The 144,179-nt window shown below is 35.2% G+C and overlaps 7 protein-coding genes and 1 pseudogene across 7 annotated transcripts; 3 read left to right on the top strand and 5 right to left on the bottom strand.

Moving 5' to 3' along the window:
- Window positions 1-14,635: 14,635 nt before the first annotated feature.
- Window positions 14,636-14,987, bottom strand: LOC140871223 (auxin-induced protein 15A-like). Its single transcript, XM_073273633.1, has one exon. It carries the CDS (start codon window positions 14,920-14,922, stop codon window positions 14,641-14,643), a length of 282 nt encoding a protein of 93 aa, XP_073129734.1. The 5' UTR covers window positions 14,923-14,987; the 3' UTR covers window positions 14,636-14,640.
- Window positions 14,988-15,565: 578 nt separating this feature from the next.
- LOC140871222 (auxin-induced protein 15A-like) lies at window positions 15,566-15,850 on the top strand. Its single transcript, XM_073273632.1, has one exon. The coding sequence runs from the start codon at window positions 15,566-15,568 to the stop codon at window positions 15,848-15,850; it is 285 nt and encodes a 94-aa protein (XP_073129733.1).
- Window positions 15,851-20,431: 4,581 nt separating this feature from the next.
- On the bottom strand, window positions 20,432-21,892 carry LOC140871221 (auxin-induced protein 15A-like). The gene has a single exon (XM_073273631.1). The coding sequence runs from the start codon at window positions 21,881-21,883 to the stop codon at window positions 21,599-21,601; it is 285 nt and encodes a 94-aa protein (XP_073129732.1). The 5' UTR covers window positions 21,884-21,892; the 3' UTR covers window positions 20,432-21,598.
- A 1,154-nt stretch (window positions 21,893-23,046) lies between these two features.
- On the top strand, window positions 23,047-24,905 carry LOC140871220 (indole-3-acetic acid-induced protein ARG7-like; annotated as a pseudogene).
- Window positions 24,906-48,326: 23,421 nt separating this feature from the next.
- Window positions 48,327-48,611, bottom strand: LOC140871517 (auxin-induced protein 15A-like). The gene has a single exon (XM_073274052.1). It carries the CDS (start codon window positions 48,609-48,611, stop codon window positions 48,327-48,329), a length of 285 nt encoding a protein of 94 aa, XP_073130153.1.
- Window positions 48,612-67,077: 18,466 nt separating this feature from the next.
- On the bottom strand, window positions 67,078-67,452 carry LOC140871361 (auxin-induced protein 15A-like). Its single transcript, XM_073273836.1, has one exon. It carries the CDS (start codon window positions 67,360-67,362, stop codon window positions 67,078-67,080), a length of 285 nt encoding a protein of 94 aa, XP_073129937.1. The 5' UTR covers window positions 67,363-67,452.
- Window positions 67,453-111,292: 43,840 nt separating this feature from the next.
- Window positions 111,293-113,162, bottom strand: LOC140871396 (uncharacterized). The gene is made up of 6 exons (XM_073273896.1): window positions 112,876-113,162; window positions 112,472-112,829; window positions 112,220-112,337; window positions 112,113-112,174; window positions 111,878-112,027; window positions 111,293-111,574 (listed from the first exon to the last, which is right to left on the bottom strand). Exons 1-6 carry the CDS (start codon window positions 113,160-113,162, stop codon window positions 111,293-111,295), a joined length of 1,257 nt encoding a protein of 418 aa, XP_073129997.1.
- Window positions 113,163-132,823: 19,661 nt separating this feature from the next.
- LOC140871398 (uncharacterized) lies at window positions 132,824-133,516 on the top strand. The gene is made up of 2 exons (XM_073273898.1): window positions 132,824-133,396; window positions 133,496-133,516. The coding sequence occupies exons 1-2, from the start codon at window positions 132,824-132,826 to the stop codon at window positions 133,514-133,516; spliced, it is 594 nt and encodes a 197-aa protein (XP_073129999.1).
- The last annotated feature ends 10,663 nt before the right edge of the window (window positions 133,517-144,179 follow it).

The following is a 144,179-nucleotide window of genomic DNA, read 5'->3' on the forward strand; positions in this document are numbered from 1 at the left end:
GTGTTCATACTTTTGAACTCTTTTCCCAATGATATTATACACTGGTTTGAGCAGATACGAAGATTAGCTTCCCTCAAACTAGCTAGCAAATATACAAGCTTCTGCTCTAAAAGACTAAAACTTAATCGATAATAAATCAAGTTCTTCTCAAGCAAGAGGTGACATCAACAAACAAATCTTCACTGCAAGGAATGGTGATCAGTCCACCCATTGAATGGTAAAACCCGAATTGTTCTTCAGCTTGGAATAGGAAATCTTGAAACGAAGGATGGTTCAAATATGATACGAGAATGACGAATCGTTGCTTATATTCACTCTCCCCTACATGAACAGAACAATGTCCTTTCGGAACATCAGCTGATCCTGTCGAATTCAATCTTTTCTCACTTGATAAAAATCGTTTAAGCATTTCTCGAATGGCCATTTATTGTATTAAACTTTTGTTGGCTGAAGCACGAGCCGGAAATACAAGAAGATCATCTGAAAGTTTTTTGGGTAACTGGAATCAGAAGTGTTTGGTAAGTACTTAGTATTAGAAATGAGACTTGAACCTAACTCACCTCAAAAGCTAGCTCAAGCGGTGAGGATTGTCCTTGTCTATATTAAGGGTTCTCAGAATATTTACTCAACCGATGTGGGTCACAATTAATCACCAACACTTAGTTGTTGGTTTGACGCTTGGAAGTGAGCAATATATATAGATGAATTCATTGCCATTTATAATCTTGATAGTGGTCTAGAACCACAGGGAGGTGGAAATCAAAGCTAACAATTGCACATGAAGAATCACATGAATTTGTCTTCAAATCATCATAAATTATTATGAAGCATCTGTCATTTCAGAATAATATTTTTCTCCACCTCTTGAAGATTTCTTGGGATTCTTTGGATCAACATATTAGTTAAGTCACCCCAATGTTGTTGTCTGCTATTCAAAATCCTGTCAAGTGAAGTGTTGAGCAAAACAGTAACTTACTTCAAATTGTGAATCAGAATTCTGTGTTTGGTACAAATTCTGTAAATTGTGCTGTCGCACATAGACTTGAAAGGCCACTTATAAAATGTTAAATTACTCAGATAAAGCTCTAGAAACTCGACGCTGATCATGTGATCTTGTTCATGCCAAACAAAGATGAGATTATAGATATATAGTGATATGCGGCATTCTTTGCTGTGAAGAGGCAGCGGCCATATATATATATGATGGATGTCTCAATCAAAAATAATAAGCGAAAAAACAGAACCATTACAAATCTCAACTGGAATTTCTGCTGTTCATAGGACCTTTGATTTTTAATAATTGAGTCTGTATAATTACATACAGAAGCATATGAATGATACGTTCCGACGAATTTTTTTTTAAAAAAATTACTACGCAAGATAAGGCTTTTGAATTGAACAATGGCTAGATATAATCAAAAAATTGCTTCCATTTATAATTTCATGTGGTTGACCTTTGTCTTCTACCAGTAGCAAGAGAAAATATCCTAACTGGCTAACTAGAATACAAAATTTCTATTCTTCTAATAGATTTAAAACCATGCATGTATGATCATACTCTTCGCAAGCAAGAGATGAGATCCATAAATATATCTTCACTGCAGGGAATGGTGAGTCCACCCATTGGATGACTGAACCCAAATTCTTCTTCGGCTTGATTCAACAATTCTTGAAACGATGGGTCGTTCAAGTATGATATTTGGATTACAAATCGCTGCTTATATTCATTCTCTCCAACATAAACAGCCAAATGTCCCTTGGGAACATCAGTTGATCCAGTGGAGTTGGATCTTCTTTCAGCTGATAAGGAGCGTCTAAGGATTTTCCCAATTGCCATTGCTATGATAAAGCAAGTAGAGGCAAGTTTCTTGAAATGGAGAAATATTACTTTTTTTTGATGATATGTTAATGTGTTTGGATCTCTGAAATGTGTTTGTATATATAGGTGGAGTTCAATTTCAAGAAAGTAGTTCGAATCAAGTGGTGGAGAGCCGATTACATCAGTTGTGGCTAGAAAAATTTGAGAAACAAAAGCACATGAAAACTAACGTGATTTTGTCTTCCTCTAATCACCACAAGTCATGTTGGAATGGAGACAATGTTCCCTACCAATTTCAGCAACAAACACCATTAGGGTCCTCAAAGAAATCAGCTCATTTTTGTTTGGAATCCTTTACTGTGTCCAACTCCGGTCACCCACGGATCTTAGGTTTATACAAAAACTACATTAATTAACGACGATGTCGTGTGTCTGGTAATCCCTCGGGCAGGGTCATGTGAAAAGAGACCATGATTTAAAGCTGCTGAACAACCCCCATTATAAAGTCTTTAATTTTCTACCATACATTATTATGGATAATGTTTGATGAACTGTAAATTATATATTATTGTTTTGGACACATGAAATCTGAAACAAAATTAAATGTGGATAAAATTATTAATGCATCAGTATATGCAATAATAGAGAGACATATTCTAAGACACCCTTCATTAGATTAGCTCCTTTGTGCTATATACTTGGGCTTCCTATTCTTTTTCCCCCCGAAAAAAAAAAGTTAATTCAGCATCTCATTCTCATATTAATTATTACATAATAGATTTCATCTTACAAGACTCATAGTCGTTAAAAATGAATGCATTCCCAGCCGAATATTCAAGATTAGGGGTAATATATACCTTACCTATTCACTTGATTCTGTTCCTGAAATTAAACTTTAAACTTCAAGTCAAGATTTTGTGCGTAATACCTAGCAGTGTGCTGGAAAAAGAATTTACAGTAACTTCTGGAACAAAGATAATGCATTTGAATAAAAAAATTTACACGTCAATTGCCGAGATTTTCTTGTGTATTTATAATTTCGAATATTTTCCAGTAACATATACACCAATTTGAATGGATAAGAGGACCAAATCCCTAGCTCAAACTAGCTGAGTAATAAATAAATTTCTACTCTAATAAAAGACAAAAATCTAGTCAATAAAACATCATGTTATTCTCAAGCGAGAGGTGGCGTCAACAAACAAATCTTCATTCCAAGGAATGGTGAGGCCTCCCATTGGATGACAAAATCCATATTCTTCTTCAGCTTGGCATAGCAAATATTGAAAGGAAGGATGATTCAAATATGATACTGGAATGACAAATTTTTGCTTATATTCACTCTCCCCGACAAAAACAGGGCAATATCCTTTAGGAACATCATATGATCCAGTCAAATCCGATCTTTTCTCACTTGAGAATGTCTCTTCATAATCTATACCCTCCTTTTGGGTATATCCTTTCGCCACAAGTCGAGCTTTGTATTTATCAATTGATCCATCAGCTCTACGTTTGACCTTGAGAACCCACTTGTTTCCAATGGTCTTACGTCCTGGCGGTAGATCAACTAGCTCCCATACATGGTTCTTAGCCATTGAGCTAATTTCATCTTTCATAGCAGCCATCCACTCATTCGCATTTGGTGAAGTAACAGCCGCTTTGTAAGTGGCCGACTCATCATCATCTACAGAAGCACACATGAAAGATTCCCCTTCGATTTCAAATCGTCGACGGGGTATTGGTTCTCGTCTGCTTCGTCGAATTTGTAGATTCTGAGAGTCCCCTTCAGTTGGAATGCTCCCACTGAATTTAGGATCGCTTTCGCTTTCTCTGTCGACTACTGGGTGAAGGGGTAAATCTTCATCCTCGCCAGAGATCGGGACACCTACTTGGGGTTCCACTAACTCATATAGTTCAGTGTTCTCTTTTACTTCACTTATGGTGGGAAAATCCTCCTCAAGGAAATTCACATCTCGGGACTCAATTTCGGTCATTCCTCCATCAGGATGTTCACCATACATAACATAGCCCTTTGAGTGCTCGCTATATCTTATAAAGATATGTTTAACACCTCTAGGACCCAACTTCCCATACTTGTGAGAAGTGTTGTGAACAAAACCGGCTAACCCCCACGGGCGCAGGCCCTCTAAATTGGGCTTTCTGTCATGCCATAACTCGTAAGGTGTCGAAGAAACTGACTTTGAAGGCACACGATTTAAAACATAGGAAGCAGTCAAAATAAAATCTCCCCAAAAGGATATTGGAAGATTCGCATGCGCCATCATGGATCTAGACATTTCCAGAAGTGTTCGATTCCTTCGCTCTGCAGCTCCATTTTGTTGCGGTGTATATGGATTCGTTAATTGTCTTATTATTTCTCTTTCCTCACATAATTGTCTGAACTGGTCAGACAAATATTCTCGCCCTCTATCAGTACGTAAAATTTTGAGTTTTCTCTCCTTTTGGTTCTCAACCTCTGCCAAGAATCGCTTGAAATAGTCAAGCGCTTCCGACCGATGAGATAGGAGATATACTGATCCATAGCGTGAATAATCATCAATAAATGTGAGAAAGTAGAATGCACCATGTCGTGCCCTTACATTCATTGGTCCGCAGATGTCTGAGTGGACTAACTCTAAAGGGTGAGTAGCCCTCACAGCCTTTCCAAAAGGCTTTCTGCAGGCTTTGCCTGCCAGACACGATTCGCACACCGGAAGGTTGATTTTAGCGAGATTGCCTAAAAGGCCTTCTCTAGCTAATCTTGTCATCCTTGTTTGTGTTATGTGTCCTAGTCTAGCATGCCATTTAACAGATTCAGAAACTAAATCAACAGAAGAAGATATATAAGAAACGCAATCACTGGATAATTCTAAAATAAAAAATCCATTATTCAAAAAACCAATGCCATAAAGGTCTGAACCAAAAAAATTAGACAATCTAGTTTTCTCAAAAAGAAATGAAAAACCAAGCCCTAATAGTGCATTAACTGAAACTAGATTACAGTGCATATTGCACATCACTAAGGAGTAGCTCACGCCCGGTGCTAAGTTTGAGTTGATAAGTACCAACTCCAAGAACCTTCTCTCGTGCGCCATTTCCCATAGCAATGTAGTGGCTGCATGCTGGTACTCGATGATAATCTATAAACCCTTCTCTATCTCTTGTCACATGTTTTGTTGCTCCGGTATCTACAATCCATCCATGGAGAGAATTAGCAATCATAATATGCGAGCAAACAAATAAGTTGAGAGAGTTGGTTTGAAGATTTACCTTCTTCGGCTCAGTGCAGTCACGAGCGAAGTGGCCCAATCCTTTGCAGTTGTTGCATCTTGCTTTGCTTATGTCTTTCTTTCCTCCCCTTTTACCTCGGTGACGCTTTTTAGTATTATCACCTTTTGGGCCCAAGTTTTGGCCTTTGCCATGGTTTTGTCTAGCAATCTTCTGCTTGGCCCACTGTTTGCCTTTTTGGGGCTTATTTTGGCTAGCATGTGCGACAAGAGCTGTAGCATGAGCGCGTTCAGCTTCTCGACGGTCAGCCTCTAGCCTCAAGTGACTGGCGACACTATCAAAACTTTGAATTTGCTCATTGTGCGTAAGCACAAGTTTTACATGTCCCCAAGTCTGCTCAGGTAGCGACCTAAGGACGGCCAAAACTTGTTGTTCATCCGAGAGTACACATCCGGCATTCTGAAGTTCTCGAATCATATCCTTCATCGTATCAAGATGCTGGATCGTCGAGTGCTTCGGGTCAAGTACAAATTGATTAAACTTGAGAGTCAAAGCCCTCAATCTAGTAGCGGATGTCGTACCATACTTGACCTTCAATACCTCCCATAACTCCTTAGTCGTGGGATATTTCTCGAATTCTCTGATCAAGAAGGTGTCTTGCATGCAGCTTAACATCGTAAAGCGCGCACTAGTATCCCGATCCAGCCATTTCTCGTACTCTTTCACATCCTGAAGGTACTGGGTTGATGGTCCAGTTTTTGGTTCAACCGGTTTAGACATAGAGGCGGTGAGATGATCTAGGGTTTTTTCTTTGTGTAGTAAATACTGTATTTTTCTATGCCACATAGCATAATTTTGGCCATCTAGTTTGTCTTTAATATGAAAATCAACGAAAGATACTGGGGTATCCATTACTGCACAAAAACTTTACTAAGTACTTGTTCATATAAGATAAACTTTTATTTCAGATTCAAGTAAATTTATTATTTTCTTTAATTCATTAGGATCGAAAATTTCGCTTCAATTGATAGCTAGTAATCATCTGCCTCCGAATTAAAAATCCTAATAAAAAATTACTAATCTTGAAATAAAATAGGTCCATGATGCATAAGTGAGCGCATGATGATAATAATTTCACATATTGCATCAAATAAACATAGTGACACAAATGATTATTTTTTAAACATTGTTTCTCAAATAAATTTAATGAGGAATATAATTATATAATTGGAATAATTAATCGGATGCATGGAATAATTAATCAAATCTTAAGCCATAATAATTTTTCAAAAAAAAAAATATTGCAGGCTTTAGTAATTAAATATGCATTCATGTAATTATCACTTCCCGAATTAAAATTATTCTCAAGGTAACAGACCTACTGTTCTGACTTGGGCTAGGATATTGGCCCACTAATCACAACATGATCGGCAGCCTCTCCCCCAAAAAAAAAAGTTTTAGGGTCGTCGCCGCATCACCTTGATTCATGTCGCTGCATCGTTTCGGCCTCTAACCATTGCAGCAACCTCGACGAGGCCACAGCCCGTGGCTTGCGCTGTGGTTCGCGAAACGGTGATGGTGGCTGCGAATCGTCAGTCGCGCCACCTTCGCCTTTCTCTTTTTTTTTCGGCGAGTTTGCGGGTGGTTTGTTTCCCAGCGAGAGTTCGGCGACAATAATTTGCAGATCCATCGTGGGCAACCGACCTCTCGTCTTGTTGCCCACCTCTCTTCTTTTTCTTTTGTTTAATTGGTTAACAAATTCAAGTGAATTAAATAATCACAACATAATTACAATTCAATTACAAAATTACGAATTGCAATCGGCCAACAAACTAAGAAAAGATTTCTGCAAATTAATTTATTTTCGAGATCGAGCCTTTGCGGGCTCTGATACGACTGTTAGAATCTATTGTCCAAAACAATAAATTGTATGTACCTTTTCAGCGGAAAATAAGGCACACGATTGTTGGATCTCTGACTCGATCTACAAGCAAGTAACTCCACTTGATCTACAAGCAAGTTCCTCGAACAAATCCCACGAACAATAATTTATTCCTTTTGCGGTTGTCAAAATATTACTAGAATATTTCGATCACGTGCACACCTTAAACCCTTGGAAATTCTGGCGATGTTCCAAGAATGATCACAGAGAGAATATATGTTTATGTGTATTATTCAACGTGAATAATTCATGTATCTACCAACTAGGGACTACCTATATTTATAGGAGACCTAGTCTGGTATGATTAGAATTCTACTCCACCTCAAACTGTGGATGCACTTTGATATATCAAATATTCTATATCAAATAATATATTATGAGATAATATTATTGATATATCTAATCTTTTAATTATGGTATAATTAAAATACCAAACACGTTAAAAGATCACAATAATATCCAATAGATGACAAAATCCATATTCTTCTTCAGCTTGGCATAACAAATATTGAAAGGAATGATGATTCAAATATGATACTGGAATGACAAATCTTTGCTTATATTCACTCTTCCCGACAAAAACAGGGCAATATCCTTTAGGAACATCATATGATCCAATCAAATTCGATCTTTTCTCACTTGATAAAGATCGTTTAAGCATTTGTCGAATGGCCATTTCTGTATTACAATGTTATAGTAGCTGAAGCGAGTGTAGAACAACAACAATAACAACTTAAAAAGAAATTGTAGCAATTTTTCATTAGGAAATTCATGGATTTCTGCAGCTCATCACCTCAACTAAGACCAAGCATATGTTATAATTTTTATTCTATATAGGCTTGCATATTTAGATATCAATTATATTATATACTATCTAATTTAATTGGGCCAATAAGTGATTTATAAAGCTGACCCAATATTTATTTATACTAGGCATAGGCACGTGTGTTGCACGCGGCAAAGCAATGAAACCGATATTTCATATTAATAATTATATTATATGTTACAAGAAATAAATTGGTCAACTCTATTTTAAATTCATCCGAAAAAGACAAAATTTGAATTTAGGCAAAAAAGTTGAAAAGCACAAAATCGAAACGAGTTTTTATTAATAAACAAGACATGTGTTAATAAACGAGACATGTGTTAACGTTTCTACTGTGTGATCGTTCGAGCAGCACAAGTTTATGTTTATTGTCATATGATGCAGTCTTTCTTTTAATAATTCTTTTTGCCCATGACTTTGTGAGTTCGCTTAATTGAATTTATTGTTCTTCCTTTTGTCGGATTTGGCCGGAAAATCGCGACCTTTCGTGCCACGCGATTGGTTTTCGGTTATGTTTTGTTCAGATTTTGGGTCGATTTCGACCATATGGAAAACGGTTTTGAGGTTAATCCTCTCTTGGGATGAATTTCGGCCTGTTAGCGGTAGCGATCGGCGATGCACCACAGCCGTGAACAGATCCAATCGGAGACAGATCAGTGGGTGGTAAGGCCATGACAGTGGTCGGATGACCATGGGCACTGGTCGTCGGTCGTCGTTCGTCGGTTTGGCCGGCATGCGGCGGCAGTTACAGTGGGAGGAGAATAAGAGTATATATACTTATACATGTGTATATGTATTAATTAATTAATTAATTATATTTATTTAATTAATTAATGATTAACTCTACAGAATTTTAGTTAATTAATTAATTATTTTTACAAATTTAAGTTAATTATTTAAATTTACTCAGACATCTGTTGGAATACTTTTAATTTATCCATGTTCACTAAATTATGAATTAAGATAGAATTAGTGTCAATATTTATTTAATTCATATAAAATATCCGAACTTGGATTATTTTGTTATAATATTTCATTATGAATTAATTGACATTATATGTTGCCAAAGTGACCTCTATAATGTAGATTTATTTATTTTGAAATATGATAATGTATGTTTATTATTTATGTATAATAATTATCAACCCAAAGGAAGATAGTTATTTGACCAAATAATAGACATATTTCTCTTAAAAATATTAGTGCAGTAATTTTTTGATGTTTACATGCTGAATAATAAGTCGATCCAAAGAAAGGCTTATTTTTTGAGTAAATTAATTGCATAAGCACTTTGTTACCATATCAAGAGTATCATTTGCAATTGATATTTTGTCCAAAGATTAAAAATCAATGTTGTGTTAGGTATCTTGATTAGGGCCCACCATTATGTGAATTATTTGATCTATCATATGCATGCTTATTTATTTTATGAATATGATATGATTATTAAATGCGAGCATGATATATTATCTTGTTATTTGTTCAGTCAATACTTCTGCTTCTACTATATCTACTAGTATCAACTCTATTCCTGTGCTTAATGGCACAAACTTCAAGAACTGGAAAGAGAATATCATGATTGTTTTGGGTTGTATGGATTTGGACCTTGCGCTTTGGGAAGAACGACCTGTATCCCTTATTGAAGGAGATTCTGCCCCTGAAAAGGCGAACATAGAAAATGGGATCGTTTTAATCGCATGAGTCTTATGATCATGAAACGCTCTATTCCTGAAACCTTTAGGGGCTCTATGTTCGAAGAGAAGGTTGCTACTAAGTTCCTTGAGGAAATAGAACAACGTTTTGTGAAAAATGAAAAAGCTGAGACAAGTACTCTGTTGGCTAATCTTGTATCCATGAAATACAAAGGAAAAGGAAATATAAGAGAGTACATAATGGAGATGTCTCATATCGCTTCCAAACTAAAAGCACTAAAGTTACAGCTATCTGATGATTTGCTGGTGCATTTAGTTTTGATTTCTCTCCCTGTGCAATACATTCATTTTATGGTGAGTTACAATACTCAAAAGGATAAATGGACTCTTAACGAGCTCATATCTCACTGTATGCAAGAGGAGGAAAGGATAAAGCGAGAAAGAGTTGAAAGTGCGAACTTAGCAACTGCCTTTAAGGACAAGAAAAGAAAGACATGAAAAGAAATTGCAATTGGGACATCAAGCAACAAGAAAGAAAAGAAACAACATTCAGAAATTAGATGTTTATTTTGTCGTAAAAATGATCACATAAAGAAAGATTGTCCCAAGTACGCCAATTGGCGTGTCAAGAAAGGTTCGCTTCTCAATTTAGTTTGTTCTGAAGCTAATTTGAGTTCTGTACCTAAACACACTTTGTGGATAGATTCTGGTGCTACTACTCACATAAGTGTGTCTATGCAGGGTTGCCTGTAGAGCCAACGGCCAAATGATGCTGAAAGATTCATATATGCGGGCAATGGCGAAACAGTAGCAGTTGAGGCTATAGGGACTTTTAGGTTGTTATTAAAGACAAGTCATTATTTGAACTTGGAAGAGACTTATGTTGTACCGTCTTTCAGACGGAATTTAAATTCAATTTCTTTTTTGGACAAATTTGGTTATTCTTGTTCATTTGGAAATAATAAATTTAGTCTTTTTCAAGATTCAAATCTCATCGGTACTGGTTCTTTATCCTTAAATGACAACCTATATTTATTGGACATTATTACCTCATTTAATGAAACCTTGCACACAAGTTCACGTGGTACAAAACGAAAATTAAATGACAAAGATTCCGTCACCTTATGGCATAAGCGTTTAGGTCATATTTCTAAAGAAAGAATTCAGAGACTTGTGTCGGATAGGAATCCTTGATCCCCTTGATTTCACAAATTTTTAAACTTGTATTGAGTGTATAAAGGCGAAACAGACAAACACAAGAAAATTAGGTGCAAATAGATGCTTGGATGTCTTAGAACTAATTCATACTGATATTTGTGGACCATTCCCTACAGCTTCATGGAATGGCCAGCAGTATTTTATTACGTTCATAGACGATTATTCAAGATATGGCTACCTATATTTAATTCATGAGAAGTCTCAATCCTTGGACGTATTTAAGATATTTAAAGCTGAAGTTGAAAACCAACTAGGCAAGAAAATTAAAGCCATCAAATCTGACCGTGGTGGAGAATACTATGGTAGATATGATGGATCCGGTGAACAGTGTCGAGGACCTTTCGCAAAATACCTAGAGGAATGCGGCATCATCCCGCAATACACAATGTCGGGCAAACCCAGCATGAATGGTGTTGCTGAAAGACGAAATAGAACGCTTAAAGATATGGTAAGAAGTATGATTAGTCATTCTTCTTTACCAGATTCTCTCTGGGGAGAAGCCTTGAAAACTGCAGTTTATATCCTCAATCGGGTTCCTAGCAAAGCAGTAGCAAAAACCCCTTATGAACTATGGACAAGCAAAAAGCCAAGCATTAAGCATCTTCATATTTGGGGTTGTCCAGCGGAGGCAAGACCTTACAAGCCTCATGAAAAGAAATTGGACTCTCGAACCATAAGTTGCTACTTTGTTGGTTATTCTGAGCGCTCAAGGGGTTTCAAGTTTTATGTTCCTACAACTAAGAATTTTTTCGAGACGGGAAATGCAAGATTTCTTGAGGAAGTTGAGTTTGTGGAGGGAGATAAGGATAGAAATATTGTCTTTGAAGAGGAGTTTGTTGATTTTCCTCTTCTTGCAATTGATAACACTCAAGATGTCATTCAAAATAGTCAAGACATTATTGCAATTAATAATGGTCATGACACCATCATGAATGACCAAAACGTTATTCAAAATGCAAATTCGAATAATGAAGGCAATATAGAAGAACCACAAAATATAGAAACTATGCCTGTGGTGCAAACTCAACAATCTCAAGAAAATGTGTCATTACGAAGATCTACTAGAGAAAGGAGAAATGCAATTTCGGATGAATATTTTGTTTTCCTCCAAGAAAATGAAAATGATGTAGGCATGGTGAAAGATCCAGTAAACTTCCATCAAGCCAAACAAAGTCCTAATTCTCAAAAGTGGATTGATGCAATGAATGATGAGATGAAATCCATGATGAAAAATGACGTTTGGTATCTCGATGAATTGCCTGAAGGTGTTAAACCTATTGGTTGCAAATGGATATTTAAAACCAAAAGAAATTCAAAAGGCAATATCGAGAAATATAAAGCGCGTCTAGTTGCAAAAGGTTTCACTCAGAAAGAAGGCATTGATTACAAAGAAACTTTCTCTCCTGTTTCAACGAAAGATTCTTTCAGAATCATAATGGCACTTGTAGCTCACTTTGACTTAGAGTTACACCAGATGGATGTTAAGAATGCGTTTCTTAATGGTAACATTGATGAAACAATATATATGATGAAACCAGAAAACTTTGTATCTCGTGATCCAAAGAAAATGGTTTGCAAACTAAAGAAATCCATCTACGGTCTCAAACAGGCTTCTCGTCAATGGTATCACAAATTTAATCAAGTGATTATCTCGTTTGGTTTTGAGGTAAATAAAGTTGATGATTGTGTATATCATAAGTTCAGTGGGAGAAAATATATTTTTCAGGTATTATATGTCGATGATATCATACTTGCTAGTAGTGATATAGGCTTATTGCACGAAACCAAGAGATTTCTGACCAAGAATTTTGAGATGAAAGATCTTGGGGACGCCTCTTTTGTATTTGGCATACAAATACACCGAGATCTCCATCGAGGTGTTCTTGGGTTATCACAAAATAGCTATATCGAAAGAATTCTTGATAGATTCGGCATGAAAGGATGTTCTCCAGGAGACACCCCTGTTGCTTTGGGTGATAAATTCAGTTTGAGTCAGTGCCCCAAAAAATGAGTTGGAACAAAATGAAATGCAGAAAATTCCTTATGCATCAGCAGTAGGAAGTCTAATGTATGTCCAAGTATGTACGCATCCGGATATTGCGTTCATTGTGGGAATGCTAGGCAGATACTTATGTAATCCAGGGTTGGATCACTAGAAAGCAGCCAAACGAGTTATGCGTTATTTACAAAGAACAAAAGATCACATGCTCACTTATCGAAAATCAGAACATTTGGAGATCATTGGGTATTCTGATTCTGATTTTGCTGGATGCCAAGATAGTAAAAGATCCACATCAGACTATATTTACTTGTTAGCCGGAGGGGCTATTTCATGGAAGAGTGCTAAGCAGACACTAATAGTTTCATCCACTATGGCAGCATAATTTGTAGCTTGTTGCGAGGCATCTAATCATGGAATATGATTGCGAAATTTTGTCACTGGGCTGCGTATTGTGAAAAATATTGAAAGACCATTGAAGATATATTGTGACAATAATTCGGCTGTACTTTATTCCAATAACAACAAAAGCTCTTCGAAGTCGAAGCACATAGACATCAAGTTTCTTGTTGTCAAAGAAAGAGTTCAGAGTCGTCAAGTTGCTATAGAACATATTGAGACAAACTTTATGATTGCGGATCCACTTACTAAAGGATTACCACCTAAGGTCTTTCATGAGCATATTGCTCATATGGGTGTTGTACAATTTGATGATGTACATGTTTAGTGGGAGTTTGTATTTTGATGTTCTTGGTATACATATACATTTTTATGTTTGTATGTATTCTGCAGAATAAATTATATGGTTCAATTCTTAAACTCTGAATATTACGTATGATTTATTTGATCTCTTTAAAGAATAAAGTTGGACTAGTTGAAAATAGACATGTTGATCACATTGCATGTAGTTTTCATGCTACACATCCATTCATGATCTATGTCATTGAATATATTAGTAAGGTGACCATTGATGAATCTAATTACGAATAAATGTAACAAAGATCGCTTTGATTCCATACTGATATAAGAAATGGACCAGATTGTTGCTAAGGAAATTAGATAGTTATTTTTGCGCATTAAAGTCTGTATAATATAATTGGTCAAGAAACATATGAAGCCCAAGTGGGAGATTGTTAGAATTTTTATTCAATATAATGTTGGACTTGCATATTTAGATATCAATTATATTATATACTATCTAATTTAATTGGATCAATAAGTGATTTATAAAGCTGACCCAATATTTATTTATATGTATGGAATTTAATGTGTAGAAATCATATATTAGGATTGATGGGATTCTAATGAAAGGGTGTCATCAATGGACTCTTTTGAAAGGGTACATTGAAGGGACACGTTGAAAGGTTGTAGTCCCCAAACCAAATCTCTAAATACATTGATCGTTATTCTTTCTCCCCATTCAAGAGAGAGTTCAGAATATTCTATACTAGATTAACGTGCGATTGATCGTTAAAGAATTAAAGAAGATTTGGTTGTGGAAGGCTTCATCCAAACGAATTCGTCAATATGGATTCGGGTATGTTTTACAACAATTCTAATAATTTGATGTGAATGCTAAAGATCCTGCTATGAAATCTAAAGTCTAACAGCATATTCATAGACAATTAATTATAACTAAAATCGCCGACATAAATATAGATACTCGCATCTATATTTCATATTTTACAGAGTCTTGAGTATGGTTGATTTGGATCAATGAATTTAAATCGTTATTTGATTTGCTTAATAAATGTCCCGACAATTTTATGAACATATATCTGAAAAATTGGATCCATATATATAAGAAAAATGTTCTTATATTCATAGTTTAATTTCGTTTGCTTGCTCCCAACAACATTTACATGACTGTGAACGTATGAAAGAGAGGAGAACCACAAACTAGCTACGAGTATACAGATTTATCTACTCTAAATTGTAGTACTCCAAATATGATCATTATCTTCCCAAACGAGAGGTTAGCTCAATGAATAAATCTTCGGAGCAGGGGATGGTGATTCCACCCATTGGATGGCAGAACCCAAATTCTTCTTCAGCTTTACTTAACAAATCTTGAAATGATGGATCGTTCAAGTATGATATTGGAACAACAAATCGTTGTTTACTCTCGCTCTCCCCAATATAAACAGCGAAATATCCCTTCGGTACATCAGCAGATCCATTCGAGTTTGATCTTCCTTCACTTGACAAGGAACGTCTAAGGATTTGTCGAATGGCCATTGTCGCTGTATAGAACTATGAAAGTAAGTCTAGCTAAAGCAAGAGGTGAAAAGAAAATGAGTGGATTTTTAAGTGAAGCTGAAAAGATTAAGTTTGCTGACGGTTTTGAGCTTAGAAATGTGTTGTATATATAGATAGATGAATGAGTAATTGTCGTATAATTCAAGAAAGTAGGTTGAATTGAGTGATCATGAAGCCAGTTGTGGACTTGTGGCTGAAGAAATTTGAGAAACATAAGCACATGAAGGATAACATGGTTTTGTCTTCAATTAATGGCCATTAAATCATGTTGGACACATTTTTCCCTATCAATTTAACTGGATCAGCATATTAGCTAAGTCACCCACCAAAATGCACAATGTAGTTTAAGTTATAGGCTTATATAATACATATGGGTCCAAGTGAATTTTATGTGGCACTAAGTGATTACTAATAGGTAGCAACCGTAGCACATATACACAGATCGATTAAAAGAATCCATAGAAGGTTGTAAATCACCATTAGCTGATTTATTTCGTCAGGGCCCTTCGATTTCTTGTCGTGGGATTCGGTAGGAAACAATGACTCCAACATGATTTATGGTCATTAATAATGGAGGACAAAACCATGTTAATCTTCATGTGCTTACGTTTGTGTAACAATAATGGCAATTCGACAAATCCTTAGACGTTCTTTATCAAGTGAAAGAAGATCAAACTCAATGGGATCTACCGATGTTCCGAAGGGGCATTTTGCTGTTTATGTTGGGGAAACTGAAAACAAGCAGCGATTTGTGATTCCCGTGTCATACTTGAACAACCCTTTATTTCAAGAATTGTTAAATCAAGCAGAAGAAGAATTCGCATTCTATCATCCAATGGGTGGACTTACCATTCCCTGCAGCCAATATTTGTTTATTGATCTGACTTCTAGATTGCGCGGAATGTGATATATATAGAGTACTATATGAAGAGACGATAGAAAATTTATTCAACCAAATTGGTTTTCTTATGTTATCCTTTAAGCAGTCAACTCAAGTCTGAATTAAGAATTGCTTCCAGACATGATATTGATCATGCCGAAATCTCGGCTAAAATCTATTTTAGATCTTGCAGATTCTTTTGTTCATAGCTCGAGTAGCCCATTGAATTTAAAGATAAGTTGAAATTTTCATAAACTATTAAACAAGATAATGCTTTGAAAATTGAAAAAGCTTGGTGGAGTATATTCATAATCTCATCTGGTAAGTTGTCTCCTCTCACTAACATATATACATATTGTGAGTAGAGAAAAGGAGAGGAACCCCTCAAAAAATAGCTAACTACGTATTCACAGATTTCCACTCCTATAACATAGTAAATCCAAGTACATATCATGTTCTAGCCAACCGGGAGCTAAGATCAATGAATAAGTTTTCATTGCACGGAATTGTGAGTCCACCCATTGGATGATGGAAAATTGGAGAAACAGAAGCACATGAGGAGTAACATGATTTTGCCTTCCATAAATCACCACAAGTAATGTTGGGGACATTGTTCCCTACTAATTTCTTCAACAAACACTCGAAGGGGTCCTCTTCAATATACATATATTTTCTTTAGATCCCTTTCATATATCTAATTCTAGTCACCTACGGACCTCATTACATTTATTAATGATGTGAAGTGAGAACATGACAGATATATGATTTAATGAGTTAACTACTCTATTATAAAGTCTTTTATCCTTCTAACATATTAGATGGATAATGTTTGTTGAACTGTAAAATGTATTTTATGGTTTTAATTTGGTCATCAATGGGATCTGAAAGAAGTTTTTATCTTGGGATAAGAAGTATATTTGTTACAGTTTATCGAGGTAGCACAAGGTGAGCATCACAGGAATTAGAAGATGTTCATAACAAAGAAAAGAAATATGTGTTCTCATCCTAGACGATACTGAAATAAATAACAAAAAATCAATCTTTCCAATATATAAATAGGAAATTTAACAGCCATGAAATCTCCTTTCAAGTCTGTATTTTCGATCTTGCAGAATGTTGGACAAAGAATTTATACTGATAACTAGAACAAGGTACTGCACTTGAATAAAAAAAAAAAACTGGCACAATATATGTAATCACCAAAATTTTCTTGTATATATTCATAATTTTGAATCCTTTCCCAGTAATATGTACAGTGATTGTACATTGGTTAATTTGAACAGATAAGAAGATTAGAATCCCTCAAACCAGCTAACTAATATACAAATTTCTACTCTAAAATACTGAAATCTAGTCAATAATACATCATGTTCTGCTCAAGCGAGAGGTGACATCAACAAACAAATCTTCACTGCAAGGAATGGTGAGGCCTCCCACTGGATGGCAAAATCCGTATTCTTCTTCAGCTTGGCACAGCAAATCTTGAAATGAAGGATGGTTCAAATATGTTACGGGGATAACGAATCTTTGCTTAGATCCACTCTCCCCCACGTAAACAGCACAATATCCTTTGGGAACATCAGCTGGTCCGGTTGAAATCGATCTTCTCTCACTTGACAAAGATCGTTTTACAAATTGTCGAATGGCCATTTCTTGTATGATAATATTGTTTGCTGCAGCAAAATGCAAGACGCTTTATGGATACTGGTATCAGAAGTGTTTGAGGAGAAATTAGCTTGGAAGTGTGAAGTATATATAGATGAATTTAATTGCCATTTATCATTTAAAGTCTCGATAACGGCCCAGCAAAAGATGTACGGTAGCTAAGGGAAATTAAAGCTAACAAGAGCACATGAAGAATCACATGAATTTGTCTTCCAATCATCATGAATTATTATGAAGCATCTGTCATTTCAGTCTTCAGAACCATTTTTCCCTACCACCTTCAGCCACAAAGTCCTATAGGACCCTACTCAAATAAATCATGCAAGTTACAATAAGTTAAACCTCTTGAAAATTTCTTGGGATTCTTTGGATCCGCATATTAGTTAAGTCACCCCACCAAAATTTAATCTTGTTGTCTGCTAATCAAAATCCTGTAATGTGGAGTGTTAAGCAAAACAGTAACTTGCTCCAAATTGAGAATCAGAATTCTCTGTTTGGTACAAATTCTGTAAATTGTGCTGTCGAACATAGGCCTGAAATCCCTCTTATAAAATGTTAAATTACTCGGACAAGATTTGGAAATTTTATGCTGATCAAGTGATCTTGTTCGTGCCAAACAAAGATAAGATTGTATATGAACAGTCATATGCGGCATTCTTTGCTGTGAAGAGACACAGCGGCCATATATTGGTGGAGGTTTCTATCAAAATTAACAAGTGAAAATGATACTTGAAGCACATAGTTGAGTCAGTGTATTTACCTCCACTTAATGGTACAACATTAACTTCTTGTTAGATTAGAATAGGCCGTGAACTTAGAATAACCTTATGCAGCAGTAGTTTGCAGACATCACATTTACAATTTGCGGAAAATAGTTATGATATGCTTCATTGAATTTTTTTTAAAAAAAGACTAAGCAAGACAAGGTTTTTGAATTGAACAATTAGCTCAAATATAATCAAGAATTGCTTCCATTTATAATTTCATATGGTAAACCTTTGTCTTCTCCCGGTACAAATACACTGGATATGAAGACGGAAAAGAGAAAATCTCCTAGTCATGATCATCTAACTAGTATACAAATTTCTATTCCTATAAAAAGATTAAAAGACATGTATGATCAGACTCTTCCCAAGCAAGAGATTAGATCCATAAATATATCTTCATTGCAGGGAATGGTGAGTCCACCCATTGGATGACTGAACCCAAATTCTTCTTCGGCTTGATTCAACAAATCTTGAAATGAAGGGTCGTTCAAGTATGATATTGGAATGACAAATCGCTGCTTGTTTTCCTTCTCCCCAACATAGACAGCAAAATGTCCCTTAGGAACATCAGTTGATCCTCTGGAATTGGATCTTCTTTCAGCGGATAAAGAACGTCGAAGAATTTTTCGAATAGCCATATGTGATAAAGCAAGTAGGGGAAAGTTTCTTGAAGCTGAGAAAGGTTAGTTTTCTGATGATTTGTTGATGTGTTTGCTGTGAGTAATGTGCTGTATATATAGATACCTTTCAAGAAATGTAAGTTCAAATCGAGTGGTGGAGAGGCAAATAGATCAGTAGTGGCCAGAGAAATTTGAGAAACACAAGCACATGAAGGCTAACATGATTTTGTCTTGCATTAATCACCAAATAAATCACGTCGGAGACATCGTTCCCTACCAATTTCAGCAACAAACAATCAAAGGGTCCTCAAACAAATCACTTAAAATTTCTTTGGATCCCTTTGATCTGTCTGATTCTAGTCATCTATGAACTCAGGCAGGACCCATAATTAATTAAGTCCTTATTTTTCTACTGTCTGTTTGAATAAATAACGTTGGTTGAACTGTAAAATGTATTGTATTTCTTTGGCATAAATGAAATCTGAAATTATTTTTGTTCTTGATAAAAAAAAAATTGCATTAGTGAGTGAGTATATTCATAAGAAAGGAATCCAATCTGCATATTTCTCATGGTGTATCGAGGTAGCAGCACAAGGTGTACTGCAGAGGAATTAAAAGATGTTTTTAACAAAGAGAAAATATTCTAATTCTAAAATTGTCCTGATAAATTCATGGAATAAATAACAAACTTTTCTTTAAATCTCTTCATATCAATAGAAAAACAAACAATCATGAAATCTCTCACATGTGTGCTTGAATCTTGCAATTAAAATGTTGGACAAAGAATTTATACTAACAACTAGAATAAGATAATGATGCATTTGAATTAAAAAAAATTGGCCTTTATGTTTGTAGACATCACAGCCAAACCTATATTTGGATTACAAGTCATTATATGGTTTTTTGTTTGATATTTTTCTTTTGGTCTCTGATGATCTTAGGGATAGTAGCAATTTTCTATCATGAAAGAATGTTCGCAGCCAAATAATTTTGGAGTTATATGCCAATATCTAACTGTTCGAGAATTAGGGAGGCCAATAAATGATATGTCCTGTTGAAAATTTTAAAGAAACACTAAACAAGATGAGGCTTTTGAATTGAACAATTGGTCCAAATATAATAAAAAAAAATTGATTCCATTTATAATTTGATATGGTATCATCCGGTACTAGTACACTGGATATGAAGACCAAAAAAAAATTGGAAATCTCCTAACTAGCTAACTAGTATACAAATTTCTATTCCGCCAAAAGATTAAAAACCATGTGTGATCACACTCTTCCCAAGCAAGAGATGAGATCCATAAATATATCTTCACTGCAGGGAATGGTGAGTCCACCCATTGGATGACTGAACCCAAATTCTTCTTCGGCCTGATTTAACAATTCTTGAAATGAAGGGTCGTTCAAGTATGATATCGGTATTACAAATCGCTGCTTATATTCATTCTCCCCAACATAAACAGCCAAATGTCCCTTGGGAACATCAGTTGATCCAGTGGAGTTGGATCTTCTTTCAGCCGATAAAGAGCGTCTCAGGACATTTCGAATGGCCATTGATATTGTAAAGCAAGTGAAGGTAAGTTTGTTGGAATGGAGAAAGATTAGCTTTTTTTATGATCTTCTCATATGTTTGGATCTCAGAAATGTGTGTGTATATATAGGTGGATTTCAAGAAAGTAGTTCGAATCAAGCGGTAGAGAGCCGAGTAGATCAGTTGTGGCTAGAAAAATTTGAGAAACACAAGCACATGAAGACTAACATGATTTTGTCTGCCTCTAATCACAAGTCATGTTGGAGACAATGTTCCCTACCAATTTCAGTAACAAACACCCAAAGGGTCCTCATTAATTATAAACACAATAAAGACTTTATAGAGAAAATTTCAGCTCAATTTTCTGTAGAGAACCCTTTAATCTGTCTAATTGGTCACCCACAGGCAGGGTCATGTGAAAAGAGACCGTGATGGATACTTTTATTAATTATAAAAGTCTTAATTTTTCTAACAATAAATTGAAATGTAAAATTTCTCAATTTCCCATCATTTATCACATTATTTGGATAAACCAAGTAATATAACATGCATATTTTGGCTTCGTGAGTCAAATTATTATGTGTGATGTATGCACTGTAAATTGTATATTACAGTTTTGGAGTTGTAAAATCTGAAACATAATTAAATGTTGATAAAACTTAAAAGATTCCACCAGTATTGTTGGGGTGACCTATTCTAATATAATTAAGTTTTATTTATATATTCTTGGAGTTCTCCTGACATTTTAGGTTTTTGTCCCCTTAAAAAGAAGGTTAATTGACTTAATTCAGCTTCTCAGTGTCTCATGTTACGTTCCAAATTGCATCTACATGTTCAAAGTTGATAAAAATCGATGCATTTCATGAATCCGAATATTCAAAATGACCTGGATTTACACACTTAAATCTGTTCAAGAAATTAAAGTTAAGACTTCAAGTTGAGATTGTGTGTGTAAACACCTTGCGGAGTGCTGGAAAAAGTATTCATAGTATGGAACAAGATAATGCGTTGGAACAAAAATATTGGCACATTAATTACTGAAATTTTCTAGCTGTCTTCATCATTTCGAATATTTTTCCAATAACATATACACCAATTTGAATGGCTAAGAAGACTGTAATCCCTCAAACTAGCTATAACTAGTATATAAGTTTCCACTCTAAAAGACTAAAATCTAGTCAACATATACATTATGTTCTTCTCAAGCAAGAGGTGACATCAACAAACAATTCTTCACCGCAAGGAATGGTGAGGCCACCCATCGGATGGCAAAATCCGTATTCTTCTTCAGCTTGGCATAGAAAACCTTGAAATGAAGGATGGTTTAAAAATGATACAGGAATCACGAATCGTTGCTTATATTCACTCTCTCCTACGTAAACAGCGCAATATCCTTTCGGAACATCAGTTGATCCGGTAGAATTTGATCTTTTCTCACTTGATAGAGATCGTTTCAGAATTTGTCGAATGGCCATTTCTTGAAGCAAGAGTAGGAAATAGAAGAAGGGTTAATTTTTGGAAACTGGAATCAGAATTGTTTGAGGATTGCTTTAGTTGTTGGTTTGAAGCTTGGAAGTGGGGAATATATATAGATGAATGTCATTGCCATTTATTATACTTTAAAATCTTGATAGTGGTCCAGATAAAAAAAAACAGGCAGGTAGAAGCATGGTAGCTGGCGGAAATTAAAGCTAGCAAGAACACATGAAGAATCACATGAATTTGTCTTCCAATCATCATAATGATGATGAAGCTTTTGTCATTTCACAATCGTCTTTCTCCCTCGCCTTCAGCCACAAAGTTTTACAGGACCCTACTCAAATAATTCATGTTGCAACTTGCAACAACCTACACTTCTCATGTATTTCTCAGAACTCTGGATATATTTTAAGATTTACATTTTTATCTGCTAACCAAGAAACATGAAGTTGGAACCACAATTCTATGCTTGGTATAATAAGGTGGCCCCTTTTTTTTTGCTGCTAATTCACTAAATTTTAGATGGCTCATATTTTTAAAGCAAAGATGAGGATATATATATATATGCATGGTCATACGATGTCTTGGGGCGCCCCATAAATTAATTTGAGGATTGAAATCTAATCTGGATTCTGCTGTTTATTGAGAGGTCTTAAGTAATGAATATGAGCAAGGAATGAAAAATCATGTACCTCCATTCAAATTTGCAGATAAAGGAATTTGTCTGGAGCTGGCTACAAATTTGGAACAGCCTTCAGTATTTAAGTTTGTAGGGAAATTACAACTAAACTAAAGGAGTTATTTATTCAATTGAATCTATGTTTTCGATTTCTTGTCGTCGGATAGTCGGATTCGGTAGGAAACAATGACTACAACATGATTTATGGTCATTGATAATGAAGGACAAAACCATGTTATTCTTCATGTGCTTATGTTTCTCAAATATTGCCAGACACAACTCATATACTGGCTCCTCCAAAGATTCGACATTTGAAGAATCGTCTATCTATATATACAGCACATGTTCCATTCAAGAACCATCAACAATATTCATAAAGAAAACTAAACTTCTTAGTCTCCATTGCTTCACAAACAGCTTCCTCTTTTGCGTTCGAATTTTGAGCCTTTTGCTTTAGTAAGATTTACGTTTGCGTAACAATAATGGCAGTTCGACAAATCCTTAGACGTACTTTATCAAGTGAAAGAAGATCAAACTCCATGGGATCTACCGATGTTTGGAAGGGGCATTTTGCTGTCTATGTTGGGGAAACTGAAAACAAGCAGCGATTTGTGATTCCCATTTCATACTTGAATTGAACAACCCTTTATTTCAAGAATTGTTAAATGAAGCAGAAGAAGAATTCGGATTCTATCATCCAATGGGTGGACTCACCATTCCTTGCAGCCAATATTTGTTTATTGATCTGACTTCTTTATTGGCCGGAATATGATATATATAGAGTACTACATGAATTTTAGGTGGTAGAAATTAGTTTACTAGTTAGTTAGTTTACATTGATTTTTCAAGGAGTATATCACTTATAGCCATATTTGAATCCATTCAACAATTCATGTGCTTCCTTATTTCTCTAAACTCAATGCCACAACAGATGCATTGCCTTCTCCACCATTCAAATTCTGCTTCATCTTTCTAAAAGATCTGATAATCTTAAGCTTATCGATCTATTGTATATACCAGCAGAAAGCATGCGTGTTGCAAATGGAAGAGGATGGTTTGTGCTGAAAATTTATCAAATAATCGTATTGAATTTTATGTTAGTTATAACATACAAGGTATACTATCTTTCAAAGCATATATAATTCTTAAATATTATCTTGTTTTATCTTAACTACTTGTAATTTTTCGTTTTTCCTCGACCAAAAAATTGTATGCATTGGGTTCATATATTTTTTTTCATGGTTTGTGCAAAGAAAATGGAGAAGACGAACATCGTATCATGAACTGGATTATTGAAATTTGAAAAATCACACATCAAAGCTTAAAGAATGTAGAAGCTAGCCATACTATGAACTAAAGGCGCAATAACCGTGTCCTGGCTGAAGTGGCTACAGTATTCCGATACTATAGCTATTGTACATAAGCTATAACCAAACATCAGCTCATCCGGCCAGCATTGGTGCTGAACGTAACGGAGAGAGTACGATTCTCACCAGCAGTGGCAGATTGAACCATGTCAAAAAATTTATATCATTTCCTAAGTTTCCCAGTTAGCATTTTGATCAAATGATGCATACCTGTATATTTAGCTACATAGAAATGTCAGATTAATGGGGTGTACAAACAAGTTTTGTTTGAGTAGAGTAGGCCAAGAACTTAAAATATTCTTGTGAAAGATTTGAGTTAGTGGAAAATTATGAAATTATTGCAAATTTTTTTGTTTTATACTTTCTTTAAAGAGATGATAGAAAATTCATTCAACCAAATTGGTTTTCTTATGTTATCCTTTAAGCAGTCAACTTAAGTTTGAATTAAGAACTGCTTCCAGATATGATATTGATGATGTTGAAATCTCGGTTAAAATCCATTTTAGATCTTGCAGATTCTTCTGCTCATAGCTCGAGTAGCCCATTGAATTTAAAGTTAAGTTGAAATTTTCATAAACTATTAAACAAGATAATACTTTGAAATTTGAAAAAGCTTGGTGGAGTATATTCATAATCTCATCTGGATTGTTGTCTCCTCTCACTAACATATATAAATATTGTGAGTAGAGAAAAGGAGAGGAACCCCTCAAAAAATAGCTAACTACTTCACAGATTTATACTCCTATAACATACTAAAACCAAGTCATCATGTTCTAGCCAACCGGGAGGTAAGATCAATGAATAAGTTTTCATTGCAGCGATTGTGAGTCCACCCATCGGATGATGGAACCCGAATTCTTCTTCTGCTTGGCTAAGCAAATCTTGAAATGAGGGTTGATTCAAGTATGATATAGGAATGACATAACGTTGCTTGTTTGCGCTCTCCCCCACATAAACAGCAAAATGCGCCTTTGGAACATCTGCTGTTCCCCTCGAGTTTGATCTTTCACTTGATAAAGATCGTCTAAGAATCTTCTGAATGGCCATTTTTGTTAGTTTAGCAAAGGACGAAAAAGCTTATAAATTTTTGAAGGACTTGTTGATGGCTTTTTGCCATCAGAAATGTGCAAGTGTATATATATAGATAGACGATGTGTAACCATGTATCTTTCAAGATTGGATGAGTTATGGCTGGAAAAATTGGAGAAACAGAAGCACATGAGGAGTAACCACAAGTCATGTTGGGGACATTGTTCCCTACCAATTTCTTCAACAAACACTCGAAGGGGTCCTCTTCAATATACATATATTTTCTTTAGATCCCTTTCATATATCTAATTCTAGTCACCTACGGACCTCATTAGATTTATTAATGATGTGAAGTGAGAACATGACAGATTTAATGAGTTAACTACTCTGTTATAAAACATGCTACTAACCAAGTAGGGATGTAAACGAGTCGAACTGTTCGCGAGCTATTCAGAGCCAGGCTCGTGAAAAAGCTCATTTGGGCTCGTCCGAGCCCGAGCTTAATTTTGAGTTCGGCAATATTCACGAGTCGAGCTTGAGCTTAAGGATGTTTGGCTCGTTAGCTCGCGAACATGTTCGTTAATAAGCTAGGAAGCTCGAGCTCGCTCGTTTAGGTGGCTCGTTTAGTGTGTTAGCTTCGGATTTATGCTTTAAAGAGGCTTGTCATACGTCTGGGTTGGAAGATATCCTAGGTTACTGCTGGCAATCCGTATGGGAGGATAGAGCTGTGAAGTAGAGCAAGTAAAGGACTGAGGGACTCGGCGTCCGAGCCTTGAAGTAAAGCAAGGCGAAGACAATAGGTCCGATACAAAGACCCCGGATGCAGGAGGACGGTGGCTGCACTCCATTTTCGACTAGGGAGTCGGGATGAAGAAGTAGGGGACGGGATTAATAGAAACAACGGCTCCATACGGAATGACAATTCATGGATAAGTAATATAATGTAAATTAAAAATTAATAAGAAAAATTAGTTAATACATTATTTGATTTGATGGATAGATTATAATTTATTTGATTTAATTGATGTAAAATTATTAATTAAAAAATAGATAAATAATATGACGAAAATAAAGCGAAATTGATTGGGATAAGTTATACATAGATTAATAATACATCAAACCAAACAATGCCATAGTTTATTAATCGAGTTGAATGGGTTTGATTCATGCAGAATTTTAGTGTGCACTACAAACAAACTTGTTGTGAACATATAGATTATATATGATTTTTCTGCTGAAACATGTCAAAACTATATCATATATTTAAGTTTGTGAAAATGCTTATTGTTTTTCGAAATTCTGGGTGAGTTAAGCTAGGAACTTGAAAATGTGATTAACATTAATGACAACGTGTTTATTTGAATTTTGGGATAAATCGGTTTGAAATCTCGGTTTGGTGTTCAAATGAAAGTTATAGAACTTTTTTCTTTAATACCAGAAAATCACATTTTGGAGACGTTTTTTTTTTAAATTATGTTTTTCATTTTTATTTTATTTAAAAAAAACCCTAATTTTAGTTTATAATTAATTTATAGAGATTTATTGTATTGTATTTAGGCTTCACAAGTTCGAAAACGAGCCCGAGCCCACTTAACGAGTTAGAATACGAACCTGCTAAACGAGCTAACGAGCCGGAAAACTAGCTCGTTTCACGAACCAAACTCGAGTCAGACTCGTTTAATACGATAAATGAGCCGAGCCCGAGCCGACATATGTAGTAAACGAGCCGAACCGAGCTTTATGATAAAAGCTCGGTTCGGGCTCGGTACCAAACGAGCCGAGCCCGAGCTTAATACTGTTCGGCTCGGCTCGTTTACATCCCTACCCGAGCCCAAGCCTAAGCCTGAGCCTCGACATATACTTAGCGAGTTGAGCCCGAGCCTAATACTATTCGGCTCGGCTCGGCTCGTTTACGTCCCTATAACCAAGAAATGGATTTTCACACCAAAGAAAAGTAGCCCTGTTTCTTCTACGCATTATAACCAAGACTTCCCCCTTACTATACAATCATACATCCTAATAATCAGATTAGGGTTCCGAAATGCAGAAGAGAACTTTTAAAAGGAAAGAACGTTGAAATCATCACAAACTTAGCATTGGCATTGAAACCTGTTGGATTTGGAAGGGAGGAGCGGGAGCACCAGTGAGGATGCTTGAATCGTCTCTGCCGAGTGAAATCCGCTCGGATTTTGGGGTAAACAAAGGAGAGGGGAGGGATTGTTGATATATATAGGTGAGAGTACTGGAGAATTAAATGTAAATTTGAATAGGAATTGAAAAACACCAAAAAAAAAATTAAGCAGAAAAACTAGAGAACATACACTTGGTAGATTTTCCAGGATCGCGAACAACGTGAAAGAGAAAGCCAAGAGACAAGATTCAAACTACCGACTCCTTCTTCTCCTTGTAATTTGGGCCACGGCATCGAATTTTTGGGATGGAACGGAGCAGAAAAAAATCAGGTTGGCGAGGAGGAGATCTGAGAGGAAAATGGCCCATTTAACATTTGACCAGATTCACTCGTTCTTGGACCCGAGTTTGACCCGCATTTTTTTTACCCCATAAACATTAATTAAAAAAAAAACATATTGTTTTTCAAGATCCATGCTTAAATAACACTTTTTCAAAAAAAAAAAAAATTCAAAAACAATCTTCAAATATTATATTCAAACATATACTTTAAGTTTTTTTTTTACTTATAAAACACTAAAAACGTTTTTAAAATATACATACAAACAGAGCCTATATTTTTTTTTTCTTTTTTGTTTGGGAAAAGTACACTTTTGGTTCTCTAATTTGCACATTTTTCATTTTTGGTCCTGTTAAAAGTAAATTTGTAATTTTAGTCTTGTAACTTGCATTATTTTTTCATTTTTGTTCCATTAACATTGAATTCGCATTTTTAGTCCTGTAACTTTCATGAATTTTTATTTTAAGTCTTGTTAACATCGAATTTACAATTTTAGTCATGTAACTTGCATTCTTTTTCATTTTTAGTCCAGTTTACATATAATTTTTATTTTTTTTATCTTCTAACTTCCATAAATTTTTATTTTTAGTTATATTATCGATGAAATTTATATTTTTAATTCAATAAATTTCATATTTTTTTTATATTTTTATGCATAATATATTATGATTTACATATTTTAAAACTTTTAAAATTTAAATGAATCAAAAAAATTGAACTAAAAATTATTCAAAAAATTTTTTATATTAAATATCATCTAATAAAATACAAAATATAAATAAAACTATTAATTTAATATGAATCATTTTTTCGGTTTAGTTTTTATGTATATAATATGAAATCGAACCATATAATTTTATTTTATTTTTAATCATATTAAGGGAGAATTCAATAGTCTTGTTAACACTTAATTTATATTTTTAGTCATATTAAAGCGAATTTTATTATTATACCATGTAATTTGTAATTTTTTTCATTTTTTATCTATATTTATACCAAAAATTGTTTGTGACAAGCATAGATTACGTGAGTGCTTAATCTTTGGTTAAAACAAAAAAAAAAAACCATAAATCCAAACTCAAGAAACAAAATACAAAACAAAAATCGAATTTTGGTCGGATATAAAATTTAAATTAAAAAATTCGATTTCATATTATACATCAAAACTAAACCCAAAAAAACATGATTCACATTATATTAATACTTTTATTTATATTATGTATTTTATGGATGATATTTAGTGTAAAATTGTTTTGAATAATTTTAGTTGAATTTTTGTTATTTAATTCATTTAAATTTTAAAAGCTTTAAAATATGTAAATCATAATATATTATATAAAAAAATATAAAAAAATATGAAATTTATGGAATTAAAAATATAAATTCATCGATAATATGACTAAGAAAAAATATATAGAAGTTACAAGACAAAAAAGTGAAAATTCAATGCAAAAAGGACTAAAAATGAAAAAAAATGTAAGTTACATGACTAAAATGATAAATTTTATGTTAATAGGACTTAAAGTGAAAAATTAATGAAAGTTACAGGACTAAAAATGCGAATTAATGTTAATAGGACAAAAAATGGAAAAAAATGTAAATTACAGGACTAAAATTACAAAATTATTTTTAAGAGGACCAAAAATGGAAAATGTGCAAATTATAGGACCAAAATTGTAATTCTCCCTTTTTTGATATTTTTCTTTTGGTCTTGATGATTTTAGAGTAGCAATTTTCTATCATGAAAGAATGTTCGAATTTTAATTATTTCTAAACCTATTTAATTCTTTTAAGGGCAACTTGTAGATAACTCCATAAATCAAACATAAGTTTCAATTTACTCCCTATATTTGTCTTTTCGAAAATGTCCTTGTCTTTATTTTAATCATTATTATTTCTTGAATTATCAAATGTGAAATCGGATTCAAAATCTGATTCACTTGATTCATCAAGATAATAAATATTTTCATCGTCGGATGAAAATTCAATTGTTTCTACTGGATAGAATCCAATAGTATATATTTCTTCAAGAAGTTTTATTTTTCTTTTCGTTTCGTTGGACATTCATTTGCATAATGACCTTCTTCATTGCACAACCAACATGTGCAGTTCTTTCCTTTACCTTTTGGGCAAGGTGGTTTTTTGTTATCAAAATTTTTATAAAATTTTCTTTTATAAGGTTTTCTGAAGAAATTCCTTTTAAATTTCTTTTTCTTATAGGGAATAAATTTTCTATTAAAAGATTTATAAGGTTTATTAAATTTATTCTGTTTCTGTCGTTTTAAATGTTTGTGTGACATGTTTGTTTTGCAACCGTATTCCTTTACTGTGAATTCCATTTTGTCACAACAAAGTTTATTGTTTTGTTTGTAAGATCTGAATATTCTTTTATTTAATGTTACTTCATGACATTTCTTTGTTATAACATCTTTAATGAATTTAATAGCTCCTCCTAGTGTTTTGGCATAAGCTCTAGTTAAGAATTCATCTTTACTATTTATTGGTATATTAGGTGTTTTATTAAAAATACTTAATTTATAATGTTCTTTTTTATCAGCATCTATTAACTGATAATAGTTTGTTTCATAATCACATATAAATTCTTCTAGATAAAATAAATTGCATAGTTTAATATTATCTAGAATAAAAATTGCTATATTTTGTTCTATGTTCTTAGCTACCAGATTAGCATCATTATTAGAAACTCCTAAAAATTCTTGGTACAAGGCATCAACAAATAGTTCGAAATATCGATGTCCTGTCATTCCTTGTGGTAGATTAGTAATTACTAGGTTTTCAGCCCAAGTTCTTACTGCTCCTACCAATGTCATTTTTATCATCCCATGAGTTAAAAGTTGAATATTCTCACTTTTGTCTAATAATGGTGTTAATTGAATTTGTACTGATAGTTCATTTGCCCAATGATCTTTGATTTTCTTTCTTTGACTGTTGAACAACCTAAATCTAAGATATTATGTTTCACAAATCTTGATATTTTTTATTCTCTAAGAATATCTCTAACATCTTTATAAGATCCAGAGTATTGGTCTCTGTTATATTTAAATTCTTCATCATCTCTTCCACCACTACCTTCTACATTCGTTCGTAGATTTAATCGTGGTCTAGAATCATCTTCAGATTCTGATTCTGAAATATCCATATCTCTGTATTGTTCTGATTCTTGATGTGAATGATATAATTCTTCTGTATTTACTCCTATTTGTTCAAAATCAGATGAGTCTATTTCACTAAACATCTCCATACTTATGTTTGCCATAACTAAGGGGATTTCTATACCATGATTCAATTTTGAATGGTGGTTCTTCTTCCATTTTCCTTTTTCCTTTATCTATTGAAAGAACTTCTTTAAGATAGTTTAATATTTCATTACTATGTCTTTTCTGTTCAATTATTAATCTAGTCGTTGCTAAATCAATATATTCTTTGAAATTCTTCTCTAATTCTTGTATTGATAGATTGATCTTATTGATATTATTTTCTAAATCTCCTAGATCTTTTTCTAATTTTATTAAGGACGTCATTGCGATGAGGTTGATTCATTAACAATAGCTTGTTTAATTTTAAGAATATTTTGATTCATGGTTCCAATCTTTTCAAGAATATCTTCATCATTTCTAGCAAATGATAATGATCTTCTTGGTACAGACTGTTTTGTGATTTGGAGGTCATCTGAACTCCATCTTTTATAGGGATTTATTTCTTCAATAAATGCTTTTCGAGGGTGTTCAATTCTTGTAATATTTTCAAACATTCTTTCAACAGAAATAGTTGGTTTTGTTGAAATTATTCCTGTTTGAGAATTATTACTTATTGTTAAACCGACAACATAGTTTATATTGATCGGATGGTTTCCTGTTAACATAAGATTATTTCTATAAAAGTAATAATCTAATGTTAAAACGTCATTTATGTTTTTATCAAAAAAAGATATATTGTATTGTGGATAAATACAAAATTTCATCTTTTTGTAACATAAGTTTCCTTCAATTTTTCCAAGGATAGAATCCTCAAAATTACGTATCCTTTTGTCACGAACTGTGATTTCAATTGGTGTATCTATTCCTTCTCGGTAGTGAGCTGATACTATTATTTCGATTCCTTCAATGTGAACATATTTCAGTTCAGATCGTTCTTTTTCACTAGCTTTTGCCATGATGGTATCAATATCTTGAGTTGTTAATAACTTCAGAGTATTAGACCTTGATTCGTTATTTATTTTACAAGATCGTTCTTTTGTACTAATCGAATAATAAATTAAATTTTTTCTAGGATTAATAAAATTTGAAATCTTGCTTAATATTCCTGGTTGGTCTATTAGATTTGTTTTTGAATTAGAAAACCCTGTTTTCTGTATCTCAGCAAACTTATTCTGATTAAATATAATATTCAAATTATACTCTTGGTTCTCTTCAGATTCATCAATCTGACTATTTTGATTTGGAATTGTTACTTTTGTCATTTTAACAGATGATAGAACTTCTTAATTTTCTTAAGGCTATTAAAAGCCTTTTTGTTGAATCTATCTGTTCTAATAAATTCTGAAAATTTTCGAAACTATCAATTGAAGATTGACAATTTTTAAGATGTTTCAAATTGTTTTCACAATTTTCTATATCAAAATTTATATTTTGAGAATATAAATTAAAGATATTCATTTTTGTATTTTCATACATTTTTCATTTAGTAAAAATTGTTACTTTTATTATTTTGTTTTTGTTGATCGGATTTCGATAACAAAGTTTGTTTTTATTCATAACATATTGTTATGTCTTCAATTTCATCGTTTTCAGAAATTTGAATTATCATTTTCCAGTTGCTTGAAAAATGTTCTTTTTTATGATTTTTGAAATAAAAGGTTTGGAGATCTTTTATTTTATTCCATAATTGATCTATTTGACGTAAATCTTTTAGTAAGATTATTTTATCAAATAAATTTTTAATCTCAATATCTAAAATTAATCCAGGCATTAATAATCTGCTTTATTTAACCGCTCTGATACCAGGTTGCGGAATTCTTCAAATTCTTATGAATTTTCTCATTCATGACTTTACAGATCTGATTCATTTATAACAAATAAATGTTTTCAGATTAGTTTGGTTCCATTCATAGTTTATAATTACAAATTTTAGTTGATAAATTAATTCGAATATGGTTAAATCAAAAGTATTTAAATGATATTCATCAAATGTATCATATTCATGATCATCTTCTATTTCAAACCAGTTTTTTATTATCAATCTTCCATTTCTTATAAAGGATGATGACATGATTAATGTATTTTGACTATTTCTTTAAATTAAGGGCTGCAGGAGATTTAGGAAGGTTACCTTGTTTGAATGAATCTTGGTTTTGAGCATCGGCCAAATCCTTGCTTTCCCTTAACGATCACTTGATCAACTGGTACTTGCTCTATGGATCTCCAGGTTTACTCTAACCATGAATCTTCAATGTTTGGTTTTCAACCTTATCCTCCTTACGCCCTGCTTGTTTAGTTATTAGCCATAAGACTTATTTTTGTTTCTGATTTTATGTTTCTTAGTTTCTGATAGTTTTCATACGTCTTGTATGAACCAGATTGTAAGAAACTTGAGAAGAGAGAGATACTCAAACTTCACTTATTCATTTACAACACAAACATCTCCTTTTATAGGCGTGGAGAAACGCATACAGTAGTAAAAATAAAGGAAGAGGGGGACCATACTACATAATGGAAAACAGCTCATTTTACATCTGAGTGGATGCCTTTCACATGTGGTGTGGTCCACGATTTCATTTGTTTTTACATTGTGTCACTTTCTGAATCACTGGTACATTCGGATCATTTCTTTATTGGTTTGTCTTCTTTGACAGCTGGTTTGTCCTCTTTGACAGATGTTTCTTCTGTCTGCATGGGTTGGCAATGTCCACATTTGTGAGTGGAAATCATTGTTCTTAGTTTTTGACATAGCATTTGTTGGGTTTCTCGGGTCATGTCAACTCTTGCTTCATAGATTGGAGCTTCGAATTGAGCTAACATGGCTTGTTCTTTCTTTTGGATTGTCTCCTTGTGTCCAGTGGTTAATAAAATTTTACCGGTTGCAAAATTTATTTTAACCTTTGAGTTTCCATCAATCTTTCTTGTCTTTGAGATCATGTCAATCAATGTCTTTATTCTTATCTCAGGAAGTGTTGAGATATCCATTACTGGTTTCTCTTCATTTGATCCTTCGAATAAGAATTTGTCTTTTTGTTTTCGACATTGAATATATACCATTGGTTGATAGAATTTGTTATCATCCCAATCTGGAAGGGTTGAGTGAATACTCAATGTTAATACTGGATCGTCCTTAAAGACTACTTTCTTGAACTGGATGATACTATTTCTCAACTGATATAGAAATAGTTCTATTTCTTGATTGTTGGGACTGACTTCCAATCCACTTAATAATCCATTTGAAAAGAATCTTGCGACTTCATGCGCTGGAGCACCTTGCAGTGTTTTTGTTCTTGATATGCTTTGTGTGTCACAAGTTTGTAGCCAAGATTCTGCAGATGGTTTGGCTATTCTTAAATAGTTTAGTGTTTCAAAGAATTCAGTCTTGAGTTTTTATGAAAAATTTGTTTTTTCAAAAATTGGTTTTTGTGGTCGCAGATTGACCATCTTTCTTTCTCTTGCTTCAAGGGCACTTTTAAACGTCCTTTCTTTTTTTTTTTTCATTTTTCTCGGTGTTGGCTGTGACCACCGGTTCTTTCTTCTTTTCTTTTTCTTGGTTATCAGTGTTGGCTGTGACCACTGACTTTTTTTCATTCATCTCCATTATTTTGTTAAATGGAGTTGCTAACTTGATTGGAGTTTTTGGTGAGGATGATGATGATGATGTTGTCATCTTTTCTTTAATCCTCTGAATTTTTACTTTTATATTCTTTTTTCTTTGTTGAAGAATCTGAATTTCTTCATCTATGTTAATCAATTGTTCTTCTAATTGATTTAATTGTTCCATCCTGCAGAATAAAACATATATATATATATATATATATAACTGGTTAGAAATTTAACTCTTTTTCGTGAGTAACTCGGATAGTTTTATTATGCGTATCATTGCATTTATGAAATTCTTTTGCAAGAATTGAATCACTCTTCATAAATGAGATTGATTGTCTTTACTCATAGAGTAATTCATGTTTCTGAATATAAATCTCATTTCATCAATTTATATTTTCCATGCTTTCTGAGGCATGTTCGGATGACTGAAAGTCATAAAATAATTCATGTCTCTGAATATAAATCTCATTTCATCAATTTATATTCCCCATGCTTTCTAAGGCATGTTCGAATGACTCGTGGTCATTTTCTGGATCACTTAGGATCTCTTTTGTAATTCCGTTACTACGGATAGTATAATTTGGATGAAGTTCTCTGGTTAATGCGTCGGGTAATGAATTATCCGTTCCTTTGACATGTTGGATCTCGAACTGATAATGGTTCAATTCCAATTGTCATCTAATTAGCCTTGCTGCATTTCTCCTTGCATTTCTTGATATTTTTCTTGTCTTGAAATATGTTAAATTCATATTATCTGTTCTTACTAAAAATGGTTTAGGAATAAGATAAATTTCATAAGTCCTAATTGTGAATATTAAAGCTAATAATTCTTTTTCATTTGAATGATAATTTAATTGTGCACCTTGAAAAGTTTCTGATGTATAATTGCATAATTCTTCATTTTTTTTAGTAGCTGTTTTAGTAAGTTCTTCTAAATTTCTTTCTCCTGTATAAGCTTTTAAACATGCTCCCCAGTATTCATCTGAAGCGTCTGTTTCAATTATTATTATATCTTTATTGGAAGGAAAATATAACTCAGGAAGATTACTAATTATTTTTTTTAAATAGTATCTATATAATTAGTATCTTCTTTAGACCATTTCCACTTGTAGTCTTGTTTAAGTTTTACCTGAAGAGATTTTCTGATTTCTGCAAGTTTCTTAATGTAATTTCCAGAATAAGTTAATAATCCTAAAAATCTTATTAATTGATCTTTATCCTTGATTTCACTAGGAAAATCATGAATTTTCTTAAGTATATGCTGTTGTAAACAATGTTTTCCATCTTCTATTTGTAATCCTAAATAATTTATTTTTGTTTTAAACAATTGTGTTTTTTTTTTCAGAAAGTATAATTCTATCTTTATGACAAATATCTAATACTGTCATGAGGGCTTTATAATGTTGATCTAGTGTTTTTGAATAAATCAATATGTCATCTATATAACAAAAATCTACATATGATTTAAAAGATTCATCCATATATCTTTGAAAGATACCTGGTGCTTGTTTAAGTCCGAAAGGTAATACAGTCCATTGATACTGTCCTTTTGGACAACTGAATGATGTAAGTAATTGTGTTTGTGGTTCTAGCTGAATTTGCCAGAATCCTGATTTACAATCTAAATTAGAGAAATATTTCATTCCTCCTATATAAGATAGTAAATCATTCTTGTTTGCGATGTAATATTCATCCATAATTGTTGCATTATTCATTTTTTGATAGTCAATTACCATTCTTTTCTTATCAGTGTCTTTCTTACTGACATAAAATGCTGGTGAAGAGTGTGGACTCTTGCTTGGGATGATTATCTTAAGTTTTAGTAATTCTTGAACCTCTTTTTCGAATATTTTTACATCATCCATGTTGCATCTTCTTGGTGCTTCACAGATTGTGATATTAGGGTCTTTAAGTTTTATTGAAGCAATGAATTGTTTTATTTTCTTAATTTTGTCCTGAGGATTTTCAGAACAAATATCATGAAATTTCTTCATGATTTCTTTTTCATGATTAATTGTTAAAATATTTTCTATTTTTAGTTCTATTGGATTTGTATTTCGTTTATGAAAATTCTTTGTAAATCCTTCATTTCCTACACGAAATGCTGTTCGTATTTTAGGAATATAAATCATTGATGATCCTTTGTTTAAAGTTATGTGATTTTCAAATTGTGTAAAAGGAAGATATTCTCTTAAAAAGTTATTTCCTATTATAATGTCCATTCCTGATTCTATTTGGTATATAATGGGTATTACAAATTTTGTTTCCTCAATTTTTATTTTTAATTTTTCTGCTACTGTATCAAGCATGATTATTGATCCATCTCCTATTCGAACTTTTAATCCTTTATCATATTTCTTCCAATAATGATTTGGAAGTATATGTTTGCTTCCTAAACACATACTTGCTCCTGTATCAACATAAGCATGTATATGATATGGTTTATGTTCTTTGATTTTAATTTGAATTTTTATATATATACTATTTGGATTGGTTTTGTTTTTATTATTATCCATTCTCTCGTTTTTTTAAGAATTTTAAGAGATAATGATATAATTGGTATTTATAAACAAAAGTTTCTCTCTCCAGGGAGTTGAAAGTAAGTTTTATTTATGTAGGGATTTATAAATAAATTATAAATTGGTTTAGGGGGTGATTGGCAATTAACCCTTCTTTTAATGGATAGTTTTGATTCATAGAAAAAATTGTATTTTTTATGTTCATTGTGAAAAAAAAAAAAAACTTCTATTACGTTAAGTTAAAAAAAAAAAAAAAAAAACCCCCCCAATTTGCAAAGGTGAAAACTTTATTGACCCAAATTGTTATGCAGAATTATAGGAACAATCAATCAAGCACATAATTTTATGAATGTTCTGGGGCCACTCCTTCAACCTTTGTTTATCGTTCAATTCATGTATAGGTACAAAAGTAATCTGCCAATATCTAATTGTTCCAAAATTAGATAGGCCAATGAATGATACGTCCTGTTGAAAATTTTAAAGAAACACTAAACAACATGAGGCTTTGGAATTAAACAATTGGCTCAAATATAATAAAAAAAATGGATTCCATTTATAATTTGATATGTTATCATCCAGTACTAGTACACTGGATATGAAGACCAAAAAAAATTGGAAATTTCCTAACTAGCTAACTAGTATACAAATTTCTATTCCTCCAAAAGTTTAAAAACCATGTGTGATCACTGCAGGGAATGGTGAGTCCACCCATTGGATGACTGAACCCAAATTCTTCTTCGTCTTGAATCAACAATTCTTGAAATGCAGGGTCGTTCAAGTATGATATTGGAATGACAAATCGCTGCTTGTTGTTTTGGTCTCCCCAACATAGACAGCAAAATGCCCCTTAGGAACATCAGTTGATCATGTGGAATTGGATCTTCTTTCAGCGGATAGAGAACGTCGAAGAATTTTTCGAATGGCCATTGATATTGTAAAGCAAGTGAAGGTAAGTTTGTTGGAATTGATAGGTTACTCCTAAAAGTTCAACTGGGCCTGAGCCCAATCATGAAGATCCACTCCAAATATTTTTGAGGCTCAAGCTTATTTAAATATTATATATATTTAATTCAAGCAGACCCTGAATTCTACAAAAGCTCATAAGAGGCTCAAGCCTGTGAAACTCTTCGAATATCTATAAATAGCTCAAATCACCTCATTATTAAGGTACACACTTTCTTTAGCACTATAACGCTCTACTCTTGATTATTATTCATTGAGTAATCGCTGACTTGAGCGTCGGAGTGCCTTCACCGGGAACCCTTCCGGCTCCTCTGACTTTGTTTTGTGACGTAGGAACAACCCACTGAAGATCTCCACCGGGAACATACAAGGATCCGTTGATACTCCGGACTTTGCGGAAGTAACATGTCATATACAAGTTATTTTTGGCTACATCAGCTTGGCACCGTCTGTGGGAAACTTGTTCTTTACGTCATTGAGAGAACATATTACTTCAAAAATGTCTCAAGGAAATAATAACAATGGAAACGCACCGCCGAGTATTACTATCACCCGTGAAGACTTGACTGCGCTAATGGAAAACACAGCAGCACTCGCAGCAAAAGATGAAGTTGCTCAGTACCTAGAAACCCGTAAGCGCAAAAGCAGCAAGAAAAAGGCTCAGACTGAAGACTCATCATCTCTTGACCCTAATAACGAAGACCCACATAATGATAAGTCTAAAGTGAATGATAAAGATCAAGGGGGGACCAAGAAAAATACTACCCAAAAAGACGGTGAAGCAAGTGTTCACACAGTTCATGACACCTCTGGCGAAAACAAGATCACTAATTCAACTCGGAAGGATGGATCTTGCACACATGTAACTGGAGAGAATATGTCCACAATTTTGTCGTCGCGTTGAAGCCCCTTCTTTGATGACATATTATCTGAAGCATTACCAAAGGGAGTCAAAATCCCCAGCTTACCTGAGTTCGATGGAACGAGTGACCCCAAGACCATATTAACAAATTCTACGCGAAAGCGGATTTGTATGATATCACAGATGCTGCATACTGTAAAATTTTCCGAACAACAATATCAGGAAGAGCACTCACATGGTTCAATAAGTTACTCTCTGGATCTATTGCCAATTTGGAGCAACTTACTGACTACTTCCTCCAGCAATTCTCAATTAACAAGAAATACCCGAAAACAGCAGCATATTTGTTCACAGTCATTCAAAAAGAAGGAGAATGTTTGAGGGACTATGTTCGGCGATTTACTCATGCGGTGCACAAAGTCTTACACATGAACCATGACTTGTTAGCTGGAATAATGCAACAAAACTTGTGCCATCGGAAGTTCAAGGAATCAATAGCGGGAAGGCCGCCCAAAAACTTAGAGTAATTATTGGAAAGAGCTGAGAAATACATACGGGTTGAAGAATCTGTAGAGCCACACTACTTGAATAAAAGAAAGAGAGAAGAAGATAAATCAGATATTAGAAAACGAGACGAGAAGCGAACAACACAGAGCCCCCGCATCCAAAATACACCCCTCAATGCACGTCTGACCGATATACTGGTAGTGGCTGAAAAACAAGGATTGTTGCGTCCCCCTTGCCCAATGCAAAATAACCCAAAGCGCCATCGTTCGGAAAAGTACTGTCATTTTCATAAAGATAAAGGTCATACTACAGAAGATTGCTTCAGTTTGCAAGCAGAAATTGAAAAACTCATAAAGCGCGGACATTTGGGGAATTTTGTGGACAAATCCCGCGGTGAGAAGCGAGATGACAGGCGTCGGGACGAACAACCAAAACGTGACTATCAAAAATGCCATGATGAAACTGGAAAACAACATGAACGAGCTGATGAAAATTTGCCCTCGGGAAATGTAATCGTCGTAATCACTGGGGGGCCTGCTTGTGGCGACTTAAACAATGCAAGAAAAGCCCTTCTACGGGCAGCAAAAGGAACCAACAACTTTTCTAGCCCCACATCCTTGTCGATAGATGAAATTGGAACCATCCAAGATGGATTATCATTCAGTGACAAAGATTTGAAGAACCCTCGGGGTACACGTAATGATGCTTTAATTATCTCAGCCACAATCTCCAATTTTTGGGTAAAGAAAATTCTAGTGGATTCAGGAAGTTCAGCCGACATAATTTTTCATGATGCATTCATGAAGTTGGGTATTAGTAATGCACAGTTAACTCCAGTCAACACTCCACTAGTCGGATTTTCCGAAGGAATAGTTGAAGCTTTGGGAGAAGTAACGTTTCCTCTTTCCTTGGGTTCTTACCCCAAACGGTCTACTAAGATGGTGAAATTCCTTGTAGTAAAGGCTTCATCTGCGTACAATGTGATATTGGGACGACCAAGTCTCAATATATTCCAAGCCATCGGATCGACATATCATATGAAGCTGAAGTTTACAACTCCAGGAGGAGTAGGAAAAGCCGTTGGTGACCATCGTCTAGCCAGAGAGTGTCATGCGGTGACACTACGGGGTTCATCAGGAAATCGTAAAAGACAAGTTTCTAGTGAGGAAAGAGCACCGAAACCTGGAAAAATTTTACGTGAAAACGGAATACATTTGGTGGATGAAGAAGCCCAAAGCAAAGAGAGAATAACAGCAACCGAAACTCTGAAACATGTGGCAATCATTCCAACCGATCCCAAGAAAACCCTGAAGATCGGGACCGAATTACCTCCTGAGTTGGAAGAAAAGTTGAAAAATTTCCTTGGTCGCAATTTGGACATGTTTGCTTGGGGTGATGAACCTCTGCCCGGAATACCTCATGAACATGCACTCCATCACCTCCGTGTTGATCCAAAAATGAAACCCGTGAAGCAAAATAAAAGAGCATTTGGTCCAGAGAAAAATTGGCATATAGCCGCTGAAGTGGAGAAACTCTTAGCGGCAAAGTACATCAGGCCAGTTTCATACCCAGATTGGCTTGCAAATGTGGTTTTAGTACCGAAGCCTGGAGAAAAGTGGCGTTTGTGTATAGATTTCACTAATCTCAACAAAGCATGCCCCAAAGATCCGTTTTCACTCCCACGAATTGATTTGTTAGTCGATTCGACAGCAGGATGCGAACTGCTCACTTTTCTTGATGCATATCAAGGATACAATCAGATTGTCCTAGCGCCAGAAGACCAGGAAAAATCAAGTTTCATCACTGACCGAGGAATTTATTGTTATGATGTTATGCCGTTTGGGTTGAAAAATGCTGGAGCTACCTATCAACGTCTAGTAAATACCATGTTCGAACACTTGATCGGGCATAACATGGAAGTTTATATAGATGACATGCTCGTCAAAAGTATTCAAGCGTCTAATCACTTGGAAGATCTTGAGGAATGCTTCAGTATACTCAGAAAATACAAGATGAAACTTAATCCGGATAAATGCACTTTTGTTGTACGAGGAGGCAAATTTCTTGGCTATATGGTTTCAGAACGAGGAATAGAAGCCAAACCTGAAAAATCAAAGCAATTTTAAACATGAATCCTCCGAAGAGTGTAAAAGGCATCCAAGAGTTGACAGGACGTTTGGCCGCCCTCAACCGATTTATCTCAAGATCTGCAGACAAGGGTTTACCATTCTTCAAAATGCTGAGAAGTGGGAAAGGTTTTCGATGGACAGAAGAGTGTCAGCAAGCATTTGACGAGTTGAAAGTGCATCTGACCTCTCCGCCGTTGTTGGTAAAACCAAACGAAGGTGACACCCTATTGATTTATCTGGCAATATATGCGGAATAGGTAAGTGCAGTATTGGTCTCTGAAGTAGGACGTGAGCACAAACCAGTTTATTATATCAGCCGAACTTTACATGGAGCAGAATTAAGATATACAAAGATCGAGAAACTGGCACTGGCTTTGGTAACTGCAGCAAGAAAACTACGTCCTTACTTTCAGTCTCATCCAATAATTGTACTCACCAATCATCCTCCCAAACAAATTATTTCGAGTCCTGAAGCATCAGGGAGAATGGTTAAGTGAGCTGTCGAGTTAAGCCAATATGGAATTGAATATCGCCCACGTCCAGCAATTAAAGCACAGATTCTGGCCGATTTTCTAGTAGAGATGACAGTGACTCAAGAAGAAAGCTCCACCCAGACATGGATGGTTTATGTCGACGGGTCATCAACCTCTACAGGAAGCGGTGCAGGTATAGTTATGGAGAGCCCACAGGGAGATAAATTTCAATATGCCATAAAATTTCTATTCCCTGCAACAAATAATGAGGCAGAATATGAAGCTTTCATAATGGGAATTAAATTGGCTTTGTTGGTCGGAGCAAAAAGACTGACGATACACAGTGACTCCCAACTTATCGTCAGTCAGGTTAATGGAAATTATGAAGCGAAGGAAGATAAAATGCTTGAATACCTCACTCAAGTAAATGAACTTCTCTCGTGTTTAGACATCTATGATATAAAGCAGATACCTAGAGGGGAAAATGAGTCAGCAGACCTTGTATTGAGAAAATCTGACATCTTGAAGTCCGTTCGCAAGCTAGATCCGAAATGGGAAGGCCCATACAAAGTCCCTCCAACATTACAATGATAGAGTCAAGCCAAGGTCTTTTCAAGTTGGAGACCTTGTATTGAGAAAATCTGACATCTTGAAATCCGTTGGCAAGCTAGATCCGAAATGGGAAGGCCCATACAAATTAATTGAGATAGTGAAGATGGGAACATATCGCCTCCGACATTCAGATGGAAGAATACTTCCCAGACCTTGGAACGTGGCCAACCTGAAGAAATTTTATGCATAAATTGCAACTCCCTCCAACATTAGGCTATATTTACCTTTTTTGTTATTAGCATATTTACTTTATGTTTCTCTATTACAATTTTGTGATGCAGTTTTCAACTAATTTCATTATTTTGTTATACAAGCAGATTACTTTGTCGAAAGCATATCATATCTCCTCTCCTATACTAACGCTTACTTACGACATAAACGTTATAGACCCTAGCAATCATAAAAAAATTTCCAACAATAAGAGGCTTGGACAGCCCCATGGGACATTTGAACTTAGGATGCTGTAAGAGGTCAGGACGACATAATAATATTATAAGTCCCGGGATACCTCACCACACACCAAGTGGGTTTAGGAATTTCCCATGAGACAAAATCTTGGGAGACTGATCCCCTCCCAAGTACTCCAATGTTAAAGCGATAGTATTTTATCCATCAAGCAAGTATGCAATAGCAACTTCAAAATACAAAGAGATATGATAACCGACAAAATTGAATATATATTAAAAAAGGAAAATAATTGTTCCTCCACCAACTGCTTACGCACTCAAAAAGAGTAAACAAAATCTAAGACTTCAAAGTCTTTATTACAAATAACAAATATTTCCCAAAAGTAGCAAGAAATAATAAAGCTAAACTGCTCCATGGCTCTAAAGAGTAGTTTCCATGTAGCTTTGACACGCACCCCTCGTCTTTATTCAAGCTAGAAGTTCGAACGCAAAGCTTCGATCATCTCCTCGTCACCCAGACCTCCCAATAAATTTCCTAAGGCTGATCTTCAACTCTTTCAGACGCAGTCCTAGGCTCCGGAATTTTAGGGTAAATCTTCATAATAATTTCCTCCGGAACTAATTGTGTTTTCCGCAATTCTTTGCGACAATCCACTACAACTTCATCATGAATAACAATCCCCCGCTGAATCACTTCATCTCTAAAGCTGTGGATGCTTGATAGCCTTCAATCGCTTTTTCTTCGGTACCGCAAAAGACTCTTGCCTACTGTCAAGTTGAGAAAGTTCTCTCCGGTCTCCAATTCATGGGAATGTTTCCCCTTAAGTTGCTCCATCTCCTTGCACAATGCATCGTACTTTTTGGATTTTTCTTTAAGTTCCTTTTGCGACTTGAGAAAATCATCTTGAGCCTTAGTGTTTTCCTCGCCAAGTCTTTGGCACTCACCCCTTAAGGATGTCAGCTCGTCATCAAATTTTTTCCCGGAATTTCGAGACCTCTCTTCTCGAAATTGAAAAGTGCGAGCAAGCGATAAAATCTGTAAACACCCATAGATAAAGAATATTATTTACTACATAAAAATCATAACAAGTAACAAACGTATAATAATATACCTGGAAGGCAGACGAGGCAAGAGACCGAGTTAATACTTCGGTAGGCTGAGGCAGTAGATACAACCTGTCATGATCTCCAATGAGATTAGCTCCGGTTCTCCAACCAATATCTGGATCCTTCAAATCCCAAAAAGAGCCAGCATTATTCCTATGAGTCACACCCTCCAAGAACAAGTGGAGACCCTCACGAGTGTCGAGAGGAACTGTTCGTTCATCATCACGTCTTCTTTTTGGATTTATTCTACATTATTATTCTCCCTAATACGGGTATCACGGTCAGCATCATTTCTTCTACCACCATTCCTTCGGTCACGAGTGTCAGTATTTCTAGATGGAGGACCAGAACGATTGACACGGTCGGATAGCCCGGGAGAATTCCTCCTTCTTGAAATCCCTTGGGAATTATGATTACCTCGATCTATTGGTGACTCTTTTCTCGACGTCTTTGACGAAGTCTTCTCGTTTTTCTCTATGCAAGCGCGAACCTCCGCCAAACTTATTTTGTCACCTACAAACAAACACAAAGAGAAAAGAGAGAATGATCAATAAATAAATTTAATAAATTTTAAATTAACACAAGTAGAAGAATTCCAAGGAGACCCAAAATATAGTTATCAAAATTTAACTTGGACAAAGCATTACCAGTAGGAACCAACCTCCTAGGATCGACTATTTCGTCAAAAAGACCTAAGGATCGACAGTCAAGCTGCAAAGTACGGTGAGTTTTTCCAAGTATGATCTTTCCAGGCCCCAGACTCCAAGTCATGGGCACCCCCCCTGTCATAATCCCAAACGTAAAAAAACTCCGATCTCCACGCACTCTTTGGAGACGAAAAATGGGATAAAAATTTACAGTCCACACGAGGTTGAAAATAAATATAAGAGTCGGGCATGGAACGACGCACCATGAAGAGAGAGAAAAATAGCTCCGCAGTCGGAATCAATTGAATTTCGCTCATTCTACGTAGAAAACATGAAAATACAAGGATATCCCCCGGGGTCAACTGACTAAAACTCACACCAAGCCTACAAACAATTTATATCAAAATGGCATTAGGAGGAAGTGAAACCCATAATTAAAATATTCCAAATAAACGGCAAAATATCCCGCGGGAGAGCACTGACAAGAATCTTCTTTTTTCGGAATTTTCATAATATATTTTGACAATAACTCAAGTTTCTCACACGGGTTTGAAATTTCCGAATTACCCAATACACACTCGTCAACCCCCTCAGACGAACCTCCGGATCTACTATTTTCACAATAGTCAGGTTCACTAACAATTTTTAAGGGAATCAGACTCTCCGGGTAGCGCGGCAAAGGGGCGTCTAAATCACTCAAAGGAGAAACACAATCATCAAAATCACTATTGTCACTGTACTCTGTGCGAGGAGATAAATTTTTATTCCGGTTCGCTCTCAACAAGGATAATATCTTACCCCGTGGTGGATATCCTGCACATATATATATATATATATATATATATATATATATATATATATATATATATATATATATATATATCATATACAAATACCAATCCAAGCCACTAAGTCACGATATAATATTTGACAAGAAAAATAAGAATGCAAGAATCAAAATTCACACGATACTCATATAGCAAAAACGAAAAAAGAATAATATATATGTGTGTATGCGCATGCGTGTATATACATGTATCTGTCTATCTCTCTCACGGCCCAAGGAATTCATCAATGGCCATCGCTGCCCGTCGCCGTCGCCGCCCGATCGCTGCCCGTCGCCGTTGCCGCCCAATCGCCGCCCGTCATCATCGCTGCCCCATCTCTGCCCGCATCGCCACCAGAAATCAACCCCTCACCACCACTCCTCCTCCCTCTTGCCTTTCTGCCGCCGACGAGCCCAGATCTGGTCATAGCCATGGCTGCAATTCACCCCCAGCAGACGTCGGAGATCTCAGTGCCGCTACAACTCCTTGCAGCAACCACCGCTACCATTTCTTTCCTCCCAGATCTGCCTCGCCGCATGTCTCTTTCTTCTCTGATTTGCAGCGCCATCGCTTCCTTCATCTTTGTTCGGAATCGCCGCGAGTTTTTCTCCTCTTGGGAATGCCTCACTGCGCGCCTTTTTCCCCCTTGGATCTGCTCCCTCACCGCTGCAGCTTCGTGTTTTCCTTCTTCACTTTGTCGTCATTGCAACCAACACCTTGCCGCCGCCACCGCGTGAATACCCGTGGAGATGGTGGAGATGATAGATAGATAGGAATACACACAACATATACATACACAATATATTTGTCTTTTTTCAAGTTGAGAGAAAGAAAGAGGAGAGAAACAATGTGCATCTATTAATTAAATTAAAGCCACGTGATCAGAGAATTGATTTGTAGCTGCCATGTGTCTTTAAAGAATTATATCTCCTTTAATATTTTGGCATGAGGCTTAGCAAACACTGCAAGGAAAATTCAGAAATAATCACGTTAATAAATTGTGATGAAAACTATACTGCGTTGCTGAATTTATAATGACAGTAGTTGACTGAGTTATACTGGGTTTCTACAGCTCATATTCTGGCAGGACTCTAATTCCCATCCAGTTATAATACAATCATTATTCTACCAAAATTTTAATTCCATTGCATCACAGTCCTACTACGGTTACTCCATCATCACAGGTCGATCCCCATAATTTTTGCAGTGGCAAACAATTTTCGTTCTCGGCAACTAAATTTCTGACAATACTCCAATAGAAATTCTACTCTCGGTCCTCTCACCACACGCGACACGCCCGTGATTGGGGGGCCTATGATAGGTTACACCTAAAAGTTCAACTGGGCCTGAGCCCAATCATGAAAATCCACTCCAAATATTTTTGAGGTCCAAGCTTATTTAAATATTATATATATTTAATTCAAGCAGACCCTGAATTCTACAAAAGCCCATAAGAGGCTCAAGCCCATGAAACTCTCTGAATATCTATAAATAGCTCAAGTCACCTCATTATTAAGGTACACACTTTCTTTAGCACTATAACGCTCTACTCTTGATTATTATTCATTGAGTAATCGCTAACTTGAGCGTCGGAGTGCCTTCACCGAGAACCCTTCCGGCTCCTCTGACTTTGTTTTGTGACGTAGGAACAACCCACTGAAGATCTCCATCGGGAACATACAAGGATCCGTTGATACTCCGGACTTTGCGGAAGCAACGTGTCATATACAAGTTATTTTTGGCTACATCAGGAATGGAGAAAGATTAGTTTTTTTTATGATCTTCTGATATGTTTGGATCTCAGAAATGTGTTTGTATATATAGGTGGATTTCAATTTCAAGAAAGTAGTTCGAATCAAGCCAAGTAGATCAGTTGTGGCTAGAAAAAAATTTGAGAAACACAAGCACATGAAGACTAGCTAACATGATTTTGTCTGCCTCTAATCACAAGTACTCATGTTGGAGATAATGTTCCCTACCAATTTCAGCAACAAACACCCAAAGAGTCCTTATTAATTATAAACACAAGCACATGAAGACTTTATAGAGAAAATTCCAGGTCAATTTTCTCTAGAACCCTTTAATCTGTCTAATTGGTCACCCACGGGCAGGGTCATGTGAAAAGAAACCATGATGGATACTTAGATTTAAAGGCTGAACTACCCCATTAATAATAAAGTCTTAATTTTTCTAACATACATTGAAATGGATAATGTCATGTGATGAACTGTAAATTGTATGTATATTACTGCTTTGGAGTTGTAAAATCTGAAATAAAATTAAATGTTGATAAAAGATTCCACCAGTATTGTTGGGGTGACCTATTCTAATAAAACTAAGTTTTATTTATAGATTCTCGGAGTTCTCTAGACATTTTAGGTTTATTCCCCTTCAAAAGAAGGTTAATTGACTTAATTCATCTTCTCATTGTCTCATATTACGTTCTAGATTGCATCTACATGCATGATTCAAAGTTGTTAGAAATCGACGCATTTCATGAATCCGAATAGCCAAAATGATCTGGATCTACTCATTTAAATTTGTTCCAGAAATTAAAGTTAGGACTTCAAGCTGAGATTGTTTGTGTAAACACCTTGCGGAGTGCTGGAAAAAGTATTCATAGTATGGAACAAGATAATGCGTCGGAACAAAAATATTGGCGCACATTAATTACTGAAATTTTCTAACTGTCTTCATCATTTCGAATATTTTTCCAATAACATATACACCAATTTGAATGGCTAAGAAGACTGTAATCCCTCAAACTAGCTAGCTAACTAGTACATAAGTTTCTACTCTAAGGCACCGTTTGATTCATGAATTGGATGATGAGAGATTAATAATATAAGGATTTTAAATCAATATACTTGGATTAGACAATGGTGAATGACACTATTAATCTTTGGAAGAACTTGAGCCAAACATTGGACAAAGCGATGATGATTAATCAATCAATGTGTTATTCTTCACACCAAACAATGCCTAAAAGACTAAAATCTAGTCAATATATATATACATTATGTTCTTCTCAAGCAAGAGGTGACATCAACAAACAATTCTTCACTGCAAGGAATGGTGAGGCCACCCATCGGATGGCAAAATCCGTATTCTTCTTCAGCTTGGCATAGAAAACCTTGAAATGAAGGATGGTTTAAAAATGATACAGGAATCACGAATCGTTGCTTATATTCACTCTCTCCTACGTAAACAGCGCAATATCCTTTCGGAACATCAGTTGATCCGGTAGAATTTGATCTTTTCTCACTTGATAGAGATCGTTTCAGAATTTGTCGAATGGCCATTTCTGACATACAAGAAGGGTTAATTTTTGGAATCTGGAATCATAATTGTTTGAGGATTGCTTTAGTTGTTGGTTTGAAGCTTGGAAGTGGGGAATATATATAGATGAATGTCATTGCCATTTAATCCTTTAAAATCTTGATAAAACAGGCATGTAGAAGTATGGTAGCTGGCGGAAATTAAAGCTAACAAAAGCACATGAAGAATCACATGAATTTGTCTTTCGATCATCATAATTATGATGAAGAATCTGTCATTTCAAAATCGTCTTTCTCCCTCACCTTCAGCCACAAATTGTTTTATAAGACCATGGGCGGATCCAGGATTTGATGTTTGGGGGGCCGATCCGCCCACACACACAAATTCAAAAAAATAAAATTATTATATGTTGGAGATGTTGGACATCTCAACTCCACCGAGATAACAGAAAACTAAACCTGATATACAAATGTAAAAAAAAAAATAGACACAAAATTCAAAACCCACCTAAAAGAAAAATAAATTTAAGCAAATTAAACAAAACACACTGTTTATCACCAATTTATCGCTCTTTCCAATAGGAGAAATCCAGGAAACTAGATATCAACTCTGAAAGATATATAACCAAAAGTGTTTACTCTGGAATAAATTGTGCAAGTTCTTGGAGGATGTTGGATGAGGTTCAAATTCAAAGTATGAATCAATCCGAAAGCTATTGAAGCAACAGTTCTTTCTTGAAAATTTCATGTAACAAGACCTTTAAATCAATTAGAACACATTAATTTCAGGAATCAAGAGATGTTCGTGTCACATCTATAATATCGTTCAACTTTTGATGGATGCCACACTTAAGGGGATTATGGATTGCCCACAATTTCATTCAATAAATTAGAATTCCATTAAACAATTATTCTTTTGCAAAAAAAAAACTACATATTTTAACCATTGGATTCCAATTGCATGCCATCCCACTGCAAGATAATTTTCATGATTGAATCAGAATAGAGAGGAATCATGAATTAGAGTGATCATATAAAACTGACAGGTAAAAGAAACACTAAACCAAAAAAGCATCAATTTTGAGAAAATATTAAAAAAAACACTTGTCATATTTCATTCATAAATCTACTTCACCTCCAAACTATGTCTCACTTCACAATTTACTTGACTTAACAGTGACTAATATCTTTATAATTTATATAGCCAACCTCCATTAACCATGAAACTTGTAGGCATCTAAAGTTATTAAATTATTTTAGAACATCACTGGCCAGTCGAAATCCTTTAGTTTTTCTAAGTGTGTAAGGATTAATTAATTAGACTAAGTGAGAGTTAATTAAAGTCATGCAAGTATGCATAAAACAGACAAAGTATTGGAATCCCGGTTATCTTTGTTTTTATAACATAACTCCAACAAAATATAATATATTCCTCCACACCTTTATATGAAAATCAACCCAAAAAAAAAAACATAAATTTCTATGATAGCAGTCACCTTTAATAGCTAAAAAAGGAACAAAATAGACATAAATTTTAAAAAAACCTAAAACAATGCAACCAAATTTCAATAAATTAAATCATGAAATTTGATAATTGATTAACTATTCTTATCCTATAAGCTCCAATTTTGTGATATGAAATTAAAACAAAGAAAAGATGAGCAAGTTCTCCCCCAATTTTTTCTGCCAAAAGCCGATGTTGATTGCTATTTTTAAATTTTAATATCAATTTTTATTTTTTTTAATGTGATATCTTCAAATTGGGCTTTTGAAAAAAAAAGGGGAGAGAAGATTTTAAAAAGAAAAGTGCCGAATTATTGGGGAGAATCGAACTCGGGTAAAGTGTAAAAGTTTGAAAATGTTAAACCATCAGCCTAATCCTAGAGATTTCGTATGTGGTGGGACCGAAAAATATATATACTAAATTGGAAATATATTTTATATATAGAAATAATTTTTTAAAATTTTCAGGGGGTCGTGGCCCCCCCGGGTCCTATAATAAATCCGCCCCTGTTAATAGGACCCTACTCAAATGAATCATGTTGCAACAACCAACACCTCTCATGTATTTATCAGAACTCTGGGTATATTTTAAGTCACCCCACCAAGATTTACATTGTTATCTGCTAACCAAGAAACATGAAGTTGGAACCACAATTCTATGCTTGGTATAATAAGGTGGCCCCCTTTTTTGCTGCTAATTCACCAAATTTTAGATGGCTCATATTTTTAAAAGCAAAGATGAGGTTATATATATATGCATAGTCATACGATGTCTTGGGCCCCATAAATCAATTTGAGGCTTGAAATCTAATCTGTATTCTGCTGTTTATTGAGAGGTCTTAAGTGATGAATATGAGCAAGGAATGAAAAATCATGTACCTCCATTCAAATTTGCAGATAAAGGAACTTGTCTGGAGCTGGCTACAAACTTGGAACAACCTTCAATATTTACGTTTGTAGGGAAATTACAACTAAACTAAAGGAGTTATTTATTCAATTGAATTTATGTTTTCTTTGCTCTCTGAATAAATTAAGAGATTAAGATGCAACTAAATTAAGCCATTATTGGTTACTTTGGTTCACCAAGCAGGTCTTTATGGGATACAATTGTCTTGAAATCTTGCAATTAAATGTTGGACATAAAATTAATACTAATAACTAGAATAAGATAATGATGCATTCGAATTATCTACTATAATCTAAATAAGCCAGTTTGAATTGTGAAATTACTTATTTATCCTTCCAACTACCCTTCCCAACTAATTCGTGAGTTTCGCTTTTTTTCTTCTGAAATTTTCGTGTATTGTCTTTGCTCATATTTCCGCTTCTTTTCTTCTTAAAAATAACCGCTTCTTTTTTTCTTAACAATAATAGCACATAATTTCATTATTGCCCATTAATACAAGCTTCCATTACTGCCTTCCGTTTCTTACCTTCTCATTTCTTTGTGTCTTTACGGCTTACGCTGGTGGTACGTTCGTGCTTCATTATTTTACTGTTATCGTCACCACAAATTGGGTCTGTTCCTTTTATTTTGCCACTATCGTTCTACTGAATCTCATGACATGGGGTAGGAGCTCGGCTATCGTCTCGGACTTTCTGCCATGGTCTGTGTTGCTTTCTCCCACCTGTGTTTTTTTTTCATGTTCTTCTTCATGTCGTTCTTTTCCAAAATTCATGTCGTAATTTTCCTTTGGCTTTAATTTGGATGGTTTACAATGTGTTTTTTAAATATGGCAGCGCCGTTTTTGAGGCTTCGCACGTTGGTTCCTCTGCTTCCCTCGCTTCCAATTGTTAGATATTGTTCTTTGCTCTTTGTTTTATTTGAATACATGGTATCTTTCTCTCGTCCAATTATATATTTTAATGTTCTAGCACAAATTGGGTTCTTTGTACAGTAGCACTATGTTTCCTATCATGCAAGGAATTTCATGGTTAATGAAATTCGTAGTTAAATAAATTGTAAGTGAATGAATATTAAATTTTCTCCATATTGGCATCCTTTTTTATAAATGTTCCAACATTTGTTCTTTTCTTCTCAATACCAAATCTGAGAATAATCTACAATAACCAATATAGTTACAATGTTGTTTTCTCACACTTTTTTTTTTTCTCTCATATGGTTTTTTAAAAAATATACTAATGCTAAAAAAAAATATGAAAGAACACCGTTACGTAATTATATATCTAAATTACAGAAAACTTTCATACTAAAGCATTTAACTAAAGGGAGAAAACAAAACATTGCCGCTTCACCAAAAAAATTAAAAAAATTAAAAAAAAATTAAAAAAAATCACTCAATTAATAAAACAATGAAAACACATTATGCTCTCAAATAATGCTGGACCATTTTGCTTTGGGGAGTGATATTTACACTCCAATTCTTGTTAAATATACTCCATATTTATTTTTTATAGTATAAATTGACAATGATACCCTCTTATTGATTTTTATATTTTTAGTAAATTTATTAATGATGATATTAATTCCTAAAATAAATTACTTAAAACATTAAATACGTAAAAATTTAGAAAATAATATTACAAACATAATTCATTACCTTATTAATTATCGTTACTTTTGTTTTCGGTTTCTTTTACCATTTTTTATTTTTTAATTTTAATTTTTTTTCAACCAATTGATATTTCATTCCCATATTTTAATATCTTATTCCATGATGCTATTTTTATTATAAATATAAAAAAATTTAAATTTTCAAGTAAAATATATTTATATTTTAAAACTAATAAAAATTTATAAAAATAGTTAATATATTTGTTTGTATTTTTTATAATAAAAAATGGTTATGGTAATGTTCACAATATTTTATTAAAATTATACAATTTACCGTTAGACATTTTTTAAAACAAATAAAATAATACTAACTAAAAAAGTAATTTTTATTTAAATTCTTATATTATTCCAAATTTTTAACACCGCAGTAGTTTAAATTATTTCTAAATATGAAAAAATATTATGTAATATCAAAATTATTTTAATATTATGTAATAAATAAAATTATTTAAATTCGTATTTTATTTCAAATTTTTACACCTCAATATTATGTATACATGATAGAAAATTATAGTAAATGAATGAAAATTTTTTAATTGTTAAACGTAGAATGTATATTGTACTAACCTTTCAGAAACTAATCAATTTCATCATTAATATATATACTTGAAATAGACTAATGAAGAAAATGATATAATTGTCAATTTATGACATAAAACTTAAAGATGGAGTGTATTTAACAAAAAATGAATTAAAACTAATAAAAATTTATAAAAATATTTAATATATTTGTTTGTATTTTTTATAATAAAAAATGGTTATGGTAATGTTCACAATATTTTATTAAAATTATACAATTTACCGTTAGACATTTTTTAAAACAAATAAAATAATATAAACTAAAAAAGTAATTTTTATTTAAATTCTTATATTATTCCAAATTTTTAACACCGCAATAGTTTAAATTATTTCTAAATATGAAAAAATATTATGTAATATCAAAATTATTTTAATATTATGTAATAAATAAAATTATTTAAATTCGTATTTTATTTCAAATTTTTACACCCCAATATTATGTATACATGATAGAAAATTATAGTAAATGAATGAAAATATTTTAATTGTTAAACGTAGAATGTATATTGTACTAACCTTTCAAAAACTAATCAATTTCATCATTAATATATATACTTGAAATAGACTAATGAAGAAAAGGATATAATTGTCAATTTATGCCATAAAACTTAAAGATGGAGTGTATTTAACAAAAAATGAATTAAAACTAATAAAAATTTATAAAAATAGTTAATATATTTGTTTGTATTTTTTATAATAAAAATGGTTATGGTAATGTTCACAATATTTTATTAAAATTATACAATTTACCATTAGACATTTTTTAAAACAAATAAAATAATATAAACTAAAAAAGTAATTTTTATTTAAATTCTTATATTATTCAAAATTTTTAACACCGCAATAGTTTAAATTATTTCTAAATATGAAAAAATATTATGTAATATCGAAATTATTTTAATATTATGTAATAAATAAAATTATTTAAATTCGTATTTTATTTCAAATTTTTACACCCCAATATTATGTATACATGATAGAAAATTATAGTAAATGAATGAAAATATTTTAATTATTAAACCTAGAATGTATATTGTACTAACCTTTCAGAAACTAATCAATTTCATCATTAATATATATACCTGAAATAGACTAATGAAGAAAAGGATATAATTGTCAATTTATGCCATAAAACTTAAAGATGGAGTGTATTTAACAAAAAATGAAGTGTAAATATCAATGCCCTTTTGCTTTACGTACATAGAAAACATTCTCGAGTTGGACGGAACATTTCCTTGGATACCGAACATTTCCCAACGCAGCTTCATTGAATGATTAAACTTTAAAAAATTATATTCAATAGAATATGTCAAATTATTAATAATTCATTTAACTATTTAACCAGCATCTAAAAAATATTGAACATTTTATATACATCATAGATAAAATACTGAAATTAAAGGAATACTGAAATTACAATTCGTTTTGGTACAAAAAAAACACTTAATTTTTAAAATAAAATTTATACTCAAAATTTTTAAAAAAAATATTCAACGTAATTTAGAATGAAAAGAATAATAATAATGTTAAAATTTCATTTTTAGATAATGAACATTAGGTCTTTATTACAAAAAAATACTTTTATTTCATTTTCATTTTTCCTTTCTCCCTTTTGTGACATCTCCTTTTGTATTATTTCATTCAGTACTACCTAATTTATATCACGGGAAAATTGCTTTTTTGGTCTTGTATTTTTGTCACTTTGCGATTTCAGTTTTTTATATTTTCAGATTTCAGTTTTATTCCGCTATATTTATTTTTTTGGTAATTTTAGTCTTTTTTCCGACGTGGCGCTGATGTAGCATCAATTCAGTGCTGATGTGAAGCTGACGTGTACAGTGTCACTTAAGCATTTTTGAATAAAAAGGATCAAAATTGCCAAAAATCAGAACATGCAGGACTAAAACTGAAATGTGAAAACATAGAGGACCAAAATCGCAAAGTGACGAACATATATGACTAAATTTGCAATTTTCCTTTTATATCACTAATACATATTATGCACACTTTATTTACCTATATATAAAATCATTCTTTATACACTTATACATATAATTTGTCTCGCTAGATTTCTAGACTAAAGTTACATATTTTATTATTTTTCCAGATATAATTTTTTTTAAAACATCACCTTTTTTTTCACATCATGCTTATATGTGACTTTATTTATTGTTATACTTTGTGCTTATTATTACCACTTTTTTTTTGGCCAAGAATTTAAAATGTTCCACAAAAAATTCATACAATATACAGAAATCACCACAATTAATAATGGAACAGATGAATAAAAACCCATACCAATGCATTAGTTTCAATTAAAACTCATTCCCTTTCAAATCCTTATATATAGGTTACAGAGAATTCAACAGTTCCAACTACTTAGCAACTTTATCCCTTTATGGAGAAATGATCGTTTGTATAACTAAATGAAGGTTAATGAGATCCTAGCACATGGGTAATAACCAAATCATGTATCCAATGACTCTTATTTTTACACATAGGCGTAATTAATTATATATTATTGACGTGGCAAATCATGAGACATTAGATCTATCATTGGGATAATACCCATGTGCTAGGTTGAACTCAACCCTAAATGAATGACAATTTATATTACATTATTTCGATGCATTCAATAAGGACCGTCTATTCATATACAAAAAAGAGAGTACATATAGCAGATATAATTTGGAATCATATACTACAAGACGCACAAAACATTGCAAGCAACCAATAATCACAAATGGAAATGTTGACCAGAAATTCAAACAGCCAAGAATGTGACAAAGAAACACCCGCCATTGTAATGATCAAAGATTTGAAGAAAAATCAAACGGATGTCGTCATCGAAGCACTCATTCTTCGACAAGGCTATGAAACCAAAACAAAGAAAAGTTCAGTGAGGCTCAGAAAGCTAATCTTGATAGACAGACAGGTATGTGAATTATATTTTGGACCACAAATCATAATAATGTTGTATGTTCTACAAAAACATGATCAGCCGCAAGAGTTTCAAATACTTCTTCGTTCAACATACTTGGACATCTTCAACTTATTTATAATAAACCATATATTCTTGGTGATCTGTTTGTTAGCAGCTGCCTTCTATATTTTTCTAGGGAACCATGATTCACGCACTTGTGTTTTTCGACGTGATTCAGCAATTTAAAACATTGATGCACACCAATAAAACCTATTTGCTTTGTCAATCAAAGTTTCGAACTTATTGTCCAAACAAGAACAGTGGTCACTGAATTTCAAGCCATCCGACCAACACTGCCCATAGATATCAAATTCAAACGATTTGATGAAATCACTCCTGAGATTAGCGGAAACGAAGACCAACACAAGCATAGTTATACACTGTTATTTGAGACTTTCCCATGCTATCTGTAACACTGTAATCAATTTGTAGATGTAATTGGTTTTCTAAAAAATGTTCGGCGGCTTCGTTATTTCCAAAAACCTAAGACTCAAACAACTGGATATCTAAGAGAAATTGCCCTCATGAATGAACGGTTAGGCATGATTAACAATCATAAAACACTGCCACAAAATAAAAAAACTTGCGCAACTCTTAATTTCTATAGTCCACAATTTTTCTGATACACAATTTTGGTATGTAAATTTGTGAACAGGTACGAGATTATAAGTGTTGGATTGTGGGATGATTTGGCTGTCAATGAAGGACAACTTGTAGTGACCCTGCATGGAATCACCTACTAACTGGCAACTAATAGCATGCATTAAACTTAATACAGCAAAATACTTAACAGAGTAAAAACGTGCGAACACTTAATCCATAATTTACATATCAGCTTAGTAACATAATCCAGGCTTAAATCTGTAGTGATACAACCAAATCGAAGAACTTAAAAGTAAACATTATACAGCTAAAACATATCCTGCTGTATAAATTCCCCTGAAAAGCTCCGGCTCCCTAGTCCTGCCTCGAACTACCGGATCCGTCCATCCTGCGACCTGCCCCATGGAATAGGGTGTCCAAGATAACAACTAGGACGTGAGCGCTAACGCCCAGTACATAGACATGAGTAAACATATGTATATAATGCATGCAACATGATGACTGGTAAAGGGTTATCTGAAAAGTCATGCTCAGTATCGGCGCCACATGAGTGCTGCCACCGCACGGATCAACCTCTGGGTGCAACCACACTTGTCTAGTACACCAGAGTAGACAGACATAAATGCCCCCGCTGTCGCGGTACTCTCAGTGACAGACTATCGAGTATAGAGCTGAGCGGCTCTATAATCAGGTATCAAGGTATAGGCTCAACGAGTATATGCACATGACATATGAATATAGAAAGCGGTAAATCATATATCATGCCATATAATAATGCCAAATAAATGCAACATATAAACATGTATACTCGCTGGCAATCTCAGTCAATGTGTACGTACCTCTAGGCTAGTTCAAGTATAGTAAGATCCTAGGTTCCAAGCCTATATTCAAAAGTTCACCGTATCACTACATAAATTCTATAAGACTTAACTAAGCTAATAAGTACTCCCAAAACTTAAATAGATTCCTGAACCATACCTTCGTCCGTAGATAGCCCTTTGGAGTCGCTAGTCCCGGATGACTATAACCACTCCTTGGTTATTCCAGAACCTCTATTATAACCGATAGGGCCCTCAAGTGTATAACTTACACTATATAACTGAAGAAGGAACCTCGGGAATTCGTATTTCAAATTATGACTCCGAAGAGCCCTATTTATAGCCAAAAATCCGTCGGAGTTCGGAGCCTCCGAACTGGGTTCGGACCCTCCGAACCTGCATGTACGACACTTGTCAAAAATCGCGGATTAATCATCTAGCATTGCTGTCTGGGGGTGTTCGGAGCCTCCTAAGTGCTGGGTTCGGATCCTCCGAACCCAGTTTCGGATGGTCCGAACTTGGTCTTTAAGTTCGGATGGTCCGAACTCATTTCGGTGCCTCCGAACTGTCCGAGACCCCCGGGACCCTTCCTACCATTTTCAGACGTTCCGGAGCTGATTTTCCACTTATTTTTACCAAATAAGGACTCCTTAATCATGTTTTGCCACATTTAAAATTATATGCCATATCATAGCATGGAAAGTGGAACTTGGCTATCACCCTTATATGCAGCGATCCCTCTGGTAATTCTGAAGTCCAATTATGCCCTGGAATTGGTTAATTACTAACCCTTAATCATGTTTAACATATCATTATCTTAAAATGGAATCTGGGTTACTACATTCTTCCCACCTTTAGATATTTCGTCCGCGAAATAAAATCTAAAGACAATTCAAGATAATAATATGAAACATCAAACCATGTTTTATTACAGCAACTGTAATTACAACTACATGGTAATCAAAAATACACAGCAAACAACTCAGGATATTCTGCTTGCATACGACTCTCAGTTTCCCAAGTTGCTTCTTCAACTCCTCGGCGCTGCCACTGTACCATCACAAGTGGTATAGTCTTGTTCCGAAGAACTTTCTCCTTTCTGTCTAAGATACGGATTGGTCGTTCAACAAAAGACAGATCTGTCTCTAGCTGAATATCAGTAGACTGAATCACATGAGATTCATCAGCTATATACTGTCGAAGTAACGACACATGAAAAACATTATGTATACTGGAAAGATTTGGCGGTAACGCCAAACGATATGCAACATCTCTGATCTTTTCCAGTATCTGGAAAGGTCCAATAAAACGAGGAGACAACTTGCCTTTCATGCCGAATCTCATCACCTTCCTGAAAGGTGATACTCGTAGAAACACATATTCACCAGGCTCAAACTGAAGTGGCATGAGACGAATATTAGCATAACTGGCTTGTCTATCTTGAGCAACTTTGATCCTATGCTTGATCAAATCTACCTCGTCTACAATCCGCTGCACCAATTCAGGACCCTCGACTTGTCGTTCCCCGACTTCATCCCAGAATAACGGAGTACGACACCGTCGACCGTACAATGCCTCAAAAGGTGCCATATCAATACTACGATGATAACTGTTATTGTAGGCAAATTCGATCAAAGGTAACTGATCCTGCCAAGATAAGCCAAAGTCCATGACAGAAGAACGTAGCATATCCTCCAATGTACGAATCGTCCGCTCTGACTGTCCGTCAGTCTCCGGATGATATGCAGTGCTCAAACTTAGAGTGATACCCAATGCCTCCTGAAAACTACCCCAAAAACATGAGGTAAATCGCAGGTCTCTATCACTGACTATGCTCACTGGAATCCCATGCAATCGCACTATCTCCTGGATATATAAACGTGCCATGCGATCATAAGAATACTCCCGGTTATAAGGAAAAAAGTGTGCTGATTTCGTCAAACGGTCAACAACGACCCAGATAGCATTACACTGACGTGAAGTCATAGGTAAGTGGGTAACAAAATCCATAGTTACGTGCTCCCACTTCTATTCGGGAATCTCAAGATTCTGCAATAATCCACCTGGTCGTCGGTGTTCAGCCTTGACCTGTTGACAAACCAAACATCGAGAAACAAATTGATACACACTACGCTTCATCTCCTTCCACCAGAATCTAGTTCGCAAGTCCTTATACATTTTCATGCTTCCAGGATGAACTGATAATCGACTCCTGTGAGCTTGAGATAGAATATCGTTCCTGAGCTCCGCAACATTAGGTACAACCACTCGATTAGATTAGCACAATAAACCATCTTCCTGAAAATGAAATCCAGATGTATTAACTACATTGGTTAAACGTGCCAAACGCTGAGTCTTAACATCAGATATCTGAGCATCTCTGATCCGAGAATACAATGTTGGCTCAGACAAAATAGTATATAATCGAATCTCATTTCTCCCTTTCTTGTGCTTGAGCGTAAAACTCAATGAACAACACTCTTGAATCATATGAGATACTTCACTAGTCTGAAGTGCAGAAAGTCTCACCTGCCGACTCAAGGCATCAACAGTAAGATTAACAGAACCTGGATGATATTTGATTTTAGAATCATAATCCTTCAGAAGATCCATCCAGCGTCTCTGTCGCATATTCAACTCCGCCTGAGTGAATAAATACTTCAAACTCTTGTGATCCGTGAATATCTCAAATTTCTCGCCATAAAGATAATGCCTCCAGATCTTGAGTGCAAATACAATGGCGGCTAACTCGAGATCATGTACTGGATAATTACTCTCATGTGTCTTCAACTGTCGAGAAGCATAGGCAATAACATGTCCATGCTGTGTCAGAACACATCCTAACCCCTTACCAGAGGCATCAGTATAGACAACATAACCTCCTGATCCAGAAGGTAGAGCTAGCACAGGTGCAGTAGTAAGACGTCCACGCAGCTCGTGAAATGACTCCTCACAATCCGAGGACCATATGAAGGCAACATCTTTCTGTGTAAGCTGTGTCAAAGGTCTGGCCAACTGTGCAAAATTCTCGATGAACCGACGGTAATATCCAGCTAGACCCAAGAAACTACGAATCTCAGCAACCGTCGTCGGACGAGACCAGTTCAGCACTGCCTCTATCTTACTAGGATCAACAGATATCCCTTCATTAGAAATCACATGACCGAAAAACACTACCCGATCAAGCCAGAATTCACACTTGCTCAATTTTGCGTACATCTGCTTATCTCGTAACGTCTGTAAAACAATCCTCAAATGTTGTGCATGCTCATCCTTGTCATGAGAATAGACAAGAATATCATCAATGAAGACGATGACAAATCTATCCAGATATTCTCGAAATACCTGATGCATCAGATTCATAAAGACTGCCGGTGCATTCGTCAAACCAAATGGCATAACCAGAAATTCATAATGCTCGTATCTGGTCCTGAAAGCAGTCGTAGATATATCTGAGTCTCGTACCCGCATCTGGTGGTATCCAGATCTCAGATCTATCTTGGAGTAAACAGAAGTACCCTGTAGTTGATCGAACAAATCATCAATCCGCGGTAAAGGATACTTATTCTTGATGGTGACACAATTCAACTGCCTGTAATCAATACACAATCGCATCGATCCATCTTTCTTCTTGACGAACAAAACAGGTGCTCCCCACGGAGAAACACTCGGACGAATATATCCCTTATCAAGCAGATCCTGTAACTGCTATTTCAATTCCCTCATCTCTGATGGTGCTAGACGACAAGGCGCTCGGGATATAGGCGTAGTTCCTGGTACTAGATCAATACCAAATTCAACCTCTCGCACCGGAGGAAAACCAGGAATCTCATCAGGGAATACATCAGGAAACTCACCGACTACCGGTAACTGATCAATACCCGTACTACTCATGGACATATCAACTGCATAGATAAGGTAGCCCTCTCCACCTGACTCCAAGACATGACATGCCTTCAGAGCCGAAACAAGTGGCATCGGAGGTCGCGCACCCTCACCATAAAAATACCAGCTATCACCCTTAGCAGGATGAAACTGTACCAGACCCTGATAACAATCCACTGTAGCGTGATACAAAGTCAGTAAATCTATTCCCAAAATACAATCAAAATCTGCCATCGCTAATATCATCAGATTAGCTGACAATACATTACCCTCAAACTCTAGAAGGCAACCTATCACTAGACGCTTAGTTACTATCTCCTGCTCCAGCGGAGTAGATACAACTAAATTCATATCTAATGATACATAAGGTAATCTATATCTCTTAACAAAATGACTAGAAATAAAGGAATGCGATGCTCCAGTATCAATTAAAACAAGTGCAGGAATACCACATAACAAAAAGGTAGGTGCCAACATGCGATCAATTCCCTCAGTAGCCTGTTCTTGAGACAAAGCAAATACCTGCCCTTGAGTCTGGTACCTGCCCTTGAGTCTGGGGATGGTAACCAGAAGAACTCTGTGGTGCTGGCTGCTGTCGTAGAAAAGTAGAAGCCTGAGATCCCACCTATGATCCCGATCCACTAGCAGAACCCATGCGCTGAGGACAATCTCTCCGCAGATGTCCCTGTTGACCGCAAATATAATAAGCACCAGTAGCTCTCTGACATGAAGCTGCAGGATGCTTCCCTCCACAGTGACTACAAAACTCCTTCTTCTTCTTCTTCTTCCCAAAACGGAACATACCTCGTGAACCACAAGATCCAGATGAAGTAGTAGGAGTAGAAGAAGACGTAGGTCCAGATTGCACAATAGATTGAGCTCTAGGCTGAAATGATCCACTAAGCTGTGCGGCCATCAACAACTGTGCACGCCTGTTGCTGGTCTCCACAAGATGGCAACGGTTCACCAAAGTCTCATAAGATACTGGGTCATCACAGACAACAACCTGTGAGTAGATATCTTGGTTCAGACCTTGTAGAAAGAGATCATACTTCGATGCATCACTCTCATTAATATGAGGACTGAAAGGTAGCAGATCAAGAAATCGTTGCTGATATTGATCAATAGTCATTGATCCTTGCCTCAGAGTAAGCAACTCCATCGATCGTGCTTGGCGAACAGCTGGAGGAAAATACAGTTTCTGGAACTGCTGACAGAAATCTCCCCAAGTCACCTGCCCTCTCTCAGTACGTGCCTGAGCAGCTTTGGCATCCCACCAAAAACGTGCTCGATCCTCTAGAACAAATTCTAGAACTTCCAATTTCTGATCCTCAGTACAATCGGAAGCACGAAAAGTACTCTCGAGTTTAAACATCCAACTTCTTGCTTGTTCAGGATTCTCGCCTCCCACCAAAGGTTTCGGTCCTACTTGCATGAATTTATTGATAGAGTAGCGACGTCTACCCTCATGATGATGATGTTGATCATCATGATGGCGGTGATGATGATGATGATGACCACCTCCCTGGCCAACACTACCGTGACTCTCGTCATATCCTGAAAAGAATTGCACATTAAAATCCCAAATGCGCAAAAATTACTCAAAACTAATTCTAAATCTCAAGTACTAATCCCAAAATCTAAGCATGCTCTGATACCAAAAATGTAGTGACCCTGTATGGAATCACCTACTAACTGGCAACTAATAGCATGCATTAAACTTAATACAGCAAAATACTTAAGAGAGTAAAAACGTGCAAAAACTTAATCCATAATTTACATATCAGCTTAGTAACATAATCCAGGCTTAAATCTGTAGTGATACAACCAAATCGAAGAACTTAAAAGTAAACATTATACAGCTAAAACATATCCTGCTGTATAAATTCCCCTGAAAAGCTCCGGCTCCCTAGTCCTGCCTCGAACTACCGGCTCCGTCCATCCTGCAACCTGCCCCATGGAATAGGGTGTCGAAGATAACAACTAGGACGTGAGCGCTAACGCCCAGTACATAGACATGAGTAAACATATGTATATAATGCATGCAACATGATGACTGGTAAAGGGTTATCTGAAAAGTCATGCTCAGTACCGGCGCCACATGAGTGCTGCCACCGCACGGATCAACCTCTGGATGCAACCACACTCATCTAGTACACCAGAGTAGACAGACATAAATGCCCCCGCCGTCGCGGTACTCTTAGTGACAGACTATCGAGTATAGAGCTGAGCGGCTCTATAATCAGGTATATCAAGGTATAGGCTCAACGTGTATATGCACATGACATATGAATATAGAAAGCGGTAAATCATATATCATGCCATATAATAATGCCAAATAAATGCAACATATAAACATGTATACTCGCTGGAAATCTCAGTCAATGTGTACGTACCTCTAGGCTAGTTCAAGTATAGTAAGATCCTAGGTTCCAAGCCTATATTCAAAGGTTCACCGTATCACTACATAAATTCTATAAGCCTTAACTAAGCTAATAAGTACTCCCAAAACTTAAATAGATTCCTGAACCATACCTTCGTCCGTAGATAGCCCTTTGGAGTCGCTAGTCCCGGATGACTATAACCACTCCTTGGTTATTTCAGAACCTCTATTATAACCGATAGGGCCCTCAAGTGTATAACTCACACTATATAACTGAAGAAGAAACCTCGGGAATTCATATTTCAAATTATGACTCCGAAGAGCCCTATTTATAGACAAAAATCCGTCGGAGTTCGGAGCCTCCGAACTGGGTTCGGACCCTCCGAACCTGCATGTACAACACTTGTCAAAAATCGCGGATTAGTCATCTAGCATTGCTGTCTGGGGGAGTTTGGAGCCTCCGAATTGGGTTCGGAGCCTCCTAAGTGCTGGGTTCGGATCCTCCGAAACCCAGGTTCGGATGGTCCGAACTTGGTCTTTGAGTTCGGATGGTTCGAACTCATTTCGGTGCCTCCGAACTGTCTGAGACCCCCGGGACCCTTCCTACCATTTTCGGACGTTCCGGAGCTGATTTTCCACTTATTTTTACCAAATAAAGACTCCTTAATCATGTTTTGCCATATTTAAAATTATATGCCATATCATAGCATGGAAAGTGGAACTTGGCTATCACCCTTATATGCAGCGATCCCTCTGGTAATTCTGAAGTCCAATTATGCCCTGGAATTGGTTAATTACTAACCCTTAATCATGTTTGACATATCATTATCTTAAAATAGAATCTGGATTACTACATTCTCCCCACCTTTAGATATTTCATCCGCGAAATAAAATCTAAAGACAAATCAAGATAATAATATGAAACATCAAACCATGTTTTATTACAACAAAGTAATTACAACTACATGGTAATCAAAAATACAAAGCAAACAACTCAGGATATTCTGCTTGCATACGACTCTCAGTTTCCCAAGTTGCTTCTTCAACGCCTCGGCGCTGCCACTGTACCATCACAAGTGGTATAGTCTTGTTCCGAAGAACTTTCTCCTTTCTGTCTAAGATACGGATTGGTCGTTCAACAAAAGATAGATCTGGCTCTAGCTGAATATCAGTAGACTGAATCACATGAGATTCATCAGCTATATATTGTCGAAGTAACGACACATGAAAAATATTATGTATACTGGAAAGATTTGGCGGTAACGCCAAACGATATGCAACATCTCCGATCTTTTCCAGTATCTGGAAAGGTCCAATAAAACGAGGAGACAACTTGTCTTTCACGCCGAATCTCATCACCTTCCTAAAAGGTGATACTCGTAGAAACACATATTCACCAAGCTCAAACTGAGTGGCATGCGACGAATATTAGCATAACTGGCTTGTCTATTTTGAGCAACTTTGATCCTATGCTTGATCAAATCTACCTTGTCTACAATCTGCTGCACCAATTCAGGACCCTCAACTTGTCGTTCCCCGACTTCATCCCAGAATAACGAAGTATGACACCGTCGACCGTACAATGCCTCAAAATAACTTGCACTTTGTTTGTTTATTCCGCTTTTAATAATAATGCTTTTCCTAATTAAATGAAATCTACAATAATGATTTTTTTGTTCTTTACCATTGTTTCCCAACAAAATTTCACAAGTTACCTTACTAATAAATCTATGTTAAACAGAAAATTGTACCACTTCGGAAAAAAAAATACTCACTTTTACATATTGAGATTTTGTCTTTTAATTTAGTTTTATGACCTGCAAATATTTTAGAATAATTAGTTTTATGACCTGCAAATATTTTAGAACAACTACTACTGTGTTCGGGGAACAATCAAAGAGCTCGAAAACAAACCCCCTCTGTTTTATGATGCCTGCAACAATTGCTACACGGCTGCAATAAAAACAACTAATGGAATGTCTTGTCCAAACTGTACAGATATGCCCATTGAGATAGTTCCGAGGTTTCTTATTACGTCTACTTCCAATTTTTCTTTCGGAGATCATTATACCCTCAAATGATTATGTACTTATTGACTATGCTCTCAGGTATAAACTTAATGTCTTGATTGAAGATGGAACTGGAGTGACTATGTTTGGTAAAACTGTTACATTATTCATTGGTATTCCGGTCGAAAAATACATACTGAATTGTGATCAGGTAAGATCAACATATATGATCATTAGAAAATTAAAACATTTTTTCCTCATCATATTCTTTCCAACTATATGATCTAATATAATAAGTCTAACATACAATGCAAAAAAAACAATGACATAATCAGGTATCACAAAGAAATCAACAGGTTTTTGGTCAAGTTAGATCACAATGTCAAAAAATATGAAGACAAGGTTTCGATGACTATTGAGGGCATCCAAAAACCACATTAAAAAAAGAGATCATTGATCAAAAGAAAGACAAAGTGTGCCGTCAATGAAGGATCAAACATATACCAATCCACATCTTCAAAGAGAAACATTCCCGAGAAAAGTGAAGCAATTAAGTCACACTGCTATGGGCATACAAGATGACGAGATTCTTGGAGAATATACAAAACACATCAAGACACGTGTTGCACGTAACCAAACAAAAAAAAACTGCTTCAAAAAGGGGGGAAATAGAAACGTTAACATATTATCCTATCAAAACTTGATTACCTGCTTTTATAAGGACTTTGTTTTGTTTTTTTACGATTACTACCTCTCTTTTTTTTTTTTTACGGAAATAGACATTAATTGACTAATTCCTTTCTTATGAAATATATTAGCTATAAGTTTTTATGTTTCATTACACTCACACAATTAGATTGTTTTGCTCAACCGATTTCATATAACGTACATGTCTTCAATTATGTTGCTCTAAAATCACCACTGTGGGTTTTCACGTGCAACGCACGTACCTCCTTCCTAGTAAAATAAATAAATAAAATTGGTGCGATGATTACCAAAATTTTCTTATATATTTATAATCTTGAATATTTTTTCAATAGCATATACATTGATTTGAATTGACGAGTTGTCTAGAATCACTCCAGCTAGCTAGGTAATTAACATATGAATTACTACTCTAAAAGACTATAGCCTAGTCTATAATATAATACATCATGTTCTCCTCAAGCGAGAGGTGACATCAACGAACAAATCTTGACTGCAAGGAATGGTGAGGCCTCCCATTGGGTGGCAAAATCCGTATTCTTCTTCAGCTTGGAAAAGCAAATCTTGAAATGAAGGATGGTTCAAATATGATACAGGAATGATGAATCGTTGCTTATATTCACTTTCCCCGACGTAAACAGCACAATATCCTTTCGGAACATCAGCTGATCCCGTTGAATTTGATCTTTTCTCACTTGATAGAGATCGTTTAAGTATTTGTCGAATGGCCATTTCTTGTGTTAAAGTGGGTGTGAAGCAAAAGCAGAAAACACAGCAAGAAACTGAGAAATGTTTTATGGAATTGAGTGGTGCTTATCTTGTTGCTTTGAAGTTTGGGAGTGAAGAATATATATATGGATGAATGTAAGTGCCACTACTTATCCTTCAAAATATTGATAGTGGTTCAGAAAACAGGCAAGTAGAAGCATGGTAGCTGGCGAAAATTAATTTTAACAAGAGCACATGAAGAATCACATGAATTTGTTTCCCATCATCGTATATCATGAAGCATCATCATCAGCCACAAAGTCTTTATAGGACCCTACTCAGATAATTCATGTGAACCACAACTCTGTTTGGTATGAGTTATATAATTTGAGGGGTGTGGTGCCACCTTTGTTTGCTGTTAATTAAACAGCATTTACCAAATGTTAAGTGGATCATATTTTAAGAACAAAGATGATTTTTTTTATGATGATATATTGGCCCCAATTCATCAATTTGTTGGCTCTTCAATGGATATAGATCGAGAGGTCTAATTAACTAATGAATATGATTTGGGGAAAGAAAAGTCATGTGATGTGCCGTATGCCTTAATTCATATCTTCAATTCAGAGTGGGACATAAACTTGGAACAGCCTTCTGCAATATATAACTTTGTGGAGAAGTAGAGTGATCACAATTCACAACAATTTCTATACAAAGCTATTTCTTGTATTTCTTGTTTTAATTTCACATAGCCTTAATAAGGAGTAACAAACAACCCGCGCGATAGATAAATCTTGCCCTCTCACCCTCGGTCCTAAATGCTACGCTACACAGGTTGAAACACATACCATGTAGTTTAAGTCGTTAGGAATATGTAATTTATATGGGTTCCATGTAATCAATGGAAAATCCCTTTAAGCATATCGATCAAAAGAAAATTGTAAATCTCATCTCATTAGTTGAGCTATTGCATCAGGGCCCTACGAGTTCTTGTTGTAGGGGATGGTAGGAAACAATAAATTCAACATATGATTTATGGTCATTAATAAATGGAAGGGGCAAAGCCATGTTATTCTTCATGTGCTTATGTTCTTCAAATTTTCCAGCCACGACTCATCCATGGGCCTCTTGATCGACTAAGTCGAACTACCGCCTTGAAAGATTTATACATTTGAACATCCATCTATCTATCTACATATACAACACATTTCCCAGTCCAAAACCATCAACAATCATCGAAAAAAACTAATCTTGATCATCTTCGCAAAGAAATTTTTTCTTTCCTTCGCCTTCCGAGCCTTTTACATCCGTACAACAACAATGGCTATTAAACAAATTCTTAGACGTTCTTTGTCGAGTGAAAGAAGATCAAACTACACCGGAACCACCGATGTTCCCAAGGGACATTTTGGTGTTTACGTTGGGGAAACCGAAAATAAGCATAGATTTGTGATTCCGATATCATATTTGAACAACCCTTTGTTTCAAGATTTGTTAAATCAAGTGGAAGAAGAGTTCGGGTTCAATCATCCAATGGGTGGACTCACCATCCCCTGCAGCGAAGATTTATTTATTGATCGATCTCACTTCTAGATTGAGCAGAATATGATATATATGGACTTATGGAGTACTATACTGATTTTAGGGAGTAGAAATTTGTATACTATTTAGCTAGTACTCCTTGTCTAACGATTTTTCCGTCAGCGTGTATATTATTCAATCGGCAAATGATAATTCCTGGAAACAAAGATACCGTGTGAAATGTTGACTGCATCACAATTTTTAGCTTATACTCAGAAGTATATATTCTTTTTTCCTATTTGTATTCTTGCAAGATCTCATAAATTCTCTACCCAAAAATAACTTTTCTGGTCTACTAACATTTTTGATAGCCCAATTAACATAAACATGGACCATCAAACAATAGACCAACAACTCAAAGACTGGGCCTCAAAGGGGCTTTTAAAAAATGAAGAGGTGGCCCAAGAACATGTTGATAAAAAGCCTATTAGAAACATTGAAGCGGAAGGAAAAGAATCAATGGAGGATTCCCAGCAAGAAGAATCGAGAAGGCGCAATAAACCAGCTTGGATGAAGGATTACGTAATGTGAGAGAAGCACGCGTTTTTTGGGATCATTTTCTATTATCTTTCTGTTGGGATTTCTGTTTTTAATTATGACGTCAAAATGTAAAAGACATATAAATTGTTGGAGAAGAGTTGTAATCGGTATCGAATATTTTATCAGTGAAATACAATTGAGAGTTTGGCACAGACTCGAAGTGTGCGTGTGTGTGTTTTTTCCCTTCATAATTCATATCAATTTTATTGTTTTGTTGATACAAAACTAAACAAAAAACAAAAAAAAAAACATTTTATTGTTTTGGATTTTAGTCCACTAAACTTTTTGATGTGTTAACTTTCATTTTTTTCCCTTTCTATCTTGTTTGGTTGGTCGGACTGCCGACGTGACACCAAAAACTATCGATATTGTGCTATTAGAAAATGTTAACGTGAGATGAGAAAATTGATGGTTTATCTGATGTCATATCAACAAACAAACTAAAATAATCTAAAATTAAAAATTGATATACAAAACCAAAATTATAACGAGGCATCACATGTGGTCGGGATCATTTAATACTATTATCAAAATATGAGTTTGAATTGTGATTTTGTCTTATTATCCCTCAATTTGTTATATGAAATTTTTTTGCCTAAGTTATATTATAAATGAAAAATTCACACAACGTCATTAATTAATTGATGGTAATAATAATAATAAATACATATAATAATTATTAGTAATACTACTAATTAATCATAATAAATAAGGAAATGTCATTGAACGTAGATATATCTCAAAACCAAAGTAAGCATAAATTATTTTTAATATATAGTGTCCGTCTGATAATATAAATATAGCTAAAAAATTTGTACATGAATGTTTTAACCAAGTTTATCTTATATCAAATTCTAACTCTATTTCTAATCTCTCTAAGCTATCTAATATTATATATATATATATATATATACACATTAATTATTTAGCCTACATTAATTAATTGATGATAATATAATAAATACATATAATAATTATTAGTAATACAAATAATAATAAATAAATAAGAAAATGTCATTCCACGTAAATATATCTCATAAGAAACCAAAGTAAGTATAAATTAGTTTTGATATATAGTGTTCGTCTGATCATATAATATACCTAAAAATATTATACATGAAGTTTCTAAACAAGTTTATCTTATATCTAATTTTAATTCTAATTCTAACTCTAACCTATCTAAGATATTTAATATCTAATCTAATATATATATGTGTGTGTGTGTGTGTGTGTGTGTGTGTGTGTGTGTGTGTGTATTAGATTATTTAAGTATTGGGTTTAGTTCATTTACAAAAAAATGTATGTCTATCTAATCACATTATCCCCCAATTAGGTACGTACAATATTTTTTTGCCAAGTTTATATATAAAAATTATAAATTGAAAATACATACAACATTAATTAATTGATGATAATATAATAAATACGTATAATAATTATTTGTAATACAAATAATAATAATAAATTAATTAAAAAATGTCATTGTACGTAGATATATCTCATAAGAAACCAAAGTAAGTATAAATTAGTAATGATATATAGTGATCGTCTGATACATGAAGTTTTTAGCGAAGTTTGTCTTATATCTAATTCTAATTCTAATTGTAATTATAATTTTAATCTATCTAAGTATTGGGTTTAGTTCATTTACAAGGAAAATCTATGTCTAAACATGAAAAAAATACTCTTGGAGAACCAAACAACAAATTCTACACAAGTATTTTTTCAAATTAGACAAATTAGTTACTGAAAACAATGATGTATTGTTAGTTGTGGTGGAAAATGAGAGAAAATCGAGTGATTCTTCATAAAAACCAAGGGAAAAAATGGAAGAAGACCCAAAATATGACTCAAAAATAAAACAATGATATCACAATTAAAAAAAGGCAACTTGGAAATAGGTGCCTAAACCAAACATAAGTTTTATTTTAGTACATATATTTGTTTGTTCCGAAAATGTGCTTGTCTTAATTTTAATAATTATTATCTCTTGAATTATCAAATGTGGAACCGGATTCAAAATCTGATTCACTTGATTTCTCAAGATAATAAATATTTTCATCATCAGATGAATATTCAATTGTTTCTACTAGATAAAATTCAATAGTAAATAATTCTTCAAGCAGTTTAACTTTGTTTTTCTTTTCGTTTCGTTTTGGACATTCATTCGCATAATATCCTTCTTTATTGCACAACCAACATGTGTAATTCTTTCCTTTACATTTGGGTAAGGTGTTTTTTTGTTATCAAATTTTTTATAAAATTTTCTTCTATAAGGTTTTCTGAAGAAATTATTTTTTAATTTTTTTTTCTTATAAGGAATAAATTTTCTATTAAAAGATTTATAAGGTTTATTTGGTTTATTCTGCTTCTGTCGTTTTAGATGTTTGTGTGGCATGTTTGTTTTACAACCATATTCTTTTACTGTGAATTCTATTTTGTCACAACAAAGTTTATTGTTTTGTTTGTAGGATTTGGAAATTTTTTTATTTAGCGTTACTTCATGACATTTCTTTGTTATTATATCTTTGATAAATTTAATAGCTCCTCCTAATGTTTTGGTGTAAGAGCTACTTAAAAATTCATCTTTACTGTTTATTGGTATATTAGGTATTTTATTAAAAATACTCAATTTATAATGTTCCTTCTTATCAACATCTATTAACTGATAATAGTTTGTTTCATAATCACAGATAAATTCTTCTAAATAACATAAATTGCATAATTTGATATTATCTAGGATAAAAATGGCTCTATTTTGTTCTATATTTTTTGCTACTAAATTAGCATCATTATTAGAAACTCCTAAGAAATCTTGGTATAGGGCATCAACAAATAATTCGAAATATCTATGTCATGTTATTCCTTGTAGTAGATTAGTTATTACTAGGTTTTCAGCTCAAGTTCTTACTGCACCTACTAAAGTCATTTTTATCATTTCATGAGTTAATATTTGTACGTTCTCACTTTTATCTAATAATGATGTTAATTGGATTTGTACTGATAGTTTATTTGTCCAATGATCTATCCTTGATTTTCTTTCTTTCTTAGTAGAACATCCTAAATCTATAATGTTTTGTTTTACAAATCCTGATGTTTTTTATTCTCTAAGAATATCTCTAACATCTTTATATGTTCCAGAATATTTGTTTTTATTGTATTCGAATCCTTCATTTTTGGTTCCACTACCACTACCCCATACATTCATTCGTAGAGTTGATTGTGGTCTAGAATCGTCTTCTGATTCTGATTCTGAAATATCCATATCTCTATATTGTTCTGATTCCTGACGTGAATGGTACAGTTCTTCTGTATTTATTTCTATTTGTTCATAATCAGATTGATCTGTTTCACTAAACATCTTCATACTTAGTTTTCCCATAAATGAGAGAATTTCTATACCATGATTCAATTTTGAATGGTGGTTATTCTTCCAGTTTCCCTTCTGATGTGATGGTATTTTCCTATATTTGATTGAGTTAATTTGTAATGATTAGGTGTATTTTTATTGGCTAAATTTATGTTATAGTTCCTAATCATTGTATGTGAATTGATATAGGAAAATTAAAGAAAAGGAGCTAAAGATGGAAGAAAGAGCGGAGATAAAAAAAGAATTACGGAGTAGCAATGATCCAAAACACATTTTTAATTTATGGAGCTCCAAATCAGATCTCCACCGTTCAGAATTAAATTCAAGATGTTTTGAAGCTTCTGTCAAAATTTCAGCTCAATCCGACGGCTAGATCTCCGGATATTAATTTTTCAAAATCGCTTCTCGCTGGAAAAAAGTTTCTCGCTCGATCCGCAACATTTAACCGATCGAGCGGGAGCAGAAATAAAAGTTGGACAGAAAGTTGGCAGTTTTATGCTCGCTCGATCCATCAACTTTAACCAATCGATCGGGCGAGACGAAAAGTCGGGAATTTATATTTTAAATAGGAAACTTTCTTGGGAATGACTCTATACTTTAAATATCATCTAGAACTCGAAAATATATGAGATTGGACGGCTTGGAACGCGAAGAACGCTCTGGCGGCTAGGTTTTATCTTTCCAATTCTTAGATTTAGTTTCTTCTTCAACTCTTTCTTAGTTTTTGTACTTGGTTTAGGAAGACGAAACCCTTGATTTTATTATATTTGTGAGATTCAGTTTTTTAGTGTTTAATTCAATTTGAGTATCAAGAGTTGTTCTGGTTTCTTTCATGCTTGTATGTTTGATTATTAGATTGATCACCTGATAATTCTTTCGTACAATCTACCGCTAAATTAGAATTCAAATCCGTAATTGTTTGAATCATCTGATTTGTGAAGCAACTATGATTAATATTTTCTGCTGTTGAATTTGTTAAATCGTAGGAACAACAATTGACTAGACTAAATACAACCGCTGGTGTTTGTGTTGTCTAGCTTCATTAGTTTTACTCATTTGAATGCTACCATGAGTTTAAATCTAGATTGCTGTTATCGGGTTAATTTATTGGTAAGGGTTAATTTAGAATGCTATTTTCTGATTAGCTAAAATTAAGGTGAAACAGGAATTAAATTTCCAATGATGAATATTCGATGTGAATTAATTATTTTTAGGGAATCGATGATCGAGTGAATGATTTCAAGGGTGTAGTCAACTGATACCAAGTATCGTTATTTTATTGATTTTTCTTATTTTAATTCATGCATCGTAGTTGATAAAATTCCCAAATCCCCTTTCCAGTATTTTTAATAACACAAATAAATTTCACTTTTCTCGTGGGAACTATCCCTACTCTCGCTACTACATGTTTATTTAGTTAATCTGAGTTGGGTTAATTTGAGCGCAACACGACTTACGCTACCAAATTTTGGCGTCGTTGCCGGGGAAGGCGTTAAATTTATTTGTGTGTTTTTTTTTGTTTTTTTTTCACCGTTTTTTTTATGTTTTTGCAAGAATTGTTGTGGTGTAATACTTTGAGATGTCAAATCGACAAGTATTCACAAGTTTTATCCAGCAACACGGAGAGCCATTCTACGCAGCATGGAAGAGATTCAAAGATTTAGTAACCATCTTCCGGTATCATGATTTTTCTAACTATTCTCTCCTTACATATTTTCTTGATGGTTTGGATGCAGTGACAAGAAGATGGGTAATTGATGGAGCTTTCACAATCTGTATTTCAATATTTTTCCGAGAAAATGATACCATGAGACGCCTATTGGATGATATGGCCGAGTTTGACTATTACTGGTATTCGCAATCTCAATGCCCAAATTTTACAGACCAACCATTCAAGCTTCAAAAGGAGGAAAGAAGTTGTTCGCATTTGATCTTACATCCGCTAGAGGATATAATGAGCAAGCTTGTGGCATCGACTGTGAAAACTGTAGAAGATCTGAAAAAGTCTAGATGCGACCTTGTAGAGCACATAGAGAATATCAAGAGATCAATCCTCCATGAACACCAAGAATAGGAAGTGGAGAAAGATACTCAAGCAGTGACCAACCCGATTTGGTTCGATGATGATGATTCAGAGAACCAGGATTGGGTGTGCGAACCAAATCATGCTGAAGATTTAGAGGCGTTTGAGTCTTTTCTTCTTATTGAACCGCAGTCGGAAGATGTTATGAAAGAAATAAGGTATGATGGAAATATTTTTCCACTCGAGTTTGAGGATGACAGAGTTCAAGAGTATATCGATTTGAGCTCATCGATAGTATTATCATACACACATCCCCAAAATCTTTCTTTTCCATCGGTACCAGTTTCAAAAGATGTTGGCTTCCCAGAGCCCACCGAGATGTTCTCTTCCCATGTTTACCAGCTGCTATGGAGTGTTGCTGCGGTGACGAGCTTTAACTATTTATATCTGGCCAAGCTTGAGAGCTTATGGAACCAAGACCCATTTGTGGTGTCATATGACACTTATTTTGGGCGTCAGCCGCTCTTTGAGAAGTGCTTCTGAGAGTCAAGCCGATGACTGAAAATCAAGCACTGGCTGGGAGGCAACCCAGTGTCTTTTTCCTTTATTTCATTTTTTTTGTTTTTGTTTTGTTTTGTTTTTTTTTTGTTTTGTTTTGTTTTTTGTTTTATTTTCTTTGTTTTCAGGAGCCTAGCCGCCCTATCTGCCGTCCAATTTTCAATAGGAGTCTTCCATTATTCAACCTGAGGCCAAAGAGGACGACAACGCCAACACTTGAACCAGTGGAGTTCTGTTTTAATTTTGCATCTCGTTATCATTTTGTTATTTGTGTTGTGTGTTGTGTTTTTAGTGCTAGAGCATTGAGGGCAATGCTTTAGATAAGTGTGGGGGGTGCATTTAGTATTTGGTATTTTGTCTTGCATTTGTTTTTGTTTCGTATTTGCATATAGTTCGTAAATTGTTTCATGTGTGTTTTGTGTGCATAAGTTAAGGATGATTTCTAGCCTTTCTAGCCTATGAAGATGAAGTTGAAAATATTTTGAAATTTTTTTTTTTTAAAAAAAATTGTACTCTTGATTGGACATGAGAAACCATAGGTTGATTGTTGAATATTCTTAAGCACGCATGTTTAACTGGTGAAGTATAACGATGTAATAGATATTGTGGATGTCTGTTGGACCATTGCACGACAATAGGTGTTTGTGGAACTTGATAGTGCTTGAATCTTGATGATCTATTTGATATGGCATATACACTCTTGGGTGCACCTTTTAAACAATTTTTATGCTATGTTAATAACAATGTAATTAAATCCATCCGGGTTGCGAGCAAGATGTTTGAAATCCTATTCATTTTGTTTGTGGCTAAGTATGCGGATAAAATGGGGTTAAAAATTTGAAAAGTTTTGAAATACAATTCCATCCGGGCTTGGAATGTGAATGAAATCCTATTCATTATTTCATATCTAAGTTTGCGGTACTAATGGGAATGTAGTTCCATCCGGGCTATAGACGAGGGGATGGAAATTCGAATCCTATCTAGTTATAGCTAAGTATGCGGGTAATTATTGGGACTTTAAAATTGTCGGGTGCAAAATCCTACGGTGCGTAATTATTCTCAAAGAAGTTGGTCGTGTTGAAGGATTGTTGCGATGAGGGTTCTTGATTGTGAGACTTACACTGAATTGTTCTGGGTCGGCGAACAATCTTAAAACTGACTCTTTTGAAGTTGCATGTAGTTGGAATAACATGACACACACACACGTTCACGCTTGACTGATGGTGTATTATGGAAAATCGAGAGTATTCATAATTTTGTTTTGTATGTGAAAACTTCTTTGAGGCTGTGATTTCATTATTCATTTGTGTTGATGTTTTGTGTTGCTCGAGGGCGAGCAAGGATTAAGTAGGGGAGTTTGATGTGATGGTATTTTCCTATATTTGATTGAGTTAATTTGTGATGATTAGGTGTATTTTTATTGGCTAAATTCATGTTATAGTTCCTAATCATTGTATGTGAATTGATATAGGAAAAGTGAAGAAAATGAGCTAAAGATGGAAGAAAGAGCGGAGATAAGAAAAGAATTACGGAGCAACAATGATCCAAAACTCATTTTTAATTTTATACAGCTTCAAATCCGATCTCCACCGTTCAGAATTAAATTCAATATTTTTGAAGCTGCTGTCAAAATTTCAGCTCAATCCAACGGCTAGATCTCTGGATATGAATTTTTCAAAATCGCTGCTCATTGGAAAAAAAGTTTCTCGCTCGATCCGCAACATTTAACCGATCGAGCGGGAGCAAAAATAAAAGTTGGACAGAAATTTGGCAGTTTTATGCTCGCTCGATCCGTCAACTTTAACCGATCGATCGGGCGAGACGAAAAGTCGGGAATTTATATTTTAAATAGGAAACTTTCTTGGGAATGACTTTATACTTTAAATATCATCTATAACTCGAAAATATATGAGATTGGACGGATTGGAACGCGAAGAACGCTCTGGCGGCTAGGTTTTATCTTTCCAATTCTTAGATTTAGTTTCTTCTTCAACTCTTTCTTAGTTTTTGTACTTGGTTTAGGAAGACGAAACCCTTGATTTTATTATATTTGTGAGATTCAGTTTTTTAGTGTTTAATTCAATTTGAGTATCAAGAGTTGTTCTGGTTTCTTTCATGCTTGTGTGTTTGATTATTAGATTGATCACCTGATAATTCTTTCGTACAATCTACCGCTAAATTAGAATTCAAATCCGTAATTGTTTGAATCATCTGAATTGTGAAGCAACTATGATTAATATTTTCTGCTATTGAATTTGTTAAATCGTAGGAACAACAATTGACTAGGCTAAATACAACCGCTGGTGTTTGTGTTGTCCAGCTTCATTATTTTTATTCATTTGAATGCTACCATGAGTTTAAATCTAGATTGATGTTATCGAGTTAATTTATTGGTAAGGGTTAATTTAGAATGCTGTTTTCTGATTAGCTAAAATTAAGGTGAAACATGAATTAAATTTCCAATGATGAATATTCGATGTGAATTAATTATTTTTAGGGAATCGATGATCGAGTGAATGATTTCAAGGGTGTAGTCGACTGATACCAAGTATCGTTATTTTATTGATTTTTCTTATTTTAATTCATGCATCGTAGTTGATAAAATTCCCAAATCCCCTTTCCACTATTTTTAATAACACAAATAAATTTCACTTTCCTCGAGAGAACGATCCCTACTCTCGCTACTACATGTTTATTTAGTTAATCTGAGTTAGGTTAATTTGGGCGCGACACGACTAAGCGCTACCACCTTTTCCTTTATCTTATGGAAGAACTTCCTTAAGATAACTTAGTATTTATTTACCATGTCTTTCTTGTTCTATTATTAATCTGGTCGTAGCTAAATCAACATATTCTTTGAAATTTTTCTCTAATTCTTGTATTGTTAAATTGATCTGGCTAATTTTATTTTCTAATTCTTCTACATCTTTTTCTAATTTTATTAAGGATGTCATTATGATGAGGTTGATTCATTAACAATAGCTTGTTTAATTTTAAAAATATTTTGATTCATTCCAATCTTCTCAAGGATATCTTCATCATTTCTAGCAAATGATAATGATCTCCTTGGTAATGAATGTTTCGTTATTTGGAGGTCATATGAACTCCATATTTTATAGGGATTTATTTCTTCAATGAATGTTGACCGGCTAAATCGGTGTGATATAAATCTACTGTCAAGCACACCAGGTCAATTAATAATAAAGTGGACTGAGAGTCCAAGTATCGATCTCACAGGGTCTGCAGTCAATTCTCAAGAATTAATTATTTAGCTTAATCTAGACAAAATCATAAAAATCAATTTGATTTAAATAAAATAAGAAAATAAAATAAAAACTTCTGAAAAAAATAAGAATTAAAATAACTGACGATAAAAATAATTTAAAAGAGACAATCAAGACACACGTAGGTACCAAACAAATCATGTAACATGTAGTTGATTCAGGACTCAGATTTAATCTTAGATCACGAGAATTCTCCTATCTTGTTCAAATGTCTATTTCTATAACAATCAAACCTACTCAAATATTGACGGATTAATCTTTCGTAATTCTAATCAAATTTGAATGCATTAAATATTTATGAAAATTTAGTTTACACCCAAACCGCACACTGAAACCGAATTCTATTTCTAGTCGGTTTTACAATATATTAATTATCAGAGTGATCAAAATCAATACCTCCTCTGTCGACTTGAAATCAATTAACATGCAAGCAAACAGTTGATTAGGCTATTCACAAGACAAATATAAATATGAAAATCAATAAAATAAAATCAAGTCTGAAAAATCCCAAACAAACATCCAAGTTTTTTACATGAATTTGTTCGGCCCAATCACGCCTTCTTGGTTGAAAACAAACTATTTCAATAATTGAAACTAGAATTCAAACAAAAAGAAGAAAGAAAGAAAAACTCTGATGACGATGGAGCAAATCTCCAATCTCCAAGCCTAGCCGCCTCTCGCCTCTTGTCTGCGTTCTCTGCGTGTTCAACCCCTCTATGCGGTCTCAAAGAAGTTGGGTCGTGTTGAAGGATTGTTGCGATGAGGGTTCTTGATTGTGAGACTTACACTGAATTGTTCTGGGTCGGCGAACAATCTTAAAACTGACTCTTTTGAAGTTGCATGTAGCTGGAATAACATGACACACACACGTTCACGCTTGACTGATGGTGTATTATGGAAAATCGAGAGTATTCATAATTTTGTTTTGTATGTGAAAACTTTTTTGAGGTTGTGATTTCATTATTCATTTGTGTTGATGTTTTGTGTTGCTCGAGGCGAGCAAGGATTAAGTAGGGGGAGTTTGATGTGATGGTATTTTCCTATATTTGATTGAGTTAATTTGTGATGATTAGGTGTATTTTTATTGGCTAAATTCATGTTATAGTTCCTAATCATTGTATGTGAATTGATATAGGAAAAGTGAAGAAAATGAGCTAAAGATGGAAGAAAGAGCGGAGATAAGAAAAGAATTACGGAGCAGCAATGATCCAAAACTCATTTTTAATTTTAGACAGCTTCAAATCCGATCTCCACCGTTCAGAATTAAATTCAATATTTTTGAAGCTGCTGTCAAAATTTCAGCTCAATCCAACGGCTAGATCTCCGGATATGAATTTTTCAAAATCGCTGCTCGCTGGAAAAAAGGTTTCTCGCTCGATCCGCAACATTTAACCGATCGAGCGGAAGCAGAAATAAAAGTTGGACAGAAAGTTGGCAGTTTTATGCTCGCTCGATCCGTCAACTTTAACCGATCGATCGGGCGAGACGAAAAGTCGGGAATTTATATTTTAAATAGGAAACTTTCTTGGGAATGACTCTATACTTTAAATATCATCTAGAACTCGAAAATATATGAGATTGGACGGATTGGAACGCGAAGAACGCTCTGGCGGCTAGGTTTTATCTTTCCAATTCTTAGATTTAGTTTCTTCTTCAACTCTTTCTTAGTTTTTGTACTTGGTTTAGGAAGACGAAACCCTTGATTTTATTATATTTGTGAGATTCAGTTTTTTAGTGTTTAATTCAATTTGAGTATCAAGAGTTGTTCTGGTTTCTTTCATGCTTGTGTGTTTGATTATTAGATTGATCACCTGATAATTCTTTCGTACAATCTATCGCTAAATTAGAATTCAAATCCGTAATTGTTTGAATCATCTGAATTGTGAAGCAACTATGATTAATATTTTCTGCTGTTGAATTTGTTAAATCGTAGGAACAACAATTGACTAGGCTAAATACAACCGCTGGTGTTTGTGTTGTCCAGCTTCATTAGTTTTACTCATTTGAATGCTACCATGAGTTTAAATCTAGATTGCTGTTATCGAGTTAATTTATTGGTAAGGGTTAATTTAGAATGCTGTTTTCTGATTAGCTAAAATTAAGGTGAAACATGAATTAAATTTCCAATGATGAATATTCGATGTGAATTAATTATTTTTAGGGAATCGATGATCGAGTGAATGATTTCAAGGGTGTAGTCGACTGATACCAAGTATCGTTATTTTATTGATTTTTCTTATTTTAATTCATGCATCGTAGTTGATAAAATTCCCAAATCCCCTTTCCACTATTTTTAATAACACAAATAAATTTCACTTTCCTCGAGAAAACGATCCTTACTCTCGCTACTACATGTTTATTTAGTTAATCTGAGTTAGGTTAATTTGGGCGCGACACGACTAAGCGCTACCACCTTTCCCTTTATCTTTTGGAAGAACTTCCTTAAGATAACTTAGTATTTCTTTACCATGTCTTTCTTGTTCTATTATTAATCTGGTCGTAGCTAAATCAACATATTCTTTGAAATTTTTCTCTAATTCTTGTATTGTTAAATTGATCTGGCTAATTTTATTTTCTAATTCTTTTATGATGAGGTTGATTCATTAACAATAGCTTGTTTAATTTTAAGAATATTTTGATTCATTCCAATTTTCTCAAGGATAATTTCATCATTTCTAGCAAATGATAATGATCTTCTTGGTAATGAATGTTTCGTTATTTGGAGCTCATATGAACTCCATATTTTATAGGGATTTATTTCTTCAATGAATGTTGACCGGCTAAATCGGTGTGATATAAATCTACTGGCAAACGCACCAGGTCAAGTAATAGTAAAGTGGACTGAGAGTCCAAGTATCGATCCCACAGGGACTGTAGTCAATTCTCAAGAATTAATTATTTAGCTTAATCTAGACAAAATCATAAAAATCAATTTGATTTAAATAAAATAAGAAAATAAAATAAAAACTTCTGAAAAAAATAAGAATTAAAATAACTGACGATAAAAATAATTTAAAAGAGACAATCAAGGCACACGTAGGTACCAAACAAATCATGTAACATGTAGTTGATTCAGGACTCAGATTTAATCTTAGATCACGGGAATTCTCCTATCTTGTTCAAATGTCTATTTCTAGAACAATCAAACCTACTCAAATATTGACGGATTAATCTTTCGTAATTCTAATCAAATTTGAATGCATTAAATATTTATGAAAATTCAGTTTACACCCAAACCGCACACTGAAACCGAATTCTATTTCTAGTCGGTTTTACAATATGTTAATTATCAGAGTGATCAAAATCAATACCTCCTCTGTCGACTTGAAATCAATTAACATGCAAGCAAACAATTGATTAGGCTATTCACAAGACAAATATAAATATGAAAATCAATAAAATAAAATCAAGTCTGAAAAATCCCAAACAAACATCCAAGTTTTTTACATTAATTTGTTCGGCCCAATCAAGCCTTCTTGGTTGAAAACAAACTATTTCAATAATTTAAACTAGAATTCAAACAAAAAGAAGAAAGAAAGAAATACTCTGATGACGATGGAGCAAATCTCCAATCTCCAAGCCTAGCCGCCTCTCGCCTCTTGTCTGCGTTCTCTGCGTGTTCAACCCCTCTATGCGGTCTTAAAACCCTCTTTTATATGTATTTGAAAGCCCGTCAAATAAAGTCCGAAAAGTCAAAAATTTAATATTTCAAAAATTCCTTTTTTAAAAAATTTCGCACAGCATCGCCTAGGCACCGAAACTAGCGCCTAGGCACTGCAATTCTCATCCTAGGGCGCGCTCGAGCAAAAGAAAATCATGCTCGAGTGCGTCCCTCTCTGCCCTGATTTTATTTTTGCACAGACTTGGCGCCTAGGCGCCGGATTTTTCTTCCTAGCGGCAGTTTTCTTCAAAAAATCATATCTCGAGTTCTAGCTGTCGGATCGACGTGAAATTTTGACAGCAGCTTCAAAACATCTTGATCTTCATTCTGAACGGTGAAGATCGGATTTAGATCTACCTAAAAGTAAATTTGATTTTTATACCAAAGCTGCTCCGTAATTCACACTTCAAAAATCCATTTTCCTACAAAATTAACCCAAGGAGTGAAATACACACACATGCACTAAAACACATAAAAACACATAAAAGAAATATGAATACACATAAAATAGACATAAAAATAACATGTAATAATGCACACAAAATGCACTTATCAACACCCCCATACTTAAACCTTGCTCGCCCTCGAGCAAGACATGCAAAAAAAATATGCAAACAAAAACATAAGTAAGGACGATTCATAAATGTGCACAGCCTCCGAGAAGTTCAATCACTAAACCAAAAACACAGACATTCTCTCAACTTTTCATAATACACTTTCGGTTTAACGTGAACGTGTGTGTGTGAAATGTCATTCCGGTTTCATGCAACTTAGATCGAATTCGTCTCAAATCTGTTTAGCGACCTATGACAAATCAGTTCAAGTATCACAATCTAGTGCTCATTCCTTTCAACGACCTCTAGACTAAACCCACCTCCCTTGAGATAATGAATTACACACCTCCGAATTTTGCACCCGGTATTTCTTTAGCCCCAATAATTACCCGCTGACTTAGCTATAACTGGATAGGATACGAAAAATCATTCTATTTTTTCTTTCTAATCCCCTCGTCTATAGCCCGGATGGAGCATCAATCCCATTTTATCCGCATACTTAGCCTTAAATTTAGTCTTTTATAGGATTTTAATCCTTTCAAGGCCCGGATGGAATTGAAAATTATTATTTTTTCTAGGTGCGCCCAATATCATAAGTGTAAACTAGAGTCTCATCAAAATTCATAGAACACAATCAAGATCCACAAACCACCTATTGTCGTGCAATGGTCAAACAGACAGAAACTTCATCAAATCTTTCGCTACAATTCACTGGTCTAACATTAGTGGTTAAAAATATTCACGGTTCAACCTACAGTTTCTCATGTCAAGTCAAGAGCAATGTTTTTTCAAAAATCCATTTTTTCAAATAAACTTCATCATCATTGGCTATTATGACTCATCCTACTCATAACAATGCAAACAACAACAAAAACAAACTAAATGCAAACAAACACAAAACATGATAGATGCAACACAAACATAACAAACAATGCAATATACTAGTCTAGTCTACCCCCCATACTTATCCAAAGCATTGCCCTCAATGCTTCAGAACAATGAACAGAATGCATAAAAAACACACAAATGCAAAGACGAACAAAAACACAATGAGAACAAAAATAACACTCCCCTGGTTTTCGATTCATCCTCTTCCTTCTTGACAGTATCAGCTGGGACAGCAGCAGCAGACTGTGTATATCGGCAGGCTCGGCAAACTGGAATGGGAAAGAAGTAAAAATTAAATAAAACAAAAACAAAAACCAAAAATAAAATAAAATAAAAAACAAGGGAAAGAACTCTGGGTTGCCTCCCAGTCAGCGTTAAATTTATAGTCTACAACCCGACTATGTAGAAGCAACCATCAAAGAGCGGCTGCCGTCCATAGTAAGAATCATACGACTCTACGTATGGGTCTTGATTTTCTACGCCCTCAAGCTTGGCGTGATATTGACATGGAAAGCTCGTCGGTCCAACAACACTTGGTCTGAAATTTTTTTTTTTGGAAGGAGACTCCGAATCTAGGCTGAAGCTCATAGAGGATGGAATATGCTGGAGGTGGCGTCAATGGCAAGAAAGAATCTTCTAACGGTGTACATGGAACGACCATTGACGAGGTAAAATATGTAGCCTTGTATGTTTCTTCCTCCTCCAAGTCCACTATTGGCTCTTCTTCACAAGAAAATTAATCAAAAATTATTTCTTCATGCGCTGGCTCAGTTACTTCACTCTCTTGGCAGATCTCCAAATTTGGTTCTCTAAAAAGCGCAATCTGTTCATCCAAAAGACTCAAATACTTGATACGAATTTCTAAGAATTGATTTGTCTCTGTCTGTTGCCGCAAAAGATTCTCCAACTGAGCCACATGATCCTCAAAATACCCTACACACTCTTCTTGACGCTCCGGTGGTTGGTTCGAAAATTTTTTAAAGTCGATATCTGGAGGATATTGGTGACTCAAACCCTGCAGTGAAGGATCACAATGCCAATGGTAGTCAAAATCTGCCATATCATTTAACAAGTGCATCGCACTATTTTCATCTCTTCTGAACAGGTGACTGCCAGTGGCCAAAGCTCCATAATCCACCCAACTTCTTGTAGTCTCATCCAAACCACCAAAAAAAATTTGAACTAGAGTGTAGTTCGAAAAATCATGACATCTAAACATGTTAGACAAATCATTGAATCTCCCCCAAGCAGCATAGAAGGGCTCCGAGTATTGTTGGCCAAACCTTGTGAACACCTGTCGATGATCCATCTCCAAGTACCTCACAAGTAAGAAAAAAATAATTAAAAATTAAAAATAAAAAAAAATAATGCAAGAAAAAAAAATGTCTAGTCTCAAGCAAATAATCTATCTTAATATTAACTGAACAGTCCCCGGCAACGGCGCCAAAAACTTGACTGGCTAAATCGGTGTGATATAAATCTACTGGCAAACGCACCAGGTCAAGTAATATTAAAGTGGACTGAGAGTCCAAGTATCGATCCCACAGGGACTGTAGTCAATTCTCAAGAATTAATTATTTAGCTTAATCTAGACAAAATCATAAAAATCAATTTGATTTAAATAAAATAAGAAAATAAAATAAAAACTTCTGAAAAAAATAAGAATTAAAATAACTGACGATAAAAATAATTTAAAAGAGACAATCAAGGCACACGTAGGTACCAAACAAATCATGTAACATGTAGTTGATTCAGGACTCAGATTTAATCTTAGATCACGGGAATTCTCCTATCTTGTTCAAATGTCTATTTCTAGAACAATCAAACCTACTCAAATATTGACGGATTAATCTTTCGTAATTCTAATCAAATTTGAATGCATTAAATATTTATGAAAATTCAGTTTACACCAAAACCGCACACTGAAACCGAATTCTATTTCTAGTCGGTTTTAGAATATGTTAATTATCAGAGTGATCAAAATCAATACCTCCTCTGTCGACTTGAAATCAATTAACATGCAAGCAAACAGTTGATTAGGCTATTCACAAGACAAATATAAATATGAAAATCAATAAAATAAAATCAAGTCTGAAAAATCCCAAACAAACATCCAAGTTTTTTACATTAATTTGTTCGGCCCAATCAAGCCTTCTTGGTTGAAAACAAACTATTTCAATAATTTAAACTAGAATTCAAACAAAAAGAAGAAAGAAAGAAAAACTCTGATGACGATGGAGCAAATCTCCAATCTCCAAGCCTAGCCGCCTCTCGCCTCTTGTCTGCGTTCTCTGCGTGTTCAACCCCTCTATGCGGTCTTAAAACCCTCTTTTATATGTATTTGAAAGCCCGTCAAATAAAGTCCGAAAAGTCAAAAATTTAATATTTCAAAAATTCCTTTTTTAAAAAATTTCGCACAGCATCGCCTAGGCACCGAAACTAGCGCTTAGGCACTGCAATTCTCATCCTAGGGCGCGCTCGATCGAAAGAAAATCGTGCTCGAGCGCTTCCCTCTCTGCCCAGATTTTACTTTTGCACAGACTCGGCGCCTAGGCGCCGGATTTTTCTTCCCAACGGCAGTTTTCTTCAAAAAAATCATATCTCAAGTTCTAGCCGTCGGATCGACCTGAAATTTTGACAGCAGCTTCAAAACATCTTGTTCTTCATTCTGAACGGTGAGATCGGATTTAGATCTAAATAAAAGTAAATTTGATTTTTCTACCAAAGCTGCTCCGTAATTCATACTTCAAAAATCCATTTTCCTACAAAATTAACCCGAGGAGTGAAATACACACACATGCACTAAAACACATAAAAACACATAAAATCAATATGAATGCACATAAAAATGACATAAAAATAACATGAAATAATGCACACAAAATGCACTTATCAAATGTCTTTCGAGGGTGTTCAATTCTTGTAATATTTTCAAACATTCTTTCAACATAAATGGTTGGTTTCATTGAAGTCATTCATGTTTGAGAATTATTACTCATTGCTAAACCAACAACATAGTTTATATTGATTGGATGGTTTCCTGTTAACATAAAATTATTCCTATAAAAGTAATAATCTAGTTTTAAAACATCATTTATGTTTTTATCAAAAAAAGATATATTTTATTGTGGATAAATACAAAATTTCATCTTTTTGTAACATAAATTTCCTATAATTTTTTCAAGGATAGAATCCTCGAAATTACATATCCTTTTGTCACGAACTGTGATTTCAATTGGTGTATCTATTCCTTCTCGGTAGTGAGCTGATACAATTATTTCAATTCCTCCGATATGAACATATTTTAGTTCAGATCGTTCTTCTTCACTGGATTTTGCTATGATGGTATCAATATCTTGATTTGTTAATAACTTCAGAGTGTTAGACCTTAGTTCGTTATTTATTTTACATGATCGTTCTTTCGTACATATCGAATAATAAATTAAATTTTTTTTGGGATTAATAAGATTTGAAATCTTACTTCATATTCCAGGTTGATTTATTAAATTTACTTTTGAATTAGAAAACCATGTTTTCTGTATTTCAGAAAACTTATTTTGATTGAATATAATATTCAAATTATATTCCTGATTTTCTTCACTTTCTTCGATCTGAAGATTTTGTGAGTTTATTAAATCTTGTTGTTCAGTCATTTGTGTTACGCCTTAAACGCATACAAATCTCGTGTGATGAGATTAATGTTTTTAATGCATTAACAAGCCTCATAATATTATGTTTTGATGATTACAAAACTCGGTTAATTGTTACTAACCATTTAAAGTGAGATTTTGCAGATTAGATTTATTGACAAATAAATTATTGAAAGTTATTTTGAAACTATCAATGTATTTATGAAGTCTCAATTTGCTCATATAATGGACACAATGTTATGTGGATGTCATGGAACATTGTTAAGAGATATTTAGAAAAAGACAAGAAGAAGCCAAAGTATGAAGCAGCAACTTCCAAAAATTACTGGAAATTTTCTACGACTCAAATCAGATCTTCACCAGTCATAATCTAGATAAAGAAGTGTTACATGTACTGTCAAAATTTGAGAGCAATCCAACGGCTATAATAAGAGATATGAATTTTTGCATATATGCTGCACAGTACCCACTTCTGCAAGGAACGAAACCATGAAGATTTGACTTCATAAAATAACTGGGAATGTTTGAGAAATCTAAATCCAATATTCACCAATCAGATACAAGCTTATGATGTTATCAAGCTGCTGTAAAAATTTCAGGTTAATCCAACGGATGGATTGGGAGATATGAATTTTTCAAATTTGTTGCACAGAACAAGTTCGAAAACATGATGAAGCGACTTCCGAAACATACTGGGCATGATTTATTCATTAAAATCAAATCTTCACCGTTCAGAATGCAGATCCAGATGTTTTAAAGCTTTGGTTTAAATTTCAGATTAATCTAACGGTTAGATTGTGAGATATGATTTTTCCACAAAATCCGCTCAGTGCTGGGAAAAAGTAGGCAGCGGCGCCGAACACTTTTTGTCACTCCTTGACTTCTTAACACACGCTTCAAGCACTCAAATCAGATTTAAATCTTTGCCAAATATAAATAGAGGCCATCCAAGGTCATTTGGAGACATCCCAACTCATCTCTTCTCTCCTTTGCAAGCAATTTCTCACTATCAAAGTGTTTGTGTGATATATTTGAGAGTGTTTGTAAAAATAATTTGTGAGTTGGTTGAGCTATTGTTATAAACACTTGAGTGTGAAGCCAAGTGTGCTATGCTATCGTTGTAAGCACTTGAGTGTGAAGCCAAGTGTTTGTGTTGAGGCTATCCTTGGAGCCCTTAAGGCCAAGAGTATCGAGTTGTATCGGCGCGGTGATCGTGTCAAGTTTTACGGATATCCTTGGAGCCATCAAGGCCAAGACGTTGAAGTGCCAGTGGATCCTTGGTTAATCGATCTTAACCAAGAAGGGGAGACGTAGACGATTTATCGTCGAACTTTCATAAACATATCCTATCTCATTTATCGCTTTATTTTTTTTACGCATTTATTTACCGCATTTATTTTTTATTGCTTTAAGTCTTCCGCTTGCGTATTTACATAATTGCTTTAAATTGCTAAAGTTGCCAATAGAACCTAAATCATCCCCCCCCCCCCCCCCCCAATTAGGTTCTAACAATTTGTTATCTTAACAAATATATGATCTTCTTATTATCATTAAATTTTTAATAGATCTTCAATTACTTCGATTTGATCTATTAAGTGTTGATAATCTTCAAAATTATCAATTGTTGACTTTAATGATTTTAGATGTATTAATATTCTTTATTACAATCTATTTTCTAATTTATATTTTGAGAATATAAATTAAAGATATCTGATTTATATCTTTTCTTTAAATTCTATTTTGTATGAATTATTATCTTTTGTACTTTATAATTTAGGAGAGGATTCCTAAACGAAAGTGTTGTTGAATTTATTTGTACTTGAAATTTCTATCAATCTACGTTAAATTTAGTTTTAAACCTGCTCTGATACCAGTTTGCGGAACTATTCTATACTTCTGTTCTATACTTCTATTATTCATTATTTTCATCTAATGAAACTCCATCATATATTTCTTGTATACTATGTTCACCAAATCGAACAATTATATAATTTTCCAAAATGAATAATCTTTGATTTATTGTATTCATTTCATTATAGATCTGAATATATATTGGATCTATATTTTCTAAGGTTTTCATTTTATTTTTCAAATCTCTAAACCTTTTATTTGAAATGCATATTTCTTGCTTGAGAGTTACTTTAGGCATGATAAGATTTTAAATAATTTTGAATTAAGGGCAGCAGGAGGTTCAGGAAGGTTACCTTGATTGATTGATTCTTGGTTTTGAGCAGATGCCAAATCCTTGCTTTTTCTTAACGATCACTTGATCAAATGGTACTTGCCGCGTGGATCTCCAGGTTTACTCTTACAATGATCGTCAATGGTTGACTACCAACCTTTTTCTCCCTACGCCCTGCTTGTTTAGTTATTTGTCATAAGGCTTAATTTTGTTTCTAATTTTTATGTTTCTTAGTTTCTGATAATTTTCATACGTCTTGTATGAACCAGATTGTAAGAAACTTAAGAAGAGAGAGAAAGAGACTCAAACTTTGCTTATCATTTCCACAACATCATCTCCCTTTTATAGAAGGAAAGATCACAAGGTACAAAGATAAAACAAAAACAAAAGGGACCACCCCCTCACTCTGCATAATGAAAGACAGTTCATTTATCGTCTGAATGGATGCCTTTACACGTGGTGTGGTCCACGATTATAATTTTATTACATTGATTTGTTGTCTATATCGCTAGTGGCTTCAGACCACTTCTTTATTATTTTTTCTTCTTTGACAACTATTTCTTCTGTCTTTTCTTCTTTCTTTAGGCAATGTCCACATTTGTGAGTGAAAATCATTGTACCTAATTTCTTGCATAGCATCTGTTGAGTTTCTCTGGTCATGTCAACTCTTGCTTCATAGATCGGAGCTTCAAATTGAGCTAACATGGCTTGATCTTTCTTTTGGATGATTTCATTGTGTCCAATGGTTAATAAAATTTTACTAGATGCAAAATTTATTTTAACCTTTGAATTTTCATCAATCTTTCCAGTTTTTGAGATCATGTCGATTAGTGTTTTTATTATTATTTCCGATATTGTCGAGATATCCATCACTGGTTTCTCTTCAATTTATCATTCAAATAAGAAATTTTCTTTATTTCTTCGACATTGAATGTATATCATTGGTTGATAGAATTTGTCATTATCTCAATCTGAAAGGGTTGAATGAATGTTGAACGTTAATACTGGATCATCTTTAAAAACTGCTTTCTTGAATTGAATGATACTATTTCTCAGTTGGTATGGAAATAGTTTTATCTCTTGATTGTAAGGACTGACTTCTAATCCACTTAATAATCCATTTGAAAAGAATCTTGCGACTTCATGCGCTGGAGCACCTTGCAGTGTTCTTGCTCTGGATATGTTTTGTGTGTCACAAGTTTGTAGCCAAAATCCTGCAGATGGTTTGACTATTCTCAAATAGTTTAATGTCTCAAAGAACTCAGTCTTGAATTTTTCTGTAAAATTTTTTTCCAAAAATTTGTTTTTGTGGTTACAAATTGACCATCTTTCTTTCTCTTTTTTCAAGGGCGTTTTTAAACGTCTTTTCTTCTTTTCCATTTTTCTTGGTGCTGGCTGTAGTGACCCGTATCCAAAATTAACGATTAATGAGTAATTATTCAAGTAATCATGTTTAGATTTAGTAAAACATGATTAAGGGGTTTTCAAAAGGATCTAAGGAGTTCAAAAATGGGTTCAAAACACTCGAAAATGCCCGGGAAGGTTCTGAGGGTTTGGAGGGATCGGAGGATCCAAACCTGAGAACGGAGGATCCGAACGGGATCGGAGGAGCCGAACCTTGGATCGGAGGCTCCGAACTTGCATGGCCAGCTGTCCGAGAATAATACGTCATTGGTGACGTCATTGATGGGACTTCGGAGGATCCGAAGTCGGGAACGGAGGATCCAAACCGGATCGGAGGATCCAAAGTCCGGATCGGAGGCTTCGAATTGGTTCGGAGACTCCGAAGTGGGGTTCGGAGGCTCCGAACTTCGCCTATAAATAGGGGGCCAAGATTTCATTTTCAAACGCACCTTTCCTCTTTTCTCTCTTGATTCCTAGGCCTTCTGACCCAGATCTAAGGATTTCTAGGCGTGCTATGGGAATTCCAGAAGTGGCATAGTGATCCAGGCGTCGTAGCGTAGCTGTGGCCTAGTTGTGAAGCATAAGGCTTTTAGAGTTTATTTAATGATGCATGGGTATTTGCATTGTAGAATTGATGATAGGCTTGGAACCTAAAGTGGGACTGCTAGGACTGCCTGTAGTAAGGTACGTAAGTACTGACCGAGATAGTCAGCATGATATATATGCTTATATGTTGCATGAGTATGCGCTATGTGTTTTACCATGATTTACGGCTTTAGCACATGCATGTTTTTATGGTAGACTGCATCTGGTATGATGTGAGTCGTTGACAGTTTCCATCGATGAGGGGTTACTCCTTATGGATTCGTGTCGGGGAGGGGAGACTCAGCCTCTGGTTTTGCTAGAACTAAGAGCGGCCACGACGGTGGGTTTTGACGCTATAGTTGATAGGAGAATATACGAGTACTCCGCAGAGTCGCTCTCTTAGCACGGTACTGCATATTCATGGCGCCCTGAGTAGACTGTTTTAACCAGTATTTTAAAGTAATTTGCTTGCTGCATATTAGTCAGGCTAATTGCATCCACACCCCCTGTGAAAAGTCTAAAAGACATAAAACCCCTTAAGAAATATTAATAGGCTAATACATCCCTCAGTTTTTTAAAATATAGCACATTTCACCCCTATGTTATACAAACTCGGGCACATTTATACCTTCTCATAGGGGTTTTTATGCTAATTTTTTTAAAACATAGGGTCTTACATGCTATTAATTTTGCACATAGGGTTTTATGTCTTTTAGACTTTTCACAGGGGGTGTGGATGCAATTAGCCCCATATTAGTCTATATATCATTGCTTTTGTATTGAGCGTTGTCGCTCACGCCCCTGTGTTGACTTATTTTTGGGATTCCTTGTGGCGGGGCAGGTTTGAGGCTGGACGGTCCAGGTGATTCGCAGCAGGGTTGAGATTGTTTCCTGTTGCATCGAGGCTTTAGTGGTAGGGTTTGTTACCCTAAGACTTTCAATTTGGTTGTATAAGAGTATTTATACACTTTATTATCGTCGGTTGTATTCTGCCGATTGGATTTGTTGTGTTTTAAATTATCCGCTCTTTACGCTTTAAATATTTAATGCATGCGCTAATTAAACTTCGATTAGATAGTGGATTCGGATATGGTCGCTACACTGGCTGTGTCCACCGTTTCTTTTTTCTTTTTTTTTTCTTTGTTGTCAGTGTTGGCTGTGACCACTGACTGTTTTTCATTCATCTCCATTATTTTGTCAAAATGGAGTTGCTATATTGATTGGTGTTCTTGTTGAGGATGACGATGACGAGGTTGTCATCTTTTCTTTTATCCTTTGTATTTTTCTGATTACATTCTTTTCTCTTTGTTGAAGAATCTGAATTTCTTCATGTATGTCGATCAGTTGTTCCTCTAATTGATTTAATTGCTCCATCTTGTACAAGAAAACATATTTATATATATAAAGTGTTTAGTAATTTAACTCTTTATCGTGAGTAATTCGGATAGTTTTATTATGCGTATCATTGCATTTGTGGATCCTTTTACAAGAATCAAACCAATCTTCATAAATGAGATTGATTATTTTACTCATAAAGTAATTTATGAAACACCTACTACTAATAAAATGCGAAAAAACTTTTTTTTTTTTAATACTATACATATACGCCCATACATATATGTATATAAAAATAACATATATTTCTTAAATAACCTGAAAATATTAAATAAATAAATAAATCCTTAAAAATGTTTCATGCATCAATTTAAAATGATAAACAATGCTGCTGAAAAATCTCATATGCGGAATAATAATAAAATAAAACATGTTTCAAAATTCCATCATAATAGACTAAATAACTGCGACGATCACGGGGTCCACTGCTCCGTGAGCTCATACGTCCTCCCCACCGGTAGGAGCTACATAAATTTCATCATGCTCACCTGCACCATATAAGCGTAGTGAGCCTAGGGGCTCAACATGTCTAATCCTTTATAACAAGGTTAAAAATAATGCATCACGTAGATACTAATACATATACATGTACATGAGCATGCATGGAAACATTTTTCATAACATAAATGCTGAATCATAAATCATAAACATAACATAACTTTCTTCATCATACATAACATAATTGAGCATGTCATAAACATAAAAACTGAGTATGGTCATATCCATGAATGTGACTAAAATCCGTGCCGACTGATCAGTCTCTTAAAGCAACGTACGTGGCGATGGATAAATCCACCTCTATGCTGGTAGTAAACTACCTCTGAGTCAGTGGTAAAACCACTTCTATGCTGGTAGTAAAACTACCCCAGAGTCAGTGGTAAAACCACTTCTATGCTGTCACATCACTTCAACTTCCATAAAATATTTTTCATGCTCCATTCTCAAAAATAAACACATCATAAAATATTTCATGTATGCATGCACTGAAAATATGTCCGTAATATATATTTAATTGATTTTCATAATAAATATACTAATACTTAAAATATAAACTTCATGCATCAGAATAATTAAATATATATTCCGGACTTAAGGATTTTTCATGGTTTGGTCCAGACTGCTGGTCTCTCAACTAAACCCCTTAACTGACTTAAAGCTCATTATCTAACTCAACCCATAATTAATAAATAATTTTAAAAAAATTATAATTTTTACTAAAATAAAATACTTAAATATTATTGGGCTTAAATAAAAATATTTAGGCCCATTGACTTATTAATTCATAAAAATTCTTGGACTGGCCCAATAAAATCACTGATTGGCCCAAAAATTCCTATGGGCCCATGAGCCCATAAAAAACCATTGGGCTAATTTAAAAATAATTTTGAAAGCCCAAATAAAATTATTTGGAAGCCCAAATAATTTTATTTCTATTTAATTGGCCCAAAAACCAATTAAATCCTAAATTACTTTAAAATTAAAATACTCGAGCCCGGCCCACCTAACCCGGACCCGGACCTAACCCGACCCATGACTATCTGACCCGACCCAGCACTCAACCCTGACCCATAACCCGACCAGCAACCCCCCAAACCCCAAACCCGATCACCCCTCTCCTTCTCTTCTCGGCTGGGCGAGCAGCAGTTACTTCCGGCAATTGGCCGGCCAACTTCGGCCACCACTGGCCAAAGTATTACCACACACATATAACCTACTCCTAGGCGGTTCTAACAAGACAAGAATCAGCCCAAACGGTGGTCCGAGGAAGGAGAACGAAGCCTTGCAACAGGCTGTCCCCCAGCTCGCGCCCAGCCCTGAGCGGCTGCTATAAATTCGATCGTTCTCCCTACTCCGGCCATATTTTTCCGTGAAACCACTTCTCAATCCTAGCCAACATCTAGGGGGTTCAAACCCTTTAGACCTTACCCAAAACCATGTACTGAGGAGGGAGAACGAAGCCTTCTCCCTCAGAACATAAATCTGCGCGATCTGGTGCACTAGAGGAGAAGTGCTTCGTTTCAGACCATCCATGGAAAAAACCAACAGGACCACTCGACCACAAGAACCCTAATACATGCCCTCAGATGTGGATTAGCCACCTGGACCTTTACCGTGCATAAAAAACGTGATCATACTCATGAAAGATCAAGCAAAACGTGAGAAAAAGGAAAGAAAATACCATCTGCATATAAGTCTGAACAACAAACATATATACCACAACTTTCTGCTGTAAAAACCAAAATAATAGCTTATATGGTGTTGAGAAAAGAATTAAACATGCCTTTCGTAATTTTCCTTGAATAACACGCGATTGCGGGAGCACCGGGACGAAGAACGAGCGACCAAACTTCTAAATTTCTTGAAGGAACGTCTATGGGATCTTGGGGGTTTTTGGATCGTGAGAATGGGGGAGGGAGACGGCTGATGGGGTTTGGAATAGATTAGGGAGTGTTTTAGGTTTAAATTTTGGGTAGATAATATATAATAGTAGATATTACTCAAAATAAAGATATTATACCTTAAGCAAAATCTTTAAAACTCTTAAAAATAATAATAATCTGATACTAAAAACCATTATCCCGAAATTAAGACTTGAGGGATTTTTAAATATTAATAAAAGTCAATAAAATGACTTATTTTGGCCAAAAATCAATTATTAAATAAATATATATCTAAATACTAAAATTTTCTTGAAAAAATACCTTAAAATAAGATTTTAAGGCTCATAAACTCATAAAATATTTTTGGCTAAGAATTTTGGTATCTCGTCCGTCCACGGTCCCGTCTACGCGATCAAAATAATAAATATTCTCAAAAATCCAAAAATACCATAACTGCGGGTTAAATGATAAAATAAATTTAAATCATGAATATAATTCACATAATAACACATAAATGTCATTTAACCCAAATATAAATTTTTAAATAATTATTTTCCCTAATTATGCATGCGAATTTACGTATTAAAATTTTCGGGTGTTACAATTTATGTTTCTGAATATGAATTTATTTTCATCAATTCATATTTCCCATGCTTTCTGATGCATGTTCAGATGACTTTAAGTCATAAAATAATTCATGTTTCTGAATATAAATCTCATTTCATCAACTTATATTCCTCATGCTTTTTGAGACATGTTCGGATGACTCGAAGTCATTTTCTGGATCTCTTAGGATCTCTTTTGTTATTCCGTTACTACGGATAGTATAATTTGGATGAAGTTCTCTGGTTAATGCGTCGGATAATGAATTATCTGTTCCTTTGATAATGATTCAATTCCAATTGCCATCTAATTAACCGTGTTGCATTTTTTCCTGCATTTCTTGAAATTTTCCTTGACTTGAAGTACATTAAATTCATATTATCTGTTCATACTAAAAATAATTTAGAGATAAGATAAATTTATAAGTCCTAATTGTAAAAATTAAAGCTAATAATTTTTTTTCATTTGAGTGATAATTTAGTTATGCGCCTTGAAGGGTTCCTGATGTATACATACATAATTCTTCATGATTTCTGGTAGTTGTTTTAGTTAATTCTTCTAATTTTTTTCTCATGTATAAGCTTTTAAACATGCTCCCCAATATTTATCTGATGCATCTGTTTCAATTATTATTATGTCTTTATTTGAAGGAAAATATAACTCAGTTATTTTTTTTTAATAGTGTCTATGTAATTAGTATCTTCTTTCGACCATTTCCATTTATAGTCCTGCTTAAGTTTTGCCTGTAGAGGTTTTCTGATATCTGCAAGTTTCTTAATGTAATTTTCGAAATATGTTAATAATCCTAGAAATCTTCTTAATTGATCTTTATCTTTGATTTTACTAGTAAAATTATGAATTTTCTTAAGTATATGCTGTTGTAAACAATGTTTTCCGTCTCCTATCTGTAATCCTAGATAATTTATTTTCGTTTTAAACAACTTTCTTTTCGAAAAGTATAATTCCATATTTAGGACAAATATCTAATACTGTCATGAGGTCTTTATGATGTTGATCTAATGTTTTTGAGTAAATTAATATGTCATCTATATAAACACAACAAAAATCTACATGTGGTTTAAAAGATTCATCCATATATCTTTGGAAAATACCTGGTGCTTGTTTAAGTTCGAAAGGTAATACAATCCATTGATATTGTCCTTTTGGACAACTGAATGCTGTGAGTAATTGTGTTTGTGGATCTAGCTGAATTTGCCAGAATCCTGATTTGCAATCTAAACTGGAGAAATATTTCATTCCTCCTATATAAGATAGTAAATCGTTCTTGTCCGGGATGTAATATTCATCCATAATTGTTGCATTATTCATTTTTTTGATAATCAATTACCATTTTTTTCTTATCAGTATCTTTCTTACTGACATAAAAGGCTAGTGAAGAGTGTGAACTCTTTCTTGGAATGATTATCTTAAGTTTTAGTAATTATTGGACCTCTTTTTCGAATATTTTTACATCATCCATGTTGCATATTCTTGGTGCTTCACGGATTGTGATATTAGGATCCTTAAGTTTTATTGATGCGATAAATTATTTTCTTTTCTTAATTTTGTCATGAGGATTTTCAGAACAAATATTATGAAATTTTTTCATGATTTTTTTTTTCAGGATTAATAGTTAAAATATTTTCTATTTTTAATTTTATTGGGTTTGTATTTTGTTTATGAAAATTCTTTGTAAATCCTTCATTTCCTACACGAAATGTTGTTCGTATTTTAGGAATATAAATCATTGATGATCCTTTGTTTAAAGTTATGTGATCTTCAAATTGCGTAAAAGGAAGATATTGTCTTAAAAAGTTATTCCCTATTATAATATCTATTCCTGATTCTATTTGATATATAATAGGTATTACAAATTTTGTTTCCTTGATTTTTATTTTTAATTTTTTTACTACTGTATCAAGCATAATAATTGATTCATCTCCTATTTGAACTTTTAGTCATTTATCATATTTTTTTCAATAATGATTTGAGAGTATATGTTTGCTTGCTAAACACATACTTGCTAATGTATCTATATAAGCAAGTATATGATATGGTTTATGTTCTTTAATTTTAATCTAAATTTTTATATAAATACTATTTGGATTAGTCTTGTTTTTCATGTCTATTTCACCCTTTTTTTTTTATATAAACATTAGAAGGATTTTAATAGAGAAGGGTATAATGGGTATTCTTAAACAAAATTTTCTCTCTCCAAGGAGTAGAAAATAAGTTTAAATAGAGTAGGTATTGAAATGTAAATTGAAGATATGTTTAGGTATTATTTTATAATAGATAAGATTGATGAATTTAATTGAAAATAAAGCAGAAAAAATAAACCGGTACTTAAGTACCATTGCTTCGACCCATCTGGCTTCTATAATAAAATCTTATAGGCAAATGCATGTGATCCTTAATTAATTGGTTTTCTTTCTCCAATTTCACCTGCCACACCTGATTCGTTACCTCTCCACCACTCAAATTTAGGTCTTTTTAAAAGATCTTATATTTTCACATTTAATCTATATATCTATGTATATATACCGCATTTCTTAACTCGAAAATATCAACAAATCGCAAATAATCTACTTGAGCCTTCACATGCAACGATGGCTCCACTAAGGGGAAGGGGCAATCGCTCCCCGTAATTTTTTTAGATAAAATTATTAAAATACCCCTATTTTTAAAAATTATAATTTATGAACATAAATTAGAAATCAAACACAAAAATAAAAGAGAAGGGCCAAAAAAATTAAGTTAATCTTCATTATTTAATATTTGTAAAGTGATCCAAAATTTTGTGGCACATAGTCTAAAAAAATTGAAGCTCAAGCACTAAATTTTTAACCTAAACACAAATGAGTTTTAAGCTTTTTAAACCTAAAAACAAATTGTTGAAGTCTTACAAGCTTGTGAGTTTTGATTTGATTTTATCAGTCACAACGTTCTACAGTGAAGAGAAATTTTTTTGTTGTGAAGATTATTACGAATATTAATTAGTTATACTGAAAATATATATATATTCTAGTTAGTCGAATGAAGTTATTATTAATTATTTTCAGAAAATGTCAAGTAATTGTAGGGGTAAATTATAAGTTAAGTTTGAAAACTAACGATATTCTTTAAATTTCATTACTACTAGTGATCTGAAGCACGCGTTGCGTGCTTTTACAGTGTATTTGGTAGACATGATTTGGATGGGATTTGGTGGGATTTGGATTTGCAAATACCGTTTTGGTGTTTGGAAAAATGAAATTTTAAAACGGGATTGATATTTGATGAGATTTCATTTAACTAAGTGAAATCCTTATAAAATTGGTCGGATTTCATGGGATTTGAGATTATAAAAATAATAAAATTATTTCTAATAATAAATTTATAAATTTTAGTTATAAATTTAAGTTTTCCAAACATTTTTTTAAAAAAAATATCACTTTCCAAAAATTTATGCTAGCAAATTCCAATATGTATTTTAACTTTTTACCAAACACCAAAACGGAATTTGAATTCCATGAATTCCAATTACAAATCCAAAGCCAATTCCAAATTCTATTTTTTAGGCATCCAAACACACTGTTAGAGTATTTTTTAAATAAAATTTTTTTTTATTTCTGGTTTGGGAGAAAAGAACGTTCGTTTGGGAGATATGTGAGAGAGACGTTGGATGAAATTAGAATTATGAAAGTTGTCAAAATGCTATTTTGCCTTTTGCCTTCAGAAAAAAAGGGAAGTTGTGCAGAGAACTCTCAATGAACAGGGGTAAAATGGAGAAAAAAATTGGTGTCATTTTGACAGACCAAAAGTAGTTATTAAAGGGTGCCCAAGTTTTATATAATAGTATAGATATTTAAATTTTGTTATGTGATATAATATATATATATATATATATATATATATATATATATTTGTGATTGGTTCTATTTGGTTATCCTCCCTTCATTAAATTGTCTTATTTTGCCTTATTTTTCGCATTTAAAAAAGTAAACTTGGTCAAACATGATTTTTTTAAATAATAATAATAATAATAATAATAATAATAATAATAATAATAATAATAGTAATTGAGCAGCATTTTACTAAATACAAGTGGTTCTATGCTTATGATAATGTCTATTTTAACAAATGAATATTATTTTTAAAATTCATGATTGACCAAGGTTATAATCCTCAATTCTCCTATGTTTTTTTTTTTTTTCAAATTCGGCTTCATCGTTTAATAAGTGAACACTGCTCGTTCGAAAGATTCATAGGCATTTTTTATTATCTACTAACGTATTAATGCACGCATTGTGTGCTTGTATAATATTTTTATAATTAATTTAATTTATATTTAAATAAGAGTAATATCACAGTTGTAAAATTATCGAGTGACTAAACTGCAATTTGAAATATCGAAACTAGAAAAAAAAAAACAAAACAAAAGCGTAATATATATCACATAAGGACAATTTTGGTAAAATAATATATATATATATATATATATGGTATTTACGGGAGACAGATTCTTTATATATAGGAGAAAATATGTAAAAAATGTGTAACATTTGAAATCATGAGTTTGTTGGTATTTCAATCATGAATCTCTTCTCTAACAAATATAATGCGGGGCTTAATTAAATTACATTGTTTTACATTCAGGTACCTCATATCCATGAGAGCATGTATAAGGATGTGAGGAAGTTGATGTGGTCAAGTTGATAACTTGATCGCATGATGATGTCAGCGTTGATAACTTCATTATTTGTTCCTACAATGGTGTGTTGATGTTGTAGTGGTGATGTTGAAATAATAATTTTTTAATCAATTAAATAATGCTTTTCAAACATAATAAAAATACACATAAATATAACAAATTAAAAATAAACATAATTAAATTTAAAAACTACATTAAAAAAATGTACATAAATATAAGAAATAAAAAATAATTTTTTTTAAAAAAATAAAAAAAAAATAATTTTAAAAGCATACATAATATTCCAAAATAAAAAGCAAACATGAAAAAAAAACACATGAATTAAACTTGACACTAAAAATAAAATTTCATTGATTTTGAAAAATATAGTCATTGACCTTTTTAAATATTTTTATTAATTATTCTTAAATATTTTTATTTTTTTAACAATTTATTTTTAATTAAAATCATTTTTATAAATTAAAATAATAATCAACTCCCTACCATGTTTAAAAAAAAATTAAAAAAAAAAGAAAAACAAAAGATTGGTGGGGCCCGTGCAAAAAAAAAATTAAAAAAAAAAAGAAAAACAAGATTTGTGTGCTTCACCGCGCGGAGAGTGTCCGCGCGGGGCCCACAATCTTGATTGCACGAGGAAGTTTCCTCGTGCAATATCATTGCCCCTTGGAGGGGGCAATATTTAAATGGGGCGATCAAGTTGGGCTTGATCGCTCAACTTGATCGCCCCTTATACATGCTCTGAGGGAGAGAGATGATGCACTTTGAAGCTAAAGGAAGAAATTAATATAATATACGTTATATAAAATATATATGTATGAAATATTTAGGTTTCGTTTGGGTATATATTTTAAAACCGTTTTTAGTATGTTATAAGTGAAAAAAAATTAAAGTATGTGTTTTGAAAATATTTATGTAAAGTGTTTTTGGAATTTTTTTTTAAAAAAAAATTTCTTCAAATATAGGTTTTTAAATAAAATTTAAGATGTGTTTTTAGATGTTTTTAGAATGAAAGACAATGATGAATATTGAAACAACATTACTTTTGAAATGTTAAAATATTTTTATAGAATAGTTATCCAAACAAATATTTATTCTTAAAACAAATTTTAAAACATTTTATAAAAAAATTTAAAATACTTTTTTATAAAAATGATTTATAATAATTGTCCAAATAGAGCTTCAATAAAATTAGATTTGTATATTTAAAGACTTGAGGTATCCATTGAAAGATTTATTATTTTCCTTGAAAAATTTTAGAATATAAAAGGAAAAAATGAAGTGCAAATAAAAGAAATAACTGTAAAAGTTTTATTTTTTTTAAAAAAAAATGTAAAAGTTAAAACAACAACGAAAAGAATTTAAAGTTCAATCAACGTCTACAAATTTGACATGAGAAAATGTTCGTAATCTATTTCCCCAAACAATCTATCTGGGCCACCGTTTTGGGCTTAGAACTTCTTGTATTTGGGCTGGGTGAATTATTGAAAAACCGGAGCTTTAATTCCGCCTAATTGATTATCGGTTAAGATGGGTGTGTTTAATTTGGAATTTTGATCTACTAAGTTTTCAAATTTTGGTTTTAATATACAAACTTTTAATATTTGGTTTTTTTTTTACGTGAAAATTCGCAGCCGCTACATTTTCGATGCGCCATAGGTAAACTTTCGACTAACACAATAGTCTGCAAACTACGTTAGTCAGGTAAACCGCACTAGACAAATACTACAAAAAAAAAACGGCGTTTGCCATGGTTCTAGCGTGACAAAAACCGTGGCAAAATTGAATTTGCCACGGTTTTATCACGGTTTACTGAAACCGTCCGGAAAAGTATCGTGGCAAATGTTTGCCACGGTTTACAAAAAAGATTGCCACGCTTTTGCTCAACCGTGGCAAATTTTGCCACGGTTTTACTTAAACCGTGGCAAAATTTGTCACGATTAACCCTAACCGTGGAAATATTTTAATGTTTTATATTAAAAGTTTCCACGGTTTATGCTAACCGTGGAAAAATTTTAATGTTTTATATGAAAAATGTTTATTTATATATATTATTAATCAATAATAAATATTTAATATTGGTAACGGCAACGACGTCATGACGATGGGCGGCGGCCACGAACAGCGGCGGCAGGGCTACAAAAACACTTTACAAACACAAAAAAAAAACCCATTTAATTGATAAATCACCAAACACAAATTAATACATAAACAAATTTAAAAAATAAACCGACTCACCAGAAGCAACGACAACGGCTTCCTGACGGCAAGCGTGCGGTAGCGGGCATCGGCGGCGACGGAGGGTCGACGGATTTCACGTGAAATTGGCAACGAAAAAATGAAAAAAACTACAAGAAAATGAAGCCTACAACACGTAGATTTAAAATATTATATTATTTTGAAGGATAAATCGATGAAAAGAGGCCGGGAGTGAAAACGGCGTGTAGGGTTTTGGCAGAAATGGAGGGAGGAAGAAGAAGAGGAAAAGAAAAGGGGGATCGAGAAAAGAGATTATAAAATTTTTGCCACGGTTTTCCTAAAAACGTAACAATGTTGTCACGGTTATACTAAACCGTGGCAATATTGCTACGGTTTGACAAACCGTTACAAAATATAATTTAATATACTTTAATTTATTATATTAAATAATTTAACGAATTATTTAATTTGTCCACGGTTGTCCTATAATCGTAGCAATAAAACCGTGGCAAATTTAATTAATTAATTATTTTTATTATTAAATCTGATGTAATTTTACTTTTGTTTTTTTTGGAAAGGAGATGTAATTTTATTACAGACACAAGATACGATATTTTACGGGACATATATCATAAACTAAATTTATATATAATTAATTTACAGTTAAAATTTAACGAATTATTTAATTTTGCCACGATTTCTTTTAACCGTGGCAATATTGATACGGTTTTCAATAACCGTAGCAATATTGCCACGGTTTGAGTTAAGTCGTGGCAAATTTAATTAATTATTTTTATTATTAAATCTGATGTAATTTTATTGTAGATACAAGATTACGGTATTTTGCGGGACATATGTAATAGATATATCATAAACTAAATTTACATATAATTAATTTACAACTAAAATTTAATGAATTAATTTATTTTGCCACGGTTAAATATTGCTACGTTTTAACTAACACCGTGGCAAACGTTTTGCGACGGTTTTTATAACCCGTGACAATTTGCGACGATTTTTAAAAACCGAATTTAAGTTAAAACATGGCAATAATGTTGCCACTGTTTTAGTAAAACCGTGTCAAAATAATGATCCGTGGCAATTTTGCCACGGTTAATAAACACCGTGGCAACATTTGCCATGATTTAATGTAACCGTGGAAAATTGCCACGGTTGAAATAAACCGTGACAACATTTGCCACGGTTTATTACGCCATTTTTTTTTGTAGTGAAATCATGTGCAACAGATTAGTCCAAGAAGATGTTTGAAAAAGAATCGAACTCTTCATATTTTGGTTATTTTGATCTAATTGTTGTTGTGATACATGAGAATGTTGATGACATAACATCATAAATTGCTGACATACATCAAAATTGCCGACTAGCTCCATCATATAATACATCAACAATTGGTCCAAAATTAAAAATTATGTACAAAACCAAATCTTGAAAATTAGCATGGACCAAAACCCAATTTAAATATCCAAAAATCATTTTCTTTTTTTAAACATGAAATTAAAGCAATCATATAGGCTACCGACGATTTTAAATGATCATAAATAAATCAAAAGGCCATTCCTGATTCCACCAATGCGTACAACAGTACGAGCTAGTTGAGATGAACAGTAGGGGGGAAAAGAATCAGCGCGGGAGACGATGAAATAAACAAGGAACCAAAAGAAAAGGGCGATTTTCATTTTAGCTTATAGGTATTTTCTGGTAGGATCGATATTTATTATAAAAAATAATATTTTTACTATAAAAATAATATTTTTTATGATGATTTAAATTAAGAGATATATCTCACACGAGTTTTTATGTTTTTATATTCGTAAATCAAGAAATCAAATCCATTTTATTTGAAGATATAACTATAGTATACACACAAGATTTTAACTCTCATAAATGACAAAAGTGGAAACAAGTAAGAGGGGGAAAAAAGGACGTGCTCACATGTATTTTCTAGCACCAGCTAATATTCATGATATCTAATAATATACAGTTGAAAATTTGTCATCAAAATTCGTTAAGGCAAGCTACTTGCCCATTAATATTATTCCCATATATAATGTTAATTTGTTTCAAATAATCTAGACCATGTGTTTATGCTCCTCGAATGGGTAATGCTTCTTCAGTTTTAATATTAATATTGGTCGTATAGCATGTACAAATATCATATCCATATTGATGATGGTTGATAAAACCGGGTGTCCGGGCTATCAGGGTAGTGAAGTGGGCCTGACGAGATGACCGGGTTGATGAGAATGGTATGTAATCTGTCTTTCCCTGACTAAGATAATCTGCATACAGGGAAAAGGAAATAAAAACACGTTAATGGAACGCCGAAAGGTTTTCCGGCGGGGCCACTCCGATGCTTAAGTCAGACTTAGAAATAGAGTGGGATTTTTAGGAAAAATGAGTATAGCGATTTTAGGATTTTAGATGAACATACCCCTACTGATACCTGATGCAAGGTATTTATAAGCCTTAGAGTGAGAGAATGCTTCCGTCATTTCAGGGTAGTGGCCACGATCTGGGTCGTGGATGCGTTTATCTATCACGCACGATCAAGCCGAAAACCTCGGGATCATGGCAATCATGGGGATCATGCTCCTGAGAAATGAGTGTTGTCAAAGTCATGAAGACTTGGTCTTCTCGGCCTCACACATCAGTCCGGGATGAGCAACTCACTTGTCTCTGGGCTACTAGCCCGACTTCATCCAACCCTATTAACCTTGTCTCTCCATAGCCCCGATACCCCTGACTTCCCGGGGTATCACCACTCCTTCCTACAATAGTCGGGCTAGAGCTATGCTCGCTGCCCGAGTCATAGAGCCCGGACACTCCTGGGCTACCGGGGTATCACCACTCCTTCCTAAAATAGTCGGGCTAGAGCTCTGCTTGCTGTCCCGATTCTTAGATTTCCAATGTCCCCGAGCTCCCGGGGTATCAACTAATAGAGCTCTGATGAGCATCCCTTACCTTGGGCTTTGGTGGAAAATTTTTGAATTTCAAATTTGAAAACCTGTAATGCTGTTGTCAAGCATGACGTGAGCACTAAATACGAGGCGATGGGCCGTCCATCGAGCACGCCTCCCGTATTTTCACTTGCTTAGCCATCATTACCTGTCTGGCCCAAATTCCAAAGCCAACCCCCACCATTCGATCGTTCTACAACCTACGGCTCAGATAAGGCTTTCCTTCCTTTATATATTTTCCCCTTTTCTCGATTTCCCCTTTCACACGTTCCTCCCTCTTGCCCTTAGCTTGCTTGTGCTCCGGTGATTCTGCAGTTCTGGCTTGTTCCTCACCTCTTTTCCTCGCGCTCCCTCTTTATCCTGTAAGTTTTTCATCTGTACCTGCTATTAATTCGCCCTTCCTTTTCCTTTTCTTTCCTCGAAGATGTCGGAATCTGCCTCTTCAAATTCTGGTGCCAATGCTCGCGGCTCTTCTAGTGTAGAATCCGCGGCCTTACGCCATGATTCTCCTCCCCCGTTACTTTTTTTGTTCTGATGGACATGGCTCCGTCTTCTTCCCGCCCTAAGAAAACCCAATCGGGTCCTTCTAAGGGCAAGGGGAAAACCAAAGCTACTGAGACTGCCATTCTTACTTCAAACCCCCACCCTAACCCAAATGGCCCTTGGTTTTCCTATAGCACTAGCACCCTTCGGCCGAAAGCTATAGAAGAACTCCAGGCCATGGGTAATATTCCCTCTGCCTATTTCATTATCATTCCCGGTCCCCTGGGCAGGGCTGACCAACCACCCAAGGGTTTTTTTACTTTTTTCAGGGAACAAATTCGAAATGGGATCCGTTTCCCGGTCCATCCTTTTTATTACAAAATCTCCAGTTTTATAAAGTGCCCTTAAACCAATTTCATCCTAATGCCTTCCGAATGATGGCTGCCACCTATGTGCTTTTCAAGACGCACAATCTGGCCATTACCCCCCAAGTTTTCCATTACTACTATGCTTGCCAGTTTACCGAGATGGCATTTTCCTTGAATGCTCGGCAAAAAGCTCGCTTCTTAGATGACACCCCCTCCTCTTGGAAGGGATGGAAAGAGAGATTCTTTTTCAATAAACTTCCTTCGGCTCGGACAAGACCCACCAAGTTTTTGACAGCTCTTCCCTCCCAGCCAGAGCTTCCAAAAAAGTATAAACTTGAGGAGCCCTATATCCGGTCTCAGGAACTGGTGGAAAACCAGAAATTTCCCTCCGCTCCTCTCTTGGAGGAAAGTAGTTTGATCGCTTGGGGCCTGGGTGCCCGGGTAGTAGATTCCGTGGACCGGATAATTGACGAGTATGTAGCCCCGGGCCCGGCTCCTGGTATGCCTTATTACCATTATGTGCTTGCTTCTCTTTATATGCTATTAATATGCCAACTCTCACTATTTTTTGTGCAGAAGAACAAGCCCTGAAGAAGAAGAAATCTTGCCTGATGAAGCAAGAATTTATGCCAAAACGGGCAGCTGAGAAAGCAGCTGCTCAAGAAAAAGAGGAAGAACGGGCCACTGAAGCAGCCAGAAAAGCCCGGGTCCTTCAACTGGCCGAAGAACGCCGAGCCAGGGGGTCACAAGGCCAGGAGGTTCCTCTTTCTGCCCCGATTCCCGGGCTTACTGCCCCTTCGTCTGTTGTTGTGCCCCCGGTGTTAACTACCCTTGAACCCGCAATGGGGGAGGAGCTGGCCTCCCCAGTTAATGACCCTTCTTCCCTCCTGGGAAGGAAAAGGAAAGCTGTGGAGGAGCTTGACATGGTTATTCTGAGCGATCCTGAAGAAGTGGCTCCCCTTTCTCCTTATTTCCCACTCCTAGCACCCTTCTACAAAGCTGCGCCGGGTGGTAGTTTTCCGGGTGCTAGGGAGAATATATTCCAGGCCGGAGCCTCTGGCCGAGGAGTGCGGATGCTGAAGGGTCTCCTGACCCCTGCAGAACAGAATCACCTCTACCATCGGGGCCCTAACGTCAAGTATTTCGAGGGCACCAATCGGATTCTGTCCGTAAGTCCACTTTCCCCTCTTGCTTTAATATTATTAATTTTCTCTATTCTAACACTTGTGTTTTCAGGGGCTGCATTTGGTGGTGGACAGCTATGAGGATGCCACCCGGTTTGGCCGGATGGAGACAGATCGGGCAAATATAGAAGCAGAGAGATCTCGGGGTGCCTCTGAGCTGAACAAGAAGCTGGAGGAAGATATGGAGATGATGAGGCAGACCCATGATCAAGTGGTGTCCAGTCTGCGTTCCTCTTTGAACGAAGCTAATCAAGCCCTTCATTCTTCCCATGCGGAAATTGCTCTCTCCCAATCCCAACTGGGAATGGCCCAGCACGTAGCCACAGAAGCCCGAGCCAAGGTGACTGTTGCCCAGGATAAGGCGAAAAAGGTGGTGTCGGCATTGGAGACTCGCCTGAAGTCCGAGGAAGAGCTTAAGGAATCCTTTCTTTCTTCTGCGGAATTTCAGAAAGCTGTGGAGGATAAGTCCTACACCTTCTTCCAGACTGGCTTTTATAAACGCCGTGATCAATTTTAAGAGGCGGGTCTTTGGTCCACTGGCCAAAAAGAATTCCCGAATTTGGACAAGGCCATTGATTCTCTTCCTGGCCCAACAGGAGCTGAAGGTGCAGAGGCTGCCGCAACTAAGGAAGCTCTGACAACTGAAGACGAGGGCCCCTCTGACAACCCCGCAATTTGAAATACTTTTGTAATTGGGCCGTAGAAGCCCATCCTCTTGTAATTTTCTCTTTAATGCGAACTACTATTCTTTGTATCTATATTCTTTCTCCCCTGACCACTTTTTCATTCCGAAAATAAATAGTAAGTATCTCGGGCTTGAATGCTTAGAACTTTAGTGTGTATCAGGGCCTGGAACCTTCCAGACTTATATAATTCCAAGAGCTTATATATGCCTTGGGCTGATAGGGTGTCGGGGCCTAGAATCTCCCGGGCTTATATAATGCCAAGGGCTTATATATGCCTTGGGTTTATAGGGTGTCGGGGCATGGAACCTCCCGGGCTTATATAATACCAAGGGCTTATATATGCCTTGGGCTTATAGGGTGGTGCCGAGGCATGAAACCTCCCGGACTTATAGAATGACAAGGGCTTATAAATGCCTTGGGCTTAAATAGGTGCCGGGGCATGGAACCTCCCGTGCTTATATAATGCCAAGGGCTTATATATTCCTTGGGTTTATAGGGTGCCGGGGCATGGAACCTCCCGGGCTTATATAATGCCAAGGTCTTATATATGCCTTGGGCTTATAGGGTGGCAGAGCATGGAACCTCCCGGGCTTATATAATGTCAAGGGCTTATATATGCCTTGGGCTTATAGGGTTCTGGGGCATGGAACCTCCCGAGCTTATATAATGCCAAGGGCTTATATATGCCTTGAGTTTATAGGGTGCCGGGGCATGGAACCTCCTGGGCTTATATAATTCCAAGGGCTTATATATGCCTTGGGCTTATAAGGTGCCGGGGCATGGAACCTCCCGGGCTTATATAATGCCAAGGGCTTATATATGTCTTGGGCTTATAGGGTGCCAGAGCATGGAACCTCCCGGGCTTATAGGGTGCCGGGGCATGGAACCTCCTGGGCTTATATAATGCCAAGAGCTTATATATGCCTTGGGCTTATAGGGTGCCGGGGCATGGAACCTCCCGAGCTTATAAAGTAGTGTCATTCTTCTTGAATAAAATACTTTCATTAATGAATCATGAATTACAACAATTAAGTAAAATACTTCTTCAAATGTGTTGCATTCCAAGGTCGTTTGAGTAGCCGTCCCTGATTATCCTCCAGATACCAAGTGTTGATACCTACCCTTCTAATGAGCTTGTAGGATCCTTCCCATCGGGCATCTAACTTCCCCACTTCCCCTGCTTGGATTAACTTTCTTTAATACGAACTCTCCTTCTTGAAACTTTCGAATTTTGACCTTTCGATTGTAAGCTTTTATCACCCCAGCTCGGTAAACTTCCATTCTTCGAGCAGCTATGCCCCTTCGTTCTTCAATTAGATCCAACTCCTGTGCTCGGGCTCCTTCCTCCATTTCCTCATAAGCCATAACCCGAGCTGAGGGTTGCCCTATCTCTACCGGCAAAATGGCCTCATAACCGTATACCAAACTGAAAGGCAACTCCTGAGTAGCAGTGTGGGGGGTAGTGCGATAAGCCCACAGTACACTTGGGATTTCCTCTACCCAGTCCTTTCCCATTTCGTATAACCGAGCCTGCAAAGATCGGACAATAGTACGATTGGTTACCTCAGTTTGACCATTACTTTGAGGATAGGCCACTGAAGTAAAGGCCTGCTTAATGCCCATATCCTCACACCAATCTGCCAATTTCTGACCCTGGAATTGTCTGCCATTATCCGAGACCAACTTCCTGGGAATTCCAAACCTGCATACTATATTTTTCCACAAAAACTTCATCATCTCTCCCTCTTCTATCCTTGCCAAAGTCCACCCATTTGGAAAAATAATCCACAGCTACCAGCAAGAATTTTTTATGTGCTTGGGATTGTGGAAAAGGTCCCACTATGTCCAGACCCCATTGATCAAAGGGGCACGAGGCCCATATCGGATTCAGATTACTTGCCGGGCTATGCTGCATATTGCCAAACCTCTGACATCCTTCACAAGACCGGGCCATTTTGGATGCATCAACCTGCAAAGTGGGCCACCAGTATCCTGATAGTAGTACCCTTCGAGCCAGACTCATAGACCCCCCATGGTTTCCACAGCATCCCTCGTGCACTTCCCGTAAGACATACTCTGTTTCCCCCTCCATCAAACATTTGAGCAAAGGGCCCTGATAGGAACGCCTATGTAGCCTACCACCCAGGATAGCAAATCTAGGTGCCTGTCTCCGCATGACCCGAGCTCGTTCTTTGTCTGTCGGAAGATCCCCACTGGTAAGGTACTTTATTATCGGGGCCATCCATGTATCTTCTCGGACGACCGACTTCAAGGCTTCTATGGCAGCCACCAATTCTCTTTGTACCAGAGACTCCGTATCATCAATTTCCCCAGCGACTACTCTCTTATCCAAGGCATCTGCTTCCATATTTTCTTCCCGTGGTATCTGCTCTATGCTCCAAGTAACGAAACCGGCCCCGAGCTCCTAAATTATCTTGAAGTACTTTATCAATTTTCCCTCTCGGGTACAGAAGGTTTTCTTCACCTGCTGGACAACCAACTGTGAGTCTGAGTATATTAAAATATGACTTGCCCCGACTTCTCGAGCCTGTTTCATCCCAGCTATCACATCTTCATATTCAGCGTCGTTGTTGGAGGCCTAGAAATACAACTTCACAACTATTTTGATTTTTTCCCCGGTGGGTGATATCAGGATGACCCCTACACCACTGCCTCCAACACTACTGGCTCCATCTACAAATACTCTTCATACTTCTTCCTTACCAAAAGTGGCCACCTCTGTCAAAGAATCGGATAAGGCCTGGGCTTTGATGGCCTTACACGGCTGGTATTCAATATCATATTCTACTAATTCCACTGTCCATTTCACAAGCCTCCCCGAGGCATCTGGATGAGTCATGAATCGCCCTAGGAGGCTGTTAGTAAGGACAGTTACCGGGTGAGACACGAAATAAGGTCTCAATTTCCGGGCTGTTATTACCAAAGCCAGGGACATCTTCTCAATTTCCGTATATCTGACTTCCGCCCCCTTCAAAGCATGACTAACATAGTATGCAGACCACTAATCTCCCATTTTCTCCTTTATTAAAACAGTGCTGACCACCTGCTCCGTAGTAGACAGATAGATCCACAACCTTTCCCCCGGCTCTGGCTTAACCAAGATAGGCAAGCTAGCCAGATGCTCCTTCAATTCCTGAAAGGCCTGCTCACACTACTCAGTACAGCCAAACCTCTGGGCCTTTCGCAACACTTGGAAAAAATGATAACTACGATGAGCTGACCGAGCTATAAACCGGGCCAGGGCTGTAATTTGCCCAGTCAAGCGCTGAACCTCCTTGATTGATGCTGGCAAAGGCATCTCCTGCAATAGTTTCACCTTTTCTGGGTTGAATTTTATCCCTCGTTCAGTCACTATGAACCCCAGAAATTTGCCATTTTTCACTCCAAACATACACTTGGCTAGGTTCAACTTGATCCCATACTGCCGAACTGTGGCAAAAGTTTCCTCCAGGTTGGGAATAAAACAATCCCGGGTCTTGGATTTCACCAGTATGTCATCCATACACCTCCATATTCCGACCCATTTGCTCACGGAACACTTTGTCCATCATCCTTTGATACGTGGCTCCTGCATTTTTTAAACCGAATGGCATAACCACGTAACAAAAAGTACCTCCCGATGTGACGAAGCTGACTTTGTCCTGATCCTCCAGGGCTAAAGGAATTTGATGATACCCCTCGTATGCATCCATAAAGCAGAGCAGTTCGCACCCAGACGTAGAATCCACCAACTGGTCAACCGGGGTAAAGGATAACAGTCCTTGGGACAGGCTTTATTTAGATCCATAAAATCCACACACATCCGCCACTTCCCTGTAGCCTTCGGTACCAGCACTACATTGGATAGCCAGGTAGAAAATTGTACCTCCTTGATGTGCCCGGCCCGTAATAGCTCCTGAACTTGCTCAACTATCACTTTATCCTTCTCGGCCTCGAAATATCTTTTCTTTTGTAGCACCGGCCTGGACCCAGGGGTGATGTTGAGGTTGTGTTCTGCAACATGAGATGAAACTCCCATCAAATCGCCCTGAGCCCAGGCGAACACATCCTTGTTCCGGATGAGGCAGCTTTTCAATTGCTCGGCCAAGTTTGTTTCTAAGTCCCGGGCAATCTTGACAAATTTCCCTTCTTGCCCGAGCACCAACTCCACCTCTTCATACTCGCCCTTAGATTCCTCCACGGAACAAACTTCTCTTCCTCCCTGACCCCCCCTCCTTTCCAGTCTGCCTCGCCCTTTTGTGATCTACTTTAACCATCTCGGCATAACACCTTCGGGAAGAAGGCTGATCTCCTCGAACTTCTCCCACCGGGAATTTGATATTCTGATGGTAATCTGAGGCCACGGCTCTAAAAGCGTTCATAGTCGGCCTCCCCAAGATGATATTATAAGAAGAGGGTGCTTCTACTAGTGTGAATCTTTTCATGACCGTCCTCTTCTCATCTCCTAACCCTAAGGTTATGGGCAGCAACATTTCTCCTTGAGGTTGTACGGTGTGCTCGGCAAATCCATACAGGGCTGTTTTTACCGGGCTCAACTCATACCCTTGCAGATCCATCTGCTCGAATGCTTCTTGAAAAAGGACATTCACCGAGCATCCCGAGTCTACAAAAACCCTTTGTACATCATAATTAGCGATCCGAGCTTGTATAAGCAAGACATCATTGTGTGGCAGGTTTACTCCTTCCAGGTCTCGGGGTCCAAATGTGATGATTGGCCCTGAACCCTGTCTTCTTTCCTACACCCCCAAACTCTCCCTTAGGCTCCAAGACTTTCTAGCCCGGTTCGAGTTTCCATCAGTAGATCCCCCTGATATTATGTTAATAATGCCTTTAGTTGGCCCATCTCCTAATTTTCTATCCTCTTTCCGGGAGCCTGTCTCTTGTTTCCCCTCCTTCAGGGAAACAATGACAGCCCGAGGAGGAACCGATATCTGTGGCCCCCGAAACCAAGGTAGACCCCGGGGTTTTTTCTGGACCGGCTTACCATCTCTGGTATAAGGTGGTTGCTGCCTCTGCTGCAACGTCCGACATTTACTAGTGTCATGTGTGCCTTCCTGATGAAAAGCACAGTATTTCAAAGACTTCTCTATAGAAACAGGGGTCTGGACTTCAACCCCTTCTTCACATACATGCACAGCCCTGTCTCGGATCCCTCGGTGCGGTGCATATCGGGACAACCGCCACATGGGATCCTGGATTTCCCTACTTCTTACCTGGTCCCGGCCTCTTTCTCTCCGGGCTACCTCCTTCTTCTGCCTCTGAGCCTCCTCCATGTTAATGTACTTCTCGGCCCGAGCCAACAAATCCTTAAAATTCCGGGGTGATTTTTTCACTAATGACTTGAAAAATTCCCCTTCCCAAATACCTTGAGTAAAGGCAGTGATCTTGGTCTCCTGGGCACAGGTCGGGACCTCCAAAGTAGTCTTATTGAACCTTTTGATGTAGGCTCTTAAAGACTCCTCTCCTGCCTGCTTTGCCTCAAATAGGCTATAGGCAGTTTTCCTGTACCTCTTGCTACTGCTAAAGTGCTGCAAGAACACTTGCTTGAACTCTGCAAATGATCGAATACTCTGCAGCTCCAATTTCTCAAACCACCTTTGGGCAGAATCCACCAAAGTGGTTAATAAGACTTTGCACTTAATCTTATCCCCATAGCAATGCAGCATGATTACATTCTCGAACCGAGCCAGGTGCTCCTCTGGATCAGTGCTCCCATCATATTCCCGGATTTTTGCCGACTTGTAATGAGATGGCAAGGGCTCCTCTTTCACATCTTATGAAAAAGGACAACCCGAGATCTTGACAGACCAAGCCATTTTGGGACCCTCTTTTTCCAACTTCTGTATCTTCCTCCTTAGTTCGTGCAACTCATCTGCCACAGAAGGCTGTACTGAGTGCATCCAGGAACTTTACTCTTCTTCACCTTCTCTGGCTCTAGGTTTAGGGTCTGGATTACCCTGGTTCTCCTTTTCCTCCATTGTTATTTCCTTTGACTGTGGTTGCCTTGCAGATGCTAACATATTCTGCATCAGGCCCTGGATATATGCCTCAAACTGCTCAGCCTGAATGATAAGATTCTGGCCTTGAGGAAACCCCTCAGTTGATGTTTGTTGATGGGAAGCCATATCTACGTTTATAGCACAAATTTCCCACAGACGGCGCCAATGATGATGGTTGATAAAACCGGGTGCCCGGGCTGTCAGGGTAGTGAAGTGGGCCTGACGAGATGACCGGGTTGATGAGGATGGTATGTAATCTATCTTTCCCTAACTAAGATAATCTGCATACAGGGAAAAGAAAATAAAAGCACGTTAATGAAACGCCGGAAGGTTTTCCGACGGGGCCACTCCGATGCTTAAGTCAGACTTAGAAATAGAGTGGGATTTTTAGGAAAAATGAGTATAGTGATTATAGGATTTTAGATGAACAATTCCCCTACTGATACCTGATGCAAGGTATTTATAAGCCTTAGAGTGAGAGAATGCTTCTGCCATTTCAGGGTAGTGGCCACGATCTGGGTCATGGATGCCGGGGTTGCCCACGTTTATCTGTCACGCATGATCAAGCCGGAAGACTCGGGATCATGGCAATCATGGGGATCATGCTCCTGAGAAATGGGTGTTGTCCAAGTCATGAAGACTTGGTCTTCTCGGCCTCACACATCCGTCCGGGATGAGCTACTCACTTGTCTCTAGGCTACTAGCCCGGCTTCATCCAACCCTATTAACCTTGTCTCTCGATAGCCCCGATACCCCTGACTTCCCGGGGTATCACCACTCCTCCCTAAAATAGTCGGGCTAGAGCTCTGCTCGCTGCCCGAGTCATAGAGCCCGAATGCTCCTGGGCTATGGGGGTATCATATATATAGGTTTAACATATTGGTCAATTTATTTTTCTGTAGATCCTTTGTTTCACTAGAACATTACCTGTTTCTAATGTATTGTATTGAGAGTTTAATTAATATCCTAAATATATGTGTGTTAGGGTTATATTTTGTTGTGATCAAGGTTTGTGATGCACGAAAATTTGCTTAGTTTTTCATGTCGGATCGCTTGAGGTTTATGTATAGGAGCTCGATCAGGCTATGTTAGCGACTATTACGTATCTGTCTTAATTTGTTAAAATGATGGATTGATGTTGTTAAAAAATGTATGTTGTACCAACTTATGGTTTATGAAGCATATCCAGACCGTGGTTTACCAAATTGGTATATATATTTGAAGAGATCGTCGCTGATGCTATCGTTCCAGTTTCATCCATATTTTACGAAACAGGTGTTGGAATATTTTAGTTCTATAAACATCCGTAACGTACAATACTTCATCCTTCTACAACATGGAACTTTGTAGCACTAGCGGCCACCAGACCCGTTCCAAAATTTGGCCGTTCCACGGACATGCTGGTGTTATGTGCATGCATGGAAGATAATTTATTTAGTGTTTGCAAATACATAAAAATGATTATTAACTTTTCTATAAAAAAATTTCAAAAATTTGTAAAGAAAAATTCATATTAATGGTTCGAAAACTGTAAGGTTTGGACAGTCTGAAATCACAGAAATACCAGAAATAACTTTTCGAGTGTGTGTTATCTTTCAGTGTTGTCAACACTTCAAGAAAACACTATGCAGCAGAATAATTAACTAACAACAAAAGTAAATAGCACACAAATATTTATGCACAAGTAATAAGTACTTGTACGATGCCTCATGGCGAAATAATCACTAGAATATCAAATCAGTTTACAAAAACCAACTAGTGATTGTTTATGAAAAACTAATTTTCTCAACAGATTGAGAAAATAAATGACTTCCTAAAAACTAGTAAGAACTAGAATAATAAATCAATAGGAAGTTCTAAGCCGAAAAACAAAAATCAAAGAAGCACTTTCTGAACAACACTTCACTCGTGTGTTCTTCAGTGTTTCCAACACTACTCGGCAACACAACGTAGCAGTAGTATTTTCTTCAGAAATTCTTCAATGATCGATCTTCAATACTCTAGAATTTCTGCATTACTTTCTCTATGTATTTTGCTCTCTGCGTTTCACTCTCTTGATCTCTCTATCTCGTTGTACAATCTGATCGGTCCAAGCACTCCTATAAATATATCTTCAATATGTTTCCATAAATAACAACCTACAAAGCATGGAAACAATATATCATCAGAAATCAAATATTTTGAATCAAGATATAACAGATATTACCAATTTTAAAACTTGCTCTAAGAAAGGCAAAACTATAAATATAGAAATTGAATGAAATAAGGAAACAATTCAAAAGACATGTGCACGACATGTTCTTTCAAACTCCCCCTTTTTGCCTTTCTGAACAAAACACACACAAGTGCAAATAACTTCTCCTATCTTATGCAACTAAAGCTCCCCTTGAATTTAATCATCTCAGAACACAGTGTTGTGCAGTCGTGTTGGCAACACCAACTCTCAATACTTACTAGATCAAAGTAGCAAATAGTTTAATAACATATCAAAGAGTAATAAGGAGCACAAACTTAAACGACTCAGAAATATATTACGAATTCAGAGCAAAATAACAACAATAAAAGATAAGGATAAGAAAAAAAAATCCTAAAACCAATTATGACCAGAGTAAACTCTAATCATCTTCCTCATCTTCAGTTTGATCAGCACTTGATCCTACTCCCATTTTTTGTCCAGAGGGCCCTGGTAATCCAAGTTTAGTCTTGTACTCAGCCATTAAGGCTTCATAGTACTCGAGATCAGCTTTGGCTTGTGCAATTTTCAGTTCAGCATGAGCCATTTGAGCACAAATTGTAGTAGAATTCAACATAATCACAACAGTGTTATGAATGGTCATGGGTGGAATAGACTCAGTGTTGGCAACATTGGGTACAACACCAGTCCATGGTAGATCAATCTTCCTATTTCCCTTCAGCAAACCAGGTGCGATCTTGATAAGATCATCTCCTCCAATCAATTCTTGATCATCCTCTTTCGTGAAGCCTTGAGATTCAAGCATACCATAGATCAATGAAGGAAACGGAAACTTAGTTGCTTTCCAACCACCTTCTCGAAAGGTCATAATATTTTCAAACACCAAATTTCCAAAGTCCAAAGGAGCTTGAGTTCCAATGGCAAACAGCGCAAGGGCTTGTGGCTTAGTTACCACTGTTGTATTGATAGTTGGCGTCCAATTCCTGATCGCAATTTTGTGAAGCACATAAAAGAAAGAAGTAAGCTTTGCAGCTGACAACCTGTCTGGGTGCAGTGGAAATTTTTGAACCATTCCTCCAGTGATCACTTTAGTGACTTGATCAATATCCTCAGTAACTTTCATCGATATCAAGAGTATTATAGTGCTCATTGATCAAAACAGGAGTAAAATCATACACCTTTCCCCGGATGTATACTCTTCCAAACTTAAATGATTCTTCATCTCCAGTCTTTATATTCAGATTACAATAAAACTCTAACACCGCTCTTCTTGAAAATGGTCCAGCAGTGGTGACAGTAGAATATAAATTCTGTTGTTTCAAAAAAGTCACCAAGTTCTGCTTTTCGAAGGACACTTCATCAATATTTCTTTCTTTCCAACAGTCTTTTCCAGACAGAGCTTCCCATTCATCAGCAGATTCTTTTGAATAAAACTGAAGATTGTATGCCTTAGCAGGATCAATCTCAGAGTCAGATTCAGCACCAGTGTTGTCATCAGTGTTGGCAATACTTTCATCAGCAGCTTGTTCCTCAGAACTTCCAGAACCATCAGAAGCAGCATCCTCATAATCTTCTGCCTCAGAACTCAAAGAAGATGAACTATCAGACTCCTGGGATCGGTTATTCTCAAATTCTTGTACCATTTCAGAATCTGGTTCATCACCATAAGATGGAACTTGTGAAGATGCAACTGGTTTAGCCTTGGTCTTCCGAATATTCTCCATGAAAGTTTCCAGTGAAATTTCCTCATCAGTGGACACTGGAGCCTCTGTGGTTGTCTTTGTGGTATCATCAACAACAGCAACACTAGATGGCTCTTTCTCAGTAGAAGCCACATCAGTAGAATCTTCATCAGAATCATCACCTCTAGATGAATCTCCTTTCTTTGATTTGGACTTTTCAACAACAAAGGTTTTTGTCCTAGCAACAACCTCAAAATTTTTATCCGCAGAATCATCTCCAGATGAGAAATCTGGATCATCCAAAATAGGGCGTGAAGTCTCCCCCTTACCACGAAATCTCTTATTGGTAGTAAAATCGGGGTTGAAGCCTGCTTGGCGCTTTGACCTTCTCGCTATTGGTTGTGTTGGGAACACACGATTCAACACTGAGAAATCAGGAGAACTCTCAAGGTCTATTTCGTTTCCGGGTTCTCCTGGAGCAATTTCTGCCAACGAATAGGTTGAATGACAGCAGGTACAATCGTGAGAATAGGATTTCCAGAAGATACCTCCGAAGGCTTGTCTTCCTCTTGATGACCCATCTCCGATCGTATATCATGCGAATCGAAAGCTTTGTCTGCCATTATAAACAATTTAGAAAGTAAGGGTTTCAGAGAATTTTTTTTCAAAGAGAGTTAGAAAAGGTTAAAGACGATAAGATCAATTTCTACAGTGCTTAGAAATATATAGGGATAAGGGGTTCAAACGGTAAAAAAAAATCTCAATCCCTATCTATCATATCAGACTTGAAATCTCCCCCTAACGGTAACAATTCTCCAACGGGTAAAAATCTATTTAATTAAGAAAATTAAATTTGATTAATTAAGGATACCCTGAAAACTCCAATTAAGAAAGAATATATCAATAATCCCCAGAAAAAAATAACTCCTCATCGAGATTAACTCCACTTAAACATGTTCAATCACAAACAATTGAAATTTTCAGCAAGTTGGGCAATTTTCCAATTTTGTTTGTCTTTGAAATTTTAACCCTGAGCACGATATGATCACAGTAAATGTAAAATGCATGACCTAATTTATGTCTAAAACAAAATGTAATGCGATTAGATAAAAAATAATGCATGAAAAGTGTGTGCAGCACGCGTTAAGCACTAGTATTGGCAACACTTCCCAACAACACTGTAGTCTTCAAAATATTTTTGAATTTGTCACACTTCCAGAGCCATGTTTTTTTTTAAACTTAGTTTAGAAATGGTAGCCTGCACACTAAAAGAACGGTCTTCATTGGACTCTTTTAGGTAGCTTTTTCCAATTTTCTTCCGATTTTAGTCTGATTTTCAAGACATTGGTCACTGAAATTTTATCAAACCATGCTTTTTAATTTTTTAAAATCACTTTTCACATGGGACAAGATCATGGAATACACGAACATCCCTCAACTACTTTGTGGTTTAAAGCATATTTTCATGGCAAGTGTGATCTGAAAATAATTTTGACAGAAGAACTACAGAGTGTCAGTCAGTATTATCAAACAGTGCAAAACATAGAACATTATGAATATGCAGTATGCCTAAAGTCCTAAAAATGCACATGCATGTTTGGTGTTGTCCGTCAGTATTGGCAACACTTAAGGACAGCAACCATGAGTGCTTATAGAAAACACATGTTGAGAGATTTTCTAAGACTGGAGAATCTCTCGAAGTCTAATGCCTTTGTAAAAATATCGGTCAGTTGGTTATTGGTCCCAACAAACTCCATATGGATCATGTCCTTCTCAACTAAATCTCGAATGAAGTGATGTCTTATGTCAATGTGTTTAGTTTGAGAGTGTTGTACTGGGTTTTTTGATATATCTATAGCACTTGAGTTATCACAGTACACAATTGGTGTTTCACTTTTAAGACCATAGTCTTGTAGCATTTGATTCATCCAAATTAATTGAGAACAACAACTTTCCGCTGCCACATATTCGGATTCAGTAGTGGAAAGTGATACACAATTCTGCTTTTTACTATACCATGAAACCAAGTTGTTAACCAAATAAAAACAACCACCCGTGGTGCTTTTCCTTTCATCAACATCTCCTGCCCAATCAGCATCACTATAGCCTACCAAATTAGTATTGATTTCTTTAGTGTACCATAACCCCAAGTCTAAAGTGCCTGCAACATACTTCAAAATTCTTTTTACAGCTTTCATATGTGTGACTTTAGGATCAGATTGATATTGGGCACACAAACACATACTGAACATAATATCAGGCCGACTTGCACTTAAATACAGCACACTTCCAATTATGCTTTTGTACAAAGTGTTGTCAACACTGTCAGTAGACCTGGCCACGGTCCGGGTTGGCTTTTAGCCAACCCTTAACCGGCCCGCCAATGGCCGGTTCTGGTCTGGGTCGATGAACCCGCGGTTCCGGTCCGGGTCCGGGTCCGGTTAACCGCCAGTTTAGGGTCCGGGCTAACCCAGGCTATTTTAAAAAAAAAAATATTGCAGTGCCCCAGCGCTGCCAATGCAGTGCTGGGGAGCTGCACCTTCGAAATTTAATTTTTTTAAAATTTTTAAACAGATTTTTAATAAGACATATTCATTAAATAATCTCAATCAAATATTTCATATCTCCATAATAAAAATCTATTACATTAATTAAATAAACAATATATTAAAATTTCAACATCTTAATATCTTATGACTTTATATTACAAATCTATTACATTTTATTCTACTTCACTCGCATTTCCTCCCGTCGTAGTTCCGGATGTTTCTTCGGTATCATTCTTCATCACTTTGAATATGTTGTGTTCGAGTAGCGGCTTTTGACCAATCATTGAGCAAACATTGGGCTTCCAAATTTTCTGGCCTTAAACTAGAACGTCTCTCGTCCAAAGTATTTCCTCCAATACTAAATGCTTGCTCCATTGCAACTGTTGAAACCGGACAAGCTAGAATTTCTTTTGCCATTATAGCCAAAATTGGATATATTTGTGTTTTTTGCGACCACCATCTCAAAATATCGAAGTTTTCCTCATCTGTATCACTAAAATCAAAAGTAGTGGTAAAATAATTCTCAAGTTCCTGACTGGAACTTGAGGATCCTCGTGGACGTTTCGTCCGTTCCCTTAATAAAAGTTGTGCTTTAGTAAGTTTAGAAGTAACATTACTAATTGTAGTGGATTGTGTTTCATGTGAAACAATTTGTCCACGATATTTGATGTTATATTCATTATAAATATCAAGTAAATGAGTTTTAATATTAAACAAAATCAATGAGATAGAAGGAATCATTTCCGCAATAGGCTCCAAAGATTCATAATATAATGTTAACATGTCGCTTAAGCCATCTAATTTAAGTCTAGGATCTAAAACAAAAGCACATAAAAAAATTTCAGGAATGAGCAAAAAATATTTTTCCCATTTTGCTTTCATGACGAGAATACATTGAGATAAATCACTATCATTAGAATTAACATGTTTATGAAAAATACAAGCAATGTTGCAACAATGTGTTAAAACTAAATGCGAAGTAGGGTAATAAACACCGGATAATTGGTCACTAGCATCATTAAAAACTTTTAAAATTTCACAAATACTAGTGCATATGTTCCATTGATTTGAAAAAAAAATAAATATCACGAGCTTGAACAAATTGATGAAAAAATGTACATAATAAATCTTTATATTCAAAAGAGGATAATAACAATTTATATGTTGAATTCCAACGAGTTGGAACGTCTCGTGCAAACCTCTTAGGCTTTATACCATTTACTCTACAAAATTTTTCCCATTGCTTCATAACTTGGGGGTGCGTCCATAAATAATGAATAGCGTTTCTAATAGGTTGAATATGTGTGCCTAAATTTTTTAGCCCATCTTGAACACACAAATTTAAAATATGACATGTGAATCTAATATGAAAAAATTTGCCACCTAGTGATGGTTTACATATTTCAATAAGCTCACTAATACTAGAAGTATTTGCACTAGCATTATCAAAAGACATTGAAAAAACTTTGGTAGTTAGATCATATTCTTCTAAAATAACAAATATAAGTTGCGAAATATTTTGTGCCGTATGTGATTCGTTAAAACATCTATATGCAAGCAACCTTTTTTGAATGTTCCAATTATTATCAATCCAATGACATGTAATACCCATATATGAACAACTTTGCCAATGATCACTCCAAATATCGGAACACAAAGAAACTTTATTATTCAAACTATAAAATTCCTTAATTAATTCTTTCTTTTGATCAACGACTAACTTTTCATTGTGCGTTTGAGACTATTTCTTGGAATACGTCTAATAGAAGGATTTGCACTTGTAGAAAGCCAATTTTCAAAAGATAATTTATCGCTAAAACTAAAAGAAAGTTGTTCAACCGCACAAAATTTAGCCGTTTCTTCTCTAAATCTAGCTTCGTTATATTTAAATAGTTGAGATTCATTACCCGATTGAGAAGAGAATGCCGGAATTTGAGTTTGACCACGATCAATACCAATTTCCACCGGATGATTTTTCTCGATATGCCGCGTCAAAGTTCCATAACCACCTCCTTGTTTAAATTTGTAACATTTTGAACAATATTTTCATTTGGCTTGAAAATCACCGGAGGAAAGCGTCACCTTGTCGAAGTGTTTGGTGAAGATATCGGATGTCGGGTGAGGCACCGCTCGAGTTTGTCTTTGAGAGGCCGCCAGATCGTTCAATACTTTCTTGACTTGCATGATGACGTGGTGGTGGTGGTGGTTGTTTAACTTGTTGTCTTTGTTGCGCCTCTTGTCGAATTTCTTGAATTTCATCATCGGAATATTCAAGATCAAATCCATCGACATTGAATTGAGGATACTCGACCTCGGGTGGTATGATGCTCTTTTCCTTTTCTTTTCCTTTGTCACCCCTACGACTTGATCCCGCTCCGGACATTTGTAATTATATAAATATGAAAATAAATCAACAATTGACAATAAACCAATAATCGAAACTTGATATTTTTGATAATTCAAGAAATTAAAAGGAATTGAGAATAGAGAGAATTGTGTAAACAAAATTAAAGGAGGTTGGGGGTATTTATAGATAACAAATAGGTTTAAAAAAAAAATTCCGGTTGACCCAGCGGGTCCGGCGGGCCAACCCGCCGGGTCGGGCGGGTTTCAACGGCCACAAAATCGTGGCCGTTGAGAGATCCAACGGCCACTTGCTAGTGGCCGTTGGATCATCTGGTTCCCCGATGGGCGCCACGTGCCCAACCCGCCGGGTTGGATAGTTCCAACCCGGCGGGTCCAACCCGCCGGGTTGCCGGTTTTCCTAAGGGAAAACCAAGACCGGTCCGCCTAGTGGCCGGTCCGATCCCGATTTCGGGTCGGACCCGTTGACCCGATTAACCGGCCCGTTGACCACGGGCCGGTTCCGGGCCGGGTCCGGGCCCAACCCGGCCCTTGGGCAGGTCTAACTGTCACCAACACTGTCTTTGCACAGTTTTTCATTACTTTCCATTGGTGTTTTCATATGTCTAACATGATCAGTACAAAACCTCTTTACCAAATTCTTAGCATATTTGCTTTGACACAAAAAGATTTCGTCACTCATTTGTTTTACTTGTAAACCTAGAAAGTAATTCAACTCACCTACCATGCTCATTTCAAAGGTACCAGTCATGCTTTCAACAAAATCATTCACAAGTTTTTGAGATGAAGCACAGAAAATTATGTCATTAACATAGATTTGACAGATAAGAATGTTACCTTGTACTTTTTGAACAAAAAGTGTTTTGTCTACCTCACCTCTTTTGAATCCAATTTCAAGCAAATACTCCGTGAGCCTTCCATACCAAGCACGAGGTGCTTGTTTCAATCCATATAAGGCCTTCTTCAACTTATAAACATGATCAAAATGATGTGGATCTTCGAATCCCTTAGACTGTCTTACATAAACTTCTTTACTCAAAATTCCATTAAAAATTGCACTTTTGACATCTATTTGAAAAAATTTCATTTTCATGTGACATGCAATAGCCAACAATAATCTCACAGATTTTATACCGGCTACAGATGCGAAGGTTTCATCAAAGTCCACCCTCTCAACTTGTGTATACCCTTGAGCTACCAACCTAGCCTTGTTCCTTACAATATTTCCTGATTCATCAGTTTTATTCTTAAAAATCCATTTTGTTCCAATGATATTACTATGATCTGGTGGAGGAACTAATATCCACACATCATTCCTAACAAATTATTTAAGTTCATCATGCATAACATTGACCCAAAACTCGTCTTTTAAAGCCTCGACAAAATTTTTTGGTTCAATAATAGACACAAAGCAAGAATATCTTATCTGAGAGTATGCGGAAGTCATGCACACTAACCCACTCATCTTTCGATAATCAACTTTTTCCTTTCTTCGGGTTTGCATCCTTCCTTGTGCATCTCCTATGATTTGTTAAGTATGATGATTTTTCTGAATTTTGCTAGGTACATCATGTCCAGCATCTTGTATTTCATCTTCAAAATCATCCTGATCTTCTGTACTCTGTCATCCAAATTCAGTGTTGGGCTCAATGTTGTGCTGGGTGATTTTTCAGGTAAGACAACACTAGTGACAACACTGGAATCAGTCTGGGGGGCAACATTATCCAGCAGATCATCAATATTGTCTTCAATTATTTTTTCCTTCAGATCTGCATTGTCATCAAATACCACATTAATAGATTCAATGATAGTTTTAGTTCTCAAGTTAAACACACGGTAAACTCGACTATTCAAAGCATATCCAAGAAATAAACACTTATTGCTTTTTGAATCAAACTTATCCGATTGCATCCTGTCATTCAAAACATAACATATGCATCCAAAAACATGAAAGTATTTAAGATTAGGCCTCTTTCCCATAAGAATTTCATAGGATGTCATAGTAGAACCTTTCCTTAAATACACCCTATTGGATATGTGACATGCAGTATTTAAAGCCTCAGTCCAAAATCTTTTTGCAATATTTTTGGAGCTTAACATAACCCTTGCCATCTCTTGGAGGGTTCTGTTTTTCCTTTCGGTAATGTCATTCTGCTGAGGTGTCTTAGGTGCTGAATATTCATGTGATATACCTTTATTTTCATAGAATTGATCAAACAATGAGTTTTCAAATTCCTTACCATGGTCAGTTCGAATCCTGATAACCTTCAAAGCATAAAGATTAGTAATCTGTTTTATTAAATTTTTGAAAGCTTCGAATGTTTCTGACTTTTGTCTTAGAAAACTTACCCATGAGTACCTTGAAAAGTCATCAACACACACAAATGAATATCTCTTACCTCCACTGCTTTCAACCTCCATAGGTCCCATTAAGTCCATGTGTAGGAGTTCAAGACATCGTGTTGTCCCACAGTGTTGTAACACTGGATGTGACACACGAGTTTGCTTACCTTTTTGACAGTCTCCACACACATATGAAACTCCAGAAGTTAAATTTGGCATTCCCCATACAACATCATACTGGCTCAATTTCTTCAGTGCTTTGAAGTTGGCATGTCCCAACTTTGATGCCATAAATTCAAATTATCAACCTTGGTGAATTTGCAAGCATTTTCCTCTCCAAGTTGATAACAGTTGTCTGATGATCTAGACCCTGTCAAAACACACGAATTACTCTTATCAAAAACTTGACACAAATTCTTATCAAATTTAACATAGAGATCATCATCACAGAGTTGGCTAATGCTAGTAAGATTAGCATTTAATCCTTCAACATGTAGAACATTGTGAAGCTTAGGCAGTCCTTCTACATTTAAAGTTCCTTTTCCAACAATCTTTCCATTGGCTCCTCCTCCATAAGTCGCTTTTCCTTTATCCTGTTCAACATAGTCAGAAAGATACTTCTTCAATCCTGTCATGTGGCGTGAGCTGCCACTGTCGAAGTACCAATAACCTGCAACATTAGTTTTCAAGGAAGTATAAATGGCATTACAACTAGATTTAACTTTTGGTACCCAAACCTTTTTCTCAGAATTTTTCTTCCAGGCAGTGTTTTGGTTCACTGTTGGCAACACTGATGGAAACACTTGTCTGGTATTCCAGTACATATTGTCATCCCTGAGCTTAAAACAGTAAGGCTTAATGTGACCTTGCTTGCGACAGTAATGACAAATAAACCTACGCTTCCTTTGTTTTTTTCTCTAAACAGGAGCTTGTGTCTTTAATGGAATTGACTTTTCCTTTGGAATTGCAATTGGAACACTAGCAGAGTTACTGTTCTTCTTGACAAAAATAGTTTGTGATGACTCCCCTACTTCAAACTTGCTGTCTTGAAAGCCTAGACCAACTCTATCATCTTTTCCCATCATCAGAATTGAATCCAGCTTGATCTTGATTGAATTAAACTTTGCGAGAGTTGTATTGGCTCTTCCAAGCTCTTCTTTGACTTTGCATAGTTCTAAATCCTTCTTGCTCAAAACAACTTCAAGTCTAGCCACTGAAGCTTTCAGTACACTGCTCCTTTGTTAAAGCAGAATTTGACTTGTTCCTTAATATCCAGTCATTATACAATTCTTCATACATCTTCTGAGCATTATCCCAAGAAAGTTCTACTTCACCAGCTTCCAGATTTGAGTCTCCAGAAACAGATGCATTCAGACAAAGTACCTTTTGGTCAGTGTTGTGACCAAGTGTTGTGACATCAGTGACAACACTGTTTTTCTGCTGTACTAGAACTGACAGTGCATTGTGAGTCTCTTCTTCTCCTTGTTCTGTACCTTCCTCATCTTCATCATCACTTAGGAAAGCACACATTCCTTTGCGAAGTCTGGTTGGGCACTCATTAGCATAGTGACTGAAGCCTGTGCACTCATGACACTTCACAGACTCAAACTTCTTTGAGATAGTTAGTGTTTTTCCTTCTTTCTGAAAGTGATTTTGACTTTTTGAAGGGATGGTATTCTGTTCTGGTCCGCAAATCCTTAATGGTTTTCCAATAGCAGGAGCATTCAAAACTTTAGGTTTCTGACCAGGTTTCTTATAATCTCTCATTCTCTTCAAATAGTTACCAAATTGTTTGGTAAGTAAGGCAATGGAATCATCTCCTAAGTCAGACTCGTTGACTCCATGTGTAAGATCAACAAAATCATTGTATGAGTCATTAGAAACTTGAAGTGCAATGGACTTACCTTTGTCCTTTTTTTTCCAAAATTCATCTCCAACTCATAAGTTCGAAGTGAACTCATCAATTCATCCAATCCCAGAATTGATGTGTCTTTTGATTCATCAATAGCACAAATCTTCATTTGAAATCTTTTCGGCAGTGATCTCAACACTTCGCTCACCAGGCGTTCATTCGAAATATCATTACCAATATCAATTGCCTCATTCTCGATCTTTCTTAAGCGGTGTTCATAATCATCGATTGTCTCACTCTCTTCCATTCTCAGATTTTCAAATTGAGTAGTGAGAATCCTTCTTTTGGTTCGACGCACACTTTCGGATCCTTCACAGTGCATTTGAAGTTTTTCCCAAGCCTGTTTAGCACATACACAATTAGTTACTAGTGAAAACATATTAGAATCAAGAGAAGTAAATATATCATTAAGGGCTTTGTTGTTAATATTCTAAGCAGCAGTTTCATTGGCATTCCAGTCTGTTTTTGGTTTGAGGAGAAAATTTCATTCTCCATCAGTTTTCCTTGGTGGATTCCATCCTTGTAGCACACGCTGCCATGCCTTTTCATCAATCGATTTGATGTATACACGCATCCTGACTTTTTAGATAGCATAGTTGGATCCATCCAAGATTGGAGGATGTTGAGCAGTTCCTGAATAAGGTATCTCCATTGTGATGTCCTTTCAAACACAAAAACAGAATCACACTTAGTATCATCAAGTAAATGTCTCTGACGCCAATTGTAAGGTTTGGACAGTCTGAAATCATAGAAATACCAGAAATAATTTTTCGAGTGTGTGTTATCTTTCAGTGTTGTTAACACTTCAAGAAAACACTATGCAGCAGAATAATTAACTAACAGCAAAAGTAAATAGCACACAGATATTTATGCACAAGTACTAAGTACTTGTACGATGCCTCATGGCGAAATAATCACTAAAAAATCAAATCAGTTTACAAAAATCAACTAGTGATTGTTTATGAAAAACTACTTTTCTCAACAGATTGAGAAAATAAATGACTTCCTAAAAACTAGTAAGAACTAGAATAATAAACCAATAGAAAGTTCTAAGCCAAAAAACAAAAACCAAAAAAGCACTTTCTGAACAACATTTCACTCGTGTGTTATTCAGTGTTTCCAACACTACTCGGCAACACAACATAGCAGTAGTATTTTCTTTAGAAATTCTTCAATGATCGATCTTTAATACTCTAGAATTTCTGCAGTACTTTTTCTATGTATTTTGCTCTCTATGTTTCACTCTCTTGATCTCTCTATCTCGTTGTACAATCTGATCGGTCCAAGCACTCCTATAAATAGATCTTCAATATGTTTCCATAAATAAAACCTACAAAGCATGGAAATAATATATCATCAGAAATCAATTATTTCGAATCAAGATTTAACAGATATTACCAATTTTAAAACTTGTTCTAAGGAAGACAAAACTATAAATATAGAAATTGAATGCAATAAGGAAACAATTCAAAAAACATGTGCACGACATATTCTTTCAAAAACAATGTCTTAGACATTTATAATCTCAAACCAAAGTATAATATCTGGCATTATTGCTTTATATTTGTGAAGAAAGAACTTTTAGAAAAACATCCAATAAAGTGCCTATATTAAATTGAGACAAAACAGCTGGAAATGCATGATTTTCAACTAATGATCCAAGAATTTCAGCTGAGTGGTCATCTCTCATGAAATGATAGCTTTGTTGTTCTATTTATAATATTTCAAATCTTGTTTGTAAATCTTAATAAATTAATTCATAGTGTTATGCATAAATTACTAATCTTATTATTCAGCAACAGTACATTTTAATTATATAATTCGGATTCGATTCTTGCCTCGACACAGTTCGATGCCATCGGGTGTGTGTGTCCTATATACCTATGCATGACTCCCACAAAAATTGTACGTTTTGTCAAATCATGCTGCATTATTAATGTCCTAGTTGATACAAAATTTTGCAGCATGCTTATGCAAGGCTAGGCCTGGAAATTATACATTCATGAATGCAACAAAAGTCTCCCATTGATTAATAAGTAATTAATAAGTAAGCAATACTTGGATAAATTGTTATTTGGCAGTGAGAATTTTTGAGAATGCAACAAAAGTCTCCCCTTGAAAATATATGATTTATATATGGAGAAGATCATGAGTTTATGGGAATGAAATATATCCCACTTGCTGTGAATATTTTTGGGTAATGTTCAAAAAAATCTCATGAGTGTTTTGTGGAGACACGTGAGTTCCATTAATTTTATGATAAAACAAAACAAAACAAAATAAAAAACGATTAATAAGCAATAATTCGAGCTCGAGATTACCATAATAGCAAGTGAAAATGGCTATTTTTTTTAAAGCTTTGGAAATCAGCTCACAAGATATATATTTGTATGCATAAATATATAGAGAGTATTTAGAATTTAGGGAGTTTGGTTTTCGCAATTAAATATGATTCCTGAGAATTTTTTAGGGATAGTAGGCAGGAGACCAAGATTAGGTTGGAATTAACAAAGGGAAGTGATAAGTCATAAATTAAACGTTAGAAAAGTTGTTCTAAAATCTAGACTTTCGGTAGTGTTTGTGATAAGATACTTTTACACATTGTTTTCGACGCATAAATCCTTTCTTAATTAAGATAAAAAGTCTTGTGAACATGTAAATATGTAATAGCTGCACCCGCATAAAAGAAGGGCAAAGGAATTGACCACAACTTGCTAATTTGGACAAGATTTTTGGGTAACATAATCTTTTAATCTTCTTATAACATATTATAAAAACTTTAGGTTAATTGTTTAAAATTAAACAACAAAGTATACCACACCTTCATACTTTATTTATGTATACATTGGCAATAAGAAATAAAATGAATTTCAAATACTACTATTATTGAATGAATTTGAAATATATCCTAATTAACATGAAATATATATATTATATAACGTGGATTTTGAAGTTGGGAAAAGTCTCGATAAATCCCCATGAGCAATCTCAAATGATTCCTCAGTCCCTGTGTAAGAGAATTTGTGTTCTAGCTCCCTGACAAATGCCTGCAATATGTTTGAGCTCCCTATTTGTGACCAATTGGTCAAACTACCCCCAATTTCTTTGATAACCCCACAATACCCTCTACTCTTATTTGAAAATAAAAGGAAAAAAAAAAGAAACAGAAAGGTAAAGAAGAACGATCAGAGTAAGAACGATCGGTAATTTTCCTCCTTTTTCTTTGTAGATCGGATTAATGAACCATCTGTACTTTTCTTCCATCGCCTTGGGTTTCTTGTAGATCTGCGTTGACTGAAGAAAATCGTCAATCCTTGTGCTCAGTGCTCATAGTCAGTTTTTCCTAGATTTGAAGGTTTTAATTTCGATTTGAAATATTATAAACCGTGGGCGAACATTAGATTGTCCCAAATTGATGTATTGTGTTCGTGTTTAAAATGTTGAATCGATGGAATTGTTTGAGATTTTGTTATGATTTTAGAGGTTGCGTTTAATTTGTGGCATTGGAATAATTTACAGATTTGCTTACAATATCTATTTTACACGTCTGTTACTGGGAATGCAGTTCATTTTGTGGAATTTTGTGATATATTAGCTGGTATTTGTTATTGTTCTCGATTATAATATTTTAATTCCTAATATAATGGTTTTAATTTTAAAACGTACTGTAATTGTTCTTGAAGTTGTTATCGTGTAGTATTTGTCTGTGTGTAATGTGTTATGAATGAGTGTATCATGTTTTGATTTTGATTTTTGAGCATGTGTTTATGCAGTTTGAAAATGGAATATGAAAGTGATTAAAGCAATGTTACGTTTTTGGGTTGCTGTAAATAAAAGAAGAAATTTGTCATCTAAATCTTTAGAGATTGTAGCTTGATGGATGTTTTTGTGAGTTTGGGCAAAAAATGTGCAGAAATATCTCCGAAATCCATGATTTATGGAATTGTTTGAGATTTTGTCATGATTTTAGAGGTTGCGTTTAATTTGGGGTATTACGATAATTTTAAAAATTTGCTTACAATATCCATTTTATATGTCTGTTACTGGGAATGCAGATCATTTTATGGAATTTTGTGATAGATTAGCTGGTATTTCTCATTGTTTTTTATTGTAATGTTTTAATTCCTAATATAATGGTTTTAGTTTTAAATCCTACTGTAATTGTTATTGAATTTGTTATTGTGTGCCTGGTTTTTGTAGTTTGAAAATGGAATCTGGAATTGGTCCTTGCAATCTTTCGTTTTTGGGTTGCTGCAAATACAAGAATCAGTTGTTTGTCATCTCAATCTTCAGTGGTTGTAGCTTGATGGATATTTTTATGAGTCTAGGCAAAAAATGTGCAGAAATATCTCCGGAATCCATGATTCTTCACTACGTAGCTCCATTGCATAAGATGCTTGTGTCTTTGAACGATGATGATGATGTCCTTAATATGATTCATCTTCATATGTGTGTAAAGCTTACGACAATTGAATTGAGGGCAGAGAAAAAAACAGAACACCTCGGCAACTTGAATGATGGGAGGTAAAATATTACATTTATTTATTATTAAACACAATTTCGTACTTCTGTTTTGATAATATTTTAGTACCATGTTTAAGAAATTAAAAATGAAAGGTTAAATATTGTAGATTGGTTCTTACACATTATCAATTCGTTATTTATTTGAAACAAATACAAATCTGGCAGATATTTTATATTTGTTTTTGTAGTTATTGTTCTTTTTCATATTATTAATTGTATATTAAAATGGTAAGGGTTGATGAGGAAGACACGCAGTCGATGAGTGATAACGAGGTTGAAAAGCTCCCTTGATCCAATACCATAGATGTCTGGGTTAATTGCATTCGTGGTGTAGGACAAACATTCGAGGGTGTTGCTGAATTTAGGAAATGCTTGAAAAACTATTTTGTTGCTACCAGACGTTCATTTGTGTATGTTAAAAATGACAGTGAGAAGGTTATTGTCATTTGTACTAAGAAGAGCTGTGAATGGAGAATTTATGCTTCGAAACATAAATCAGACAATAATTTTGGCATCAGAAAATGTATGTTGAAGCATAGTTTTGGTAAGAACAATCTACGTAGTAGAGGGCATCCTAGAGCTGATGTGTATTGGATAGCGAATTTTGTGAAAGAAAATTGAGAGGAGAGCCCTCTTATTGTCCTTGTACAATGCAGCAGGACTTGCAAAAAGAATTTGGGGTAGAGTTAGAATACCGCAAAGTTTGGAAGAGTAAAGAGTTGGCAATGCATGATATTCATGGCACAGATGAAGGATGCTATGATAGATTACGATGGTACTGTAGTGCTGTTAAAAAGACTAATCCCGGTAGTATTGTTGAGTGTGAGATTGATCTTTTGACCAAAAAATTCAGAAGGTTGTTCATTTGTTTTCGTGCATGTGATGTTGGTTTTGTTAGTGGTTGTAGGCCATTGATTTTTTTGGATGGTACTCATATAAAGAATAAGTATGCAGGATGTATCTTAGTTTCTGTGTCAAAATATGCAAACGATGATCTTTTCACAATTGCCTATGTCGTAGTAGATGATGAGAATGATGTGAACTGGGATTGGTTTTGTTATCATTTGAGAAGTGTGCTCCTTTCCCATCAATGCATGTCATTCGACGAGTTCACATTTTTTTCAGACAGACATCCTAGTATTATCAAGGCAGTGAATCAACTATTTCCTGGGAGTAGCTATGCTTATTGTTTGAGACATTTAGTGGATAATTTTGTGAAACAGGTAAATTCTAAATCACGTATCCTTGACCAATTGTACTGTAAAATTTTCATACTATTTTATTATTTTAAGCTGAATGTAAATTGTTTTTCGTCATTTTAGGTGTTGAGAAGTTATCCCTGACATAACAAAAAATATTGGTCTTGGGTATTCAAGAAAGCTGTGTATGCTCCGTCCTTCCAAGAATATTAACAACATATAAATAGTATATTCGAGTCAATGCCACTTGCTAGAGGGTTTATTCTAAATTCTGATCCACAGAGTTGGGCGAATGCATTGTTTGTTGGTAACAGATGAGGTGTTATAAATAATAATATTGCTGAGTGTTGGAATAGTTGGGTTAGGCCAGCTCGTCATCTGCCTATTGTTGGTATGATGGATCACATACGCGTGCAGATAATGAGCATGATGCACCGACGGCGTGAATCAACTTTATCCATGAATAAGGAATTAAGTCCAAGAAAATAAAAGTCTGTTGCAAGAGTATATATCGAATCAAGAACATTAAGAGTGCATCGTTCGTGTAATTGGAAGTTTGAGGTTGTTGATGGTGAAAAGTCATTTGCCGTGGATTTAGCGGATAGAACTTGTTCATGTAGAGCTTGACAGATTAATAAGCTTCCATGCAAGCACGCATGCTCTGCCATTGAGTCAAAATCGTTGTCATTATATGATTTTTGTGACAGGTATTTCAAAATCGAGATGTATCGTGCGGCTTACAAAGGAATTATTAACCCAATCCCAACCTTTGACACGAGTGAGGCATGTGTTGATGAATTCGAAATAATCCAAGCTCCTTGTGTGTGTAGTCAGCCCGGTCATAGGAAGACGAAGAGGATACCGTCGCAAGTTAATACACGTGTGTCAACATATGGTCGTTGTCATACGAGAGGATACAACAGACGCAGTTGCAAAGAACCTATATAGTAGCTGTAATTGCTTCAAAAATTTGTGTTTCCATTTTTTTGTTATTAGTAAAATTTTGTAACAGAATTTATTAAAAAATTAATCTACTTTGCGCTACACATATGCAGGAGAAAGCGATTACTGAAAGAGGGTTCGAGCATGGAATTTCCCTCGAGACGACATACACGTTCGAGCGGAAGCATTGCTGGATTGAACTTGGTTTGAGGCATTTGTGGAACCAAAATTTGTGATATTTGAACTTGATATGTGGTTGTAGTGTACTCTAGGTATTTTGTGTTGTCTTATGTTCTTCCAAAACCAACTGCTTTTGTGGTAAAGAATTATGCCACACATTTGACTACTATGTAATGTTCGAATTTGAGAAATGCTCTTTTTCATGGATACTTCAGTGAAATATGTTTTTCCAGTTACGAACTAATCAAATTAGTCGTTCTTTTAAATTTTCAAATGGAAGGTACTAATTGCTATGTAGTTCATGCAACTTGTATTTAATTTGAAATTAAACTGAATAAATCTAGAACTTATTGTATTATTATTACAATAAACAGAGCTAGAAGTAAAATTAGCACAAGAACAAAACACGTGCAACCAAAACAACATATTTCTACGATATGGTCTGGCCCGGGTGTTCTAGTAGACTGGTTGTCTAGAACATCAGAGGACGAATGCTCCTTCTTCTTGTAATTGAACTGTTCTGTTGAATCATGGATGGACGATGATGCAGATTGTTCATTCATTGAATGTGCGCAGCTCTCTCTACCTTGCTTACTTGGGCCTGGTTTGAAATTTGATGATTTTTGAAGAGATTCACCGTGATAATCATCGTACCAAAAAAAATGATTTTTATGTTGCAGCTCACGAGGGCAAATATAATACAGCTCTCCCGGGTGGGTCGAACGTGGTCCTGCTCTTCGTAAAATCATTTCTCCGAAACCACATAAACATTGTGGTGCAATCTTCATTTCCATTGTGCTCGATCTTGAAGAATGAAATTTTATTTTGAAAAGCAAAACCCTAACCAAACGAGAAAGAAGAAGTGAATGGATAAAGTATACCGACAGAGCTTAATAATGAGGGGTAGGTGAGAGTCAAAGTCTTTTTTTATTATTTTTGTTTTATTGTGAGGGTCAAAAGAGTAATTTCAATACATGTGACATGTCATCTTGTTCCGTAAATCAAACAGATAATTCCCCATAATTTAAGGATTGTTCCATATATGTAACATTTTGAGCCGATAAACCTTAGTCATCTTGGTGCATTTGCAAACGATAAATATCAAGTTCACAATGACATGTCATCTTGTGCCTTAAATCGAACAGATTATTTTGAATATGTATCGGGTTATTCCAAATATCTGCAGTGTATTATATATGATTTTGGGGCATGCCTTTTTGTTCCTCAAATCGAAAAGATTATTTTTTACAAGGCTAAGATTGTTCCTAATACATGAAATTTTTCTCCAAAGGCACTTTCACTAGGAGAGTATGATCCACATGGCCCACAATATTTGTCCTACAATTGGAATACATTGTTCTCGATTTAATAATATTTATCTCATCCATGCGTACTAGTTGTGCTCGATCCCTCACTAACTTGTTCTTAAAGATGTGTGGAATTATAGCAAATGTTAGTCCTTAAAGACGAGAAACATCATATTAAACAAGTTATGAGTTTGTATTTTGGACAATATACCCCTACTATATACATTGGGTGACAATGGACATCCCCAAATGGTGCTCTCATTGGGTCATGGTCAATGTCTTTCTCCTACACCTTAGACAATGTAGAGCACAATACATTACTAGACAAACACTTGGAACAAATTGGTTCCTATCAATCTCTAAGGATTGAAAACTCCTCTCCACTTGTGTCATGCAGTGTATTACATGATTTTGGTGCATGTTAACATGGGCATGCCCTATTGTTCCTCAAATCGAAAAGATTATTCTTTATAAGGCTAAGATTGTTCCTAATACATGAAATTTTGCTCCAAATGCACTTTCACTAGGAGAGTGTGATCCACATGGCCCACAATGTTTGTCCTACAAGTGGAACACATTGTTCTCGATTTAATAATATTTATCTCATCCATGCGTACTAGTTGTGCTCGATCCCTCACTGACTTGTTCTTAAAGATGAGTGGAATTATAGCAAATTTTAGTCCTTAAAGACGAGAAACATCATATTAAACAAGTTATGATTTTGTATTTTGGACAATATACCCCTACTATATACATTGGGTGTCCATGGACATCCCCAAATGGTGCTCTCATTGGATCATGGTCAATGTCTTTCTCCTACACCTTAGACAATGTAGAGCACAATACATTACTAGACAAACACTTGGAACAAATTGGTTCCTATCAATCTCTAAGGATTGAAAACTCCTCTTCACTTGTGTCATGCAGTGTATTACATGATTTTAGGACATGTTAATATGGGCATGTCTTATTGTTCCTCAAATCAAAAATATTATTCTTTATAAGGCTAAGATTGTTCCTAATACATGAAATTTTGCTCCAAAGGAACTTTCACTAGGAGAGTGTGATCCACATGGCCCACAATGTTTGTCTTACAATTGGAACACATTGTTCTCGATTTAATATTATTTATCTCATCCATGCGTACTAGTTGTGCTCGATCCCTCACTGACTTGTTCTTAAAGATGAGTGGAATTATAGCAAATTTTAGTCCTTAAAGAAGAGAAACATCATATTAAACAAGTTATGAGTTTGTATTTTGGACAATATACCCCTACTATATACATTGGGTGTCAATGGACATCCCCAAATGGTGCTCTCATTGGGTCATGGTCAATGTCTTTCTCCTACACCTTAGACAATGTAGAGTACAATATATTACTAAACAAACACTTGGAACAAATTGGTTCCTATCAATCTCTAAGGATTGAAAACTCCTCTCCACTTGTGTCATGCAGTGTATTACATGATTTTGGTGCATGTTAACATGGGCATGCCTTTTTGTTCTTGAAATCGAAAATATTATTCTTTATAAGGCTAAGATTGTTCCTAATACATGAAATTTTGCTCCAAATGCACTTTCACGAAGAGAGTGTGATCCACATGGTCCACAATGTTTGTCCTACAATTGGAACACATTGTTCTTGATTTAATAATATTTATCTCATCCATGCATACTAGTTTTGCTCGATCCCTCATTGACTTGTTTTTAAAGATGTGTGGAATTATAGCAAATTTTAGTCCTTAAAGATGAGAAACATCATATTAAACAAGTTATGAGTTTGTATTTTGGACAATATACCCTTACTATATACATTGGGTGTCAATGGACATCCCCAAATGGTGCTCTCATTGGTTCATGGTCAATGTCTTTCTCCTACACCTTAGACAATGTATAGCACAATACATTACTAGACAAACACTTGGAACAAATTGGTTCCTATCAATCTCTAAGGATTGAAAACTCCTCTCCACTTGTGTCATGCAGTGTATTACATAATTTTGGTGCATGTTAACATGGGCATGCCTTTTTGTTCCTGAAATCGAAAATATTATTCTTTATAAGGCTAAGATTGTTCCTAATACATGAAATTTTGTTCCAAAGGCACTTTCACTAGGAGAGTGTGATCCACATGGCCCACAATGTTTGTCCTACAATTGGAACATATTGTTCTCGATTTAATAATATTTATCCCATCCATGCGTACTAGTTGTGCTCGATCCCTCACTGACTTGTTCTTAAAGATGTGTGCAATTATAGCAAATTTTAGTCCTTAAAGATGAGAAACATCATATTAAACAAGTTATGAGTTTGTATTTTGGATAATATACCCCTACTATATACATTGGGTGTCAATGGACATCCCCAAATGGTGCTCTCATTGGGTCATGGTCAATGTCTTTTTTCTACACCTTAGACAATGTAGAGCACAATACATTACTAGACAAACACTTGGAACAAATTGGTTCCTATCAATCTCTAAGGATTGAAAAGCTCCTCTCCACTTGTGTCATGCAGTGTATTACATGATTTTGGTGCATGTTAACATGGGCATGCCTTTTGTTCCTGAAATCGAAAATATTATTCTTTATAAGGCTAAGATTGTTCCTAATACATGAAATTTTGCTCCAAAGGCACTTTCACTAGGAGAGTGTGATCCACATGGCCCATAATGTTTGTCCTACAATTGGAAAATATTGTTCTCGATTTAATAATATTTATCCCATCAATGTGTACTAGTTGGGCTCAATCCCTCACTGACTTGTTCTTAAAGATGTGTGGAATTATAGCAAATTTTAGTCCTTAAAGACAGAAACATCATATTAAACAAGTTATGAGTTTATATTTTGGACAATATACCCCTACTATATACATTGGGTGTCAATGTACATCCCCAAATGGTGCTCTTATTGGGTCATGGTCAATGTCTTTCTCCTACACCTTAGACAATGTAGAACACAATACATTACTAGACAAACACTTGGAACAAATTGGTTCCTATAAATCTCTAAGAATTGAAAACTCCTCTCCACTAGTGTCATGCAGTGTATTATATGATTTTGGTGCATGTTAACATGGACATGCGTTATTGTTCCTCAAATCGAAAAGATTATTCTTTATAAGGCTAAGATTATTTCTAATACATGAAATTTTGCTCCAAAGGAACTTTCACTAGGAGAGTGTGATCCACATGGCCCACAATGTTTGTCCTACAATTGGAACACATTGTTCTCGATTTAATAATATTTATCCCATCCATGCGTACTAGTTGTTCCAATGAAATGTCATATTGTGCCTTAAATCGAACAAATTATTCTGAATATGTTTTGGGTTGTTCCAAATATCTGACATTTAGACCCGATATTAATTTCACTAAGAGAGACTGATCTCGATGACCCAAATGATAGTCCTCAAATTTGGGACAAATTGTGCTCGATTAAATCTAATGTGTCCTATTACCGAGTACTAGTTGAGCCCGAACTCACTAACCATATTTTATATGATTAGTGGTAATGAAGTACATGATTCTGAGTTATTTACCATTCGTTCTTAATTTTTCTAAATCTATGATACTTTCATCCTAAATTTAATTTTACAAAATATGAGTTTAATCGAACTTGTTTCATCCCAAATAGAGTTTTACAAAATAATTTAAACATACTTACGTACTGTATCTCCATAAACCATAAAAGCATAGAAAGATTATACATGTTAATCAAAGTTATTTTACAGCATTCCCCTTTCGTGACATAAAATACTTGCATCTACTCTTGCACGGTAGGTGTCCATCTTCACAGTCTTTTGATATGTCCACATTTCATCTGAGTCACAGGCTAGACACTCTACCCACATACATGCATAAAAACCACAGTCAAGTGTTTCGCCTTGATGATGCATACGCTCCCTCAGCACATCAGAGTCGGGCATGATGAAATTTGAATGATAACGAACTCAACCAACCAAAAAACGTGCCTTCAAAGATAAATATTATCAAAATGCATTTATAAAATTCACATAACATGGCACAACGAAGACTCACCAAAGTTCTACATGCCCCTAGGTTGAACGAATCGGGAAGTGAATTCCACATTTTGAATATCTCTTCCTTTGCGTGAAACACTAGCAGAAACCAATGCACTCTGCTATTGATTGAAAAAATGAGGTATTTGCATCTCTTAAATAAATCACCATTCATTTTCTGCAAAAATAACTTCGAGGCAGAAGAGAGTCGCGAAAAAAAGGAGCCGTAATCATTTTTTTGAACCTTTATTTTTTTCCAAAATTTTTTGAGGTGCTCAAACAATTCTGCCTGCAAACAAAAGAACAAGAAAATTGAAAAACTAACTCAAGTGTATAGTATATCAAACGTAAAATATTTAAATTTTACTAACCTGCACCAAAGTGTCCATGCAAAATATTTCATTTCCATTGTCCAAACTTTACTTTTCCATCATGCGCATTTGAACATTTATAATCTCATGACTAACAAGCTTACCAAACAAGAAATCACAGAAAACGGACCCTGGTAAATGGACAATTTTGTCTTGCCAAACATCAACACTACAAGAAAATATGAATTATTTTGTATTCAAAAAATATCCCAAAAAAAAGATTAAAAAATACACGATATTTCAGATAAAAAGTCATACGCTATGTCAACACTCGAAAGATATTCTGTCAGCAACTTTTTCTCATCGTCAGTGGCTTCTTCATGTCCACAAAAATCTGTTCTACCTTGATATTCACAAGTTCAAGACTTACTCAAGTCGTTATCAGGTAGCTCCTCAACATCAATTACTTTATTTGCCTACGTCATAATACACAAAGATGGTAAAAAACAATAAAGATTTCCAAGAATTAAAATATAGGACTTCAATATCAAATAATCAAGGTTAAAGTAGGTTCCTATCAAAGTCACACCTTTTTTCTGCTCTTCCTCTTTGGCGTGGTACTGGGTGGAGTCACGAACATTGACGGTTTTCTTTTCTTTACCCGATCACCCCTCGTTCTGACATTATCGACAATAGAAGATTGGAAATTAATGACTTTCTCAACCTTTTCAGAATTATTGTCAGTCTCGTCCAACCCATCACTTTTGTCTGAAGTATCCTCATCAATACGACTTTCAACCACATTGGTTGAAATATCACCCGCAGAAACATTATTCTCTTTAACCACTTTTGTTACAATATTATCCAACAACTTATCTATCTCATTCAGATCTTTACTACTACCGTCACATGATCCGTTAAGAGAATTCTCTCCATCGGCTTTGCTTTTTTCCATTTTCATGTCACCACTTTCTTCATTTTTATCTCTCTCAAGCTCAGCACCAACAACTCCTTTTTCATCCCCCAAGTCATCAACACCTATACTTTCTTTCATCTCAAATTCGACACAAGCCACACCCTTTCCCTTATCCAATCCGTCAGCACATACATCTTCACCCTTCTTAAATTCACAAATATCTGGAATTTTGGTCTCAACCAATTTCTGAACAACCTCACCTTCTACATTCACATTTTCAGATAAACCAACACTTTTACTCGTAACCATTTGGTCATCATCTGCCCTTTTTTCCTTCAACGAGTAATCAACAGAATTATGGACAGGCACATCAAAAAAATCAAAAGAATTACCACCTTGGTCATGTCTCAAAATCAACTCTTCTTCTTCAATTGTCTTATCGGCCCCATCAACACCGTCATCAGAACTCGGATTATTGTCAACTACAACATCATTTCCTTTGCCATTTTGAGCAACTATCTTCTCCAATACTACATTTTCTTTCACATCAAACAGCTTCCTCTTCGCTCCAACTCTTTCATGTTTCAACTGTGCACAAATGCGTTTCAACATTTTTATCTCAGTCATTTGTTTCTTCACCGTTTTGTCGAGTTCACAATTATCTGGACTGCCTCCTTGTTCCTTCAAAACCGGCAGCACCAACTACAATAATAAACAAATTAATACAGAATGATTTTTTATTTCTAAAAATATCAAATAAAGGATGCTACTAGAATTACGTTGTTGTCCAATAATATTTCCTCCTTTGGAAAGGGATATATTGACAAAACCTGATCGAAAAATAAATATATATATTAATGCTCCTGCATTCAAAATAGGATAAGTAATATGAAAGATACCTTGGTTGAAGATATGGAATCGAAAACCGATTCAGCTTTGACAGCATCCAAATGGATCTTGCTTTTTTCAAAACGAAACAAACGAGGAAAGATATGAACACCATGTGGTACACCTAATGATGGCACTCTCTCGTAAAACCAAGCCTAAGCCAAAAATTATATATTTAAACAAATTCAAGAAATTAATAGCATAATAACTGATAGAACTTAATACTCACCATCAATCCAACTGTGCAACCATCCAAGTAAAGTTTGCTTCCTTGATTATCTAATTCTCGGTAAAGAAACCGAAACGCAGCATCTCCCCAAGCAAACTTAAAAAATGTGCTCAGGTCATCCATATAAGGAAAAATAAAACCAGGAGTAATATAATTACCGGTGGAGAATATTACACAATTGAATACAAAAAAAATAAACATCTGAACAAAATCATCAATGTCAGCTTCGACATTACTACTCGCAAGTGAAACAAGCTTCTTTTTTATAACAATCCTGTGAGTGTTGCTTATTTTTCCTTCGAAGTGTCGAGACAGGAAGCTTGATTCAAGCTTGAGGTCCAAATCAACTTGTTGACCTCTCTGATGCAAACCAAGCACGATGGAGAAGTCTCTTGACGTGAAAGGAATGAAAATATCACCACCAACAATGAAAGAGCACGAAGGGCTATCAAATCTTTTAAAGAGATAGTCTACTCTGCCACTACTCACAGGAAGAACTGGCATGTCTATCCATTTACCAACTGGAGTATCCTTTATCCTACTGAGTTGTTTGTTCCCTACAATCGGCTTCAACTCTTCCATGATTTTTTACAATAAGCAGGGGAACATCGTGTAAATATTACCTTTCCATTATTCATCAACTCAACATCATCATTTATTTCCTCTTCATCGGCCATTTCTAATATTTAAAAATTTGTACAAAATATTATCATTATCAAATCAAATAATAAAATATGGAATGTTCAAGAACAACTCAATCATATTTGGGAACACTTTACAATATATTTTCAAAAACTGGTCATTTGTCGAATTAGCTAAATAAAACTATCCAATATAAATTCACAACAACAAAACCGTCAAATTTCATAATAAAATGACATTCATTGACAAAGATTGATGTTCTAAATCAAGATATACTTTAACAAACATCTTCAAGAACAAAACCCTAACAATTGGGGATAAAATATATATCATGAAGAACTGTAACAAATAAATACGAAATTCAGAATAATCATTCTAATTTTTCGACAAAAATATCAATCAAAACATAACAAATTATGCAAAAAATAAAAGTACCAACACATTTGACAACAAAACCCTAAAAAATTTGGACAAAACAAAACTAGAAAAGATTTTAAAAATTAAATGAGACCAAAATTATTCATCAAAACGCTAAAATTGTGGGTTACTGGCGAAAAATAATACATTGTGGTCGATTTCAATAATAGAATACATGTTTAACCTGTTTCGGATTTCTTCTTCTTCTTCTTCTTCTTCTTCTTCTTCTTCTTCTTCTTCATCATATTCGGCGATTTTTTTTCCTTCCTCACTTTACCAGTGCCTGAACCTGACTTCTCTTTCGAATGTTTGTCTCTCCTCGTCATCGGTGCCATCATCAAAACTAAGAAGATTGCCGTAAAGATCAGTGCTTTCTGTCGTCGAAGAAGAATTGGTTGATGAAGGAGGGAAATAAGCGTATGACTCTGATAATATTAAATATTTTAAAAATAAAAAAAGGGTATTGTGGGGTTTTCAAAAAAATTGGGGGTAGTTTGGTCAATTGGTCACGAATAGGGAGCTCAAACATATTGCAAGCATTTGTCAGGGAGCTAGAACACATAAACTCTTACACAGAGACTGAGAAATCATATGAGTTTCCCCTTGGAAATTTATCGAGAGTTTCCCCTTTGAAGTTTATGATATTACGTTCTTAAAAAACAAAAAAAAAATATTTAAAAACCATTGATTTGAAATCGGACAAACCATGAAACCAAACACCAACCTTCTTAATATTAGTATATAAACATATTATCTGGTGGGGCCTGTATATATATTTTAAAATTTTAGTAGATATATAAAATTATAAAATATGATTACACATACTAAATCGCACCATAATCTAGGTGGAATAATTACACATTCTAATACTATTTATTAAACGTCACGTGTTTAGAGTCTTCGGTCTTCACCAATATTTTTTAAGAAAAGTACCTTCATAAAAATTATAAAATC

Source organism: Henckelia pumila, unplaced genomic scaffold (assembly GCF_033568475.1).
Source record: "Henckelia pumila isolate YLH828 unplaced genomic scaffold, ASM3356847v2 CTG_461:::fragment_3, whole genome shotgun sequence".
Lineage (NCBI taxonomy): Eukaryota > Viridiplantae > Streptophyta > Magnoliopsida > Lamiales > Gesneriaceae > Henckelia > Henckelia pumila.

Coding starts and splice junctions, on each gene's coding strand:
- LOC140871223 (XM_073273633.1), bottom strand. CDS start 14,922: ATGGCCATTCGACAAATCCTTAGACGTTCCTTGTCAAGTGAAGGAAGA.
- LOC140871222 (XM_073273632.1), top strand. CDS start 15,566: ATGGCAATTCGACAAATCCTTAGACGTTCTTTATCAAGTGAAAGAAGA.
- LOC140871221 (XM_073273631.1), bottom strand. CDS start 21,883: ATGGCCATTCGACAAATTCTGAAACGATCTCTATCAAGTGAGAAAAGA.
- LOC140871517 (XM_073274052.1), bottom strand. CDS start 48,611: ATGGCCATTCGACAAATTCTGAAACGATCTCTATCAAGTGAGAAAAGA.
- LOC140871361 (XM_073273836.1), bottom strand. CDS start 67,362: ATGGCCATTCGACAAATACTTAAACGATCTCTATCAAGTGAGAAAAGA.
- LOC140871396 (XM_073273896.1), bottom strand. CDS start 113,162: ATGGATCTGCAAGGGTATGAGTTGAGCCCGGTAAAAACAGCCCTGTAT. Junction 112,830..112,875: donor GATCAGCCTTCTTCCCGAAG/GTGTTATGCCGA, acceptor AGGGCGAGGCAG/ACTGGAAAGGAGGGGGGGTC. Junction 112,175..112,219: donor CAGCTTCGTCACATCGGGAG/GTACTTTTTGTT, acceptor TAAAAAATGCAG/GAGCCACGTATCAAAGGATG.
- LOC140871398 (XM_073273898.1), top strand. CDS start 132,824: ATGCAGCAGGACTTGCAAAAAGAATTTGGGGTAGAGTTAGAATACCGC. Junction 133,397..133,495: donor TGGATAATTTTGTGAAACAG/GTAAATTCTAAA, acceptor TCGTCATTTTAG/GTGTTGAGAAGTTATCCCTG.